Source organism: Seriola aureovittata, chromosome 18 (genome assembly GCF_021018895.1).
Source record: "Seriola aureovittata isolate HTS-2021-v1 ecotype China chromosome 18, ASM2101889v1, whole genome shotgun sequence".
NCBI lineage: Eukaryota > Metazoa > Chordata > Actinopteri > Carangiformes > Carangidae > Seriola > Seriola aureovittata.
This window is the reverse complement of record NC_079381.1, coordinates 11,909,329-12,031,715: the sequence shown is the minus strand read 5'-3', so window position 1 is coordinate 12,031,715 and position 122,387 is coordinate 11,909,329. Positions and strand designations below refer to the sequence as shown.

Sequence of the window (122,387 nt, the reverse complement as noted above, 5' to 3'; positions counted from 1 at the left end):
GTAATTTGACTGATTCAACTGTGACTGATCACAAAATGATAGTTGCCATGATAACTTGCCAACTAAAATCCAAACACACAGATCTATTACTCAGCCTTATTGGATCGTATTTCATATTCAACTGCACTAACACAGCCCCTTGAATTTCTCTCTTTTTTTCTTTTTTTTTTTATAAAAACAGCACCGTCTTTGATCTGAACACCTGTAAACCTCTGTGATAATGTATTGTAGCATTTAGCAGTGAAACACGATTTAAGTTTTAAAGATGAATGAGCAAAAAGGCATCTATACTGTAAATAAGTGAAAACATGAACAAAAAAAATGAGTACCAAAGATTCCCTTTGGCATTGTAACAAGATAACTTGTGATGTAGAGAAACAATTGTTTTACAAAAGACTTTTTGTAAAGTTTTGGAATTGATCAACCAACAATAATCCAAGAGACTGACTGACTTCTATTTGCTGCAAGGCACATTTGAAAAACAATTCTGAAAACATCTGCAAGGCGCTGCATTTCTCCTATCTGAGTGATTGATTTGAAATTATTTTCTTGTCTGGCACCATGCAACTGCTGTTATTTTTCTCTGCCTGTAATCTGTTCATTGTGTCAAAGTCTGTCATATATTATTCAAATCTGTTCAATTGGCAGGGAATTAACTGCTCTCTGTTATTACTGTCTGTTTGCAGTCAGTCTAAACTGTCAAAGCAAATGTATTTATACACTGACTAAAAGAGTCCTTGTCTGTTACCACCATGTAGTGTGACAATTAATGGCAGGCACATCAAAAGAAGTCTGCAGACCTACTTCATGTGCTGTGCTGTAGAAAATCCCATGTGCCATCTGAGCCAGTTCTGGCCCAGAATGACCAAACTAATTTTTTCTGCAGGTATTTTTGCAAATTTGATGCAAATTGAGTTTACACTAGAACATGTTGCCTCCAAGAACTTGCTGTATGCTCAAATAGTATGCTCAAACTCTGAAGTCTGACACCGACAACCCACATACCTGCTTTCATGTTACCAAACTGCCAGCCATATAAAGGAGAACCACAGAGTACTCTATTGAAAACCAAGAGAGTACTCTGTGATAAAGTTTATTTTGCTTTAAGTAGTGCAAGGTTGACTGACTGAATCAAGTCCCCCCCCCCCCCACAAGTAAGCATAGCCATTTGCTACTGAGATTACGAAGTACTACAAACCCATACAACTGATACCAGCTCTCGTACTGACTCACTGCCCTCAACCCGCACATGTCAATCTCCGGTCTATATGCCAAAGAGGCCGCTTGGGAGATTCGTGGCTCGCTGGATTTTTTCTTCATGTACCAGAATAAGAGAGTAGACTCCGCTTGTTAGCCTGTTGATATTACTCCTGATTTCTTCTGCCTGTGAACTTTGTAGATTCTTGCTGCTGGAGTTAATTTACACCACTTTTGGTGCCTGTTAGTATTAATGTATTTTTATTTAAATACTTTTATTGTCTCCATATGTTATTCCATATTTCTGCTACTGTCATACACACAACTTGGAAAAGTTTTGTTTATTTACTGTAATAAACATAAATAAAGTAGACAAGTAGAATCAAGACAATTATCTCAGCTTACGTTTTGTGGCCTACAACTTAATATATTGTGAGGATAATGAAACATATTGTGTTACTTCCAATCAACACCATCATATCATGTTTTTGTGCTCTACACTCAAACATTATGGTCTGAGCTTTACCTCAGTCTTTATTGTTGTCTTTGCATCCTTCTTCATGTAGCATTTGACCGCATACTCTGTCTTCATGGTTTCCATACAAGACTACAGTTTACCTCCCTTTGCCCTGTCTATTTGCTGGCTGTAAATGAAACTTTGCAGGAACCAATGCTGTACAAAACAGCCAAGATGCCAAAATAAAATCTCCTCTGTCTTTATGGAGCTGAGCTCATAGAAGCATATTTGCTGTCAACGCTTTCTAATATTCTCACTTAAAGAAATCAAACCCAGATGATAATTATGTGTTTTGCTGATTAAAGTATGTGAAACATTGGTAGAATAGAAACAAAAGAGACTTATATAAATTGAAGCTCTTAACAATGTACTGACCAATGTTTTGTTAAAACGATTATCCATGTGATTATCTAATAAACAAATAAATCAGTCCAATGTGCATGTGAGCATTAATCTCCTTCAGTAAGAATGGAGGTGGCAGATTGCTCTTTGTTGTGTGTTCCAGAAATTCAAAAGAAAGGACAACAAAGCACTGTACTGTCTCCTCTTGTTCTATCTTTTCATCCCTCTTCTCTGGTGGCACGGAATATCTATTGTCTATCCCTCACATATGGAAATAAAACATCCACAACCACATCACATTCTTTTCTGTGCTTTCAAAACTTTCAACTCATGTGATGATGTGGGTATCAAGAGTTTCAAGCTTCTACCACTGCCACCATCAACACCATCATCAGCTATCCACACTATAATACTATACATCATCAAGACACTCCCTCAACCCCATCCTACTGTCATTCCTTCACTGATAAAGTACCGCCCAAATTCACTTATTTCTATAGTGTGCCTTGTTATTTAATACAAGTTACAATCAAGCATCTTGAGGCTGGCTCCAAAAGCCAGTCAATCCCCATAGACTCCCATGTTAAAATGCCCAACTATACAGCAGAAACAGCCTGGTACTTAAAACAGTTTTGGTCTCTATAGCCAATTTGTATTTTATATCCCTCATGACAACTGTACTTTGGGTGAATTTTATATAACTAACCTGTTTAAATTTTATCAAGGCTTTAAGTTACACATAATTGAGTGCATGTCACTTTGAGTGACAGGTGGGTGAGCGTATGTTTTTATCATGAACCAACACGCACCGAAGTCTAGGCTCCAAACACGCCCCTCCTCTTTGCCCATTTTTTCGATTGGCCAGGAGCTATGTGGAGACAGTTACCGCCAAGGTGGTGGCGGCAGAGAAGCCCATTCTGAGCTTTAAAACCACTCCTCAGACACCTATGGGTGAGGTCACAGAGGGTACGTCCATCTTTATTTACAGTCTACTGTTACAATATATGGGGAAGCCTAGCTATCTGCAGTAGCGGGTCGGTGGTCGGTCTGTTGGTTGATGATATATGTAGCTACACCGAAAGGAAAAAATAAGTTCTTTTCAGCTTGATTTTGCAATACACTGGCTGACTGGATTGGTGTCCGTTTCGTTGCGTTACATTTTCATCACACTTTGCAGGTTTTTTTCCCCCTTCTCCCTTAGCCAAGTTTACTCTGGCACATTCCTAACAAAACATCATTATGCTGCCTTCAGGGCCCTGATGAAAATACCAAGCTGTCCATGTAAAAACCAGTCAGAACCAACCAGAATCAGTCATCATATATCATGTACTGTATGAATCGGCTCACATACACAGTGAATAATTAAGGGCAGGAAAATTCATCTTTACTCACTAACAATTCATTTTAAACCTGGAATCCAGCATTGTGTCGATGTACAGCAGCTCCTGTGTTTGGATTTATGTAGCCTACTTTTCATGAAGGTATTCCAGGATCCTTGATTTGAGTGACTGTGTGTCACCGTCCTGCACTACCAGAACTGATCGAAAACTGGCTTCACAAAGGAGATGCTAACAAAAAAATCATGAAAAAGCAGTTTGCTCCTCAAGCATCGTCTGAACCATGACTTGTTTTGATCCCCATCTTGTAGGGCACTTTGTTTTTAGCTTGTGTTCAGGTAACCTGAGCTCCACAAGCTGTGGAAGACCAAAAGAAGCTGGCTAAGCCCACAGCACGGTCAGTTAATGGATCTTTCATTGCGTTTGTGAGAAAAAAATGTGTTTCATATAATTATAATGAAAAAATAAAAATAACATGCATATGTGTATTTATAAATGTTTGAATAGTAAATTAAAAAAATAAATTAAAAAAAGTAAAAAAGTACTATACATATTATTATTCTATATCCAAAGTCGGTAAAGATACCTCATCTTTGTTGGAAAAGTTGCCAACTACGGCAAAGAACCCAAATACTACTACACTGCTAGGTGCTTCAGATTAGTGATTATCTGATTAGCACAGCCTTACTCGCTAATGTTCTTTCATTTTTCTTGTTAGCCTAGTTTACTAATAGGTCAATAGAGCAGGAGTAGGTCAAGCTGATAAGAATGCCCTCTGCTGGATCATAAAGGCAAACTACAACTGATGCACTTGTAGACTGCAAATTATTAATTTCAACAGGTCATTACAGTTCAAATATTTATTTTTTTACCCCAAGAACAAATGCTCAAATTTTTAAAACAATGTTAAAGCCGTATTATCTTTATAACTGATAAAAAATCCCATTGTTACTGCAAGGGTTTGTTGATACAGCTATGGAAAAAAGGGGAGCACTTGGTGTGATGCGACGGATGTCCCTGCTAACGCAAACAGAATCGTTGTCCTGCAAAAATGAGATTGCGTAGGGGTGCGAATCAAGATTGAGATTTTAAAAAAAATGATCAATCGTGCAGCCCAATGCACCAACACCCAGCCCAAAATATCAGCATCAGTGTCTCCCTGGCAAACATTCAGATTTCATCAGACACCCATTCAGACTGTGTGATCAAACACTTCATGCGAGTCACTGATCACTGAATGGGCCACCATACAGCTGGGGAGTGTTCAAAGACTCTCAGGTAGGTAGGCAAGTGAGGTATGCTGGCTGCTGCTGTTTCCTTCTCATTCAAACACCAAAACAGAAACGCACACGCACACACTCACACTCATAAGTGGCACATTCCTTCTATGACATAGTGCTGCCCAAATAAGGGGCTCGGATGTTTCTCCCTTTGTAGTTTTACAAACACTAAGAAAGAGACAGAAAGTGAGTGAGACAGAAAGAGAAAGGGAGGGAAAAGATCTGATGTTTTCCTTTTTCTGCCTCGGCTGTGAAACCCCATCCCTCTTTCATTCACTCCTTCATTGTGTCAGACGCTCTTTTGTGTGTGTTCTGATGAGGCCCCCCATGACACCGAAGAGGTTATCCAGCTGATACCTGAATCCCATTGAAGACACCTTTCTCTCAAAAAACACACACATTCACTATTTTTTTTTTTTTTTTTTTTTTTTTTTTTAAAAAACAAGCCTCTGTCTCTCAATTTCTTTCTTTCTTCTTTGTTCTTTTAGTCACCTCTCTGCCACCCCAACAGATACACAGGTCACATCACAAAAAGATACCACAGAAAAAGTGTCAGAAAAACACTTACATCACCGTTGAGAGGGGGTTAGGGAGGGAAAGAAGAGTGCCAGTATGAGGGGACAGATATCTTTTCTCTTCTCCCATCTGTATGTCCTTTCCCCTCGTTCCTGCCTCTTGTTTGCATTAATGCTTTCCTTCACCCTTGAGTGATATTGTGGTTTTGAAAGAAAGCTCTTCTTGATTAGGCCATATTTCTATCATTAACAGAAATGAGTAAAGTTTCATCACCTTGAGGAGATAAGTAAACGCACTAACAACCCCCTACCAAGCAGATACAGGATACCATATTAGGTCAGAGCCCAAGGGATTGAACCAGACCTTCTTTTTGGTGGTTTCTTTGGCAATTCTCATGGAAAACTCTGGAGTTCCCCCTCGATAAAAGACACCTCAGATGACAGACCAAAGGGCCACCATGTCACAAGATAAGGCTGGCTATGTGTTACGGTGCTGGGTATGATGAGACATAGGGAATAGTATGTGTGTGTCTGTTTGAACAAATGGCAACTCTTGAAACTATGAAAAGCTGGCACATATAACTTTAACCCTTCACTTTATCCACCTCTGGGAAAATATTTGATAGTAGTCTATTCCATTTTCATTTGTCATGACTCAGTCAGAAGTCAAATTATTCTACATCAAAGAGCCTTAAACATCAATGAGAACATAATTCATCATCCACTACCTTGTGTTTTCAATGATAAATTTAAGGCCCCTGTCAGCACTAGTAGCAGCACAACAGTAATAGTAGTTAACAAAGGAACAGCAGCAGCAGTAGTAGTGGTGGTGGTGTTGATGATAGTGTTCGTAGTCAAAGTTTGTCTTATTAATCTAGTTTTTCCATAAGTTCTACCAGTGATTCATTTAAGAAACCGTTAAAAAAGGAGCCTCCAAGAATCTTTTTATATACAGTGGCATCCTATAGTGGCATATACATTTGGCATCCTTCAGGATAAATAAACATTCAAACAGACCAATGAAACATGTTGTTTAAAAAAAAAAAAAAAATTAACAAAAGAGCCTGGATGGACCACGGCAGCATTTACTGAACCACTCTCTCTACACACAGTATAAACACACAAACTCACAACCCCTTGCAGAGACAGAGCTGTTCAAACTACCACCCTATAGATCATCCATTTTACAAGCAGACAGGCCCAATTTCACACATTGGGGACTTGGCAAAGTTAGTGAATGTTTGACCCCAACCTCAGACCGAGCTGTGGGTGTCTGTGTTTTCGTCTTGTGGGTAATTTTAAAACCTTTATGCAATAAATATAAAAAAGGAAATGTGTTTTCTTACAAGAAACAGAAAACAAAGGAAGTTTGACAAATATTACCACATTCAGCATGAAATAGTGGCTCGTCAGACCACAAACTGGTCTTGACATTGTTTTACTTCGTCAGCATACAGGACACCTATAGTACATACCTAATACAACAGCTTCTATAGTGTCTGCAACAATAGTTGTTTTCTTTCCTCACGTTGCTCTATAAGCTGTTGAAACACACACACACACACACGGTAGGTATGGGGGATGCTATGAAGTAGGGCTGGGCGATTAAACGATAGCAATAATTAATATATATATTATATATAATTAATGCTTATAGCATGCCCACAAATGAATCACGAACAGTCAATCATGTCGCAGGAACAGAGGTCTGCATTGCGCAAGTTAGGATGCACAGTGCGAGGTATCATAGTTTGTACCTCAGAGTTTTTAAATGTTCTGCTGTTTGGCAAGTGTTTGACATGTTCTGACTAAATACAACAGTTTAAAACCACAGTTGACTGTCTGGTTTCTTCAGCTTTCACTCAGAAGCAAACATCAGCCTTTAAACCTGAAAGAAATAAGGATGTGGCATTTATCATGATAAATATCGATAGACTGAAATTTTTATCGTGATAACAGTATCGCCCAGCCCTACTATGAAGTAACACACAAGCAAACTGCCAGAATACCTGGTATTATGAGTCCCAAATGAAGATCGTATAGGGTAGAGGTCTTACAAAAGTTGTTCTAAAGAGCTTTGACTAAATTAAGAGAGAACATCTATGGGACATGGTAGATCAATAAAAAAATGAAAATAAAAAAAATCTTTTCTTTTGTTATTTTTTTGTCAATTCAAAAGAAAAGAGTCTGGATATTGTCTCTCAGCTATTATTAATTTGACTGTCACCAAATGGGAACCTTCATACAAGATATGAGTCTAAAACTGCACAACACAACTTGCTTCGTTATGTTTACTTTGTGGTAGGGTTGCGGGCAAATGACAAGAGCCCGATATCCTGTCAACTATTTAGATACATTTAGTATGGACATGTCAAGTGGGAAGCATTGAAAAATAAATAACTGTCTCAAGTTGAGTGATCTATTATAGCGACATCTTATGAACAAAACAAATAAATGTCATAGTGGAAAGCACCACAGTTGCGTAAGACATATTTTCAAGGATTCCCATCCCAGTGTTTGTGTCTGATGACAGCCACAGCGAGGCTACATCATCTTCAAAGTCTTGCAGTGTGATTCCCCCCTTAATTTGCATAGGTTGGGTTTCCTAACTATTCAGTGTAAATACAATTGGTTTCCTTTTGCATTTCTTTTTTGCCCTTATAACTCTTGCCTAGCCACAAGACAATAACAAACTGATGTTAAGTGGTCTGGGAAGATGTTTCAATAAACATTTTGTTTCTCTTAACATTGTGATGCCTCAGCTTTAATGACACATATGCACAAACATACAGATGCAGACAGGCGTGTGCACGCGCGCACACACACACACACACACACACACACACACACACAACTAAATGATTCCCTTTCTTACTTCAGAGAAAATCTCATCCCCTCACTTCTTACCATTACATTAACCACCCCCTCACCTCTTTTCCCCCGCCTTACGCCCCTCTCCTCTCATCCTTCCATCCCAACCTCTCAACAATTTACATCCAGAGATTGAGAAGCAGCTGGACAATAAAACCATCTTAAAAGGACACACTCCCACAGTGTTTATGTTAGCCAGCTCTGAGCAGCAATGAAACTCAACAGTAAAGAGGCCAGTTGTGTTGCCTGCTGGCCACGTTAGTGTGTCTACATTTATCTCTGGCCGTCACAGTCAAAACGTCTTCAGGACAGTCTGGGGCAGACATTGTGTATGTTTGTGTGTGTGTCCATGTGACGATGTATCCAGGAGCCTGGATCTGGGGGCTTTTAAGGCTTCTTCAAACAAGCTGTTAGGACCATCAGATTAGACATTAAGGAAGGGAACATGCCTGAGATCAAGGATGAAAGAGATTCCTCTCGTTGAGAGGTCCACCATTTTTACCACAGATTGATGTTACACCATCACTCCACCTGTAGCTATAACAAGACCAGTGCTGTAGTGATAGATTAAGATGGTGGCTACCAGCGGGTCACAAATTCTACTACGTGCAATTTATAAAGGATGAATAATCTCTTATTTAACATTTTTTTACATAATACTTAAATGGGACCTTACATTTAGGTCTAGGGTCTAGAAAAAAGCAAATGGTGGCAATAGTTCAAAAGCTAGCACTTTTGACTCATAGTTTTGCCATCCTTAAAGTCATGATATTATGTGCTTGATGCTTGGCTACACTGTCATTACAGAGGTTTAATCTCTTCAAATATAGCCACTTAAACCTGATCCCTTTTTAAAATGTAGTCAATATACATTGTAGGCATATTTTTGAGTTGAGTATGAACATAACAAGCAATAATGTGCTTTAATGAGCCTCTGCTGTGTGGTTACGAGAACAGATTTCTCTGATTTGGGACCAGAGTTTGAAATGTTTAATAATGCCTCCTGCGGTGAGTTCAGGCTGTATATACCCATGATGCATGTCAGCAGAGTAGCAGATACACTGTGTAGTTCACATTTAGTCTGACAATTGGTTGGAAGACATGTTAAACAGATGTTGATCCTGGTATAAATACACATCCACATCCTCTGGCCTGATTTTGACACACACAGACACAGACACAGACACACACACAGAGACACAGTCCACTGTGGTGGGGATCCATGTACAAATCTCTCCAATCACACATAGTTTCATCTGCATGCCTTTCAGCAAGGATTACTTTCATGTACATAAGGCTATGTTCGTTCTCTCTCTCTCTCTCTCCTCTCTCTCTCTCTCTCTCTCTCTCCTCTCTCTCTCTCTCTCTCTCTCTCTACTAACTAGGGTCTGTGGGTTTGTTGCAGGGATGCTTTTGAGTGCTGTGAGGAAGCATACTGCACAGACTCGAGGCTGTCTGTGTAGCTCTGATTTAAAATGTGCCAGATGAACTAACAGCACTGGAAACAGCTCGATTCCTATAGTGGTGAGTGAGGGAAGATGTGGTTTCAGGAGGATTTAAGAGTAAGTTCTGCAAGCCAACTGAAAAGGAACACATTTTTTATGTGAATTCGGAAAATGTACAAAGTTTATATTTGGCATCTAGACTCAGACCTCATCACTCCCAACAAGCATGCACCAAGCTGAGCACACCAGAGACTGGGGGGTGACAATAGTAAATAATCCCCCACTTCAGGGCAGACTAGACCCTACAGTGACTTGCAAACTGAAAGTGAGGAGACACGTTGGCCAGGCTGGGGCTAGCATGCTTACATCAGTAGAAGAAAATAAGTGATGGAAATAGAAGCAAGCTCAAACAGTACACTTAAAGACATGGGAATGAGTGCAGCTGAGTGGAACAGCAATAAACCCCAGAACAGTAGTAGTGGTACTGTCTTCAGTGACAAGAAGTCCTGCAACAGCTGGTGGGGTCCCCACAGACCCCTGATCTCAACATTTAGTGAATCTGGGATTACACAAGACAGAAAACTAAAAAGCCTAAATCTACACAAGAACTTGAGCAGGTCCTTCAACATGTTTGGAAACAATACCTGCAAAGTACCTTGGAAAACTGTCCTGAAGTGCACCTAGGCAAAGAGTGGTCAGCCCAAACACTGATTTGATTTAGTTGTTTTTACTGTGCTTTCTTTTAAGTTAATTGATAAGACCAATAAGACCCATAATACTCTAACATGAGTATTCATAAAATCAACGGATTCAAAGCATCATAATGGTCAAATGAACCAAGGACCAAAACAAAAATATTCAATGACTGCAAAAGGTTAATTCACAACTGCAGCATTAGCAGCAAAGCCGAGACCAAACGTACAGAGCAAACACAATATTAGCACGACTTACCAGCTGCAGTACTTGGCTCAGTGAAGTGAAGCCGGTCTTCAGCATCTCAGACAGCACAGAAATCCTTTCGAAAGAGTGCGGTAGTCCCCTGCGAGGAAGAGCAGGACAGTAAACTCCCATTCAGGCGATGTGGCGTTTGAGGCCCAGGGCTGGTAAAATGGCCGCTCACTTCATTACGGAAACATAATTCCTCTACAAGGTCCAAAAACCGACTTGGGTGACTCTGGTCTCCCGGGCTAGCTTCTTTATGAAAACTTCAATAAAGGCTGCAACAGTGGCAACATTAGGCAGTTCCGTCGCGCTGTCACCTGCTAATTGCAATTCAGCAGCACGTGTGCAGCAAACGAGTGGGTGGAGCAACGACGATTTAAATTGACCGCCAATCAGTATTTCCATTTATTGTACTTTCTACTACTACTCCATTCCATATGATAAATACTTTTTTTTGTGGGTTAAGATCTTAAATACAAAACATGTGATCAGTTTATAAAATATGATGTAGGCCTACTATACAGTATTTACCTCCACTAAATACAACATTAAATTATGCCACTTAATGCATGAAATGTAGAAATGTTGAAAAACTGAAATATCACATTGATATTGACAAGTATTGAGACACTTGAAATTTAGCTCAAGTGTCTCCCATTTCTCTTGATCATCTATGAAATGTTTCTGCACTTTGATTGGAGCCCACCTGTGGTAAATTCACGCCTGTCTATGTAAGGTCTCACAGATGACATATCAGTGCAAAAACCAGGCCATGAGAAGGGATGAACTGCCTGCAGAGCTCAGTGACAGGACTGTGTTGAGGCACAGATCTAGGGAAGGCTACAAAAACATTTCTGCTGCATTGAGGGCTCCCAACAGCCGAAGTTTGGAACAACCAAGATTCTTCACTCAACCAAACTGAGTGATCGGAGGGAGAAAGGCCTTGGTAAGTGAGGTGACCAAGAACCTGATGGTCAATTTGGCTGAGCTGCAGAGATCCTGTGTAGAGGTGGGTGAAACTTCCAGGATAACCAAGGACAACCAATTCTATGCATGATGTCTGGTTTCCTTCAAACATGACGCCTAGCATTGAGGCCAGACAGGAGAATCTTGTTTCTCACACTCTGAGAGTCCTTTAGGTGCTTATTTTGCAAACTTAAAGAGAGGGGAGGAGAGGCTTCCATCTGGTCTCTCTGCCATAAAGCCCAGATCGGTTCAGTGCTGTGATGGTTGTAAAATTACCAGGTTGCTGAATCTTTATGAAACAAACAAAATGATGTGTCAAAATGTAGTTACTTTATGTACAAACAATATTTTTAAAGTCAAAGTCATTTTCTTTATTCAGCAAAATCACACTCCGCTCACAAACAACTTACACACAAAGCTTTTTGTTAAGTACAGTAACATTAAAGTTATGAGTACACCTGACACAAAATAAATGTGTCACATGACCCTCGTCTGACTGGAGATTCATGTCAGTTTAAAACAATATTTTCAACCAACTGAGCTTGCTCGCTGCTCGGCTAGAGACATCTTAGCATGAAGAATCTTAAAGGATCAGTAGAGGATTGCCTGTATTTGTTAGTTACTTCAAAACATACTGACACTATACATAAAACATAATTCCCGTACATTGAAATGTGCAGTAAGTCTTCCCATTCAGTGATGTTGCATTCATGACAGTGCAACCACTATACGGTTTAAAAAAAATAATGAAAAGTTGTGAAAAACTGGAGATTTTGAACATTCCGTTCAATCATTTCAATGGGAAAAATTAAATAAATCGGAGTGTATGTAATATATGAAAAAACTGAATACAACCAATAATGTCCTGCTGAGCTGAAGTTTGAAAGGAGTGACCATGCTGAAGTGTGTAGAGGATTTAAGAATTAAAAATGGTGGAATTGGAACCTGATAAGAACACATAGTGCTTTATATATTGCTAATAATAATATAACACCCAGAACAGATGGGTTAGCAAGGCCCCAGGCCCCAGGGTGTCTGACTGTCGGGGACCCCAAGAGCCACAGGTTCATTGCGTGTTGACTTACTCTTATATTGTAGTATTTCTGGAGAAGGAATCTGAAGAATCTGAATACTTCATCTACAACTGCGTGTTTTCCTCTCACACATGTAGATGCATGCTCACTGACCTTATCAAACATGGAATCCACATAGTTCGTCTCATCATCAAACAGTTTCAAAAGCATTCACTCACCAAAACACACTCTCCTTATAAATAAATAATTAAATACCATCCACATCAAATTGCATGCAAGGCCAGGCAAAACAAACAGTTTTTTTTTTCAAAGAGAACTTTAACCTTGTAGGGAGGAAGGATGGAGGCTTATTGTGGCTGGAACATGCTGGCTATCCTTCAGAGCTCTGGGTAAATACTGGCAGTGTGACAATAGACTGAAGCTGAGGAGGCTGTCACCTCAGCACTTATCAGATCATGGATCTTCATGCTCTTTCACTCACTCTCTCTCTAACACACACACACACACACACACACATGCACACACCACAAAGACGCACATGACCTTTGTCGGGACCTTAGAAACTCCAGATGCATATTTCACTATCAGAAATAAATATATAGAAATATTAGATGAAGATTGGTGAGGAAATAACTTCCCTTCACATTCAAGAAGATAACTATTTCAGACAGAAGGTGAACACAAGATAAGCGATCTCTCACACACACAATCCTTGTTAGTAATTTCTCAACTCGTTCTTTTATCACTATCGCTGCATCTCGCCTCTGCTGTGGGAGTGACAGTTCTCTTCAGATCTCCTCCAGCCTGAGAGCAGATAACAGCCTGTCTGAGTGCTACTTGTTACAGGATGAAGCCACCCTCATCGCACACACATGCAATCCCTCTCTCCATAAATCTATCTACGGACTAATCTACTTTATTTCTGTAGGCACCACTCCCCATCTAAGTACCTCCAGTTCACTCTCCGCTGATGAATAGCAATCAAGTGCCGCTTGTAGGTGAAAATGTCACACAAACTGATATTTACATTTTAGTCATTATCCCAACCCTCATGACGGACTCATGCGATCCTATTCTGTGGCACAGGGATACTTTGAGGTTATAGAGGCGGCTTTTTCATAACCAGCGTGTGCATCCTCTCTTGACTATCCCTCATCAAAGTAGAGCCATTGTATTCATTTTTTGAATAGAAGAGATGCTTGTTGCATGACACTGGTTGCAGGATGGCAAAATGAAACTGCCTCCCCGCTGTGTTTCAGTGCCTTTTTTTTTTTATTTCTTATGAGACTGTCTTTAAGTAAAAATGCGAGTACCTTCTTGAAAACCGTGCAATGTAGTTCAAGGTGCTGCTTTTGTTAAAGCTTAAATCCTTTTGCACAATATGTTTACATTATTTGGTCTCTTTAAAGCAGAACTACGCAGGTTAAGTATGTGTGCCAGTGTGGATACAACTCCTTCCCCTCATGATCCTTCATCCAGGTAATTGCAGCAAATATTTGAGTTTTAAACCCCTGCTGCACGAAACTGGGCAGGTAACATTACCATCAAAGCTGTGGTAGACCTCAGGGGAAACTGTGCAGATCAACTTGTTTACCATTAGGGAATTCAGTTGCACCTTTACGAGTGTGTCAGGAAAGAAATGACACCTTCAGGCAACATCTAGTGTAAATACAGGTTTATTAGGGATGAAAATGTTCCATGATAAACAAAAGAAGGGGAAAAAACACATTCACAGTACATTTCATCATTTTATTTCCTTAACATGGTGCATTGAAACGTTGTACAACTTCACAAACCCATTGTTGCTCTGCACAAATATGATGCCGCTTTACAAAAATACTCTCCTTAAGAAAAACAAAAAACAAAAAGGTATTAGGGGGCATATTGGTAAATTTTTCAATATTTTCCAACTCTCTTAATTTGATCAATACCTCATAAATGGCGACAAGCTACAAATATTGAGCCAACTTTTCAATCTAATAGTCGCTAAGGACTGCAATTGCTTGTGTTAATTGACATGTAAGAACAATAACCCCTCATGAACACTAATGACATCTGCAGCTCTACACTAGCACAACATACAGTAAATTCGCCAGCAGCAAACTGAGGTCTGATGGTTTAAAAATGCAATGTGAACACAAAACAGAAGGCAATTGGTCATGTTTTAGGATGTAAGACTAGTTGATGGAAGTTGACTGGTCCGTTAGACATCCTCCGGTAGATTCAGTAAAAGGTGATTGGTCTGATGAAGGTCCTATGAAAAGCTATTGGTCATTTTATGGAGAGGTAGGATAGTTGTCATGGTCAACGTATCAGGTCCCAGGTTAACTAACTTCTTACAGTACTTGTAAAACTGTTAAATATGACAAAGGCTGCTGACATGTCACCTCATGGGCTGTTATTCCTCAAACCATGTACCACGTTTCTTTGTAAATCATTTACTGTATCATGACCATAAAAACTCAGAGTAGGTGAAGTGAAAACAAGGAGGTGTTAGGTGTTTTTAGTTTGATTGACTCGGCTGAATAAGGACAAGTGTAGAGTAGGAGTTACTGTCAATTTGTCAGTGACCTTTCTTGAACAAGTCAAGGGTTATACAGCAGCCAAACTGTCTATATTTGCGCCGTAGACTGTCGAGGTTGAGTGTAAATGGGGAATGTTTGGCACAAGTTTATGTTTATGGCAAATGTTGGGCTTTAACAAAAGAGAGGGAAAAGAAAAGATCCTGATCCTGAGACAAATCCTCAGTCAATAATGAACAATTCATGTATTCTGAAATGTGGTGAGAAAATATAATTTAAAAAACTGCATTGTTGTTTTAGACTCTTCACACAGATGTCAGGTTAACATCTGGCCCTACTTTACAAACAGTGATCCTTCATTTCCCTCTAGAGCAAGAATGAGGACACACATATTGGAGTGGATGAGCCACATTCACTTGTACAAAAAAAACAAAAAAAAAACCTTCTTTACCGCAAAACGCCAAGGGCTAACATCACATGTACTGTAACATCTGAACCACACAGGAAGATGGGACACACTTGGGTCAAAAACATCATCAAACCCATTCAACTATCAGAGCTACATGAGTGTTTGTACTGTCTTTACTAGCATTACTGGGCAGCTGTGGTCTCAATTGTAAAGGCCACATCCATTTGTTTTTATTGTATTAAATGCTTGATAGAGAAGGTTTGAATGGATTTTTTTTTAAATCTGCTTTTGGATCCATGTGTGATTGCTGCACTAGCGGCATGGGTGGAGGCCACAAGACGCACTCAAGGGAAAAGAAAAAAAGCAAATGGCGTGACTAGGTTCATCTGGCTGGCTATGGCTTCTAAAACGTGATCACGTAGACCTTGTCTGGGCTTATGATAATTATTAGACCGAATACAAAAATCTCCCAATACAGTATAAAACTTGGACTGAAAGAACTTTACAAAAATGTTGCACTATTCTGCTTTTTTTCTTTAACTTGTACAGAAAAGAAGGTATTGAGAGAAGACATGGTGTCTGGCATAAGCAGTTCAGCAAATAGATCTATATAAAAGGGAACGTTAATTGCCTTACTATAACAAAAACAAACTCTGTAGCGAAAGATTGGCGGGGACTCTTTACAGTGTGGAAAAATGTTAGTGCCTCTTTCTCTCTGATGGTTCACCTTTATAAAACTGCTTTTGTTACTTTTTGTTATTCACTCCAATTCATCTAAAATTTTCCTTTTAACGACTTTTTCCTAAAAATATCTTAACAATGAACTTTAACATATCTAACATTTCAATGCATCTGCATTTCTGATTGTTGTTTTACATTAATATAGGTGTCTAATAATAAGATGACACTCTATCAGGTGTTCCAGAGATTATACAAAGCACTTGATCTAATTGACGTACCCTTCCTTAATATCTAGAAATAAAAGAAATGTCACAGAGAGAAAATATCTGTATTTAAGTACATTACCACAGTGGGAGCACTATACAAAAACTATAGTATCTGCATTGCCTGGCTCCTACTGCACATGCGCCTTTTTATTTATTTATTTTCTATTTTTATTTTTTTTTACTACAAACCTTTTCTTTTATTTATAGATCATAGGAAGGGATTGCCAATTATTTTTTCCTTTACAATCATCTTTGCTGACTTGATTTGAGTCACAGTCAGAAAAAGATGATCTTAATGCTGAAATAATTTTGGAAAAAACTTTGCCTCATTGTCTTCTACCTCGCTCTCACTCTGACTGTGCTCTTTGTGGGGGTTTCTGTTTGGAGCAGAGCCGCCTTACTGGCTCTGGGACTCGCGGACCTTGGCTTGCAGGGCATCACAAGTCTTCTTGGCGTCGCCTAGCAACATCGCAGTGTTGGGCTTGTAGAAGATGGGGTTGTCAACAGCTGCGTATCCCACACCCAGGGAACGTTTCATCACAACCACCTGAAAGGGAGGAGATGCAGTGCACACACAGATACACTCTCATTAGCTCCTGATTGGATGATTACAGATGACAGTACTCAAGCAGAAGCTTTCAAAAAAAAAAATTTGAGGAGATGCAAATTCTGTCTAAACTATCCCAACTTTTCTAAAGTACAACAAGAAATTTCCCCTCATCCCTGCCATTATCTCCTCCTCAACGACCTCAAAGTCTGTTGACCTTACATGTAGAAATGTAGATGTAGATTTTTTCCTTTCAACTGGGATGCTTGAAATTTAAAAAAGCCATTTTTGTAAGTGGGCTTGAATTCCACCTTGGCTCAGATCTTACTAACAGCTGCTTCATTAACATATTTAACAAACCTGTTTTCATTTAAACCACTGAGTGTCAATCAGTTTGATATCTAATTACATAAAATGCCTTTGTAGTTTGTTTGGACAGTTAATTCAATATAGAAGTCTTTTAGTTGAGTTGGATTTGAGCAAAAGTCAAAAACTAGTAAATGTAAAAGTAGCTTATGTTGGTGTGTGTGCTCACATGACTCCTGCATGCATCACTGGACACTTATTAATGACTATATCAAAGCATTTGTGTGATTTCTTGTTAACCCAAATTGAGCGTCTCCGTGTGTTTCTATCCGTGCACCTGATCGTGTGTCTCTCTGTATCCATGTGTGTGTTGAGGTAGAATGTCTTCTTTGATTTCCCCAGGGGAAAGTGTGTGGAAACTAGTGGGAGCGCTGTATAAATCCCAGATCTCGGATCTGTGCCAGTGCGATGCTCTGAATGTCGTCATTCCGCAGCGACACAGGCACCACTAATAGGATCAGGATGGGACTGCACCTGGAACTGTGAGAATCTGTGTCTGTGCGTGCGTGTGTGTGTGTGTGTGTGTGTGAGAATGTGAGCATGCATTTCTTAAGGTTTGTGTGTGTCTTCAAAAGGAGGCCCCATATGGGTGTGGACTGTAACATTCAGTTGTGGCGATAAAAAGCAGTCCAGTTGTGGTAAAATCTTCCATTCCTCTTTATCTGTTTGGGCTTCGGGACGACCTTGTTTATCACACATTCATGTCCCAGATGTCTCACCTGCTTGGACTTCCAGACCTCCAGAACAGGCATACCAGCAATGATAGAGTTGGGGTCTTCCTGCGAGGCTGAATTCACTGTGTCATTGGCTCCGATCACCAGGACCAGGTCAGTCTCTGATTGGACACACAACGCATAAAATTACAAACTTTCTCTCCATGATTTCACATCGCATTTATCTGAACCCATTTTTGTCAACATTTGACTCTTTATTTCTAAAACGCAACCTTTGCCTCAGACTTCCCGTTATCTTTTTTAATTCGGTCATTTCTATAGCATCAAATTTCTATGCTACACTATAATGTTTGGTAGTCAACGACACTTTGTTCAGTTTATCCTCAAACTCAATTATGTCACGGTTTTTAAAAAAAAAAAAGTCACCGTCTATTTCATCAAACATGTGTCATGTCCTAGAATAACAGTGCCAACAAACATTTGAGTTCATTCAGTTATGGGAGAATGTGTTATCCTGTTTTTTGAGGATTGTGGTTATGACTAGTGAGTTACGGCTCATTTAGTCAGAGATGGTGCATGATGGGATCAATATTGTGGAGGAAGTTTCCCAAAATAGGTTTTTTTTATGCAACAAATGCAAATGGCAGAAAATCCAACATGATGAAAATTAGCTCGACCAGATGCAACAGATTTGGCTTTGACAGAAAAATCTCTGGAAAAATTAATTACTGTATGTTTCTACAACTAGTGGTTTCCATGTTACTGGCAAACACATAAAAAGTTTTTACTGTGAATCTGTCAGCCTCATTGCAATGATTTTTATTTGATGAACAGTGGGTGACATTTCAAACTAATCTGCAGCTAGTACATCTCAGCATAAAGACTGAAAACAGCAGGGAAACGGTCTGGCTCGGTTCAAATAACATTACTTACAATTACAAACTAGCCGGCGCAAAATCAAACATATTGGGTGACAATAACTCTCAATGAAGGTCCGTAGACAGATGAGAAAGAGATTTGATCTCACCAGAGAAGTCCTCATTAATCTCTTCCATTTCCAGAACAATATCATATGGGACACCAGCTTCAGCCAACAGCACGTTGAGCTGACCAGGCATACGGCCAGCCACGGGGTGAATACCAAACCTGAGGGAACAAAAGGCTCATTTTCAGTGAACACTTGGTCACAGTCACTCATCTATAGACGGGGTTATTAACCACCATTAACTTCAACCTGACCTTTCAATACCGAAAAGGGAGAGAGGAGATGCCTGACGTGCTTGGGGAGAGATCAAAATAAATGGAGTTGGGTGGAGGAGGAGACAATAAGATGGAGGTTTTAGACAATTGGAGCTGAGAGAAGTTTGTGATTATAGTCTGGTTACACACACGCTTCCCACTGCACTCTTCCACCATCTATTACTTGCTGTGCATGTGTGTGACTGGGTATACACAGCTCTCAAACTCAATTAGCCATGTCATGTAATCAAGATAGGAAATTAACACCAGCCACTGAATTCTAGTGGCTGGCTCTCCCTTTACCCTTCTAGCCACTCCGCCATGTGACCGACCACCATTTGGAGATTTATTTTCTATTTGTTGGGCGAGTTTAGGCGGACACAGGGTGCAGATGGCCTGTCGGTTCTGGGTTCTATTAGCGACTGTGGCTGCTGATTGAAAAAGTCAGTTTCTGTACTTCATGTTATTCCGTGCAGTCTGCAAGCACAGGGAGGACAGTGGGAAGATGCAGAAAGTGTGTTGTGCTTCCAAACTTCATACTGGTGATATATTGCAGTGTCCAAGGAAGAGGAATGAAATGGCAAGAAGCACATGAAGACCAAGAAGGAAGAGAAGATGTGTAGAGGGATTACAGAGGCAGGTATGAAGAATCACAAAATGGCAAAACGGAAGAAATGCATTCGAATTAGAAAGCAGAACAGAGCAAGAAATCAGGGTGAAGGAGGTTTTTCTCTTTTTCACTGACCACCCACTTTCCTCTAATCAAGTACAAATGCTCTAAGTAGCAGCAGCTGCAACAGCCAGGATCAAACGACTGAGGCAGGACAATTACACAAGCTTCCGCTGTACCTTTCCTTTCGTCTATTTCACATTTCCTTTTTCCCATGCTTCTTTCGCACACAGGTCTCCTCCTATCTTTCCTATATCATCTTCATGTCATCCAGTCCAAAACCTCAACTCTTCTTTTCTGTCCTTCATGGTACAATTTACATCTTGTATTGGATAATATTGTTGTCTTTATTTTTCCCCTCCTTAATCGACATGTACATCCATCTATGCTGTCCATCTATCCGTCTGTGTGTAGAGTAAATCGCCCCTTTACCTGACTCTCTTGCCAGCATCTTTCAGCATCTTCACCAACTCAGCGATGGGGTACTGGGCCTTTGCAGCGCAGAGTCCATAACCTAAAAAAACAAACCAAGAGGTAAGTTTGAGCTGATTTTACAGCCCAGTGCAGTCTACACAACTTTTGGAATGATTTGTTTGTTCGAGACAAACTTATGCGACAAAAACCCGGGTATCAGCATGGATGTCTCAACAGGCTTGTCCAGCACAGGTGGTGCTGAGACACGTCTCGACCTCAACATGAACTGTCCAAGACGCTATGACAGTTTTCAAACATGTTTGATTTTACTGTATCCAAAAACAAGATGTGTTTGAAGTTGGACCACCATAGAGACGAGTCTGATGCAGGAGTTGATTATCCAATGAGCGCGCAACAGGAAACCGGGGACAGGAAAGGGGGCGACAATGGTCACACAGAGTTGACTGTATTATAGTCGAATATTGCTTTCATTTGCTCCAGTCGCGGATCTCTCTCTAGAACAGTGAGCTGAACTGTGAGATCAGTTTTATAATTTGTTCATCCCCACATCAACATGACAACAGCCTGGGGACCAAAAAAAAATGTCATGTACAGCAGTGTGAGCAGAACAGCAAGACTTAAGGCCCCTGTTAACTGAGCAGCTTTGAGCTGGGCGACACCAGAGTTGACAATCGTGGCAGAGACGTGGAAAACTTTGGTGGTAGATCACGCTGTAAGACGCGTCCACCGACGACCGGCTGGGAGCTTTGGCGAACGAAGACAAAATTCTGAAAGTGGAACAAAAATTGCAACTTTAATGTGGTTCGATGATTATGTTGTTAATGTTGCGAGAGTGCAGAGAGAGATAGTACATGTCTGTGTCTTGACAGGAATACCACTTAAATATTAAACACATGGCCCGGATTCCAAAGAAATCCGTTAGAAGTGATTTTAAGTTGAGGTTAAAAACAAACAAACAATAAATGTCTGTTTCATTGATGCTGGCTCTGTTCTGAGAGTGTTGCAACAGAATTTGATCAGGATTCAGCACCACTAGAGTGTGAGGTCAGACATAAAGGTGAGCGGTCCTAGAGTAGGTCTGTGAACTGGTTCTGGTTGTGACTCAGAGGAAGAAACTTACAAATGATTGATTGAATCTTTTGTGATTCATTTATTTCACTTAATCTCTTTCTGTAACTTTATTTTTTGTGACCTTGTACTTCCTGGGCTGTCTTCATGTCTTCCGAATAGATACCTTTCATTATTCATTTTTAATTCAACATTTACAATACATATAAAATCAAGTTACTTGCTACTTTTACTTACTTACCCTTAGTTGTAGATAGGTGGCAATGTTTTCTGTCTTCTTTTGTTTTGGATTTCTTTCATGTTTAATAAAGCTGGTGTGTGGTACTTGATTTTTATCACACCGTCACACACACACACAAACACACGTCAAACGGTCCAGCGGTGTTTACTAGCCTTGTCACAACAAGAAGTCAGAAACTGTCTTGTTACACACCAATCAAAATGACAAAGTTTCAAACTCAGCAGAGTGAAAAAAAAACCAAAACAAAAAAACCCTCTACAAGAAACATGGTTTGACTGTCTGCAGTACAGATCCATGATTTAATGGTTTTCACTCTTTTTTTTTCTCCTCTCCATCCCAAGTCTTTCATTCCTTGTGCTTCCAATATTCTCTGCGGAGTTTCTCCTATAAGAAAAACAAGTGGACCCAGACCATGGAGAGATGGGCCAGACGAAGCCAGGAAAACACTTATGTTTATCAGGCAGAGTCTTAACCGTTTCCACAGATGTCAATCAGGCAAAGTGACTGTGACGGCTTCAATTAGGGAGAATGGTCAAAATGGAAACAAGGGGACTGACTGAGAGCCGGCGCTGTGTAACAATACCAGTCTGACTACTGACGACTGCAGCCGAGAAAAGGATTAGGGCATTTGGACGGTATGTGTGGTGAAACTGATGTCATTAGCAAAATGTTACTTACACACACATTGGCTGATGTGATGTAATAACTTCATGTCATTTTCCTGTTCTCAGTACAGCAGAAAAAGGTTTCACTGAAATTTCAAGACTCAAGGTTTAGAGGCTTTGTGACGCCTTGACTGAGCGTCGAAGCTTCACCTCCTTCACTCAAATTATAAAATTACTCTCACAATTTGTTTCTTATTCTAATCCTCATATTAGCTCCGGTTCATGCTTTTCTTTAATTGTTCAAAGAAATGTGTAGCACTTTACTGTCCGTCTCATCTTGGTGTGGTGTTGTTTGTAGACCATTTTAAGAAAAGGCCCAAAAAACAAACAAACATTCATTTCCACTCCTTCATTTCTCCCACTCTTTCCAACTCCAAATTTCTATGGCCTGTTTTTGGTTTTAGCTGTCAGAGGTATTCCTCTTATTCTGTCTCAAAAAAGCAAAAAACAAAAGATGTTTTAACTACATTGGATGTAGCTTCATGGATTATTCTTTATTTTACTTTTTTTTTTTTTAACTCCTCTCTACCATGTGAGCACTTAAATTTTGCAATTCTTGTAAACTGCATTGTATACAGGCACTCAGCGCTGTGACTGGAATCACCAATTTGCAGGCTGGATGCCTTTAGTCTGTGTTTACATGTACCCACGCGAGTAAAACAACACTTTGGAACCGTGACTGGCTCACAACAGTCTGGTGAGACGACTGAACCGTCACTGGGCCACACAATGATGGTTTTAGGACAGCAGCTCGTAACGGTCCAAGTGGGAGGTTCAGACACGTATTTAGAGTCAAATATTGAAAACATGTGAAATGAAGAAAACCCATGTAGCTGGAACAAAGGCTGGACCCTTCGCTGTAACCCCAAAAAAGGAACTTGGAGCCAATTTTGAACGTAGCATTTGAATTGTCAACAAAAACCCAACATACCCTCACATCCTATCAAATTTTCCCTTGACCTTGCGTATATACACTGCACTGTAGAATGTCTATTTACCATGGACTGACGACCACACAGAAACCTGAGTGTGTGCGTGCCTGTATGTGTGTGTGTGTCCGCTCTACCATGACTTGTCAATTAGCCTAGCAAAATGGTGATGTAACACGGGTCAAGAAAAGGTTAAATAAACAGAACACACACTTTGCGAATGCTGAAAAAAAAAAAAAGAAAAAAGAAAAGTGACTGGCAAAGTCAAAGTACCATGTTTTTCCACTCACGTTCAAGACCTCTGAAGAGTGTGTAGGAGTATGTGTGTGTTCTTGTATTTGTGCGTGTCTTACCTGGAGTGATGATTATGCTTTGGGCCTCTTTAATCATGTCGACGGTCTGATCCACGTTAACCTCGGTGTGTGTGCCTGTGATCTCCATGGGCTTTCCTGTACCGGTGGAGGACGTGCCGTAGCCTCCCAGGATCACATTAGCCAGTGAACGATTCATGGCCTGAGAGGGGAGACAAGATATTCTGTATTCCCTGTTTTATGATTACCTTAACCTTTGCTTAAACTTTGCTGATTTTTTACAGCAAATTGTGGAAAACTGGGGAAATTTGAAAGGGAAATTTCCTCTAGTAAAACACACATTTGAGAGCTGAGATTTTACTGAAATACAGGGACTATACTATCTTTCTATAATGATAAACTTAGAGTCCCTCCTGGTGGACAGGAGGGGAACAACCAGTGTGTGCTCATCTACTATCGCTCATCAAATGCTTTACTTTAGGATTTCAAACAGTGGTGCTGGGACATTTCAGTGGATTTTCTTCTTTAAACCGAGGCCGTGTTCCACTCACCACACACATAATGTATGACAAAATGGCTCCAGATGACCCGATGAGAGCTCCAACGATGGTCAACAGGTTGTTATTGAGCAAGAAGCCCTCAGCACACAGGGCCCAGCCTGAGTAACTGTTCAGCACGGTGATTACCACTGGCATGTCAGCACCTCCAATGGCTGCTGTCAAGGTTACACCCTGAAGGAGAGAAGAAGAAAACAGGAGACGAGTTTCATCTTCTGCTGTAATCACATTAGCCGTTTAATACAGCGATTAGAGCAGATTTAAAGGGCAGCTGTAAAGAAGAAGTGATCCGTAAAGAAGAAGTGAAGAAAAATATATTGTATGAAAAAGAATTCTCCATCCATCACAACTGGGATTAGCCAGTTTAGTGATGTGCGCTTCATGTGAAATTCACTAGGACACCTTAAAGAAAAAAAAAAAAAAATACACCCAACCAGTTCTCTTCCATGGGATTTGCACAGGTGCACGTCATGGATTGTTCTTGTTCATATAATGTTGGTTCATTTTTAGGAACTTGTTCAAGTGAAGGAACCCCCACACGCGGACAGTAGATGATACGTTACACTGTACTTTAAAGTCTGATTGGAGATCAGACATAGCTATTTCAAACCAATTCATATATAACTATAACTGAAATCATATCCATCCAACCTCTGGGGACACACTGATCATTTTTTTCTGGGACTGAGTCCAGCTGCTGATTTTCCCAGCAACACGTAGATATGCAGAGCAGCAGAAATGCTGAAACAGCAGCACGGCACTGTGTATATATCTTTTTCTCTTTATGGTAATTACATTAGTCTGTGCTCTCTGCTTTTGGCTGCTCTGCCTGGATTCACTTGATTATGATCTATTTTCAGAAACTGTACAACTCAATATCAGTAGAAAAACCTACCGAGGACTATAATATCTATACAGACTGGTTAACCATAATTCAACATTATCACTTTCCTTTCTTCTGATGACACAGTAAAAACTGATGATGACCTGTCATGATCAGCGGCCATTTGCCTGCTAGATGCGAAGTTAGGAGATTTTTGTTACATTTTCTTTTTTAATGTCTTCTACATAAAAATGCTTTTCTACTGACGTCAGTTACAATTACCTAAAGTAGAAATATCATTATTTTGCCACTTATGCAAGAGACTGATTAGCCATAGAGTATTTAATACTACCAAGAAGAAAACATCTACATTGTGCTGTTGACTGCGGACATCTTCATCTCTGACAAACTCTGTGGCACATTTTCAAAAGTTAAGCATGATTTAACAATGGCCGAGCCCAATATAATGAGTCGAATACAAGCAAGAACCTGGCAGATGTACAAAGTCAAGCCTGTTTGCCTCTATGGCAGCCAGACTATTTCCAGCTCTCTGCTCAACTCCGAACAAATTTCTGGGCAGCTACTGTTTCCTGTGCAAGAAGCCTCTTATTTGACTTTTTCAGTAAATCCCTTCTGTTGTCTCTTTTCTCACATATTACATCCTAGTCTGTCTCCAGCATTAAATTCTTCTGACTCTTTTATGCCTTTTCCCCTTCCTGATGTTTATTAAAAGTCTTTTACCAACATTCTTACATGTTCATTCTGTCAGCATGTAAGAAAAATCCAATCTGATTTTTCTCTTCAACGGCCTCAATGAGTGCAAAAACAGACTTTGGAAATATGAAGACACACGGCGTACCATGACGGCCGAGAGAGCGGAGACGGATCCGAGACAGGTGATGCCTGTGGTGTAGCTGGGATCCAGCATGTAGGGAATCATCCCACCAACGCTTCCTGCCATAAGAGTGGCGTTCAAAGCATGACGACCAGGGAGCATCAAGGGAGCACTGTTCAGCAGACCTGCACGACGAGAGAGGGAATGACGGGAAGACAAGGGAAAAGAGAAAATGATAGAGGTTAGGAATAAAAAACACCACTAATAACTGCAAATAAAGACATTCATTTATCATTCAGCTGTGAGCTTCTCATAGACAGGGGAAAAAAAATCTAAGCAGTAGATTTCATGTAGCATTTATCATTAGAGTTCTCCCTCAGCAGCCACCACTTGAGACTTGTCATTAACTGAAAGTCATGCTCATGCATAATTTGTCATTATGAAACACTTGCAGCCAACATGGAAATTACAGTGTGGCTGCCAGGACTGGTGCCAGCACATGAACCTGATGAACTCATTTTCTTTTCCATTTACATCAGGCGACAGCGGGTATGAAGCATCACATCTCCCCTTGTTGATAATTACAGTACGACCATCATCTGTCTGCAGCATTTTAAAATAAACATATACGACTAATCCTGTTATGAGTTTTTAAAGTTCATTCAATTAAAAAAAAAAAAAACTATCACCATATCTATCTTGCAAACATATAAAAGGAGTGTGGGCCTTCTCTTCACACTGGAAGTGTAAACGTTTGCTCTCTGTGTACGAATGTGCTTCTCACCTTGCAACTTGCCGTACGCCACCAAAGAGCCACTGAAAGTGATGCCGCCAATGAAGGTGCCGAGGTATGCGACTATCTTGGTGAGGTTGGCTGCGGGGTCTGTGGCGAAGTGAGGGTACTCGATCATGTATTCAGCCACACAGGTGAGGACGGCAGCCAGCCCCACCAAGCTGTGGAAGGCAGCCACCAGCTGGGGCAGGTCAGTGATCTGGATCTTCTTAGCGATGGCCAGACCTACAGATACAACAAATACATAAAGTTCAGTGGTCCTGACACACTCTCTCACACACACACACACACACACACACAGATAACATGCAAAACACTGGGACTGCTGGGAAGCGGGTCCATATGAAGGACCAGGTGTTGCTGCTGAGGCCTGTTTGGGAAAATTCCAAGTTTGTGAGTGGGTCAATGCCACGTGTGTGTGTGTGTGTGTGTGTGTGTGTGTGTGTGTGTGTGTGTGTGTGTGTGTGTGTATTACAGGAAACCTTGCCACTTTGCTACACTTGGCATTATTGTCTCTGTGGATAATTTAGTCTAGGTTTCAGCTTTGTTACTGGAAGAATTATCATTCAAATGATTAAGCTGTTGTGAGTGAGGGAGAGAAAGTGAGTAATGCATGATGCTGATCATTTCGACAAACCCCCTGGGTCTGATGTGGAGTTAGTCATGCTGCTTTTGATGTAAACATCACAGAGAGTCTCTGAGCTGACCACACCTGCTGCTTAATCTGGCCAAGCTTGGAATACATGCAAACATAAACACACACAAGGCTAAATCCATGTCCACTCATTTTCAGACAAGAGGTGTTCCATCTTCTGCAACACAATTCTGCAAGTCTCGAGAGTCTGCCTGCAAGTCTGCCTTCTCTTTCATTTGACGGAAATACACACAGACTCACCAGCAGTGCCACCTACAGCCATGGCTGCGCTCATCTGTGCCAGAAGCTCAGGACTCGGTTTGAGGGCACCCAGAGTGGCAACAACCCCCCCGGCGACTCCCATCATCCCCAAAGCATTACCCAGACGGGCTGTTTTCTGGTTGGAAAGGCCGGCCAGGGCACCAACACAGCACAAACCTGAGCCCAAGTACATCATCTGGTGGGTGAGAGAGAGAGAGAGAGAGAGAGAGAGAGAGAGAGAGAGAGAGAACGGAAAAAAGGGGTTATAGACAAGGATTGAGGGACCACACGATGAGAAAAAAAAGGCCAAATGATTCACTTGGAAGGTCCTGTACAACATCTGGGAAAACACAGAATACATTTGGAGGCTGATTAGCCAACTTTTACATGGTCATGGGCTGAGGGACTGAGAGAATGGTTTGTGTAGGAAACCACAGATACATGCTTGAACTAAACATATGGAGATGGCATAAACATCCTCTCACACCTGCTCAATGTTGTATCCAGACTGCAGAGCAGCAGCGTAGCCTCCGATGAAGATGCCTCCGGGAAGTAGATAGAGGTAGTTATGCTCTGGAGGATCAGTGGGACGCTTGAACATGTCCAACATCTTCTGTGTCACCAGGAAACCACCTGGGTGAGACATAGAGAGAGTGACTATACCTGCTCTTAAAGGTGCTTTACAGAACAAAAGGAATGGTAACACACAAAAAAATCCTTATTGATAAAAAAAATAAAGCAAGAAGCCAAAAAGAAAAAAAAGAGAGCAAGGGAGGACAAGGATGTAAAGACCGAGAGTCAAGGTGCCTGAAATAATTAATAATTTTAGACAACAGGTGTTTTAAAGCCAATCGCTAAAATCTGTTCCGAGGAGCAATAACCAATGTTAGGAATTTAATGACTCTATTTTATGTCAGTGTAAATATTTCAAGTAGAAAATATCAAAAGTGTCAACCTGGGAGCAGACAGTGTCTCACTGCTTTATAGGAGATCACTTTACTGTGTGTATGTCTGCCTTTTTCCCCTCTGGCATGATTATAGCCACGTGCACACACACATGCACCCATACATACACGGGTGAATCAGAGGCTAGCACCTGTTTCTTTTCAGTTCATGTAATTTTAGTCTTAGACTGTCCCAGTTAAAACATGTAATAACAATCTGACTACTATTATTGCAGGCCAATCTGTGTCAATATATTAATATGGAGGAATGTTCATGTATTTAAACAACGCAAAGCCAGTTTTCACTCATTTCTTTTGGTTATTTTTTCCCCCTCAGAATGGGTCTCCTGGCACTATATTTAGAAAGCTTGCAAAAATAAAAGCAAATCAGCAACACCATCATGAGGTCTAATAAAGTCCATCTGAAATCCCACCTAGTCATTCATTTTAGTAGTCAAAAATAATGTCAACATTATTTTTAAATTTACTGTTGATATTTTTACTATTGAAAGGAACAAAAAAATCCCTTATGGATATGTTAGAAATGCTATTTTTCTATCAAGCTATCTAACCTGCAAACTAGTATTAGCAGTGCACTTGGTGGCAGTTTGATTTTACAGTTTAATAGTTTAAGATGAAATGATTTTGATTTGATAGGCTAGAAAGTTCTCAATCTACGCAGATGCAGAACTAATGACTTCTCGACTGGTTTATGCACAGACAGGGGAAGCAATCATGAAACCCAGGAATACTACATATTACATTTCTCCCTTTAGTGTTATGATATTTTTCATGACATGTGGGCATGTGATGTTACAGAGCAGTTGTGTAATTTATGCGGTAACAAAAAAAACATAACGCAATTTATTTCAGTTGTAAAGAAATACATGTGCTGGTTCACGTCCACTGTATCGTTCTTTACAGGTCAATCATTGAATTGAACTGACTGTCTTAAGAACCGTTTCTTTTAAGCCACTTATAGTCAAAGTTACTGATAAGAATTAGCTAAATGAGTGGATGGAAGATGGAATCTAATGAGGCCTGGTAGCTCAAGATATTCAACACCCAGGTGTCTTCCATAGATTTCCACATTTTACGACTATGCAGACATGGAGGGAACAAGAAACTAAAAAATTCAGGGTCTGTTTTACTGGAGCTAGATTTCTCCATTGTGTTTCGTCACTTGCCATGGAATGTTTCTTTTTCTGTGCCGAGGGGATTATGGGTAATATGGTGAGCCGCTTTGAAATGTCCGTGTGGAACTCAACCCATGGAGAACATCAAAACTGAAATCAAACAGTGGGAAAGAAACTAGGTATTTTCAATAAAAGCTGTGGAATTTTTGCTTTAGTTAAGGGACCTAAAAACACTAAAAAGTGGTGATGCCACAGAGCCTAAAGGGCTCGTGATTTGTAGCAGGATTCACAGCCTTTGCTTTGAACTTAAAACCCTGTGGCATCCTGCATCTCTCACACACAAAACTCCAATATGTTTCGGTGCAGCCTTAAAAAACTCACACAGACATTGGGCTGAACTGATCCATTATGCAAGTTAACTATTCATTTGCTTGCATCAAAGTCTCCCCTGGTGTCTAGCTGTCTGCTAATAAGAGAAATTAAAACTAATTCATGGCTCAGCTCTGGAGGCACTCTCTGGTTCCCAGGACTATTAGAGAGTGATGAGTATTATAATGACTCCAGGAACACTTTGTCATTATAATAGGGATTATTAAGGGGAATAGCAGCAGTGAATGTGTGTGGTCCAAGCCTGAACCACCGACTCTGGTCTGAGCAGGTGGGTAGAAAGGGCAGCTGCAAAACTTGGTCGAAAGGCATGTTATTGTATAATCAATATAAAACATTTCAATTTTCAGCCTAAGTTGATATTTTATTGGCTTTAGGTTGCTGTAACTGGCAGGGATCACTGTGAGGTGTCTATGTGCGGGTGACTCACCAGCAATGTTGACCGAGGAGATGAAGGCGGCGAGCACAGCCAGTGTCTCAGCAGTAGTTGTTGGGGTGTAGCCTCCTCCCATCAGGGACAGACCACCCACAGCCGTCAGACCTGCAGAACACAGATATTTTAGCATTCATGAACCTCAACTTTCATAATACAATATACAGGACATTGAAAACTTTGGTGAAGATGTTACAAAAACAACACAGCAACTCCACAAACATTGATTCAGACAGTCGCAGCAGAAGTTCATCTTAATGCTGATTAGAACCGTTTAATCAGCACATTCATAGACTCATTCTAAAGCTGGCTTCTTAAACTCAAAATACTCTGTTTGCTTCCCAGATTGGAAAAAAAAAAAAAAAAAAAATTTGAGATAAAAAGAGAGGGAGAAAGAAAGAGAAGTGAATGTGTGTGAGTGTGTTTACCAAAAGAGGCTCAGGAAACCTTGATAACATCAGTCGTGTAATGACTTACAGGCAGTAAGATGAAATAGACAGCATCCCCGGAGCCTGCATTCACACGGACTTGTTTGTGTACAATTCAAGTTGAATAACAGGTACAGTATGTGTGTGTATGTGTGTGTGTGTGTGTGTGTGTGTGTGTGTGTGTGTATGCGTGCGAGCAGGTTTGTGCTTTAAGTCAATAGTGTTAGATTGGATTTTCAAATGAGGAAAATGTGAAGTTTGACCTCTTCTCACCCTGTTTCCCCTTTTTCGCCAACAGAGTTCATAATCATGTGTGCATATCAGCTCCTAAACAAAGCAAGTTTCAAATGCTGCCAAACATAATTTCACAACTTTTACGACATAAACACAAACTAATTTAAAATTTCCACTGTTACAAAAGAGAACGACTACAACAGGAAGTATTTAAACTTATTGTGATGAACATAGGAAAAGATTAAAACAAAAACCTTTCCAAGCATTTGTTGTTTGGTTTCTGGAACAAACATACGTCAAAGTGTGTCAGGCTGCTAATCATCACCTTTTTCCATATACTAATGATTAGCATCTTTTTTGTGCTGGCCTACATCCATAAGGTAAACTAGATATGTGCCTGTCTACTCTTACACGGCTCTTAACTGACCTGCAACATTTGTATGCCTCCGAATACATGCGTTTCTCAATGTTCAGTAGCAGTATTGTGCTTTTTTCCCTACATATTTATCTAGATTGGGGTTTTTTTCCGCTATTTTTCTTCCCCCACACTACTAATATCTGTAAGATATATTCAATGCTATATCTCACCCAACTGGATTATTAACATTACACAGATGATTATTTGGGGCGTGAGGTTTTCATGCTCTGTTTGCATTTGGCCTGTGTGATCACTGAACATGGTTCTTGCTTTAGCCGTTTACACTCACAAATAATTCATTCTTTCTTTTAGCCTGTTCTTGCAAGAAAATTGAGCAATCAATGATAGGATTTTCTATTTGTTATAGCCATAAACACTCTCAAATAACACAAAATAAACTCACTGTTAATCAAGAATAATTGGTTTATAATAATAATAATAATATATAATTATTAAATAATGACTGATAAACTGGTAATATAATATACATTCACATCCATCACATTCCTGAAACTGTATTGTGCCCAATCAGAAGGCTGAACCTGGTCATTTACAACTGACAAGCTGATGTGGTAAAGCCAAGTTTGTATCAAAGAGTTTTTAATCTAAAAAAATGAAGAAGAAAAAGATACGGTTACACCATTTACGTGGAGTTTAAAAGCATGCCTGGCTACCAAAACTAACAGATTAGCCTGAAAGAAAGCCAATAGGCGTCAGTGGAGCTGCACGCACACACACACACACACACACACACACACACACACACACACACACACACACACACACACACACACACACACAGGGTGGGCCAATGACCTGTAGGTGTGTCTCTGTTACAAACATCGGGGACCTGGCTACAGGCAGAGTGTCAGAGTGTGGCTAGCTGTGAATCAGTGCTCTCAAGTAGATTAAAGCATTTATATGAGACACCAGATGTAAAGACGTACTTCAATGAGCTACTGGATATGAAACCAGTCTCTGAAAGATTTAAGATGACCCACCAGTCAGAGTCACCACTGGTTGTAACACTATAATCTCCCCATGAAGAATGTAACTGTCCCTCACGCAAACCCTGAATTCCAATACGATTCCCTAATGTCTGAGTGATCGTGTGTGTTTGTGTGTGAGTGTGTGTGTGTCTTTACGATGCCTGGCACAACAACAGAACTCTTTGGGTCTCACTGTTTCCATAACCATAGTCAGTGACAGGAATTAAAAAAAAAAGAAAGGTAAAAAGGCTACAGTAAATATGAAGGGAAAAATACCTGGACAGGGAGGAAAGGGAAAGAGGAAAAAGAGACGAGGATAAATTGAGGGCAGACAACGTGAAAAGAAGAGAGTCTCCAAACGAACTTAAGGCTAATTCATTTATTTCATTTGTGGTCTCAGATTCTACTGATATTCTTGTAGTTATGACTTTTAGAATGATCCCATTGTATGCTCAAACTTACATTCAAGAGTGAATTTGACAGGAGAAAATAAGGTATAAAAGGATACGTAGACCCAGAGGAACAAGGAAAACAGTGTGAAGATGTGAATGTGAAAATAGGGTATAGGTGTCACTCATAAAGTTTTAAAGAAAGTGAAAAGTTTCTCTTGGTTGTTACACTGCTGGGACACCGCCACCGAGCTCTGATGTCCCGCTGTGTGCACAAGTAAACGAGCAAAGGACTTCCCTGACCCTCAAAGATCACCGACAGTGTGTTACTTCCTACCCTCAGTGTGGGTCTTCAAGTGATCAAAGCCACGAGAACACACACATGCACTTACCTCTCTAACCTCTTAACCCCTCTGTGTTAAGCGGCAGCCGACAATAAGGACACAATCTTTAAAGTTTTTATTTGGACTGAATGGCAAAACCTGAGAAAGCAACAGTGCGGCTGCAGAGACGTGCTGGACTGACATGTGACATGTTTGATCTTTGAGCTTTAGTGTTTTAATGTTTTATGATTTGTTTTGAGATATCTTATTTGAGTTGTTAACTACTATTAGCCAGAAATTTCTCTCTTCTATTAATCCAGCAAGTTAGTTCCATATGTGTCCATGAGGAAAACTATGCTCTAATGTATTTGTATTCTCTATCTATTCTATTTGTTTTTAAAAAATCTATTTTACTGGTTTAATTGGTACATTTCAACATTTTTATTTCTTGTGTGCATTAGTCTCAAATTTGTTAACATTTGTATTGTCTTATCCGCCTCTCAATCATCTGTAAAGCACTAACGTGAACCAAAGTAATATACAAATAAAGTTTGATTGTATGATTAATTGAATTGCGAGAGACTGCAACTGGTTCAGACCATTTCTGAAGCTACATGACTGACTATAAGCAGTGGTTACTTGAAAGTGGTTCATTTAGGGCTGCGTGATGTTACTAAAATGTTCAGAAAGGTTATTTTAAGTTAAAAGATTACATAGATGACAGCTGACTATATTAGTCACTTTGAATCACGACAGGCCTGTAAACTGTGACGTGAATAACTGTAGTCTATGTGGACCTGCTGCAGTTTACCGGACTGTCATGTTTCAGGATAGTTAGCTGATTCTGGTTATTTTGTGGAGATGTAGAGATCACTTCTACGAGAGGGAGAGACTGAAAAAAAAGACACTGACCTTAGTCCTATTTGTGTTTGTTGAAGAGACATTATCCCTGGCTATGAGAGACGAAGTTGTGGATGTTGAGTGTGTGAATTCTATTTTATTCAGGCAACCATAGTTAACCAGCCGTCTGCAGATCTCAGGCTGATGTCTTCTTTCACTTGTTGAATACAGAAGAAATCTAAATTCCCAGGATACATTTCATGACGCATTGGTATTTATCCGATATAATCAAATCGAATCAGGAGATCAGCACCACTACCCAGCCCTACTCAACACAACTAACCTGAGATGGCGTTGGTGACAGACATGAGTGGAGAGTGCAGAGCAGGAGTGACCCCCCACACTGTGTGGTATCCAACGATCCCAGCAAGGCCGAAGGTGGTGACCATCTGAGTGAAAGCGGCGTTAGGAGCCGACAGACCCAGACCCAGCAGGGTGGCAACACCTGGTACAGAGAGAGAGAGAGACGGAGACATAGTTAAAGAAAGTAAAGGGGAGTTATTTTAGCAACTAGGGAAAGATTTTGTTTAAATAATATGTGAGTTACTGAGATGAATAACCGCTCAAACTAACAGATTTGTTCTTTGGCGTCATATGCAAGTGATCAAAGAGAATCTGTGGCATTCACTCAATTTTTCTGGACTTGTCATATAAGCCATGCGCATAGAGTCTGCCTTTCTCCCCAAGGAGGAAATAAAAAAAACAGTGGGTTTTAGGATAAGAATACAAAACACGAAAGGACCTTGCTATTCAAGTGTTAAAGTGGTTCCCAATTTCTTTGCCTCCCATAGATTTGTCCATGTCTAGAGGCTGGAAAACATGAACTAGCCAATACTTCACAAAAAGACTAAAGGGAAGTCAGAAAAATAAATGTTATTTTGGGAAAAGATATATGTATATAACCATAATTATATATGGATATAAACACACACACACACACACACACACACACACATATATATATATATATATATACATTTTTTTTTGTTATTTTTCTATGCTGTTATCTTCATTCAACCCTCCTCGGTTAATCTCTAGAAATAAAGTTACTTAACTCTAAACCCATCTGGTTGACTGTTTGATGTGGTAGGCATCTGACCACCCATGTTGTCCTTATTTCCTGTTATTTGAACTCACATGTACAGTTATAAGTCAAAGAGAAGTTTGTCTGACTAAATTTGTGACACTGCTGTCGTGTAACGACCTTTCTTTACCAGACTAACTGTTGCAGCAACAGAACTTGTCTGTGTCCATGAGAGTCAATACAAAAATATTAAAATGACTATGTTACATGCCAGGCTAATAAGCATGTAACCAGCACTAACCAAGTTCTCACTCTTTAAAAACAGAGCAGTTAACATCAGTAGCTGTGTGGTGGTGTTAAGTAGGAAACTACTCCAGCACCTAAACAATGTGTGAACCATATTAACTGCATGTGGTGCACTTACACAGAGGGCTGTGTGGCACCATGGGAACCACTCACTACAGCACTACATCAAACAAACACTCAGTGTGACACTGTTTTTACAATGCACACTTCCTGACACTAACAGGGTGTCTGTGTGTCTGTGTCTGTGTGTGTGTGTGTGTGTGTGTGTGTGTGTGTGTGTGCGCGTGTGCTTGTAATCTCTGTCACTTCTCACCTCCTGTGCACATTCCTGCAGTGACCTAAAAAGCTGATTATTAACCGATCCTTCACCTTATGGCTGGACCTCAGCATCCCTTAAGACCCAATTTACTCAGACTTAACATCGTCCTGATTTCTCTACTTAACCAGAAAATCTAAGTTTAATGGCACATTCAGTTTTAATGGCAACAACTGACCTCCAGTGTACACGCTAGCAGTGGTGAGTGTAGCCCTGAAGGGGGAGACTTGTGCAGCCTTCTGTGCCTCCAGTTCCTGGACAGACTTGGGTTTAGGAGGAGCTGCAGTTGGCAAATTGTTAGGCTGAGGAGCGGGGAACAGGTTCTTTCCATTCTGAAAGTGACAATAAATTGAAAATGGTACAATGTGAAAGGTAGAAAGAGGGAACCTTTACCTTGTAGAGAAGAGATGAATGGTCAGTGAGGGCAGCCATTACTTCGTGATATCAACAATATCAAATGACATTTCTAAAGAAGTGATTTGAGGTCTGCCTTTATTCCCTGATCTCATTACCCGATTCTCGGCAAAGACCTCTGCTGCATTAGTAAATCTGTGAAACATTAGACTATGCTGTCAAGATCAAAGTAAGCAAACTAATGATCAGTGGGTACCGTAACTAATATCTGTATTTCAGCATCATTTATAAGCTTTATAAGATCACTGCTGTGATCAGATATGGGTCAAAATATTATCTGCACTCTGTGTTTACTTGAAAAATTTAACATAGCTAGACTGCGACTGATTAGAGCAAATCATTTATAAATAAATAAATAAATAAAATATAATTACTGCCTCTCGGTTGTATGCCTCCACCACTCACACTAATTGCAGGTTACATCCGTGTTCATCAAGAGTCATATAAAGTATTAACCATTTGTGTAAAACTTTGTCATAATTGCTGTGTGAATTTTTGAGTTATGGCTAAAGACATATTTTATGTGGTAACAGTGACCTTGACCTTTGACCACCAAAATCTGATCAGTTTGTCCTTGAGTCCAAGTGAACGTTTGTGCAGAATTCGAATGGACTCCCTTAAGGAGCTCCAGAGATACTGCGTTCACAAGGGCAAAATCATATTTTGAGGTCACTGTGACCTTGACCTTTAACAAATCAAAATGATTAGTTGATACAAATTGCTACAAACCAACCAATCAGAAACCAGCCTTTACCTTCGACTACCAAAATCTAATCCGTTCATCCCTGAGTCCAAGTGAATGTTTGTGTCAAATTTGAACCAGTTCGCTCAGCGTTACTGACATGGATATTAAAGAAATAAAGCCACATCTACAGTAGTGGTGGTGGTGGAGCTTCACTGCCTCACACACACTAAATAAAGATGCTACACCTCTGTAACTAACAATAGAGTCAGACAGTTAAAAGATTTTTGAGGCTGATCCTGATATTCATATTAAAGAGTTTAAAAAATCTCATAACATATTTGTTATGAAATTTGTTTTTTTTGTTGTTTTTTTACATTAACATAAATTTACTTAACATAAGGATCTCTTAAATTTGGTTATTGCAGAACTGTGACCACAATCTGTACCGAGGACATTTTACAGCTGAAAAATGAACTTGTGCGACACCACTTCTAAACTAAAGGAAAAAAGGAGGGGAGCTGTTCAGTGTAGGAAGGTGAGAAACGTAATCTGCTAAACTTCATATGACAATGCAGAAGAAGGAGTGGACTGGCAGCTACCCTGGATAACAATTAATTAATTGGATGGACAAAATAAGCTTCAGTCCTAATGTCATGACAATAACTCCTTGATTAGCCACAGCTGAACAGACCAAATTAATTCATTAAATAACTAAATGCTATATCAAAAGTGATTATAAAATAATGCTAATGATTGAAAAGTAGAATAAAGTTCTGAGGAGTAGATTATGCCAGATTTACCCTGAGTCGTACTCTTTATAATGTAATTTTATTTGCTGCAATTAAAGAATTTTATTGTCTGAAACATTTTTATAACCAATTTATAAGTGACTTAACATTTCCACTTGAAAGGCTAAATCAAGGGCTTTGTTTCAGTAAAATCATAAAGACAGAAAACCATGCTGCTGCATGGTCTACTGAGGAGAAATGACTCCATAGGGAACTGTAGACATGCTGCAAGTAGATACGAGTAAGAAGGGAATTATGTGTCCTTAGGGTGACATCTAGTGACTGTGGCAGAGACCCACAGGGCATTTTCAATGATTTTCTATATGACTGCATGAAATTTGTGGGAAATCTCAGCTGCGCACATACATGCTTGTTGGTTTGACCGCTGGCCACATGAGACCTCGTACCTGCATGACGACGGATCCTCTGACAACGTGATCCATGGTCCCATAGTCGAACAAATCCTTGACGTCCAGGTAAAAGTTCTCTTTGCCAGGGCTGACAGCCCTCATCAGCTTAGTGATGTTGTTGGAGTAGAGAGTGCTGGACTGTGTTGGCAAACGGCTGGGCAGGTCTGTGAAGCCGATATGGGTCACTCCCTAAAAGAAAGAAAAAAGACGTTTTGTGGTGTTGCACCAAACTGGAAGGGAAAACCAATGACAGATGATGTGCGATATCCTCAAAGACAATTGACACAAAGCAAAAAACACCTATTAGATTTGGTATGAACATGAGCAAGTGTGGGCAGTATGTGCACTGACCTTGTGTACCGACAGCTCGCCAGGCACTGTGGTCTCAATGTTTCCTCCAGCCTCAGCAGCCAGGTCCACCACCACTGAGCCATCTTTCATGCTCTCTACCATTGGTTTGGTGATCAGGATGGGTGCCCGCCTACCTGCAATGTTAAAATGGACACACAGACATCAAGGAATTACTCGTCACATTTACTATACATTAAGGTTCAAATCAAATGCCTGAAAATCTGTGTAGAAATGTGGTGAAAAAGCTACAAATATACACAGACCGCCAGGCCACATTATGGCCTACCAAGCGACTAACATTCACAACAGCTGAGCTCACTGTGGCCATGTACAGAAACAGAAACCCAGAGTAACGGAACAAAAATGAAGCTGTTATAAAATATGTTCTGGTACATTCCGGTAAAATTATTTTTAATGTTCAATATTCCGTGACTTGTCCTTTTTTATTTCTAAATTCTCTGACTACTTGCCCAGAATACATGTCTCATATTCTGTGACATTCCAGATATTCCACGACCAGGGGGGAAAGCTATTTACATGGCCTTGAGTTTGAGCACAGTCTATCATGGAAACGTGTCCTTCACTTTATAAATTTAGAGTCAGCATTTATGTTGTGCCTGAGTTTGTGCTTCTGTGCGTACCAGGGATTAGAGCTGTGCTGATGACAATGTCCACGTCCTGACACTGTTTGGCAAACAGCTTCATCTCTGCCTCTATGAACTCTTTAGACATTTCCTTGGCGTAGCCTCCCTGGCCCTCTCCTGACTCCTTAATGTCCACCTCCAGCGGCTCTGCGCCCAGAGATTTAAACTGCTCCAAAGCTGCAGCTCTGGGAGAGGGGGAGATGAGGTGTCAGAGGTGATTTCTTTGTCAAGCAAGAGGGAAAATATCTCTGATAGAACATGAGAACACACACATGTGCATATTCAAAATTTCCATTCTCTAAACTTGTAATGCAATTGTTTGTCCTTAAGACTGCATACATAACTGTACTATATGGCAGGATGCCTTAAGATGCATACACCTGAAAGGTTCAGTATATAAACAGTTAAAGTAAAGATTTTCTTGCAGACAGCATTTTTTTGTACAATTCTAATTTATTGTATTTACCTTCAGAAATCATGAGAAACCTCTCTATATAATAATATGCATTGTTGGTGGCAGAGTCCGCCACACACAGAAGGGATTTACAGGAAATGAGGCATGCATGAAATACAGTATAATTTTATCTCATTCATAACAGCCTATTATAGTATTCATTTAATTTGTAATTTATAAATATCATATCAAAAACAAACCTGGTATCAAATCCTCTGACAATGGCCCCCATGGCTCTGGCACTGCCAGCAGCTGCCAATCCAGCCACACCACCTCCAATGATCAGCACCTATTCAAAAACACATATATGGGATGGGATGACAATACAGCCATATGGCCTGTTCAAAGTTAAAACTGGCATACACACACAAATTCACACTTTAGATAACACTTAAAGAAACACACGCACTCATACTACACACCTTTGCAGGTGGCACTTTTCCAGCTGCTGTGATTTGTCCAGTGAAAAAGCGGCCGAAGCTGTTGGCTGCCAGCACAACTGCCTTGTACCTAAAATTACAGAGGACACCAACACAGGAAATGATCAATCAAAATAAATCTAATTATGAACTGTTCTTTCATGTGCTTAAACATGTCCAATTAAGACATTACCAAGCACCGTTTGTTAATATGTGAACACACACTGCCGGCTGAGAACAAAGCCAGCCAAGTTAACTAACTAGCTAGCCAATGTTACAAGTCTTTTAAGCAAGAAGACGTCCCAACTATTGCCACATTGCTTGCTTTTTATATTTGAAGGGTATTGTAAATATGAACAGTATATCAATATAGAGTATAAACATACACCGTACATACGATCATATCAGTGAATCTTTCAAGTTGACCCTTCTCATAAAAACAGTCAACACCTGAAGGCACCATGTACAAACCCTGCAATGTTTGCCATGGAGCTCAGTGCGTCGTAACCCTGGGCAATGGTGACTCGCGGAACCTGGTCCATAGCCAGGACAGTGGCTTTCTTCTGGGACAGCATGTCCATCAACTCAGGGTTCTGAGCTGGGTAGATGAAGCTGATTAAAGTGGCTGCTTCCTTCATCATCTCCACCTCGTGGACACCCAAAGCCGGGTTGAAAGTGGGAGCACGGACCTGGAAGCAGAAAAATATGGTCGGAGAAGATAAGTGGACAGGGACAACATGAGAAGAAAAGTGATATATTCATCCTTCAACCTTACCCTCTAAGCACATCAAGTACACTAATGACAACTTAAAACTACTCAAATCTACACTTATTTCATTCATTCATTCACACACCTGGAAATGTTTGATAAGAAAAAAAATCCCTGCACGTGTCAGCCTGCTTTTCATATTCTTCCCTACTCTTCCCTCTCCATTTTTCTGCCTCAACTACCGTGTCTAAGTAAAGACATACTTCACAGTTACTTGTTGTTTTAGCCTAGGAGCACTGGCTCTCTCCCACATTCCCATGCTCCGTCATTCCCCCTCTTCCTGCAGCACCAACACCACAAAATGCACATTAGGTACAAAAAGCTGCTGCCATGTTCAAAACACTGACTGGCCCACCCTGTTCCATCCTTTATCCCTCATTTACTCTTCTTATACCTTCCTCCTCCCCGTCTCTGGACTTGACAAACTATTAAATACCCCCCAGCCCCCCACCCCCACCTCACTTAAATCCTACCTTAACCACCACGTCAGACGCCAAGACATCTTTAATGTCTTTAATTGTTGCTCCAGCCTGGGTGTACTGTTCATCAGCGAACTTAGAAGGCTCTCCGGCTCCGGACTCCACGATGACATTGAAACCCTGTTTGATGAGCGCCTGCACACCAGCGGGAGACAGCGCCACACGACGTTCGCTCTGGAAAATTTCTTTGGGAACGCCGACTGTGAGTTGTTTGTATGGAATACCTGGAGGAGACAAAGAGAAACAATACAGGAGTATGTGAGATAAGCGACAGCTGTTTTATGAATTCATTTGTGCACATTTCATTCCTTAATGACGACAGAGTCACCCATGCCAGGATAATGAACTGTTATTTCTGGCCTTGTTGAAACCTATTATGGGGAAATGGTTTTTAAAACCAACAGGCTACAGAGACCAAAGCAGATTAAGGTTTTTCCAAAAGTTTTTTCACAAAGTATTTCACAATGTTTTCTCAGTTTCCTCAGTTTAACAAAAAAAAAATACAGATATGAGGATGAAAGAAATGTGCACAATGTGTTTCCAAACAACAGTTACACAAAAAATACACAGGATACAGCTATTTTGTTGACTGAATGGATCATGGCAGATATATGTATGACTGAACACTTTCTCTCTTTCACAAGTTAGAGCTCATGATTTAAGAAGAGGACAGTTCAAGAAGAAAAAAAAAATCATTATTAAGATCAAAACAGCACCAGAAAAATACTCCTTCAGGGAGATACGACTGCAGCTTCAAGGAGAAATTACCTCAGCAAATGAACGTGAGTGGAGTTCAAACTGAGTTTACCATAAATACAGAATATGCAGTAGTCAAGGTCACTCAGTGTGCTGTAACAACATTACCATCTACAGCCATGCTACCCTCTCTGAAGCTTTTCACCAGTTTAATTATTAATAATAGTTGCTATACGTTGCTAATCAGAGGCTGATGAAAATGTCAGGTTTTGCAGGTATTTGTTCATTCAAAGCATTTTAGCCTGATAGCGGCGCTATGAATGTCTGAACTAAATATCATGGTAATCCATTCCCTAATGTGTGAACATTTCACACTGAATCAAAAGTTTCAACAGTCAGAGTCAGCAGACTTTTTCATCTAAGGGCACTGCAGGACGGGATACGGTACTGAAGGGCATCACAGTCACCAGGGAAATACTGTAAATCACTGTCAAACTTGTCTTTATTTAAAGTCACACGGCCCATTTATATTCTAAAATGAGAAATTAAAACACAGACAAATGTTTTCACTGTGGATCCAGACAGCTTTGCTTTGTTGTCCAAGATTTTTGCTATTCAAAGCACAGCCGTTCCAAAACTGTACGAACAAGAGGGGAGCTCAAAATGAGAATGACATTGGTAAAGGAAAAGAAACACAGGAGACTAATGAGTAACCAATGTGAGAATGACTAAGACAAAAACAGAATTAAGTGGCTGAAAATAATTGTAGTGGTCTTATTCGTGTCTGGTGTTCAAGCAACAGGCAGGTCACATGTTGTGTTGGCTCCTACGGAAAATTCCACTGCAGCCCTTTCCCACTGTCTCCTCGTCTATATATAAACACTAGCGCCTCTGACAGGCTGCCGTTCCTCTCACCCTGCTTTCGTGACCTGTCCTCTAATAACTTCTATTTTACAAAAAAACTCCACAGCACAAGAAAAAAAAAAAAAAAAAAAAAAACTGTTTCCAGCTGTCCATTTGATTTGATTTGAAGTCTATAAACCAAGAGTGGCCACGTTGCACTGCTGGTATACTGTTGTTTCTACCAACACATTTTGCAGTCAGGTAGCAATCATCTTGAGACTCAGAGATTAAAAAGAGAGAGACTGGCAGCCTATCCCGTGGCTATCCGATTTCTGAACAAAAATCATGTTCAGAATGAGGACACAAGTACACACATCCATCCACCACTATAGGCCGAGAAGGCTAGTGAGCATTACCTTGTTTAGACTTTACATATTTGACTTTTAAGTGCTGTGAGTGATCTCATAGTAGAGGTGATATGATAACCCTTAAAACTCACCATCTTGATTAAAGATAAGCGTCATAAGTGTGTGAACTTCAGTGTCCTTAACAACAAAACTCTAAGGGTCACATGTAAAGAGTCTCTCTGTAGGATTTTGTTAAATCCTTCTTATTAAGTTTTTCCAAGAAGTTACCTGAGCTAGTTATTGGCTGAGCCCAGTTCCAAGCTAAGTATCTGCCCCCAAACCAGAGCCACCAGTGAAGCACTGGCCTACTGGGCCCTTCAAGCACTCAAGTCCCCACATTCAATTTCAGTGGAAGTTGTTGTTCTCTGTTGACACAGTGAGGTATAAATGATTCTGTAATATCTTTCAGTTGTATAATCTTTCCTTACAGTATTAACCCATGTTTTTGAGTCTGATAAGCCTTCCAACTCCTGGATGTATGACTTAAACTTGCCTCCCCGAGATAGATTGTATTTATCTGTCTCACCAGCACCTGAAGCAACCAACCCCAGAGGGCCCTGTTTTCAGTTTGAACACCCACTGAGGCTGCTGTGTCTCTTTCACAATGTAAAAAGAGACAGATCTACACAGGTAGCATCTGCTAACCAAGAGGCAAAAAAAATTTATTCATTTAACAATACTAGTTCCATAAACAAGTGCATCTAAGATGGTAATGCTAGCAACTGTCGGTATATAAAGCACAGTGTCACTCAGTTCACAAATGCACCCTCACATCAACGTGCGGCCTCAGTCTATACTGCACATCTATAGGCTCCCCAGAGGTCAAAGCATAAGTGCGTGTGGTGTTCCTTCTCCTCTACTTGTCTGACAGATTGTAAGCTGATACTTGTGTGTCCAGAATAGACCCTGCCAGCTGTTTCTGGAGCCAACTGAACTTTAGGAATGTAGTCAATCTAGTCAAAGTGAAACAGGTCACCAGCACCCCTTTAACACTGGACTACACACAGATAGAGAGACACTGGCACAATCATGAACCCAGCATGCACAGACATGAAGCACCTGCAACCAGCTGGCACTGGCTTTCGCAGTACACACACACGCACGCGCAAACACATACAGAGAGAGAGAGAGAGAGAGAGAGAGAGAGAGAGAGAGAGAGAGAGAGAGAGAGAGAGAGAGAGAGAGAGAGAGAGAGAGAGAGAGAGAGAGAGAGAGAGAGAGAGAGAGAGAGAGAGAGAGAGAGAGAGAGAGAGAGAGAGAGAGAGAGAGAGAGAGAGAGAGACCTTCTGTCTGGTTAGTGGGTTTAGAGTGAGGTCATGGAAAAATGCAGAATAATGCCTGAGGCCTGCATTATCCTGAATGTGACCTTGGAGCTCAGGGCAAATGAAGGTAGCAACACTGACCTTTAAAATAGACTTCTAAGAGTTAAAGGGAAAAAGCTACTGTATTGAGTTAAGGAGAAACAGGATTTTCCCCTGTTTGGTTTTATTACTCTCTATTTTGCCTTAACAGTGGATTAACTTCTACAATGTGCAAACCTTAAAAAGGAGTGAGCATGCAGAGAAAAAGAATGAATGAATGGTAGCTCTACAGTATAATTACATGACAATGACAGATTTGTTTCACCAGTTGCAAAGGCCAATGAAACCATAATGTCTGTCTTTTTCAATTGTGAGTTGTACCATTTTACTGAAAACCTCTGTCTATGTTTATGTAATGAGTAGGCGACACCTGCACCTGATACACAGGTGTATGAGAAAGCAACCAGAAGCTACAGGTGGCATTGCTTTCACGCTGCTATCAGTAGTAAAACATGTCTCTATAAACTTGGGTTTCAAATGTTTTAAAGGAGGAGGAAAATCAGCCTGAATTACACCGTCCAATTACGATCTTGTTTACGTACAGCACTTCTACCATAAAATATACTGATTCTGAGTCTAAATGCATGTATATTGTGCTGAATTTAGTACGCAATTATGCAGTTTTGTACTGCAGCAGTTTGTACTGCATAGAAACACTTACATCTAGGTTAGAAATGCTCAGGCTAACAATAATTTGCTGACATAGAACTGGGTCGTCCTGCCAACTTCAGAGTTTTCAGGCCATCCACACATTATCAAAGAGTCTAGAGTGTATAAATATTTTCTGATTCAGTTCCAACACACTGCTCTCAGTTAGCTTTAAAAGTATTATCTATTTTTTGTGGCTGGTGTGACATACACCTAAGAAAGGATGAGCTATATAAAGGGACATAAGTGGTGAATTAAGTGATTAATTCATCATCAAAATGATTTTAGATAAATTCTATTTTGCTCTACTAATCAGTTCATGGTTGAACAGAATGTAGTGAGTGAGTGAGTGAGTGTCACAACCTCTATGCTTTCTATCTATGCTGTGCATACAAGACACATGCTTTTTATGGATAATGTGACACAGTAAAGTCAGTGACCTCAGTGGAGCTCCTTCATTGCAAGAACATTGAGTTGATTCATCCTTTCTAATCAACAAATCTCAGTTTTCTGCAGTTTTTGCACTGACTGTAGAATTAAATGCTTTCTGTAAATTATTCTTGTTACGCATGCCCCTGTAAAATCTCTGTGTATGTGTAGCATCTTACCTGGACTGGCACATCGTCCAAGGGCTTGATGGGTCCTGAAAAAACGAATGCATGATGATTTTATTGTACGGCTACTCTGCAGCTTCATACAGGAAACTCCGCTGAACACAGGGGCAGAGCAGCTGGCCGCCACTACACGTAGGAGGCTCGCCATGGTGCACACACACCCGACACTCACACACCAGGAGGAGCTCAAAAGGACAGGCAGCACCCCTCCTGAGGAAGAGACATGAGAGACAGGTGAGGGATAAGGGCACCAACAAACAGAGAGGGGGAGGGGGGTTATGGGTAAAGAAGAATAACAGGAAGATGAAAGTATGAAAGTGAAAATAAAATGATGTCACTACTTTTTCCCAGCATTATAAGCTGCTAGACTGCTCACACTTACATTTGAAAAAGTTCCACAGAAATATGTCGCTACCTGTTCACTTGTAGAACAAGCACAGGACCACAACCTTTCTTTATGCAACAGGTCACATTCTCTAATAAAACATTCCTACATGCATTTGTACCTAAATCCAATATATTCTGGCTGCTGGGTTCACATTATGAATCTGTCCTAGGTTTTTGTCATCATACAAGCATACGTTTATTTCTGACCCATTTTCAGCAAGGATAATTTTGGAAAGAAAAAAATGGGTCACGTCTGTATATTCACAAAATCATGTACAATCACAGTCACTTTTTTAAACTGCAGCCCACTGAATGACTCTGAGGCGGCAAAACAGCATGAATGACCACATGTTTACTTAAAAGGGAGATAATGGAACTGGGATAGACTGGGATAGCTTGGCTGGCATAGTAGGGTTTAGACTAGAATTAACTGGCAATAAACTCCACTCTGTCATTCTGTGTGCCCTCACCCCTGTGTTCAAGAGTCCAAACCAAATAGAAACTTAGAGTAATAAACACCTTAACTCAAGTCATTCATCAAGTAAAAATGCCTGTCATTTGCTGGTACCAGCTTCCGATATGAGAATTCCTGCTTTTCTCTTTTTTATTTTAATGTAAACTGAATATTTTGGGGTTTTGGGTTCTTCTGAACTTGTGACTGGCATTTTTCAATTTTCAGCAATAACTGATCATTAAAACTCCAATCCATTCTCTGTTGATCAGCTAATCACTGCAGCTCTAATCAATATATCATTACATCTAATAAAAGTCATACAATCAAAGCACAGAGAAAAGTTCTGATCTATAAGCATTTTGGAAGTAGATTGTCAGTTGTGTTTGCTGATTATATTTTAGATTAGTTGATTAATCATTTTGGACCATAATTACAAAACATTGTGGAAAAATGCCCATCAAAACCCAAATATATTGTCTTTATTATCATAGAAAAGAAACTAAGAAAAGCAACAATTCTGCACCCTGAGGTGGAAACTGTTGACTTTCAACATTACTTTAACGAGACTGATGAGAACCACAAAAACGAGCTGCGTTAAGAGCAGACAGGATTAACAGTCACTTTACGGCCTGTGTGTGTTGTTTTATCATATCTGACCTGTCATTAAAAAACACTCAAGCTAACACGTCATCAAATTATGAATCACTCAGATTCAGCTAACATTTTGCTGACGTTAGCTTATAAGAAAAAAAAGGATGAACGCGATCATCTTTGTCTTTGTCTTGAAAAGTGCCGGATTAAACCCGGGTCAGGACTTGAACACCTCTCATACACCCCTGGCTGTGAATAAAAACAAATGTTTTCGTTTAAACCAGTAGCCTCCACGCAGCAACATGAGAACCTGAGGCGTAAAACTGACGGATTTAGTGTGTTGTTAGTGAACCAGTGCACGGTGCCGTTTCTCTATGAGTCAGAGATCAACACGGTTATTATCCAGGCGAGCACCACTTCTCTCTTTTTGTCTCTACTCCCTGTGAAATCTAGCGGGGCGGTGTTGGTGTTGGTGTTGGTGTTGGTGGCAGCGGCGGTGGTGGTGGTGGGAAGGGAAAAAGCTACAATGAGCTAACTAGCGCGCTAGCTGGCGGCTAACCCATATCTGTTTCGTGCATGAAAGCGACGTATGACTCAAAAAGCTCCATACACAGGCACAGAAATGCAAAGCGAAACAAATGCGTGGTGAAAAGTGAGAGTGGAAAAGTTAGCGGCAGTTAAGTCGACTGACCTTTGCAGACAGTCCTGGCTCTGTGCAGCACAGGCGAACTTTCTGTCGACCCGGAAGATGTCTGCAGAAGCCGCTGGTGTTCAATATTGCTGGATCATATGAGAAGCATCAGAGGATATCCGATGACTTCTGATGTGCTGGCTGTGCCTGACCAACGGGACATGACAAAAGCCATTAAAAAAAGTGTGTGTATATAAATATATATATCGCTCAATGAAAGTTACATCAACATTTTGTGGATTGACAATAACATTTATGTTCATATTTTATACACTCAACCGAATTGTCACTTAAGACTTAATTTCGGGCACAAACTTGTGTTAAAAATCAGTTTGAAGCATATGCATAAGTAGATTTCTAAATAGAAATGAATACACATCCATGCACACTGATAAAGATGTTAATGAGTTAGTACATTTATATATTGTACAACATTATATATACTTTATACAGTCTATGATTGTACTGTAGTAAATCCAGAAATGGCGTTTCGAAAGTAAACCATACGGAAGATGCAGTTCTTTATACTCCCACTGAGGGTCACTCTTTTACTATTTGTAATCCACCAACGTACTGTGGGATAATATCTATCTATCTATCTATCTATCTATCTATCTATCTATCTATCTATCTATCTATCTATCTATCTATCTATCTATCTATCTCTCTGTCTCTCTGTCTCTCTGTCTCTCTGTCTGTCTGTCTGTCTGTCTATCCATATATCTATCTTAGTGTTTAGTTTTCTTTAAGACTTTAATACATATTGGTTAATTGTACACAAAATGATTTAGTTTAGTCACATCGTTTGCGCTGAAAAAACATTAATATATATTCACAACAAGGGGTGTAGTGCTATTTTTTTAAGTAGCAGAGCTCACCTATAACTTGTAAGTTTTTCTAATTTTCTAAGGTTTTCTAAGTATACATACATTAGTCAACTATAATTGATTCCATGATCAAATAATTTACAAAAAATTAATAAAGTCATCATGTTGCAACTCATTTATTTACAAAAAGAACAGATTGCAGTAATACTGCCATAAAGGATTATGTCTATAGTGTCTCAATATCTTATTATAAGTCAAATGACAGACTGGAGCCAATAGTTAAGCCATTTTGATGGTTTGCTCATAAGAGCAAAGGACTAAGACATAAACAATGCTGCCTCCCCCTGCCAGCTAGCTTGCAGCCCAGCACCAGGCCGGTAGCTAACACTACTTCCCTTATGGAACTAAGCTTAGAGTTAGAGCAGCAGTTCAGCCTAAAGCCATTTGTTCAAAAGGAGCTAAAGGTTTTAAATGAAAGGAAATGGCAGCAACCATAAATAAACCTGACAGCTTAACAAACAGCGCAGTCTGAAAAAGTTTACACCAGTTCAAAAGATGTGAATCTGAGTCAAATGTGCCCACCAGTGTGTGAACCCTGACAACTGTCTGCCAGGAAAACATACTTATCCCTCCTACAACCACATGTGTCACATATCAAAAATAGAATAAACGTGAATTAGATTTTATAACTAAATGAATGACTTGAGCACTTGACTTGAAATACAAAGAAATACGAAGCAAAACATGAGGAGAACATGAGGAGTCAAGAGCAGCACTTGATGAGAATCAGAATACAAAGTAGGTTCTAATAAAATTTATACAAGAATGGGATTTGATTCATGATCCTACAGTTTACTGCTTTTTGATGTAAACGCAGGGTCTCTCACCGTAAGTCCAATGTTTTATGGCCTTTGATATATAAATATCTTTGCAGTTTGCAGCCATAAAATACTTGACAAGAACTTGGATCCTTTACTTCTAATTACTTCTTCCATTTACTTATGGAAGTAATATTAGGTCAGAATACCAGTGAAGTATGATATGAGGTAACTGAAGTGAAGTCTGTTCCCTCCACCCCATTCCCAAGATGTGTTTGCAGAACTATGACAGCACGTGCATGTTGCCTCATTCCTCCAGTGATGTGATGATGTCCTATGAATTTAGTGCTTTGAGGGAGAAATTGCATCTGCGCTTCTGTGCTAATAAAGACACATGGAAGGTCGATGGGTTTCCTGTTCATGAAAAACGAAAACTGGGACACAACCTGTTTTGACACGTGTACAAGGAAACAACAGCAATAACTGCTTTGTCTGTCTTTGTTTATCTCATATTCAGCATATCTATTCACTCTGCACCAGCACGTGCTTTCACTTACAGTATTGTATATATTGTATACAGTAGATATACTCTCTCTCACACACTGATCATCTGTTTCTCTTTATCGGGCTCAGAGAGTGGAATGCATTGTCGCTACGCCTGGTTCTCATTGAAGCGTTTCACCCTAAAGATAGTTCTTTTAATTGAATTGGCTTTGCTTGCGCTTCTTTGATTTTCTTTTTTCCCTGATATTCTCTTTCCATTTCTTCTTCTTCTTCGCTGACAATAAAGCTCTGAATTTAACCGACACATATGTAGTTCTGAGGTCAGGATGCATGCAGAGGAATATTTCTACCTTTATTGCCCATTAAAAATCACTGCAACCTAATTTTATGGACACCTGATTTTTATGACACAGTAAAAACAAGAGAGCCTATCTTCAACGTGGATTCATTAACCCTCTATTATATCACACACAAAACATCTTTTCATTTGATCCAAGTTCTTGTCAAGTATTTTATGGCTGCAAACTGCAAAGATGTTTATATACCAAAGGCCATAAAAGAGACCCTGCGTTTACATCAAAAAGCAGTAAACTGTAGGATCATGAATCAAATCCCATTCTTGTATAAATTTTTATTAGAACTCACTTTGTAATCTGATTCTCAATGAATGCTGCTCTTCACTCCTCATGTTCTCCTCATGTTTTGCTTCGTGTTACTTTGTGTTTCAAGTCAAGTGCTCAAATCATTAATTTAGTTATAAAATCTAATTCACATTTATACTATTTTATAGTGAATTCAACTGAATTCAAGGTGCAATGTAAATATATGACACGTGGTTGTAGGAGGGATAAGTATGTTTTCCTGGCAGACAGTTGTCATGGTTCACCCACTTGTGGGCACATTTGACTCAGATCTCACATCTTTTGAACTGGTGTAAACTTTTTCAGACTGCGCTGTCTGTTAAGCTGTCAGGTTTATTTATGGTTGCTGCCATTTCCTTTCATTTAAAGCCTTTAGCTCCTCTTGAACAAATGGCTTTAGGCTGAACTGCTGCTCTAACTTTAAGCTTCCACTTTTATTCCCTTATTCTCACTTTGTTTTGACTACTTTTTTTCCCTCCATGTCTGCAGCACCCTGCAGTATATTATAACTCATTTTACTCAGGACATTGCCAGCCCCTGATGGACAGTGACAGATTTTAAAATCAAAATGATCAAATCTAGTGTAATAATGCAATTAATTCTATATTTTACTGATCTTTGCAGAGCTATTATCTCTTCACTCCCCTGACACTGGTGAGGTCAGAGCTCTGGGTCAGCTTCACCCCGGAGGCAGGTAGGGATTCAGCCTCTTGATCAAAGACAGAGCAGGGCAGTTGCCCTCACTCTGCCCCTACTACCCTGCTAATGTTTTGCAACAGTGAGGGTGATTCTGAATGTGTGTACGCATATGAACCTGTATGGGAGTATATATGTGAGTGATTGTTTTTCTGCTGATAATGGACAGCAAAACAGACAGCTGTGGAACAAAACAGTGCCAGTGTGTGTGTGTGTGTGTGTGTGTGTGTGTGTGTGTGTGTGTGTGTGTGTGTGTGTGTGTGTGTGTGTGTGTTTGTGTGAGAGAGAAAGAGAGAGACATGGAGAGAGAGAGATTTTTGAGCAAGAAAATGCTTTGAAGTCACAGAAAATTCCAGGAGTTTCCTGTTAACAAGCCTGGGGTATAATGTGAACCAGGAGTGTGTGTCTGTGTGCAAGCAGAGCAAAGTCTCCCCAGTCAGTCTCTCGCTGCTGGTGAGAGGGGTTACCATCACTCCTCTCTTTGCTATACTTTTATCTTTGAGATTCAGTCCTGATTCACTCCACCTGTTTTTTTTTGTTTTTTTTTACAGAATGCATCAGCCTTCAGTGGAGTTTTGAATTTGCATTCAAAGTATGGAAGTTTCTCAGCTGGGGGTTTTTTAACTCTTTTAAACAGCTGGTGGATCCATCTTGCCTGTTTCAGATGCAACATTGCTGCCTATGACAAAGCACTACACAAATGTGTGGAGGATTTGTGTGATGCTAACCAGTTCCAGCTGATATATAAACAAACCGTGTCAAGCCGTGTCAGTAAGGATGTGTAATTTCTATACCTCACACTCACATCTGTTGTTGTTTGTTGCCTTGTGGAGCCTCAGCTATCTGAGTTTTCTTGCTGCCTGGCCGGGCATCGGGCGTAGCAAGCCCAAGGATCAGTTGGACCCTAATGTAAAGGACTGGGGAGACTATTCAGACCTCCCTCCAGGAATCGAGCAGGGACTGGGGTTGGATGAAGATGGAGAACATGGAGACAACAGAGGACTTGTGGGGTCATCATCAAGCCTGGCTCCGGAGCTAGATTTCCTGGCTGAATTTGCAGGCAAGAGAAATAAACTGATCAGCTGATGCATGTATTTGTCTGTCTGCCTACTTACAGTAACTACACCCCCCTTCTCCGCTCTAGGTAAAAAGCGGCTGTGGGTGATAACAGCCCCATCACACAATGACCACTATCTGCGTATGATGGAGAATCAGCTGGAAGACATGGAGCAGGTACTGCACTTATTCATTTAGTCTTTACACACAGACACCACATTGATTTAGAATCTGATTTTTTTTTTCAGATGTTTTATTTAATTTGGGAAAATAACACATTGGAATTTCACTCAAAATAGTTTTTGTCCTATGTTTACTCTAACTCTCTCTCTTTTTCTTTCTCCTTTTGGTCTCCCAGAAAGGGCTGCACTGCCGTCTAGCAGAAAGAGACACATTCATCATCACCATCATCCAGAACGCCATGATGGAAGGTCGGATCCAGAAAACAACTTTCCAAGGTGAAGCAACAGTAGAGAGTCTAGACCCGGACACCGTTACCAAACTGCTGCACTACCTGGAGCTTACCAGCCAGGTAACCAGTATGCCTCTAAAGTATATATATATATATATATATATCTTTCAAGTACATATCTTACAAGATATAAATAATTCACTGCCTTTTGAGATTGTTTAAAGAAGAAGAATGTGTTTCTTCCATTGTGATTTACCTGCTCTTGACTTGTGCTTTCCATTCAACAACAATTGTTTCAGGAGCAAGGGTTCACCATGCTGGTTCTGAAGAAGAACCTACGGGTCAGTGAGCGGTTCCCCTATCCGGTCCGCGTTGAGGCCATTTTGGAGCTCATAGATCAGTTCCCCATGAGGAAGCTGGAGAAGATGACAAGAAAAGGATCCAACTTGAGGTTCCATTATACCACTATGCTCCTAGCTAGTACTAATAGAGAACTAACGAGTGCTTTTATAAGGTCATTCAGTCCACTTCACATCTACTTACTAAATAAATATAAAACAATATGCAAAAAGTGAGCAAAACCATAAACATGTCCAAGCTTGGAAAATATGAGTTTTGGACAATCCTTCTTCCATTTCTAAGAGCTGTTGTTAGTGATTCTTGTTAAGCTGTTCATAATATTTAGCATTTAGCTTCATCATGTGCAAAGAAAAATGTTCTGTTCTGTCACATCTACCATCTAAGATGTTAATGTGCGTTATCCAAGTGACCCTGCACTACAATGCGAATTAATGGTTTCTTTATGACAATTTAGATCAAGGTATTTTTTTTCTTTTTAATTTAGGTGTAAAACCACTAAAAAGAAGGTTGTGGTGAAAAGGAAAAAGATGAAGAAGACGATGGTGCTGAGCCCTCAGAGGCGAGCAAATGTGACTTCTGTGGTGGCATTACAAAGAAAACCTCCTCTGGACAAAAAAGCTGCCTTGAAGAGTAAGGTCCAGGACATACTGAGTGGACGGTCGAGGTTTGTTATCCGCAAGGTGCCTGCTGTGGGGCCCACGGGGGGAAAACACTCCAGCAGCGGCAGTCAGGTGACTTCTAACAGACAGGGAAAAGAGAAAGCGCACAGTTCTCCACCTGTGTCAAGGAGCAACGAACAAGTAAAGAAACACAGGTGCCGTCTTTCCTTTTTTTTTTGTTTTTGTCAAAACATAAAGTGAAGAGCGTGAATGTTTTGATTGATTTCACTGAAAATGTGCTTAGATTTTGTATTCCCATCTGGTACGTCATGCCTCCTCATCCCTCCACGCCAGACAGACACTGCTGGATGAACATCAAAGTAAACGTTTTGTATTGCATTGCAGGCCTGACTCCGCTGTGGAAGAAGGAAAGAAAAGACATGGGGGGAAAACAAGTGAGGATACCACAGAGAAGAATGTAAAGGACGACACACAGGAGAAACAGAGCTCTAAGAAAAAGGGCAAAGGTAAAAAAGGAAAGAAAGGAAAAGGAAGAGGGAAAAAGTCCAACAGAGAGGCCAGCGAGAAGGATAAAACAGCCTTGAAGGAGTTTTTGGACAATTTAAAGGGAACAAGAAGATTGATGGTGAGAACTTTCTCTCTCTTTTTCCTCCTGTCTATTGATTTACAGTGGCATCCACATTCCAAATGCATGGAAAACATTGAACTTTGAAGATATATCCGTACATAATCAGCGCCTTCCCACTACCAAGTCTGATTGAAGTTTCCGTTTGTGTGTCGTCCTGGTACTAGCTGATCTCGACGCCCAGCAGAGACGCATCACTTTACATCCAGCAGAAAGAAGAAAACGAGAAGCATCACTGTGACCTCGCAATCAGGAAGATCACTGTGGCAACCATTGTGGAAGGCAGTGACGCCACGCTCACGCTGCAACACCACCAGCTTGGTAGGAAGTGTTTGTACATTTGTGTGTGTGTGTGAATGATGTTGTATGTTCGAACATTTGCATCTAAAACATTTGGTTAGGTTCTCTCTAGGGGTGATTCAAGTAATCAGAAAATGTCATGCAGATGTTATCAAAGGAACGCACTGTACTTTTCACTAAGGCAAATGTGGCTTCCATGGTTCCATTGTACAGCAGTCTGGAAATTAATTTCTTCCCTCCTGCATTTGTTGTAGCAAGGGTCATACTGGTGTGTTTCATGCTTCATCCTCTTTACTTCAACTCATTTGAAAAAAATCTTCTGCACACTGCTCTCTAAGTGCCAACATTTGTTGTTGTGCTGTGTTTATATGTGGTGGGTACTTCTGACTTCCAAGACATTTGCTAATTTGCAACAAAACACAAACTACAACTGTGACCCATGGGAATGTAAACTGTTTTTGGAAGAGGAAAAGTCAGGGACCACCAAGGCCGTTACAATTCATCCTGAAGGTACACATGAATGTGTGAACCGAATTTCATGGCAATCCGTCCAATAGCTGTCGAGACATTTTGCTCAAAAACCACAAATGTCAACCTCATGTTGGCGCTAGAGAAGTAGTCAGAGGATCATTATCATTATCTGGGACCCATGAATGTGTAAAAGGTCATCATAATCTATCCAGTCATTGTTGAGATATACACCAAAGTGGCAGACTGACAGTAGTAAGCTGAGACAGACAGACAGCGAGAAGGATATTTTGGGTATCATAGTTAGTGTTGTTGTGATTGTACTGGGTTCCATTTGTTCCTGTCATTGTGTCCGCTCCCTCCACTGTAGGTCTATATGTACACACGTTCATTTATATATTAATATGTATGTGTGTGTGTTTTAGAATCAGAGCGTCCACTCGGTGACCTATCAGAGCAGTTCTTGGATTCAGGCCTGACCTCCCTGTTGAGAGCAGAGCTCGGCCTCTCGTCCTCTGACCTCTTTTCCATGACTGTCACAGACTACGACATCAAGCCCAATGTGAGAACCTTTTTTCCCCCCATTCTTTTCTGCTTTTTCTGTCCTTTTACTTGAATGAAGGTGAGAATTTATGCTCCTTTTCAGCACCACTTTTACACAAGCTCACACCTGGAAGCTGTATAGTTTTATAGATGCAGGATTGTCACCTCCTCTGCCAAGACTGTTAAAACCATTCTTTCACACGCTTAAACTCCAAGGTCCATCCTTAAATTATTTTTGAAATTGTTTAAGAATCCAGCATCATTCAATTGAAAAATTGAAAGATCGTATTTCCTTTTTTACTCATCTCATTGTCCACATTTCTAAATCCAGCAAGGTGATAGGAGTTCAGTGTGTCTTTTCTCCCTCTTATGATTCCTATATCACTCTTTAAATTGTCTAACTAGCTTTTATCTTTCCCCAGAGAGTCTTTGAAGCTCCACCATCAAGCACTTCTCTGTTTGAGTACATTGACAACTTTCCCTCAAGGCGCTCAGAAAAAGAAAAAGAGAGGAAGAGTCCTCCGGTCTGCTCCAAGGACAAGCAGCCTGGAGCTGAGAATTCCCTGCTTAGGTAAAGTATTGTAATTCAGTGCTCATTATTATCTTGTATCCTTGAGGCAACAATGTCTGGAGCCTTTTTTGCTAATATGAAATCCAAATTAGTACTCTTAAAAAAAAGATTGATGTTTAGGATATATTCATATGTGAATGCTATCATCACAAAAATGTGTCTCAAAAAGCCTTACAATCAAAAAAATAGAGTACATGAGATTCAAAACTGCCTCTAGGTGAGTCTGAATTCTTGAATGTTATTGGTCTCCTATGTAGTGAGACATGTCAGGCATAAGTTTGACTGACCTACACCACAAATTTCAAACCTGACTGACCATTTTTATGGACGTTAAGGTTCATGTCTAAGAGGAGACTGTTGCTCATCTCTGCTCCCTCTGAGGACGACTACTCTTTCCAACAGCAGCTCTCTGCTCTCAGTGGACAGGAGTGTCACCTGGGTCAGTAACACACCACACGAACAATACACTCTCTGTCCGTTCTGTAGGTTTTGGTAGATTATGCAAAAGCTTTAACAGAGTCAGTTTTCCCCTCTGACCTTCAGGGCTGGGAAAGGCAAACAAAGACAACATTATATTACCTAATGAATACATGAATATGATAATGTCATACATGTACTTGATGTACAGTAAGAGAAACTAAGAACTACGTTTTATTATTTCACTTGTAATGTTTTTTTGTTTGTGTATTTGAATCCATGAATTGAATTACCTTATGTCCCTTACTCTTACTGCTAAAATACACATTCTTGGTCTTTCTGAAGGTATTCGCCACTTTGCCATGTTAAAGCTGACTGGAACCGGAGACAAAGCGTCAGGAACTGTGGAGTTATTTCCACTAAATGGTGAGTGATAGTAATGTGGGGCAGTCCAGGGACATGGGACAATAATGGAACCAGTAACTTGGAATGTATTGTCAGTACTGTGTGTTTTAATCTGAAAATACATTAAGATTATGTTTTATCTAAATTTAAACTAGAATTACCATTTTGTCTTGTCTCTCAGACTAGTTTCAGGTTATATCCCTCCCTTGACCTTTGACCACCAAAATCAAATCAGTTCATCCTTGTGATCAAGTGAATGTTTGTACCAAATTTGAAGAAATTCCCTCAAGGCATTATTGAGATATTGCATTCACAAGGCCAAAACTGTGTTTTATGAGGTCACCGTGACCTTTGACCTTTGAACACTAAAATCTAATCAGTTTGTCCTTGAGTCCAAGTGAATGTTTGAGCCAAATTTGAAGAAATTCCCCTTACAGCTTTACTGAGCTATCCCATTCATGAGAATGGGACTGACAGACAGTCAACCCAGAAACATAATGCCTCTGGCGTCGAGGCATAAAAGTGTATCATCAAAATGTGAAACTGTTAAACTCCTAGTCGGTCCTTTTTTAGTTTGATCCATTTTTGCTATGGTCTGTGAAGTGCACTGCTTAGTTTTGACTCCATTATCCTCACTTCTTCTAGGTCATAGTCAGAGTGAGGTTGAGCCATTATCCCGTGACATGGTGAACAATCTGAGAGAACAGCTGAAGATCAGTAAGGACTACTTCAGCATGCTAATCGTGGGGAAGGACAGTGATGTCAAGGCATGGTTCCCATCCCCCATGTGGTCCTTGGAGAACATCTACGACCTGGTGGACTCCATGGAGCTTCGCCGCCAGGAGGAAAAGCTGCAGAAGAGACTGGGGATCCACTGCCCTGAGGACAGAGGAAGAGGAGGCAGCGAGGCGGGACACTATCACAGCTATGATCATGACAGGACGGAAGAGACGTACTTCTATCATGGATCAGAGGAGTGATCAGAAAAAAGGAAGAAGAGTAGAGTGAGGAAATGGAGATACATCCTCGAGATGAGATGGAAAATACTTTACATGAACGCATGGATTTTAACATGAGCAAACTAATAAACAATGACCTCAAAAACTCATCTTGAGGACTAATGAATTCTAAATAAATGATGATGATACATCTGTTGGATACCACAATAAGCTGGATCTTCTCTATTTGTAAGTAATAAATTTGAAAAGTGAAGCTGAAAGTAGTTGAATGGTTTCATTCAAGAAACTCTTCAAATGTTCTTTAGAAAAGCTGGTGTTCCGTTATTTTGCTGATCGCAGCAACAGGGGAAGAGGAAGAATGTCCATACAAGGCCGAGCAGATTGTGCTTTTTGGCAACACATCTGTCCAATCTATTTTAAACACATTCACTGAGTTGTACAGGAATACAAATGGAAAGTTCCTGTGTTGAGACATTGTGATGCTGAAATCGAAACTGCATTTAAATGAAACAAATGTTTGTTTTTTAACTCTGAGTTAAACATCTGTTTTTAAAGAGCTGCAGTCTGCTGACACCTCAGGGTCAGTAAAACAATGAGTTATTGATGTTGGGCTCTGCATGCCCCAGGACATTTCTTTGAACAGCAAAATTGAACTTGTCTCCAAAGTTTTCCAGTTGTTATTAAAAAAAAACATATCATGAATGTAAGCAATGATGGTGCCAGAATATCTTCAGTTGCTTAAATCTAACTGTTGGATTAGAGAACTTTTTGTACCCCTAGAACACATGGAAAAACATCAAATAAATAAATAAATAAATAAATAAAATGAAGTCCAGAAGCCCCTTTTCAAAGCCACCCACATAGATTTGACCAGTCCAGGGTCCAGTAAAAAGATTGTTGAATATTCCTGACGTGGTAACATGTCCTATTCTAAGGCAATGTTTGAAAGATGAGAAAATATGCATTCAGTTCACAAGAAATTAATCTGTGTCAAAATTAACAACAAACACCACACATGCATAAGCGTGGATATTAGTTTCCATGAGATCAGCAGCATTTTACAGTAACAAAGAGGGAAGTAGACTTTTGGGAAGTTTGTAAAATGCAAATTTATATTCTAAACTTTAGCAGATTCCAAAACACTCAATGTAAATTAATGAAATTAACTCTTGTGTTTTGTAAGCTGTAGTAAAGATTGCTTTAAAATTGGTCCTAAAACATGTGCAGTACCTGTATGACAAATATTGAAAAAAATAAGATAATCCTGCCAAGTGTTGATATCATTAATGTATGATATCAAGTGACAGACTGAAGATCTGGCATCGTGATAACAATAACATTGTTGTGTGGAACGTGAAGACAAGTCAGTGAAAACATGACCAAGAGTAAATCTTTACAGCAGAGTGAAGGAACTGAGGCAGTGGAGGAACATGAATGTAAAGATGAAATATGGCAAAGTAAAAGGATCCATATTTCAGGAAAAAGGAGAAATAATAACTTGTGGTGTAGTGCATGCTGCCAAATAACTGGCTTTACAGTCAGTGGGCTTAACTTTCAAAAATCTAAATAGAAAACCAGCGAGAAAGGTGAAGGATGAGGAAAAATAAATAAGAAGAAGCGGGAAGTTGGAGTGAAACAGAAAGTTGGCTATAATTGTGTAACTGTCTCTGTGTGAAAATTTGCATGTTTGTGTAATGTACCTCCAACAGTCCAAATAAATGGCAGCCAAGCAGATTAGAGACTTCAGACTGTGTCACATTATGGATGATGGATGGATCCCAGTGCATCCTGGGAGAGGATATATACAATGGATAGATGCATAGATGGAAGAATGGATAATCCAAAATTTCAGCTTCAGCTACATTTAGACAAAACTGAGGTCTGTGTTAATGGTGATGAAAACTAAAAAAAATCTGGAAAAAAATCTTCATGTTCATACTTTTAACAACAAATAAAGCTCCATCACACTTCAAAAATTAAACTCAGTCATTTTAGGTTTGTTTCTTATCAGTTGGCATGTTTTATATCCTCTTCTCTCTTCTCACTTACTTTGTGTAAATCTTTCAACCCATTATGAGCTGCAGCACAGTTGATCAATCTGGAGTTTATAAACAATAAAAGTCACTTGACCTTTCCTCTTAGTGTCAGAGGCTCTTATAAACTTTGGTTAATTGACCCTTTATTTGTAGAATGTGAGGGATAACCTCATTATTTTTAATTAGTCATTCAGTAAATGGCTACACAAGAAGCATAATTGCAATTGCAAACAGTGATCATACCCTAAACTGAGCAACAACATGGGCACAAGCTATTACTACTACAGCAAGGAAACAAGATTACAACCTTAATAGAAAAAACTCTGAAAGTAGAAATTAAAGTAAAAATTCCTGTAACTATTTCAACATCAGAGGTACAGTCTACTGAGCCTTGACAGCTTAACTTGATTCACAAATAAATCTTGTATGTTTTCTTGCTGCCTTTGATGATGCTAGTACAGCCATGGAATCCACCAAGAGGCCTGCTCAGCGTTCTTAAGGTCAATGAGGTACAAAAGGTTGAGCCATTTAGCTTGCTCAAAAAAAAGCATCTATTGACGCTTCTTCTGCTGTTTTCTGTTTTCTTCTTTATTCAGGGTGATCAAACGGGCCACAATAATGTGGCCACAGATTGGCATTTAAGCCAACACCCAAAAACCCAGTCAAATATGGAAACTATAACTATTTACACAAAGTACATGGACAAGAGCTCGGTCACACAGGTGACTGTGCCAATAGTCAACCTCAGCCAACTACAGTAGACTATCTTAAAGCCTAGATTTAGCATACACCTTGATAAATTAATAATCAACACAATTTAAACTGTGATCAAACTCAAGTAATTTGCTGTCTTGTTAGTCTTTTTAGATTCCTCTCTTTTTTTTTTTTTAAAGTATATATTTTCTTGGGCTATTGTGCCTTTATTGGACAGGGTAGTAGAGAGAGACAGGAAATGGGGAGGCAGAGAGAGGGGGAATGACATGCAGCAAAGGGCATCCGATGCGGGACTCGAACCGGGGCCAACTGCAGCGAGGACTGTAGCCTCTACACATGGGGCGCCTGCTTAGACCACTGCGCCACACGACGCCCCTTGTTTTTTGTTTTTTTGTTTCTTTGTTTCTTTTGCTTTTCTCTTATGTGTTTTTGTGTGTTTGTCTATTATTACACCTTTGTTCACTTGTCCTCTAATCACTTAATAAAAGGAAAAATCTGCTGTATTTTCTGTTTAACAGAAAATGTTAGCATGCTAACAAGATGGTGAACATGGTAAACATTATACTGGTTAAACTGAGTAAACATGAGCATGTTTAGCAGGTATTAGCTTGTTGGTGTGCTGGTTTTAACATTAGCTTAAAGCATCAGCAGTATAGCCACACAGAGCTGCTAGCATAACGTCTTGTAGGGCAATACACACGGCCACATCCTTTGATGTGGTGTCTACTATAGTATTGTTGTTGCTTTTTATGGCTGTAGCTTTTATCCTTGTCACATCAATGTCACATTATATTTTTAAGTGTTGTACACAGTTGCTAAGAAACACTTCTCATCATGGGTTTCCTGTTGACCTTCCACTGAGTGAGTAACCATCAGTTGTTGAGCATACAGGGAAACTGCAGGGAGTTTGCCAGGGATAGGCAAATCAATGAGATTAAAACACACAGATAACAGAGGCTGTGAGACTCATACAAAACACACACTACTAAGAGAGGAAGTAGTCAGTTGTAGAGAGATGCTTATGTCACCACCAGAGCTGGAGTATACATTCCCCACTTACAAACACACAGACTCACTCAACGCTTTGTGATTCACAAGTCTCTCGGTATCTCTCTCTCTCTTCGACAGCAACAGAAACTCACACAGAGACACTGGACAAACACTCTCCACCTCTTTATCTACCAACCATTTGGACATAGCAGAGTCCCCCTGGATTTGTCCTCAATATGGTGAGTACAACTTAATAATCAACTGAAACTATTTAAATATAATCACCTCCTAAATATTAGAATTACTCTGGGATGCCCTGCTAAGAAAGCTGCTATTGGAAATCTTTGTTACGTACATTTTTAAAGACTGAATGGATATTATGCATAATTCTTTGTAGGAACACCTTCGATTCATACTTGTGCACATGATTCTAACAACATCATGATCAGAGAGAAAAAGCTGTCATATTTTATATATTCTAACTTTGACTTCACCAGAACTTGGACTACAAAGTCACTTAAGCGATTTGTGGGCTTTTAGTTATCCTAATATAGCATTTAAGACCCATAAGACTACATTTGATAGTTCTGAATTTGATATTCAAGACATGTATTGACACATTTCTTCACACATATTGTGTAAAAACTGAAGAAGTAACCATTAGGGTAGGGTTTCTTTTTGGTTTTGTGTCAACTAGATTGAGCAAGGCCACTTTGGCCTCCACTTTACACCATAAAGGAATGAGAAATGATGGTTCCTCTTTGCTTTGAGCCGAACAGCTTGTTCTTTTCTCTGCCCTGTCTCAGCAGGTCACTAGACTTGAAATGTACTTGCACATAGTAACTCCATAGACAGCATTTTTATTTAAATTTGCACAAACAAGGAAACAAGCTTAACACTTAATCATTAATCTGCTTGTGGTCTCAGGCCAGCATGCTGTGGTTGTCTCTTCTTCTTATGAATTCTGTTGATGTTGTCTGCTTGAACGGTGAGTGGTATACAAAGTAAACCCATCACCCACAACCCACTCACTCAGTTGCCAGTTCATTAGGTACACCCTAATGCAGTCTGATATAACAGTCCTGCATTAAATCCTCCTTCATGAAGATTACAATGTTGAATGTTTTGTTGAAGCTGTTTTGGAGAGGTGTTGATACATGTTTATAGTCATTTTGGAATCGTTAGTTGCTAGTGATGTTGAATTTTATTGTATCATACTGAAAGGTGTTTCCAGGATTTGACATAATTTGTAGGTTTTCACAAAGTTGCAACTGCACCGATGTTTAGAGAAGCAGTAATTGCAACTTTCTGGTACAGAACATATTTGGCAATTTTTAGTTTACTGCGGTTGAGAAAACGGAAGCACAATGAGGGAACTTTCTTCTGCATTTTTCCCTTTGATTTCATATTTAGACACATCTCAGGCTTACTGTTAACACACTTTGTCACACCACCGCTCAAACATACTGGCACCACTGAAGTGACATTCCACCCAGAATCTATTATTTTGAGTACCACATATACAATCTGAGTTGCATAAAATTAAAATTTTAAAGCTTCCTGCCCAACAAAGCGAGCAGCAGTGGCTAGCTTGACTGCCAGCGTATTTTGTGACATGACATTTACAATGAATTCAAATAGTGACAACAAAAATAACAGAATCAAAGAGTGTTTTAGTTACATTTTGGATGATGGACGATAGATGAATGGACAGGGGAGAAATACATTATGCTGCAGAATTAATTTAAGAAGTGGTTGAGACCAGAATAACACATCTAGTGATCTGTTACCATACTGTTGTCCACACACAAGAACTGATTTTTGAAATTTACAAAGTGATTCAGAGTCATAGAAGCAACCCTCCTAAAAATGACATTAATATACCAATTTGCATCTACAAAATTCTACAAAAAGATGGTGTTTGCATAAAAGCGTTTCTGTTAACATAATCTGCAAAGTCACAGATGTGTCACTGACAACATATTGAATTTGCTCTGCCTTCAATGCACGCTCAAAGCAGCAAGAGCATGGTTAACGTTTTTTTGGTTAAACTCATGGCACAAAAAGATCATCATCTTGGCTAAATATTGAAAAAGTGACTCAAGACAAAACTTGTTTACTTTTTCAACATTTAAACAAAATCATAACAATTCCCTACAACTTCTATGTGGTACACGAGCACTTTGTGGACTGTAAAAGACATTGCCAATGAATGTAATCCAGGAGGCAACAAGATTTCCTCTAAAACATATAAACCAAAAACAACTAAGAATCAGATAAGAAACTTGATTTATATGTGAATCAGTTTTTTTTTAAAACCTGTCTCCCTTGACTGAGCTCATTTACACAGTGGACCGCACACTGTATATGATATCTGGCTATGGCTATACAAATCAGTGAGACTTTGTGTTACCATTACTCCCAAATAGCATACTGAAGTCATCCTAAGTACAATAACAAATACAGCTGCTTCTTTATTGCAAAATGGCATTTGCATGATAAGTTGTAAGTGTTTTCATCATTTTCCAGGTGGGTGATACAACATTCACTTGACCCGATGTTCACGCTGGTTTGACTTTCCCATCTATCTTCATATTGTTGTACTTTCTGTTGCACAGTTTCTAGTCGCTTTTACTGCTCTGCTGTAGGAATAGCAGTGACTGTGTGTCCTTATGCTCTTATCTCCACTTCCCGGTATGGTGTCTCTGACTCCAGTCAAACCAGCCTCATTAAAATAGGTGTGGCTGCTATTGGTCACTATGTAATGACATTTTGTCAAACAGCTTTTGGATTTTGGACACATTTATGATGCAACTTTTTGGTTTGTAATGCATCACCCCCAACATTTGGTCATTCTGCACTCATATCACACATATGCAACATTGTGACCATTTTTCAGTGCAATAAACACTTAAATTGAAATACGCTAAAAACTATTTTGCTGCTATGGCTCATTCGACCTCAAAACAAATGTACTGTATCGTAAATATAGACCTCCCCTCATTATTCAGCAATAAATACTAATCGACAAAACTGCCTTCTCTTTTCAAATTTCACACTTGCTTTTCAATTATACATTTTAATTTAAAAAATTCTTTTGTATTAAAGCAGATACATGTGAAGCTGCATAATACATGAATGCGGTTCTCAGTTCTTATCCTCAAAGACTACATTAACCAAATAAATACAATAGTTTCCAAAGTTGTAGTAGTCCTGTTAAAAGAGAGAAGAGAGAGAGAGAAGAACAAAGAAGCGATTGATTCATTTGTTTATTTTGGGATAGAGGCTAATTTGGCATAAACACTAACCCAAGGTATTTTAATCATTAATAGGTAATAGTTATAATAGAGTGATTGTGATGTCATTTAAATATGTATAACCCTGTGAGCCACGGTTGTGTGAGAAGTTATGGCGTGTTTGGCATGGTTTGTGTATATCTGGTGTGTAAGTGGCCTTGCGAAAAGAGACAAACAGATATGTTAAAAGGGTAACTAAAGCGAAAGCAGGAATTTCACAGGTTGGATAAAAAGGTCGGAAATAAGAGAAGGAAATTACTTATTATGGTATTTTTAAAGTTTTGCAACTTTCCATTCCTATGTTTATACCAGTCAAATGGAGTATGAATCTTTTCTCTCTTTTGTTCCTCTTTTTCTTTGTTCAGGAGTTTCTATTTTAGCACGTGTTTGTTGAAGTCATTTTATACTCTGGCACGACCAGCGCATCCTAACTTTATTTTCTTCTTTGCTGTGTAATTCTGAATCAGATTGAATCAGATCATGTTTGAAGTTTTGTATTTTGATCATTACCTCTACTTATGATCCTCTTCCATTCATTCCAGGAAAACAAAGCTGATGTAAAGTCCATCATGGCTCGCTTCCAATCGAGCGGGTGGAGCACCGATGAGACTTCTTCCACACCGGCTGGACGACCCAAACAACTCCTGCACCCCACCCTTTCCTCCGGCCCAGCCATACAGACAAAGAAACCTGTCATGGAAAGCCTCTCAGGCAGTGCAATAAGTGTTCCTCCTAAACCAACTTTTCTGAAAAATACAGTATCCACTAAAAGTGACACGGAGGTACATGAGCCAAACAAAACTAAAGCCCTGGCTAGCAGGTTTGGCAACACACAGGATGACACCAACAGCAAACCTTTAATTGGTACTAAACAGCAGATACCCCTGAAGCCTCCTCTTTCACAGCATCTTGAAGCTAAAGGCCCTGTACAGAAGCCTCCTCTCAACAAGCCCTCCCTCGGCTCCACCCTTTCCGACTCCAAACCTGCTTTTCCTAAACCAACTCCAGCCATTGGCTCCAAGCCCAGCTGGATAAAAGAAGACAGTGGTGGGGGTGTGCCATCCGCTACCAGCTCCACACCCAAAGCACCCCCTTTACAACAAAAACCGAGCAGCAGCATTATAAAATTACGGCAGCAAAATGAAGAACATACAGGAGCTAACACGGACACCGCGAACAAACCTTCACCTCTGACAAACTCCCCTTTTAAGCCCGCGTCCAACTTTAAGACTGCTCAGAATATGTTCAACAAGGAGAAGGACAAGAATGAGCTGTCAGCTAGTGGTGGGGCCAACAAAGCGCCCCTCACTGGGACTAACTCCATCCCTCCTCCCAAACCTCCACCTGGTAAAAAACCAAGCTTGAAGAGGCCGTCCACGGCCTCTGCTAAGCCCAGCATTGTTAACGGTGATGTCACTTCAGGCCCCAAGCGTAACCCACTACCCAACAGTTTAGCTCTGGGTCTTGCTCCTGCCAAACCTAACCGACCCCCGAGAGTCAACCTGGAGAACTTTAAAAGAGATGCTGAGGCCTCTGGTAAGTCGGACATGGAGTTACAGCTTTGTTTGTTTACTAGTGACACCACTGATATAATGTGAACAAAGGTACTGATCAGGAGAAGCACCAATCCAGTAAGGGAATAAATATCAGTACTTACACAAATCCATCAATTGTCTATGTGAGGCAAAACATATTAAACATAATTGTACAATGTACAAGTTGCTTGTGCAGCATACTGAAGGGTATTCACAGGCACCACCAAAATAAATACACCCTAACGCACAGTATGTCAAAGATGTGTGATCACACTTTCAAGGCAACAGCTAAACTCAAGTTGGCAATCTTCATTTAGACTTGGCAGAAAGTTTGTTCTTTTGCAATGTATAAAGAGCTCTGTCAAAGATGGCATGTTCCTTATTTACCCACTTAGTTTCAAAGTCTTTAGGGGTTCCTATATTGGTACAACTGGATAGTCCCAAAAGTATAAAATTAAACCATTGCCTCATGAATTTGGTAACATTTTATTGGCCCTTTAATTTAACAAATATAATTTAACAAATATGTACTCACAAACTAACAAGACATTACTCCTTGATCGTACTTAGAGACACTAATTCCTCAAAGGGAGGTGCTGTGAGTTGTGCTGTGTGTATTTACAATTTGTGATGACTTTTTATGTAGGGTTATAGGTATCACTGAGGACACAGAGAACGTGTCTCTGGTAATTTCTGGGGTAGAGAGAGACACCATTTAGAACTTATAGATGCAGGCAGATGACTATATAAAATACTGAGGAAATCTCACAGTTCATTCCTAATCAATAAATGTGGACTAATGATCTCATTATTTATAAAACTCATGGCTACAATCCAGGTGACTGACTAGTCTTGCTGTGAGTTATCTAATGTGTTCCCGTGTGTCTCTTGCAAAAGAAATCTTGACCTCAATTAGACTTTTTGAATAAACAGAGCTTTACTAACATTAAAATAAAAATGACTGCCTTTAAAATGAACATTTTATCAAATAAACACCCTGTAAGATACACTTGTGACAAAAAGGAAAAAAAAAACAGAAAGGGTTCCTCATATGTGTATTTCCTATCATATGCGTGCAACTTTGTACAGACTTTTTGTGAAGCCATCTCTTAAGTGTGAAGAGGGACTTGCTTCACACCTCATTGTGGCTTCAGTGACATTAGCAATGAGTAGTCTGCAGTTGGTGAGTTTATTTTAGGTCATCTCTCCAAACAGCAATGCACACAACCTCTGTTTCTGCATTATAGCATTAAAAATAAGTTATTATACATGTTTATACACTGATTGTGCATTTTGTGCATTCTGTACAACATTTGTGCAAGTTACAAAGAAGCAGCTAAACAAATGCTCCAGTACAGATAAGATAACAGACGAAAGTCACATGAACACTCTTGGTTCCTCTATTTCCCCTGGCCAAGTTCCCTGTCCAGTTTCTCCTTTCTCCTCCCCCCTTGCTCTCCACTCTGACAGCTGAGTTTGTTTCACCATATGGGGAAGTAAGTTCTAGCAAACAGGGATAGTTTCGAGTGAGAGATAGTGTTTTTAGACTCACACCTAATCTGAATTTATTTCCAGTCAGAGGATAACTGTTGACTGACATTCATCATAAAACATGCGCAAATACTGGAGGACAGAAGACAATGCTATGAATGCACTTTCAAGAAAGTTGTTTTCCATGCTGTGCTCTCCCTTTGTCCCTTATTATGATGCATTATGCATCTCAATAAGGGACAATGTTACCCTGCAAAATTTGTGAACACCAACAGGCGTCAGGTTATGCGGTTTAATTTCGTGTGTATTGCCTACTTTATTGGTTCTGTGTTTTGGGATCATCACTTGTGATTGGCCTTTTACTCATGAATAATTGTACGGCTTGGTTTCTTCTTCATACTTAGTGGTTAGGCATCCTTCTGAGTGGTGGTGGAATGTAATTAATTTACTCAAGTACTACACCAAGTACAATTTTGAGGTGCTTGTACTTGAGTATTTCCATTTTGTGGTGCTTAATACTTCTACTTGACAACAGCCAATTATAAGATACAACACTGACAGCAGCTGTTTTGCTTTTAATACTGCTTTCACTTTTAATACTTTAACAACTTGCTGATAATTCTTTGTAAGTTTGAATGCGATTTTTACTGTCATATTGATTGTTGTGACCTGACTTGATTTTTCATTGTTTATTTTTCATGGGCAACCAAACAAGTTGCCACCCTGGGGACTGATTAGATTAGACTGATGAGATAACACATGAGGACACTGGCAAAGATACTTCAACTTCTCTATTTTAACATCATGTTGTTTTGTTACAGGTCCTGGCACCTTTAAGAAACCCATCACCCCAACTCCTCCATCCTCTCACCCCAGTAACCAAAGCAACCACGTGGCCCCTACTCCACCCCCTCAGTCTGCACTCCCCAGTCTGCCCCCTCGACACCCTGGATCCATGTAAGTCACACATGCAAACACAAACAATATGATATATACTGTATTAATTTTTCTGGATAAATCTACACCCATTAACGAAAGGTAAATCCTGACTATGTTTTTCAGGGTCCAGCAGGAGGAGTTCTATGATGATGTTGATGAACTGACCAGCTCTCCTCCACCTCTACCACCATCCACAGGTTCAGTAACATTCACTATTTGTGCAAATGTAATGTGTCATGATCATCATTTTGCAAGACTACCATGTTGTTTTTAGCACCAAAGGAAGACGGTACAGGATTGTGTAATGCTGAACTTTATACCCTACACTGAGTATATTAGAAGACACATCAACAAAATTATAATTGCAGTATATTCTATTGTTGTATATATGGTCTATATGGTCGTCCTGACTGCCACCAACTTCTTACTTGCTTTGGGGTGGTTATTCATATTGCATATGATACTGATTAATTTAGTTTCCTGTCCATGGTTACATAAATGTTGTTTTACATAATCTAGTTCCAAATAATCATGATTCATTGTTTCTCCTCTGCAGGTCATCCGAGTCAGAGGGCAAAGGTGAGACACGCTGAATGACTTTCATTTACATAAATACAGATTTGCATGCAGGTGCTGTGTGCAGATGCAGACACACACACACACACACACACACACAACACACACACACACACACACACACACACAGATAAGGACAAGGATGTGTTCACTTAAAGACACGTGACTAATAAACTTAGTGGAATATGGACACTGCAGCAGCAAGTAATAAGAATATATGAATCCGATGAAAAATTATTAGTTTATGTTCTCAGTAGTCCCAGTACCTGAAATATCAACAGTATGATGAAAAATAATGGGAAATATGTTTTTACATGGGTCTACAGAGGTGTGTAGCACATTGAGTATGCATTTTATGAAATCTAAAAGACACACAACAAACTGATTCTCGATTGCTTAATTATGTCTGTCTTGTCTGTCCAGGAGGAATTTGATGATGATGATGGAGAGATGTATGAGGACCTTGATGAACGATGGTGAGAGATTATTACACATTAAACTGTTGATCGCACATTTCACTGATTCTGCCATATCATTAAATCCAATTTAAGTTCAACAAAATTATTTGAGCGATCAAAATGATTTGTCTGTATATGGATGGATGGTTGGAGTTTTTATCTACTGAGGCTGGTTGGGGACTTTAGCTCCAAAACAGAAAAACCCTCGCACGATGTACTCTGATCACTGATTTTGATTTTGTAAACATACAAATGTATCACTTCAATAAAGGTTTCAGTCCCAGTTCAGCTGTGTCTAACTTCACTAACACTACTCTCTGGTGGTTGTTTTATAACACTACAAGAACTTATTCAGTGTCACTCTGATGTATTTGAGGCAGATAAACTCAAAACGAAAGGCCCAGGTGGGATCATTTTAAATTCAACATTTTTTAGGGGAGATCGGGCATGTAGTCATGGTTCATTAGGTCTGTTGCCTTAGATTTTTTTCTGTTTTGAAGATACTAATAATTTGCGTTTTCTATTAAGTGTTTTATATTTTTTATAAATCCCCATCTGGGGACTTTTATTTATAAAAACACCAATTAATAATTGTGTATTTTTATGCTTGTACTGAAAAATCATCGTCTTTTGTAATAGTGTAATTGTTTTTTTTTACCCTCAATACTCTCTCTCTCTCTCTCTCTGTCTCTCTCAAAAGGGAAGCGGCTGAACAAAAACAAGAAAAGAAGAGAGAGAAAGATGAGAAGGAGGAGAAGAAACGACTGGAGGCTGAGAAGAAGGAGCAGAGGGAACGTGAGAAGAAGGAACAAGACACCAGAAAGAAATTTAAAGTGAGTGGAACAAGACTGGACCTCTCAGCTAAACCTGCTGGGAGACGTAAAGAGCTCTCATGTCTGTATGCTAAATATGAAGCTAGAGCCAGGGGATGTTGGCGTAGCTGAGCATAAAGACTAGAAACAGCAGTGACAGCTATGTTTTGTGGGTTATTTGCCTGACTATTTCTTGGGTGGGCACAGAAGCTAACCGGCAAATTCGATTTGATTAAAAATAAAGAAGAAAGAAAAGACACACTTCAGTACATAACCTTACATAAAACCACAATGCTAAACTAAAATAATCTAAGCTAAACTAAGGTGAGCTAAGCTAACTGTCTCCTGGCTCCAGCTTCAAAGTTACAGTACAGACATTGGAGTGGTATTGATCTTATCTTCTAACTCTCAAGAAAGCAAATAAGTGTATTTCCCAAAACTATTCATTTGAATAGCAAACACATGAAGTAATAGCCCAATAGAGAATACACCTCATCTGCTCTGTCATAAACAAATGTCATGATTTACAGTATTTTTTCCTGTGTACATTTTCAAACATATTTGTGTGTGGCTGTGTGTGTGCTAGCTGGTGGGCCCCCTGGAGGTCATCCACCAGGGGAAGGCTCGTGTGGACTGCAAAAGCAGTAAAACTGACCTCGGTATGAAGCAGGGAGACTGCGTGGACATCATCCGTGTACAGGGCAACCCGGAGGGGAAATGGCTGGGACGAACGCAGGACGGATCCAGTACGTTCACATATTCATCCCTCATCTGTCTCATGAGTTACAAACCTGCAATCAATGATGACAAAATGACCTAATTAAGAACAACAAATTAAGTCAAAATTTCATTTTGCTCTTTGTTCCAACAGTTGGTTATGTAAAGACCACTTCAGTGGAAATTGACTTTGACTCTCTGAAGAATCGTCAAGCTCAGCAGTCGTACGACCCTGAGGTCTATGATGACATCGACGTCATCTCTTCTGATAACAGGTACCAGGAATGTGAAATGATATATTGTTACTCCACATATGTTGGTTGCACTTTTGTAAGAATGGGGACAAGTAAATGGTAATTATATTTTTGCATTGTAAATTGCCAGTAAGAAAACCTCAGTGTTGCTTAACATGAAAACATGCACATCAGTTCTTAACAATATCACTTTTGTTCTGGACAACTCCACCCAACAACTCAACCCAAGATTTGTTCAATTTGGTATATTGAATGGCACTAAATACAAATGAGCCTAATGGATACTGTATGAGTCGCCAGGCCAGACCAAGCCATGAAATAAGAGTTCTAGTATATTGAGAAAGTTTTATTGTTGCAGTTTTCTAGTTTCAAAAGTTAGATCATATGTCTGTACATTCAATGTGAAGCTAGATATGAGAGGCGCATCGATCATCTCATCTAACTCTCAGCAAAAAAAGCAAATAAGCATATTCGCCAAACTGTTGAACTGTTCCTTTGACCTGTACTAATTTAAATTGAATTCAGCGAGTTAACGCAGTTAATCGGTCACCCCATGTTGCACTTCTCAAGTTAATGAAATTGACTAATGGAAGCTCACTGAATCAGCTAGTCTTTAATATTTATATTATCCAACTTTTCTCTATCTACAGTGGGATCAAAGGACCAGGAGGTATGCTTATAATCTTACAATAATAATCTTCATTTTATTATAGTCAGTTACTAGCTTCGCATTCAAAGATAGAGATAAAACATGTCACCAATTAAAATATATATTTGTTTTTGTCTTGTAGTTGTCCTTCCCCCACTGCCAGGAGACGAAGGAGAAATATATGATGATGTTGTTGATCCAAACCTGGAAGTCAGGTAGGAACTGATCTATTGACTTATAATAAATAATAAATAAGCAGTAGAATCTGCTTTTATATACAACAAACTCTCACTACTACTGCTAAATGGAAAAGGGTATATAGGAGAGATGCAAAATGACACGGAAAAAGAAATGCAGGTCTTTTCATGATTGGTTGACTCTCTAGTCCCCTGGACACCAGGTCTCCTCTTATGAAGCCCCTTAGCTTCCTACGGATGTTTGACCGGAACAGACGCCCTGCCAGCACTAAAGTGTAAAATACACTCAGTAGTAAGACTGATCACAAATCTACTGCCCGCTGTTGTTAATCCCTAATCTTTCAGCCGTCACTCTCCTTTTAATATCTGAAAAGTTCCTCTTGGACGAAGTCGCCGTTGAATGTTGATTTTCTCCCCAGATCAGCACCAGATCAACAACTTCACCTCTGTCTGAATAACACCGAACGACTTTGATTTACGAATTGACTATTGCATGAACACCTGATTATCTGTGATTTTACTAATCTTCTTTAGTTATCTGCATGTCTTTAAATGATGTATGTTGAGATGATCAGAAAATCAAGACATTATCTGCTAACACTGTCAAAAACATGTTTTAACAAGTATACTAAATAAAATACTGTGTTGTAATTCATGAATATTATTAAATCAGGCTGATCATAATTTAATCATAATAACCTAGTTTTAATTCATGACATTGTAATTATATAAATTATGTAACATTTTAATATTTTTCTCTCTGTTGTGCCAGAGTGCCTCCACCCAGCCAGTTTACTGCAGAGGGGAATTCAGGTATAAAGCACTGTGATAATACTACATGTTCTGAATGGATATTTAATGAAAAGCACTTGTTTCTCAGATCTTTCCTTCCTTGGCTTTTCTTTTGGCCTCTCACCTTCCCTTAAGAAAGTGGTGTTGGGCCATAGGCAAGAAGTTTTGCAGCTACAGCTATATTTAGTTTGGTATGGCTCATAGTGACTCATGTAAGCTAATGCTAGCAAAGTTCAGATACAGTAGATATTGTTGTAAAATCATCATTACTGAGTCACTCAGTCACTTTATTGACTTTATGACTCTCCTCTTCTTGTGTTTCTCTTTTGCTACATTTTTGACATTTAAGATTTTACTGTCAAGGAAAGTCACATAGTCTCAATTTTAGAGAATACTCCCTTGACAATTTGCATTTCATTTCTAACAAGAAATGTTTGTACTGCTCTAAATACTAGCCAAAGTATGAATTGCCCCACACCTCCACCCTTCATATCCTTTACAACTGATAATTAATTTTTATTATATGTAGTGTGATTAAAATGTGTCCCTTCTGAATGCATGATAATGTCATGTGTCAGGTGCATTTTGTCATTAATGTAATTTTTTTATTCATTGACTTCTCCCACATATTACCTCAGATCAAGGAGCCGCAATTGATGAGGAGATATACGATGATGTTGACTCTCAAAATTTGCCTTCATCTCCGCCCATAAGCAGGTACAATTACATCAATTTCAATATCATCAATTTAATTAATTAATAACCTTACAGTAGAGTCCTTCCATTTAGATTCATGGTTTTAACCTTAATATATTTTACTGTTTTGCTTTTATCCTGTAACTTATTATGTTTCTGTCCAGCTTTCCAATCCAGAAAGGCAAAAGCAAGACTGATGAGACGGACCCAAAGAAGCAGAAAAAGTTTGAGAAAGAGGAGAAGGACTTCAGGAAAAAGTTTAAAGTCTGTCTCTCTAATATATTTTAAACATATATATCAGTCCTCTAACTGTTGCCAGGATCATGCCTGTTGAAAAATCTCCTGATATGAATTTATCAATACATTTAGCAGGGCTGTGAATAAAAAATAACAATAATAACTCTAATTATAAATTTATATCATTAGAAGATTGACTGTGACAAAATGAAGTTAAACTTAAGCCCTTAAAATGACATTTCCTATCCACATCTTAAGACTTAACAACTACCAAGAATGTAAAATAAAAATGTATTCACAGTTACAAACATAAAAATAGAGAATATCGTGTTCAATCTCTTTCAGTATGATGGGGAGATACAGGTGCTGTACCAGGTGAACATCGTCCACACACTCACTAATAAGAAGTGGAGTGGGAAAGAGCTGGCAGTCAAAGCAGGGGAGAAACTTGACGTCATCGTTAAAGCTGTGGACAACAAATTGATCTGTCGGAACGAGGACGGCAAGTGTGAGTATCTGTTTGATAGCACCAAGATAATTAATCAGTTCATGTAGAATTCACACACTACTGCTTTTTCATTCTTTCCTCCAAAAAACTGAATCGTTCTCATCTAAAATCTTGTGTGTCCGTCTGTGACAGTTGGTTACGTTTCAACCAGCCATATTGCTACGGAGTAAGTATCAAAAACATTTATACATTCATTTACACACAGACTAAGAAAGAGAGACTTAGCAACATGTTGTCTATACTGATCATTTTGTTTTTGTTTAAAGTGATGGTGATATCTATGATGACATTGGAGATGGTATGTTCAATTTATCTTTTAATATTTCATGAATAGATTTCCGCACAGTAAAATTATGATATAATATTATTATTGTTTTTTTTCCAGATTGCATCTATGACAATGATTGAAAAACGTCCTGCACTGGGTTTATTGTTTTACATGGATATTGTACGTTATTTATTATGTTTATTGATGATAAACATTGGGAATTGCTTTGAGATAGCCTGAAAATCTGACTGAATTGTCATTTCATTTTCACTTGATTATTTATTAAATAATATTTGAATTGCTGAACACAAATTGGACATGTGGCCAGTGATTTATCTAGGAACAGTCTGGCTTTGAAGTCATTTGAACAATGTAATCCTTTTAAATTTTGTTTCTTCAAAAAAAAACCCAAAAAAACAAAACAAAACAATGCAATATGGTTATGTTACATGCAACATCTTGGCAAGGTGGGAAACATTTGTTGGATCAACAGTATTTTGCCTTTTCCCCCCTCTCTTGCACTGCCTTTAGACATTTTCACAGCTCTGACTTCACATGTATGCTTCTACTTTGGTTTATATTTATAATAAGGAAAGCTGCATGTTTAAATGAAACTTATAAACATTACCTGCTATTTTGTCATTTATGTCCATGATATGGTACTGATCATAACTCTGGTTTATTTGTCTAAGGTTTCAACATGTAGACTTAACAACAGATGTAGTGCCAAAGTGATTTTGCATACTGTACATAAAGTTATAACATACATATGATTTTTTTTTTTTTAAGTGTGTTTTTGATTTCTTCCTACACATCTTTGTATGTCCTATCTGTTATAAAAAAAAGCCTTTTAAGACCCATATTAGTTAAATGCGTCTATCACCAACATGCACAATAAAGTGTTGTATGATTCCTGTAAACTTGAGTGATATGTGTGCAGGTGTTTGATGAGTGCATGACTAAATGAGAACCATTTAACCGGCTTTTTCCAAATCAAGTAATCAGCAACTTACCTCTCCTCATGATGGCCTTCCCGCTGCAGTTTTTGTGGAACAAGGGCATCAGTGACATCTAGCGGCAGCCATTAAGACCTACAAGAAAAGCAAACCACAGTGAGATTTGGGTTTCAGTAAGTGGTCTAAAGTTTGCTGTCATCTTTAAAAAACACTAAAGAGATAAGCCCAAAGAAAACACTGAACATATATTTGGCATATCATACCAACTGTACTAATATCACACTTACTTGTTTCCACCAAAACACCAGAGATAAGGTGGGATCCATATCAAGTCACATTCCCTAGATTGACAGCAGAAAATATAGACTAAATTGGTGACATTAGCATCACATGATGAATTAACTCAGGGGTGTCAATATAGACACTGATGCATTCTACTGCCAAATATGAACAGATATTTTGTAAAGTAGTAAAATAAAACGAATTATTTCTAGCCTATTGACTCTCTTTTAGGTATTTTGTAGTATTTTTTATAAGAGTAATATATACTTGATATTAAATTGTAATTGTTGTATAAAAAGGCCCAGGGGGTATACTAAATTAGCTGAAATAAATATAAAACATAGTAAAGTTATGTAAGTAGTACATAAGTATATGGTTAATTGTAAACTATTAATAATGAAACCGTGTTTTCACCACAATGTACTGAACTATAACAAACTAGCTATTTATTTATTCATTTTGTTAATTCTAGATTTACTTGCTAGCTATGTAAGCATCAATACCTCGTAAAGTTGGTTAATTCACTCAGTTTTTTCTGATTCCTTGGTCCTCTGTTTGTAGTAAAATACGAAGGCGAAAGGAAAGAAGAAAAAAAACACAGAAAACAATTTGGAATTTTGGAAAATTAAGTTTCCCTAAAAGTACAATTTAGCTTCACTGCCTGTTTGTTAGTTTTTTCAAGAAAAAAAAAATCATTTCCGCTCTGCCCCGGAAGTCACTTCCTCGCTTCACAATGGTTCCTCCAGTCGCAGTGTCGCCGCTCATCAAGGTAATAACGACTAACATTTGACCTTAATATTTTTATGAATATGAATTTGCAAAATTAGAGGAAAGAACGCAAACTAAAACTGGAGCTGTCATCTCAAGATCAGCAGCTATTGGCTAACTACCGTTAGAGTCAGTAGTCGTACTAGCATGCTAGCTAGTGTTTGCTAGCAGTGACATTGAGAGGCTTGACAGGTGAACCGCACTCCGTAAAAACACCTTGAAAACCTGATCGTCCACATCTGCGTCATGCGAAATTCATGATTATTATTAGTAGTCGTCGTGCTACTATAAGCCATGCGTGTCATTTCAGTCAGGATATAGTTAACAAGCGTTAAACCACTTAAGCAGAAAGGTCAGGGTAAAGCTGAACTTCGCCCCAGTCACGGCTAACTGTTAGCACTGAGCGTGGTTAGTGTAGTTATCTGAAGTTAGTTTGTTAAACGCACACCCTAACCACTGTTAAAGTCAGAACTGTATAAAGATTAGAAATGTTATGAGCTGTTGTTTGTGGTGCTTCAATGTGACCTGACACAACAGCGAAGTATTGCAGCAGAGATCTTAAAAACTGTCAGACATAACTATTGACAGCTAATCTTACTGACATGTACCAGCTCACAGAAGAAGCCGGTCAGTCATCGTTTTATTTTACTAGTTAACACATGTGAATCACTTTTATTTCAGACGGCCAGGTGGTCTGCTCTCCTGCTCGGCGTTCTCTATGGCAAACAGAGGTTTGGTAAGTTGTCAGAGTGTTTCTGAAAATGTTCAAACTTCAAGGGCAGTTTAACAAAGGGAGAAAGGTTCTCTGAATAGGACTGTTGAATAGTTGCACGTTTGAGACATATTCTTAACCGTAGATACTTTAACACATAACATTAACATGACATTTTGCCATCTAATATTGGAAAAAATACAGGTGTAAATTATATAAGTAATGATGGTTAAATTCCATTTAGCTGCTTTGGTTTCAGGGTCCTGGTATTGTTCATGTTGGCTCACTGTTACTCATTAATGTTAATAGCAACACGTTTGCTTTTCCTACTGTGCCAAGTCAAAATGTGTCTATTATAAAGTTGCAGTGTTGTATTGCAACACACGCAACTGTGAGATCTTTTTCTGTCTTCTGTTCCTTCAAGCGATGTGGCAGGTAGGGAGCCACCTTCAGGCGATGAGTGTTTGATACTGAAAAGACTAGAATTAAAATCATATACTGAAGCTACTTCACAAAGCAAGTTCATCATGAACATTAAACATCCAACATAAATCCAGGGGTTCTCGGGCCATACATTGGACCCCCTGGGAAAAAAAAGTCTGTTTAATTGCATGATGTTGATGTATATTTTGCACCCTACGTCAAGCTAAAATGAAAAAATATTCGGTGTTTGATTTGAAATAATGACTAACTGTGGCGTTATTCTTGTTCAGACTACTTAAAGCCCATTGCTGAGGAGGAGAGGAGGGTTGAAGAGGCAGAGAAAAAGGCCAGAGAGGAGCAGGAGCGCATCTACAAACAACTGTCTGAAGGTATCAATGACACACAATCTCTTTGTTCCTGTCTCCACCCATCTGTCACACAAAGACAGCCCTTATTGTTGGTTATGATAATGATGATGAAAAATGCCTTATTTACACATTTCCCCTCTTGTTCTCTCTTCTCTCTGCAGCAAACGCTGACACCATCCTCAAATGAGCTATCTCTGGACCTTTGTTATGTTTCAAAGCCAATAAAAACAGAAATTATTTTTCATGTAATAATTCAGTGTCCTAGTGTTACTTGTGGTTTGTGTGTGTGTTTGTGGGGTTACTTTATAGTAAGATGAAAAACAACATCAGAGCAATTAATATCATCTCATTCCTTATTATTCAGATTTAGTTATTAGTTGCTTGCAGTGCAAAAAGAGAACACACTGCAGCACACACATTTTGTGACTAGAGCAGGTATGTGTGTGTTTGTGTGCACCTGTCCTTCAGTAGGAGATGAGCCTGGGGCAAGAGCATGGTTGTAATCCTGGCCTAGTTTAGCAGCAATCCCAGGATTGGGGTCAGGGACCAGTAGAAGAAAGTGCAGTGTGGACAGAAGTGTTCCCTCAATACTCTTTTGTGTTGTGTAATATTGTAACCCTCATTATGAACGCCGCACTGCATTATAGCATTATATAGTACATGCTATTGCATTATGACTGTGATGGCTGAGGGACTGCCGATGGGGGTTTTGTCACATTTTATATAGCTACATATGACTCAGACAAAACTTGTCTTTTGTTTTTAATAAATTAAGCTGGTGATATGTTTTATAAGAGTTAAATCTCTCAGCGAATAGTGAATTACCAAACTACAAGTATGAAAGAACAGTCATTTTAATTTCAGTTTCACTATAAAAGACAATTAATTCACTGGGATGCCTGATAAAAATACATTTGCTTTATTTGGGTCATCATTGTACACATGGAGCACATGAAGAGGCAAGCCTTAAAATACTGACCATAAGGTAAATAAAGTCTATTTAAAAATGTTCTGGGTATGTCTGCAGCATATTTAGGTACATGTATTGCCTAATACAAGTTGGTCATGACCGATACAGCCGTGCTTACTTGTGGAATACTTGTACATCAGTAAAAAGAGGCAAGCACGATAAAACCATAATTCAATATATAAGGGGGAAAACAAAATTACCTGATGGCTCGGTTACCAGTGCCTGCATGTAACACTAATGTACTAATTAAAAAATAAGCATCTATATTTCAACTAGAAAAATATTTTTTTTATATTTACAGGGAGGGATGGAATATATACAAGTTTTTACAAGAAGTTAAGTTGCTCCCTCGCTCTGTCTCAACCAGCTCTGTTCCCCTGGAGCCTTCGTTGCCCGCCCGCAGGGATGGTTACCACAGATACATGATGGGAGAGTGGCTAGCACCAATGCCTCACAACAGACTTAAGTTCAGGTCTGACTTTGATTTGTGTTTTGTTTCCTCTGACATGAAAATACATATGAATATTATTTAGACACTGGCCTCAGAGCTGGAGTTAGTCCTTGGGAGGTGCGTTGCGGCTCAATCCTGCTCCTATTTAGGAAAGGTCGATGAATTCAGGCGATGAATTTCCCATCGGGTGATAACTTGTAGCAGCTGGAGAAAGATAATTGCTCCTGCTATTGTTTTATGCTTCAAATGAATTGAAATACAATTATTCAGTTCATAATAAAATAAATCTTATCTGGAACCAACTAATTTCCAGAGCTGTAACTGGCTTTCAATGTGCTCTATTTTATTTAAGACATCTGTAACTTTATATTCATAAAATACAATAACAATCTCAGCTACTCTCTCAGATGTATGTACAGTAAGAAGGCATCATGAGTAAGCAACTACAGGCTTGTTTGCAGACAGTAAAGTTAAATGTCTATGCCATTGCCTTAATATTCCTATGTACTAACCATACTCTTCACAAATATGCAGCTTTTCCTGGAGCAGCCCTGAGCTCGGCATCTACCTTTGGCTCTCCGCAGTCAAGGTAAACAGACTCTCATTTGTAAATGTCAAGTGACTGGAAGGAGTGAACATGAAAGTATCATTTTGGAATACTGGAATATATGTACAGTAATTCAGTAATAGTTCAATCAACCCATTAGCTGAATTTACATTCTGAAACCCTAAAATTAATATTACATTAATGTACAATATACAGTATGTTTGAAAACAGCGCTCCAAACATGATATACAGTCTACAGTGACATGGACTTTGCAGTAAAGAATTACTTGTATAGAACGTTCACTCTTAACATAATACATAATCCATAATCCTCGAAATGTCAGGAAACAGGTACTGTGTGAGGACGAGTGAAAACCTGAGATTCAAAAAAACACTGATCTCCTGATTCAAATTTAAAAACAAATAATTTTAAGACAGGTAACTTTGTTTAAATGTACCCTGAAGTAGAAGCAGTAGTCATGACTGGCAGCTTCTGTTGTTCTTCAGTTAGTGTTTTTCCCAGATGTCCTGCCTTGTTCTGAATTCATATTTTGGCTCACCTGGTTAGTGTCCCTTCAAGATAAAAAAGGATTCTCTCCTTGTTCAGTTTTTTTTTTTCTGTTTGGAACCAGTTTCTCTGAGGAAATACTATTGGGGCTTTGTATTCACTCGTGTATCCGTCTTCCTTACTAATTCATTTTTTTCCCCCTTGGCGGTCAGACTGAGTGGCTGACTGGTTGTGATTCTGAAGGTAATTCTGAAGTCAGTCTGTTGTGAGCTGTCCGTGTGCACCTCCATCAAGTTCACAGCTTTATGACCTTCTAGCACACAGAGCAGGTCTTGGAGCCAGAACCCCCGGCGCTGGGGTTGTTTGCAGCAGCTGGAAGACAAAGAATACATCGGTCAAAAAAAGTCAGTATATTTGTGAATGAGGAAAATGCTAATGGTTAAATGGTCAGTATTTTGTGTTGTGGCTAATTTCAACATATAAAATGGATAAACACACAGCTATATAAAAGCACAATTGAAACTTTTTGGCTTTAATTTTCGTTTGGATCTTGGCTCTGACTCCACATTGAGCCACACTTTGAAACAGCCACCAGATGATACAAAACGCCAGAACAGTAACATCACGTTCACAACTTTCCAGCAATTCATTGCAGTTGTGTGATTATTCCAAAGAATCACTGCACCTTTACTGCCGGAAGCTGCCTCTTTGGCAGCCTTCTCTTCCTCAATAACTTTGAGTTTAGCTTCATACTCTTCTTTTTTAGCATTCCACTCCTTCCTGTTATTGAGGATGCCGTCCAGCATGGGAGTGATTTGTGGGTGGAAGCGAGAGAACTCCTGCACAGAAAAGGGTCAGAAACAGATAATGTAGAAAAAAATACATCAAAGAAAACATAACAGTTAAGGTAAGGGGATTTGTTCATACTTGTTCATGCTCCAATGAAAATACTGTTAGTGGGAACTCCATCATCAACTGGCCCTTATTTTTATTTTATCAGATTGTACAAAGTTGCACAATAAATATTAAAATGGACCCGGACCCCCTTTTTTTTTTCAAGTAAACTGAAAAGAGTACAGTCAATGTGAAACATTACCTTGTAGACAAACGTGCAGACAAAGTCAATGAAACCACACTGTAGCTTTGGAAGCTCAGCTGCCTTGTTCCTGTCCATCATGGGCTGGTGGGAGGGACAGAAACAGTTTATAGCGCTCAACATATCAGTTCAGCACATCAGTGACAACTGCTGCTGCTCAAGTGATTGAAGACGTAATGCTTCTGGCTTTGTACAGTATCTTTCTACATCACTACCGTTGCAAAACAACTTTCAACCATCACTGGCAGCACTCGAGCACGTGAGGGAGGAAGAAGAAATGATGCACCATCTTGAATATTGTGGTGTTTTGTTGTGTTAACATCCTTGCGTTAATCATTGCCTGAAATGATTGAGTCACTAGATTCGGGACTGGATCGACACTCGACATGTGTAGGTGTAGGCTGGTTAGACACACTACAACAAGATGAATTTATTGGGTTCTGTCTTTACCGACCAACAAAAGAGTTATCAGTCTGTCTGTACCCCTTGCTTCTGGATGTGTCGATAAGGCAATTGTCCAGAGGATAGTCTGAAGTTACCAGTCAACGAAAAGCAAAGGCTTGAATTTTCCTGAATCCCGAATTTGCCACATAAATATGAACAAGCAACATAAACAGTGATACCACTGAGCTGCAATGAACAGTCTCTGATCACAGAAATATCAATCGGCAAACATTTTGATAAATTGATTAATTGTTTTAATAATTTTTTTAAAGCTACAATGTCTGGTTCCAGCTTCATCAATGTGAGGATTTGTTGATTTTTTTCCTGCACTATATTATTTTAAATGAGATATTTTGGGCTTTTGGACTGCTGCTACCAAGGACTCTGAGAAAATGTGATGGGGTATTCATCACCATTTTCAGACATTTCATCGATCAAACGATTGGCCGACAACGTAAATAACTGTTAGTTGCAGCCTGTACCACGGACAGCCTACACAGTTATTTACTGGTATTAACATGTGCACATTCTCTCACACATATACAATTCAACTCACAATGGGTTGCTGTTCCAGTACTGTCCTCTCCAGGTCACCCTGCTCCCAAAACTCTGCTGCTACAGACAAGGCAACCTGAAAGACGTACACAAACACACACACACACACACACACACACAGGACAGTCATCTTTAGAGAAACAGCTTTGTGAGACTTTGACTTTTGAGATTTTTGGGCTTCTTACCTTGCTCTGCACCTCCCAAGGCTTGGTGATAGCAGACAAGTCACATGCGGTCATCATCATAGCCCTGGAGTGGAAAAGATGTCAAGAATCAGAGAAATGTCAAGGAACAAAGAACTTTGTGTGTGTTCGTTCTACTCACATGACGATCTCCTTCCTGGTTGTTTCTAGAGACATGAAGTCGACCCACTTCTTTTCATCCTCGTATGTGTGTGAAAGGTCCACGATCTTCTGGAACATGGTTCTTTTCCTAACAAGGTACATGGAGAGCAAGTATTTCAGTCGTGTAGTTTTACTGTATAGACTTGAAGAGAATGAACAAGCAGGTGGAATGAGTAAATGAAAAGATTGTGCTGACTTGAAATAAAGAGCCAGGTCAGTGGCGATGATGGCAATGTCCATGAGATGAATGACATGGTCCACCTGTCGCCTGTGAAGGTTCTGGTAGATATTCAGTGACTGCAGGTGAGATGAAAGGAGAGTCATCGGTAATAGTTAGCGACGAGGAAGAGGATTCAGGACTGCACAGGTTAAGTTATTCTCTAGTTCTCCTCCTCTTTCTCACCTCATCAGCCAAGAGGAACTTTCCAAACTCTAGATGGTGTCGTTCCAGGATGGAGGAACCATGTAGCTTGGCCAGAGGGTTACCAGATCTGAAATCAGCAGGATTAAACATGAAATTAACAAGAATCACCAACAGCTTCAAGTATCAGGCCTCAGTCTTTGCAGGCCTGGCTTTAGTCACAACTGAATAAAATCCTATTTGCAGAGACTTGGATTGTCATACAGCTGAAAGGATTAACACACATTAAAAAACTCACTAACATTTATGTAAGAAGGCCGTATTTCAGATCTACACATAGGCACATACACGCACCATTAATGTGCACAATTCTGAGGTCCTTTAAACTTCAATTACCACAGAAAAATGATGTAACTGACAAAAGAAGAGAACAAAAGAAACCTGGCATGGTGTTCACTTTTGAAAGATCTCAAGTAAGTTTCAAGTCTCTGTAAGTTGATTATCATGCTCTATGAAAATGAACATGATGGCACTGTTGAATGTTTGAAATCCAAACTAGGAAATATTTTTAAAAATTTAATGAGAGTGTCCATGTGAGAAAAAGAAGCTCTTTATACATTCAGCATGCAATGATTATTTAGCATTGCTATGGTGCTGAGACACAGTAGTGCCATTCTTGTACATGGGGACTGATGTTCCCTCCGTACATCATCATTGTGCAAAGTTTAGGCTGGGTTGTGTTTCTATTAAGAAGTGAAAAAGCTCCCATCAGCACTTACTTGACTTGGTACAAGTTGTTTGTCCCTCTGTGATCAATATCATGCAGGAAGCCCGCAGTTATCATGGCCATTACCTCCAAGTCAGTGTAATACCGCTTCAGCATCCCCGTCTGAACTCACACAAACACACACACACAAAGTGGCCCAGTAAAGAAAATACACAAAATCCGTAACACAGAAGAGACTAAAATGTTAATACTTTTTAGACCTTTATGTATATGCAGAAATTGAAATAGCTTCTACAGTAAATGGAGGCTAAAATGATGCACAATATAGTACCGTTAATAGTGTAAACATTGTCTGTCCCACGTTGAAGCCATGGCGCCAGTTGTGGTAGGTGATTCGTCGGTAGCCTTTACTGACTGAGTACATGAACCGAACCAGCACCTGAAAGGGCAGGAGAAGACAACCAATGAAGACATAACAAACCTGTTGCACACAATCTGAAGATATGAAGCTTGTATGTATGTGTGTGTGTGTGTGTGTGTGTGTGTGTGTGTGTGTGTGTGTGTGTGTGTGTGTGTGTATGTGTGTGTGTGTGTGTGTGTGTGTGTGTGTGTGTGTGTCTGTGTCTGTGTGTGTTTATTTGTGCATCTAGATCACCTCTTGAGGGACCTGGAACTTCTTGACCACCCCGACCTCATAGTACATCTGGATCCCGCACTTCACCAGATCCATCTCTGTGCAGTTAAAATCTGAAAAGCGGAACTCGTAGATCTCAAACTTCTTAATCAATGGAGGTAGATCTTTTTTCTGAGGGGGGAATGAACAGAAAGCAGATTGGGACACAGCACATTCGTTGCACTAGCAGACAGACGGGTAAGTGTAATGTCACATTCCAACATATTTAACTCAAATTTGTCACCTCTTGCAAGGATTAAATACTACTAATAGGGGGACACATTAAAAGACATTAAATTACAATCAAGTCTCAGTATTACCAGCATAGCTAGGAGCTCATCCTCTTCACAATCTCTGGGTTCACAGCCGTGGACCTCTCTGGTGTTCTGGGAGAGACGAGAAAACCATTGAGGTTGTATACCTGAATTTACAAATTAGTTAAGTCACAAGTACAGAGGTAGTTAAGCCTCACAAAGTGAAACAGTCCAACTGAACACAGAGCGTGCAACATTAAGCTTTTTTAAGTAGACAAGCTTGAATGTGCTACGTGCACACTGGACTTTTTGATAAAGCCAAAATTAAAAAGGTATGAAGTACTGACCAGGATATTCTGAATCTCATCATCCCGACATTTGACATGGTAGAGCACCATGTCCTGAGCAATGTCTTTCCGATTCTCGAGCTTGTTCATTTTGTCATAAGTGTCGGTGTTCAAAACTGACCAGCCCAGGAACTGGGTCAAAGCCTGAGAAAGAGGGAAATCAACAACAGAGAGTCAGGAGCAGCTCAGTGTGTATCCTACAGCCGGTACTGTGTCAGTCAGATGATTCCACAGACAAATACAGATGAGTATTTTTTGGACTGCATCCCAGGGAGTATAATAGGCTATATTGAGTAGAGCTGCAGTGTATAAAATTACAAAATAGAATTTCATTCAATGACAAAATGTAATGTAAGAGTGATTGATTAGTTAATTAGTTAATTCATTAGTTACCTCCATGAGCTGCTCATCCTGATCATCAAAAGGCTTTCCATCTTTTCTGTTGTAAAAAGTGGCCACTCCTACTATCTCTTCTTTTTTGTTGACAATTGGCAGCGACAGAACATTTTTTATGGTCCAACCACTGCTGTCAAGTGGCTCAGTCTGCAACATTGGAACAATAAGTGAAAATGTGACACTTTTTGAACCTCCACTGAGATCCCTGGACTTTTATTCTTTTGGAAAATCATTTCTGTTGTTGTTTGGTGTTTGGCCTTCTTAACTCTCTTACCTGAAACTGGAACGTCTCGTCAGCAGCTGCGTTCATAATGTTACAAATCTAAAACAAAACAAAAAAAGGAAAAGAACAAACTGATCAAATGGGTTTTATGTGTAAATGCTTTCAGTTTTAGTTTTGACTGATTCAACAGCTTGTTGTAATGTATGTAAAAAATATAACTCACAAAACCACTCTCAGCAACATAAGTTGGCAGGCCGCTGCTCAAGGCCCAGTGATCTGCAGGTGGATTGCTGTGTGGCAGACAGGGGAATAGACAAGTAAGCAGGTATGTGACCACAGATTGTGTCCAAGCTGTTATTGGGCAACTGACATTACTGTTTTTAATCTTAATCTTTTAAACTTCTTCAATTAGTTCGGCAGTTTAAATAACTAAGGCTGTATTATTGTTTTTTTTTGTCATATTTCCTGCCTGGAATAAATATTCAGACTGAGGCAAACTTGAAAGTGAAAATATATTACTTACGGTATGACTTTGATGTCTTCTTTTCCATGTAATATATAATCAATCACTTTGTAGAAAATTACCTCCTGAAGAAAAAAATGAAACAAAGAGATAAGAGTAGAAAAAAGATCAAAGACAACGTCAAATTCGTAGATATCTTCTACAAACAGAGCGCTGACAACAATGTTAGATAAAGACAAAAAAAAAGTACCCTGCCATCAGGAGTTACAGGACCAGAGTAAGGTGGCTGCTCTCCCATCAACACAGGCCAGATGTCAAAGAATTCCTAGAGGGAGATAGAGACAAAAAATGCAAAGAAAAAAGTCATATCTTGAGAATAAATGCATGAACACAAAATGTGGGATGTTATATGCAAAAACACAAGTATAAACAAAATACCTTTTCCTTTGTCATGTCCAGTAAGCCGACAGAGTAGCGGTCACAGTTGAGGTAGGCTCGGACTGTGTACAAGGCTTTGTGAAACTGTCGCTCAATATCTGTCAGCTCCTCAAATACCTTGTTGGCAGACCATAGCAGCAGCTATAGGACACACACACACACACACACACACACACACACACGCACACACACACACACACACACACACACACACACACAAACACACACACAGTACATTAGTCATGTGCAGCATTCAGTTCACGCACGAGTCCATTATTATTTATTCAGCCACCACAAAGTAAATGCATTGGTTTAAAATAAAATGTTACTGTATTTGTGTATCTGTGCACATGTTAATGTCCTTTACCATTCCTTTACGTGTCTCACAGCTGTGCAGGTAACTCAGATGGTAGATCTTCAAGTTCAATGAGGCAACTTTCAGATACTTTAAAAAAAGCTAAATGGACAAAGGAGAGAAAAGAAAGCGATGTAAGGAAAATAACAGAAACGATATGTACGTTATGAGACAGTGATGTGTGATGATCTCAGATGCAGTTTAATCTGATACACTGCAGATGTGGATAAAGAGATTACGTGATAAGGTGTGAATTAAAAAAAAAAAAAAAAAAACACTGCAGCATGAGCACCACCTAAGTTTGGATCAGTCAATTTTTTTTTTGAGGAGTTGAGTAAAATCAGTCTGAGTTGAGTTGAATGCTTATTCAGACCGTACGGTGAATATTGGTGAATCGGTGATACCAGAGAGTGCAAAGGAACTGCATGACTCAGAGGTTACTTCAAAAGCACAATCATTTCCGTTTATGACAAAACTGAAGTGAAAGAAAAGTGTAATGATTTATAGTCAAGTCTTATCTCCAACAAACCAGGGAGTTTCCTCCTTAAACCACTTTTTAATTCCTTGTCTTTTGTCTTCTTTTGGTTTCTTCCATTATCTGTTCATGTTAGACTTGTTTCATCATTAAATATGTAAAAAAAATACCAGCAAATTTATTCCTTGTTTAAAAACATGTCAAAAAAAGTCCATTATTCCAGCCATGTTTGAAAATATTTCATGTGTTAATGTGAAGGTAATGATGATATTCAGGAAGATAACAACTCTGGCAAATACAGCGACAATATAGAAAAAAATTATAAATAGCAACCAGTATTTATTTACAGTACCAGTCATGGGAAAGTGTGTAAACTTTTGAGTGGTACTGTATATTCCCCTTGAAGCACCACCAAATAGTCTGACTCCTGCTGCTGTTATTCAGATTCCAGTTTCTATTTGATTTTGTCTGTCCAGTAGTGATGTCATTAACCTGCTGTGGTTCCAGGTCTATTACTGACCAGTCTTTACCTCAGGCTTATTTCTATTTTAAAGCTTAGTTTACTCCTCGTTGGGATGACATCACCAAACGTGACGGATTAATGACCTGACGTATATGAACACACTATGCTCCACGTCGTAAACACTTTAATAATCTACCGGTAGGCTCCAAGGGAATTCCCCCAGCTGCAGTAACACCCTTAAAGTATCTCGGTTGTCTTTCACTATTTGATAGGATATCAATGTCCAAAAAGAGCCACAATTAAAAACCTGACCTTTTACTTTAAGACTAAAGCAGACAGTTTATGTTGAAGAAACTATGATTTTTTATGAGGCCTCTTTATATGTTGCTTTGAGTTTTTATGTGCTCTTACTGACTGTGTGTGTGCTTTGTGCATGGTATCATGTGTGGTTGGGACTCACGTCTTCGTCCTCAGCAGTGAAATGTGGTCCTGTGGTCTTGTTTAGAGCCATGATCACTGCCACCATGTCTTTACCGTTGAGGATGGGCGTAGCCAGAATGTTCTTGGTCTGGTATTCTGTGAGTTCATCGACAAATGAGCTGAAGTGCTGGTTCTAAAGGAGAGAAAACATTATGATGATTTAGTACATGTAGAAGTATATTTGCAAACACACTTGTGACACACACACACACACACACACAATTTTGTTTATGTTACATTTCAAATGCTCTCAGTACTGTTACTGTGTATAAACACACTTGAAAAAAAATGTAATTTATTTAGTCATTTAATTTAGTTCTAATAGTTTAGTAAAGATCAGAAATATATTTACGTATACTTAGTACTTACAAAAGTGATGTCTCAGGTATGAGTGTCAATGTCTGTTTTAAATGCCATGTTGTAGAGAGGTAGCTCTATAGGCCTAAAATATGCAGTATACACTAAAATCAAGAATCTGACAAATCACTTGCAATGACGTGTTTTTAAAAACCTGAAATCACCATACTGAACTTGGCAAGAAATAATTATCTGCCTTGGAAGAAAGCTCAGTTATCAAGATGATTTCATAGTGAAACTAGAGTATTTATTTGTAATATACAACACATATTTATTTGGGCATCTTTGAACCTGACGTAAATGTGTGCCCCATTAAAATCTTGATGTAAAGGTGCAGTATGGACACACTGTATTGGGGCAGTGTAACGTAAACTAGTTTTGATCTGTTTTAGATTCCTGCTGACTGCTGACTAAATGCCAGAGGCGTCTAATCCACAGCTAGAGCAGAGGCTGATGGGATCTGGAAATAAATGGATTATGTCTGACAAGGAGATTTACACCCTTACTTGGTCAAGTATAGATACATGTTATCAACGCTTGTTTTACTCTGGTCTAAAACCAGCCAGCACTAGTTATAAAATCTAAGTATATTATAATTCATGAATACATACAAATTTAGTAAGGACATGTCATTGGCTATAATCAAAGTGTAACATCTGTTCAGTTTTATATAATAATATGCATGAATCAATTGTTTTTTACTGGATAAACAGACGAGTTGGTGTAAAACTCCAGAAACTATGTTTTAAACTCTGGCTTTCGTTGTGTCAGCACTACACAAAACCTCTTTACAAAGACGACAGTACTTCTGCACCTCGCAGTGTGGATAACCATCCCACAAATCATATCTGCATGAGAACATAGGATACTGATTGGTTGATCAATTGTATAACATCACAACAGCTCACAACTAATAGGTTGTTTTTATTAAGAGGATGAGTTCACACATCTGCACAGGTTTCATCACTGTATGCATTTAGTTAAAAAGCCAAAAATATTTTCATTCCATCCCAATGAAATATCCTTTGACTGTTGCTCTGGGTCTGTCTTTTGTTATTGCATTACTGCCTTTTCCAAATGCGAACTATCAACGCTTGTCAATCTGTGACATGTTATTTATAACCGTGACCCACATTTATTTTACTGGGATGATTTCTGGGGGAGGAGAACATCGGCCAGCAAAACTTGCTGCAGCTTATTTTTAGCAGATAAATTCAAGGAGTGAATTTACTCTTAAGTTTAGATTAAAGAAAAGACTCTGAATTCTGACCTAATAACATAAGATTCTGCCGAGAGTGCAGTTTTAACATCTCCAGGAGCGCCGTAACAGACGGACGGGCTGAGTCACATTTATGAGTTCAAATGAAAATCACGACTCTTATGTCACTCTTACTCTTATGAGCTACGTTAAAAGCTATACTAGCTATGAAATTAAGATTGAATTTTTAAAAAGATAAACATTTATTTATCAGTTAAAGCCACCATGTGTGGGATTTGAAGACTGAAGGCTGTGGCGACGCCTGGTGGTAGAGTCATTAATAACACTGTGACTCAGTTTTAGAGTTGCATAACATCTGTGCTCCAGCCTCACTCCAAGCTTTGATTTAGTGTTCAATGGTGCATTTCCCCCCCTAGGCCCCCCCTCTTACCTCTGTGACATCTTTCACATTAACAGTCTTCTTGGTCAGGGCCACGTGGCCGACTATTCCCATGTCCAGCGGATAGACGATCTCAGAGTCTGGTGGCACCACACAGTCGTCCAACTCCGAGTCTGTGCTGACATTGAAGAGCCTTGTGGCAAGCTCTCCGATGCCGTTCCGCTGCCGGTACATGAACAAGCTGCAGCGGTCAGCGTGGATGAGAGCAGTGATCCTCTTCAGGATCTTGAAGACCACTTTTTCCACGTTGATGTTCTCCTGCATGTCTTTGATCAGGTCATACATGATCAGGCTTTCCTCAACCTTGAAAAAGACATAAAAATAAAAAAAACACCCACTTTAAGATTTTGGTTTTAGTAAAGAATATTAGGGCCTTCATAATCAATACAGAAGTTTCCCAAAGTTTGTACTGTATATCTATAGGTTTATGTTAGGTTAATCCGGCTGTCTCCTTTTTCCCCTCAGACACAAGAGGAGAAATAATTTCATTTACCTGACTGAGCTCCTGGAACTGGCTGATCTTCTTGGAAAAGTACTGAGAAGCAAACGCAGGATTCCCTTTGAGGAACTTTTCCACATCTTCCTTTTGCGCACCCATGGTTCCTTCTTCCCCCTCTTCTCTCGAATGTTCCTGTCTTCTCCCTCTTCAGCTCAGTGATGGAGCTCCCGATCGGTCCAATGCTGCTCTAAATGAGCTACCTCCAACTTTCTCTGAGTAAACAAATAACAGACTAAATAAGCAAAAAACAATCCACACAGCTACTGGTTCCTTTATCCCCTAAAGAAAGAATGGATCTTACCCAGTTATTGCACAGCAAGGGGGAAGACAGAAGTGGGCACATTCAAATGCAGGTTAAAAAAAATAAAATAATCCCCCCTGTTGGTGGGATGAGCGCACTGAGAGAGGGAGAGCCCTGAGGAGAAGGCAGAGGGCTGAATCCAAACAATCCTTGTGTCATCAGCAGATAGTGCTGAAGGTTAGCAGGGATCTGCCCATGCTAAACTTGTCAGCTGATCATCTGGTAATGGATATGGGGCCAAATGATCCAGCCCCCTGTGCACTTCAGTACCGATACTGTACCACCACAGTACTATTCGCTGAAACACACTGAAAATGAAATATTTGCTGTAAGGAACTGTACGGATATATTATGAAAGCACGTCACACAAAAGGTGTATGACTTAATACGATTCTCTATAGTTACACAACCTTTTTCTTTTAACAGCACTCAGGTGCAAATTAAGATTTATTCTAGATGTACACTGATGATGAGTTCAGATTGATTTATTCAAATCAAATGTGTCTTCTAGGTCTTTCTCACAGGTTTTAAAGCTCCTCAAAACAAAGATGATAAACTGCGTTTGTACTGGTTTTTCTGTAAACATCTGTGCTGTGATGAACCCCCACTTCATTATAACATTTATACTGAATGTACAGAAAAGTATAAGTGTAAGATACAGTACATACAGATCAGTGTTAGGTATCTGCAGTATATTTCCCATATTTTTCATCTCGTATGTATGATCTGAAGTGTACAGTCTCTCTCACTCGTAGGCCTACCTGCACAAGCTCTTTAAGTCCTTATTAAACAAGGCCTCCTCTGGCATAAGCCCTATTTAGTTAGGACACTAGCTGATTATCTCAGCACCCCAACTCTCCGTCTTTCTCCACATGCAAGCTTTAATGCAGTCTTTCTGTACTGCCTTTCTGAGTTTACACAACAGTGACTGGTATCAGTAGATTTAGGAGACAAGGGTCTCACCGCCATTGATTTTCTGACAAGGCTGAGGTAGTGAGGCCAAGTAGAAGCTAGATGCTAATTTGACAATAATGAGATACTGTCAGCAACAAACACACAAAGAAACAATGTGGAAAAAAAGATGAATATAAGAAAAATCTAAGAAAATGAATCCTTTCATTCAGAGCAGGAAGGACCTGTCTATAATAAGGTTTCATAAACATCTTAAGCAAAAGGTCAAATAGATAATCTGCTTCCACTATAATAGATTACGGCAGAGACAGAGAGAGAGAGAGAGAGAGAGAGAGAGAGAGAGAGAGAGAGAGAGTGATTTGATAAGATAAGAGTGATGTATTTGATGTGTACCTGCGGTGTCTTCTGTAAATCCACAAACAGTATCATCTGAACAGGAATCATGCTGAGGCAGTTATTTGGGCCTCCTGGGGGTTCACACTGTGCTTGTCCATTTGATTTCTCCTCAGTGCACCAACACTTTTTCTTTATTTCACATGCAACCACAAATGTCAGCCTCATGGTGGCACCAGAGTATCACAAAAGTTAGTAGAATTCATTCTCTGGGGACCATGGATGTGTGCACCCGATTCGAGGGCAATCTTTTTTTTATCAGATCTTGAGATGTTTGGACCAAAGCAGTGACTAACAGTCCAACATTGCTATATGTTGGACTGCTATGGCTAAAATAGACATGTATTTGATGTGCAAAAATTACATGTCTTTACAGACATTTCACTTATTGACAAGATTGATCTCTCCATCTAAAACCTTATTAACACTGGCAATTTTGAAAAATGCACATCCTAGATAAATTTTTTAACAACCTGCTTTATACCATAATGATTACGGTGAGTTAATGTAAATGTTTGACTTATTCATGCTGAATATGTTTGGTTAGTTTGTTTACACTGAATACTTTTCAAAGTGTAATCAGTGATCATTGGCTGCTTATTGTCACTCATCCATCACACATTTTACTCTCCCAAATAGAAGTCATATGGGTCATTAAAGATTAATTCACATTTGTTCCAAAATCAGTGCTAACAGGCCCATCTGTACTCTGAAACTGTTCTTGAATACTGTAAGTGATCCTCCTGTCCAGACTGCCAGTGGCGTGATCCATTCCTAATGATTATACTGTTTAAAAAAAAAAACTGGATTGGCAGTAGAAGATGATCAGTATAGACGACAGGAACAATTACATCAAATGTTTGATTGCACGTATGAACATGAGGGTATTTTTAACAAGAGGCCAAACCTACAATAAGCCAACTTAGATTTAGTGATTACAGTAGGTAATTATGTAGTCAGGACTGTGTACTACCACTGTACATAAGGGACAGGGCCACAGGCTAAGGACTCACAATGCACGACTCAACAGACAGCGATCAAAGTCAGGGTCTTCAATTCAGGCACGGTCGATACACAGGGTCATCAATAAGAACAGGCAGACAAATCCAATCGGCTAAGGCTAAACTACTGGTCAAAAAACTAAACGGGTCAAAAACACACCAGGTAGGACACGGAGAGATTGCTGGAACTTTTGTTGCTAAGAAAAAAGACGAATCGGAGCACGCAGAGGACGGGAAGACAATGAGACACAGGTGCAACACATTAGGGGCGGGGTCGACAATCACAGGAGCGGGAAACACATGATGGCAGGAAGTGGAAATCTGGAACGAGAGGAGAGGTTATACACACACCAAAATAAAACAGGAAGTGAACTCCAAAAATTAAACAGAAATACACAACCTAACGTAGGGCGGGACATGACAATAATAGACCTCTTATTAGTTGCAATGCTGACATGCACCACAGGATGGCGGCAGACCCATATCTTAGAAGCTGTACCCATGAATGTCCTCACACACCTCTGGTTCATGTGGGTGTTTTGACTTTTGCTTGATTAGATGTCTCCTAGGAAGTTTGTGGCATGCACAGAATAATAATGATAACTGGCATCCCTGCCTACTCTCCTGGTAGTTTTTATCATTTTGGGGGGTATTTTCTGCCTTTGTTAGGGCTGGCAGTACAAGGGTTACATCACAGAAACAATTGAGCAAATGGAAACAATTAGTGTGAAAGTTATCGATACAAAGTAATGGATCTGTTCAATGACTCGAAACAGAAGGAAGCTCTGGCCTGGTGGAAATACACTGTAAAATATGATATTCTTCCTTTCACACATGCCAAACACGGGGTCACAACCCCAGATACCAGGAAATATCTCCATGGTTTGTGAGTGGCATGCTCAGTACAAGCTTAAGGTTTTAGGCAGAGGAGGTTTGCCCAGTCGCTGAACGTGACAGTACTTCAACAGATATAAACACAGTAGTCATGAAGATCAACAGAGGGTGTAATCATCCTCTTAGCTTTGCCCCGGGTCTATCCTGGTTACCAGCCAATCAAAATCAGCTGATGGTCGTGACCTGAGGCCTGCTGAAATGGTCTGTTGATGAAGCCATGTTTGGGCTCACAGACATCGTCAGATCAGAGGTTAATTTATATCAGGATCAGTAGAAGTACTCCTTCATCAATCTCTCATTTGTTTCCAGTAAATGGACTCAACAACAGACGGGTCACAGAATGACTTTGTCTGTGTAGAACTTTTATCATCAAGTCCTCATATAATTCTACTCATTCACACTACTAATTTCTGTGGTCCATTTCATAACCTTGGTACAAATGAATATACTAGTTTTACGTAAAGTATTGAAAAATAGAGGAGTGGTATTTCTATATGCTCCCACATTAACATCCAAAATTTAATCAATGGAATTAATTGTAAAATCAGTCTAGCTATATAAAGGTGTATAGTAAGTCTATTTCTGTCAATGATCCATTTCAGGCAACACAAGTAGGATTATTGCACTGAGCAGCACAGTCGGTGGAAAAAATAGATTGTCTTGTCTTCACTGGCTTGTCTGTATCCTAAATGAGGAGACTGTTAACTATTAGTGTGGTGTGAGACTGTAGTGGTCATCTAATTATTCTATTTTGTGTATAAAAGTAAAAGATTAAAACTTTAATTAAGCAAAAATATATAATAGCAGTAAAAACCTACACTTGGAGAAGACTATAGGTATCATTACGTCATATATTATGACAGCGGTAATCTCATGTGACCAGGGTTAATCCAGGAAATGAGAGTCTCGTGGTTCACCACAGAGAGTCTGTGTGTAGGTGCAAGACCGCGTACATGAAAAGTTGTAGTTACAATGAGTCCCACTTCTCCTTTTGCCATGACATTTAAGAGAGCGTGTTCTTTTTTGTGCCGAAATCCTTCTCAAACACAGTATAGTGTGTATAAGCCCTTATCTAACTGTATTATGAGTGTTGCTGTTATTATTAGCTGATCATCCCATTATTTGGAGAAATTTAGACATGCTTACCGACTGTTACTCACAGGATTACAGATTGATTGTTCAACCAAAAGAAGATAAAATAATAGTAGTTCAGTTCTTTTTAGTCTCTCAAATAACAGGTATCATGTTATTTATATCAAACTGAATTTACCAAATACATTAACCATATACACTAGAGGTTCATGGTTGCAGTGTATGTCTGCGTGTGTGTGTGTGTGTGTGTGTGTGTGTGTGTGTGTGTGTGTAGGCTACATGTGGAAATGCTGTACATTTTTATATTGTTAGTAATATTCATAATTTTGATTTAAACTGTTTTTTTAAATTCAGCTCTCCTTCATTACACCTTGTCATAGACTTTTTTCTTATTGTGAGCATTTCTGCAGTAAATCACTGTAAATAGTTCTGTTAGGGTTTGGACGTGAGCAACAATGTGCATGTAGTGAACTCATAACTCCTCATGTAAGATGAGATTGTTTTTACAGCTACACCATAACATAAGTTAATATTGATATGTTACATGCATCATTTAAATCTTTCAGGTGATGTTCTCTGACTGTGAATCGTGCTTGTCTCGGCGCATGTGCTGAATCTCTGAAGGTGTAATTACTGACTGAATAGCTGTTTGCCAAGAAATGCCATGTCAGGAAAATTCAAATGTAAATAAACAATTTCGCAGCATTTAAGCTTCTTTTTTTCTTGATCCTACACAGGCGTGGAAGTTTTTCAAGTCTAGTTTCACAGAGGGATTAGTACCATTCGTACCGTTGTGGTCAACTGGCAGTGGCTTGTATCAGAAACTTTCTCTTGAAATCAACTTCATATTTTTTAATATGTTTTGTCTTCAGAAATGGCTGCACTATAAATTGCAAAATATAACACTGAAGATCCCTTTTGTTATTTTATCTGAAACTGTCACATGTAGTTGAGTGAATGTTGGTATCGTGGCATCTAATTTAAAAAAAATCACTTCATCTGTATATTTGTGACGCGGATACTTTCTGTTATCTGCAGTGGTGCACTCAGTATGTGTGAATGTTCATGTATTTCTTCATAAGTCAGACATCAGACAACAAACCTCAAAAATGTCTCTTCTCTTGTGGTCTGTATTTTGAGCACGTGCTAATACAGTTTATTTGTCAGCTCTGGTGTGCGTGTGTGCTTGTTTTATTGTGCTTCTAGTCAGTTACATAAAGGTCTAATTGTTTTACAGTCTTGGGCAGGTTTGAACATAGAAGCCAGATTACAGTAAGGATTTCAACCCAACAGGATTACCTCTAGATTTAAGCACCTTATTTAGTTCCAAGCAATGAAAATCAGCCATAAGCTTGTCTGTGGAGTGTGTATATAAAGGCAACGTCTGACACCAGACTCAATCTGGTTGATAACCACGAACAGCACTACAATTTTAATCACCGTTGCTACTTTGACTCAAAACAGGTAAGAAACTGAAATTTTACAAATTTTAAGACAATTCACCCTCTAGTTTTGGGATTTCTTTCTGTTTTGTCAGAAGTAATCATCAGAAAGTGTGAGATTGTGTTCCTGATGTTCCGTCAGATACTCATGATACTGTATGAACTTGGTGTCTGAGGAAATATCGCTGTCTATTTACCTGAAGTTACATTTTTGGATTTGCCAATTTATCACAGAATTCGTTTTTAGACTGCATTGTATTTCTCCAGCATAACTTGAGATTTGTCACATGCTGTAGTGCTACTGTTTTCTTTATCTCATGTTATATGCTTCAATATATTGATGGTGCATTTATAATATTTGTATATATCAGCTGTTGGTGGACTGAGACCCAAACATGCAATGTTTGGTTTCAAACAATGAAAATTATATTCAAATTTGTATTCAAATATCTGGTAGTCAATAATCCCACTGTTCCCCTGGTCCTGACTCTTCTTCATGATTCTGTTCTGGTCATTACAGAATGGGATCCTCTAAGCTGGCCCTGCTTCTGGTCCTGGTGTCCTGCGTAGAACGCTGTCTGTCTGCCTCCTGTGTCGTTGACAGCTTCTCAGTCAAGGAGGACTTTGACCCCAAGAGGGTGAGTTAATTCAAAACACACATATGCACAAACAGCATGTGTTTTCAGAGAGAGTTTAAAACAACTTCTAACTTTCTTGCTCCATTGCTTCCCATTGCAGTATGCAGGGAAGTGGTACGCGCTGCAAAAGAAAGATCCAGAGGGCCTGTTCCTGCAGGACAACATCTCAGCCGAATACACCATCGATGACGACGGCTCCATGACTGCCTCCTCCAAGGGACGTGTAACTCTGTTTGGGTAAGTGGCCCCCGCTTTACATCAGTTAAAAACACTCTAACTCCCTCTAACCAAAGCAAAACCTGCTGGTCTCACCCCACTTTAAACGCCCCTCAGGTTAGGGTAAAGGGTCAGTTTCTTGACTCTTTAAAAACTGGGGGAGGTGAGGGCAGCTCAAATACTCAGTTTCCAGGGTCAGAGGTCAAGAGAGGTGCTCAGGTTCTGCCCAAGGTCCACCCTAAGATTTAAGATAGACGCAGGTATAATTTTCCAGAAGCACATTCTGAACAGCATTAGCTACAAGTTGGGTTTTCCCTGGATTATGAAGGATTAGGAAGAAATGCAGTTTGAAGAGATGGGATTTTACACAGGAATGTTGGCTTGAAAGCACTTTTACAAACACAGGACATATGAACTCAAATGCTCATGACTAAAAACTATGTTTGTTTCATCATGCTGCAGCTTCTGGGTCGTGTGTGCTGACATGGCTGCCCAGTACTCAGTCCCCGACCCTACCACCCCCGGCAAGATGTTCATGAACTACCAGGGACTGGCCAGCTACCTGTCCAGTGGAGGTCAGCTGTGCACACATACACACATTCATACATGCATACATACATACTCTCATTGCTTTTCACTCTAACGTCTCCCTTTTCCATCTAACCAGGTGACAACTACTGGGTGATCGACACTGACTACGACAACTACGCCATCACCTACGCCTGCCGCACCCTGAAAGACGATGGCAGCTGTGAAGATGGCTACGCCCTTGTCTTCTCCAGGAACCCCCGTGGCCTGCCCCCCGCCATTCAGCGCATTGTGCGTCAGAAACAGGAGGAAATCTGCATGGCCGGAGAGTTTCAACCCGTCCTGCAGTCCGGAGCCTGCTAAAGAGGAAGCAGAGCGAGGGGAGCAGGAGAGCGTGCCAGCTAGCTGCAGTCTTGGTGGCTGGAAAGCAAGAACAGGGGGAATGAGAGAGTGAATGTCAGAGATATGTTGTGTATGTGAGAGTGAGAGACATATAAAAAAAATGTAACAGAAAGACTGAGAGGAGGAAAAAAAAAAGTGAAGCGAGGATAAAAACCTGCACATGTCCAACCAGGATTTCAAGATTTCCAAGAATTGCATCTGTTTTTTTTAAAAATCCATTTCCTCCTTGATCTCTCATGTTGTTATTGTTTGTCCAAGGAAAAAGTCACTGTTGCTCTGGTGTTTTGAGTGAATGTGAAAAGTAAAATAAATAAAAAAATATTTTTCTAAACAGTTTATTGGGATTTTGTCTTTTTTTGTTCTGTAACAAAGCTATAGTGTGCTGTTTGTATGTAAGTACAAATTCACTTATTGGTCACCTGTTCAGGCTTGAGAACATGTTGCACTTTGACCATGTATGTGACTGTGATCCCTCCTAAGCCCGAGGAAAATGCAGCCAAACCCTACACAATACGCACTGAGCAGTAATGGGCTTACTGGTGGTCTGATGTTTCGAGCCGTTAGTCCTATTATGCCAACTCACTTAGTGTGCTCCACGGGTCAGGGATCATGTCAGGAGCCTTCTGAAGCCACGTCTCGCTAACTATGCTAATGCGTTAGAAAATGCAGCAATTTGATGCCGAAATAGTCCAGTTTCATTAACTAAATAGGTGAAATGTTGTCAGGGAATGGACAGGAGAACCAAGAAGGCTTTCACAGTCATTGTACTTCATGAGTTCAGCAGTGAGAGACAGCCAGAGAGGCAGAAAGACTAATGGAGATGATGATTTGTTTCTATAGCTGGTGTGTAATCCTGTTATGCAACAAGCTGAAGAGCAATGTGCTGAAGCCAATAATGGCCAAGCTTTGCTGTAAATCAATATAATACACCTGATGACCCGACTTCACACAGACACCTGTTTTGTTTCCTGAAGCATACATGTCAGAGGAAATAAAAAGTAACACTCTCAGACACAAAACAGAGAGATGACATTTTCTTCATATACAATAGTGATCTTTCACTAAAACTACATGAAGTATAATTTACATGAGTCAATTTTTATCAGATTGTTGCCCTTTTGTTGACATCTCACCCTAATGCACCAAAATTGATCACAAATGTAGCTCAGTTATTATTAAACCGATACCTATCTCAGTCAGTTTAAAATCATAACATTTTCGTGAGATCATAGAAACATGAACCATGCATTTTGAAAACATGTCAGCAGTAAATGTTTGAATTGTGTTTGGAAAAAGCATCCCAGTTGTACAATGGACCTGTGTGACAGCCAATTCCCTGAGAGTGAATACGCAGGTTGGCAGGACAGTGTGTTAGGGTCACCTGGCCAAAGCAAGCTTAGCTCTGATGGGATCAGCTCTTTGGCCTTACTGGAAATGAAACCATCTGTAATTATCAAACAGCTAATCCCAAACAACGTTTTATGCTTCTGTCATGACTTCTCATGTAACAAATGTATTGACTCAATATTTAATGGGCTCTTCCCTGGTTCATGCAACATCCCTCCACCAAGTTTGTATAATCCTGTTGACAAATAAGCAAACAGGGATGAAATCACTCTGACAGAGTGTAAGGTGCGGGGGAAGAACATAGTAAGAGGGGCCCAACAACGCCAGCTACTATTTCTAAACCTTAGCTGTTTGTTAAATGGATACCAGGACGCAGGGTCATTTACTGATAAAGCAGAAACGTGTGTTTGAAAACAAAATATTTTATTAGAAACAAAAATATGAAATAACAGGGACTGGAGCTGCTGAAAAGGAAGATTATATTAAAAGGCAAATGAGAATTAAAAGAAACAAAGAATAAATCTATTTTATTTAATGTATGGATTTCTTAAAGGTGAAGCACAAGACCATAAGATTTACTCGAAATTCACTAAAGATTAACAATACTTACTTAAATGCATAAAGTGTGGGTGACCTCAACTGGGGTGGCTAGCTTCCCAACCTCGCAGCACTCAGCTACACTGAAAAAGAAAAGCTAATGCTAATGCACCTCTGCTATGGGGCATGAATGCCCCACTATGGATGAACCAGTCTACATCTGTATGAGGAGGCAGCGCTAAAATAGAGGCATCACAGGTAAGTGGCAAGGTGACTGATGGGTGTAAAATTATGTTTTTTTTTGTTTGTTTTTACCACTTACCTGCAGCCAATGCTTCCAGCCACACAGCAGGTGCGCTTTATAAACTGGCCCTGATGAGGGGGTCGGCTGGGGGAGGAGTCATCCCTGGGCTGTGTTCACAAGTCCTACGCTACCTGAAAGCATTCACCACTACACAGGCACCACTTTGGAAGTAAAATGGAAAGAGGGTGGAAAAAGTAATATAGATATAAATATTACATTTGTGATGCAGTCTCGCCTTCACTGCAGAGCCAAACCTGCTGTTAAAACCCAGACTGTTTTCACGTAAACAGGCTACAAGCCTGAGGTAAGAACATAAGTGGATTTATCTGCGTGAGTTTGGTGAGGCTCCAATGCAAAACTCACACGTCTGGAAAGTCTGCCAGAGTTATGTTATTCTCAAAATGCAAACTAAACAGAACAACTGTACTAGCCTGTGTTATTCATTAACTGTATGTAACCAGTGGCTTTCTTCTCGTATTGTCACATTTTTGACATTTGGAGTCACTGAGGTAAAAAGGTTTTACAGACATGTCAGTGTCATGTCTCTGCATTCAACCAGAAATAACCGGCTCTGCAGAATCATGGATGTTACTGTTTAATCTCTCTACTTCATATAAAAAGCGTCAGTGTTCATATACTACATATGAAGGTAAACAAATGCAACTTACTGAATACATTTCTTGTTAATTACTATATTAGGATGTGCCCACTAGAGTGCAGTCAAACCATGTCGGATGTTAAACACTAAGCTTGAAAACCACTTGGCCACAGAAACTGCAAAAACTTTAGCTTTTGTTTTGAGTGTTTATTTTTATGTCTCATGCTTCACTCTCATCTTTTTATGCAACCCCAACTTTTACTGGCTTTGTAGTGCATTGACTGAGCAGCTCTGGACTATAGATGGCAGATGACATCACATGATCTAAAGTGAAACGTCACACTGTGCTCTGTGAGGGGAAATGTGACGTTCCTTTGTTCCAGGAATGGTTGTGTGTATCTGCTGTAACGAGAAGAACATACAGCGGGACTGATTTGTCAGCCATCAAACAGACACAAACTGATATGAAAATACAACTTAACGACAAACATGTCACTCTCACTGGCAGATTATTTCGTTTAAAGTAAATTTCAGGACCTGGTAAGAATTTTTTTTTTTTGCAGTGTAAGTACCTGAGATAAAACTGTCTCTGATTTTATCTTTCATTATTCAAATACTTTCCACTTGAGGAAAACAGTTCCTTCAAAGGGTTTACAAAGGGCATTCTCATCTTCTAACATCGACACCCATACATTATGTCAGACGTCATTCAGTTAGCCGGCTAAGATGTAAAAGGTATATTGTTTAAATAACCATTATTATGATGAGAGGGCAGTAGTGCGAGACAGTCTCTGTCTCGTCTGTTTGTCCAAATATCTACCTGTGAAATGCTCGCTAACTTTGTTAACCACCTGTCTCTTTGACTCATCTGACTTTCTGTCTCTGTTTTTTACGACTCTTTGAATCGTCCGACTCGAGCTGCTCTGCAAACAGTCGGTTTATCACAGTTGGGGGGGGGGGGGGGGGGGGGGGGGGCAACAAGGTGCTCATTAGGATAACCTGAGGCTGTATTTCAGGGTCCACATTAAGTGCCACCATCCAAAGCACCATGAAATATTTTTATTGGCTTAATGTTTAGCTTAATGTTACATTCTTTACATTTATCATGTAGATGGTCGCCTCTGCTGTGTTTTGACAGTGCAGGGATTCGTGTTGGAGCCATTCCTTAGCACGTCATTAGCAGATAGATAAAGGGACAGAGGGTGTAGGGCGGTAAAAGATAGTAAAGATAACTGGTGCTATTGTGTTTGAGTTTGTAGAAAAATGTGAAAATCGTGAAAACCTGCTGGCTCAAATGATCTGTACGTATGGAATGAAATGGATGATGGACCTTTAGGAACAACCTGAAAAAGTTGTCATCAGTGGAAACCTTCCAAGCTATCTAATTCATTCTCATGGATGTGGTGGAGTCTTGCATGTGGGCCATTACATATAAAGCCATTATATTTTGAAGTTAAAATTGAGACTTTCCTGTTTTTTCGTCACTTTCCTTTGGTTTCCTCCTCGCTTTTAACTTTTGTTCATGAGAATCTTTGAAATACTGTGATCCCAGTCAAAAAGGTCATGACCTTAAATTACAGGGCTGATAGAGGTCACAGTGGGGTTCATATGTCATGACACACAAAGTGTGCGCTCAGGTAGGACGTGCTTATTAAAAGATTATCAGTGCAGAGAAAAAAAATCCTAAAATGACTCAACAAAGAGCCACATCTTTATCTGTCTGCTGCTTTTTCAGCTCATGTAACCACCTGACAGATAAATCAGTGTCAGCCAGTGTCTGGATAATTTGTCTTAAAGTTTTCTCAGACACACAAATCTCAGTTACATCACCCAGTGCAGAAATACATCTCACCTCTCAGTGAATGATTTAACAACTCTCATTATAGTAATTTCCCCCTTATTTACCTCAATATTAGAAGCGTTGTGTCAGGAATGTCTGTGATGAAAGACCTGAAAAGACGTTCTCTGACTGACACAGACATTACTTCACACCTAACCCCACCTAAGTTTTGACATATTACCAACAGCTCTAATTATAAGGCAACTGTCACTCCCCTTTTCATCTCTATTTTCTTTAGGTATCATCTTTCTATTTTTCATCACTGTAGCTACTTTTATCTGCAGTGTTTCCTTTTTCTTTTCTCTCTTTTATCATTTGAAGTTTTAATGATTCATGAAAGCGTGGGCTTGGACATCCTGATGACTGACGGGTTATGTGATAATCAGAGTAAGTGCTCATTTTCTTGATGGTAGAAAATATAATTAAATATCATTTTTGAACTCAAAGTATCTACATGTAAACTGATACTGTTGTACAGCACAGACTTTCAGACAATTTGAAATACATTAACAAATGTATTATTTCACCCGCACTTTTTCACAACTTGTAATATAACATAATAAAGTAGGCTGCTGTGATATGCTTATTATATCAAGCATTTGCTTGAGTCAAAGTCAAGAGAGGTTTATGCAACTAACTAGACAGCGAGAAAACTAATGTCAGGTTGCAGCAGCCCAAGAACTGAGACCACTGACACGCTGTGTGTTGCCATTTGTTGAATTCAGTCTAAAAGCCATGAAATGTTTATTCTGAGTGACGTAAGAATAAAGAGTTAAACAGGCACTTGATGAATGAAACTTTTTATTAAGAGTACAAACACAAAAACAGCAAAGACGATTAAGAAGCAAAGGCATGTCTTACATTTACTACAGTAAACTTCACCACACTAAGAAATAAATATTTTGGTTGAGTACACAACATTTATTAGTAAAACAGTATAAGGCTAAAGCACTGGTTAGTAAGTTCCTCTCACACACATATCTCTATTCAAAATTGATATAAGCATGCATAGCTACAGCAGTTACAGCAATACAGGACATAGCTGTTTGTGGTTATGCTTGTACCATTTTTTTCCAGAAAGAAAAAAAAAAATCACTTTGTCACTGGTTAACCAACTTCTCTGAAAACATAAAACATTCATAATCAAGTAATGGATCCCATCTCTCTCTCTCTCTCTCTCTCTCTCTCTCTCTCGCTCTCTCTCTATCTCTCTCTCTCCCCTCAGAGTTCTGCTAATTTTGGTTGTAATTTTTTATTTATCTTCACCAACTTCTTCTATTTCTTGGTCTCCTCAATCTGCTCCACCTCACTGGACTCATCCACCACTTTGCCGTTGACCATCGTCTGAGTCACCACCTTCACAATCTTCCTGGTGCGAACGTCAGGCTCCTCTGCACAGAGAAAAGAGATGGGATGAGATGAGATGAGATGAGATGAGATGAGATGAGAAACAAATGATTTGGAATGAGTTAAGTTGAAATAACATAGATAACAATATATTACACATCTATATGAGAGATATATGAGATTAGAAAAGACTAGTTTCAATGAGATGAATAAAAGATTTACACAGCTGACAGTGCAAACTGAGATGCAGAAAGAAGAGAGGATAATGTGGAGATGATGAGACACGGTAGAGAAAATATTAGAAAGATATGATTCGAAGAGATTAAATATGATGACGTGATAAGAGAAGAAAGTTGAGAAGAGAAAGGTGGAGGAAAAAACATTGTGAGGGGAGATGAGAAATAAAAATGAGATTAGCTGAGATCATCGTAGTCATTTTCATTCATAATACCCCTGTGGTTTTTCACTGGGAGCAGCTTTAACTCTTCAACTCTTGTGTCTCACGAAGACACAAGAGTTACAGCCTTTGACTCTGTGTTGTCTTTGGTCTTTTAATGTTGTGAGACAAAGATGAACATTCTCAAAACACCCTCCACTTTGTGAATCCTGCGTGAGTCAGTCGGATTAAGACGCAGTTACAACATTGGGATAAATGTTTTCACGCCCCACTTTTGTTGCTATAGGAGCTGAGCTGTTCGTGGTGTTTGCATTGTTTGGAAGTTCATAAAACTATCATTAGTCCTGGGCCTCTCGGATGCGTGTGAAAGAACATATGTGTGTCTGTCAGTCTCACCATGACGCTGTCTCAAATTCACATCTGAATCCAAAAAAGGTGTGGCTATTATGCAGCAGCTGTTAAATAAACATTTGTGAACAATTTGCTCGGCTTATCTCCTTCATCATTTAATCATCACTTCAGTCTCTCTTTACCTCCCTGATGTTTCCTTGAGGCTCTGATAAGATGCATTCAAAATGAGTAAATGACCACTACTGCGGTATTTGCTGTTCTATTGTACTATTATATAATACTATGCTTAGGTCTTTCTGTTGTTCTGACGTACAAACGGTGACTTCATGCTCTGTCATCAGATAAAAATCAAAATCCAAGGACTCACTTTTCGGTGGAGGAGGAACTTCTTTGACTCTGTGGGGTAGAAAGAAAATATTTAAGAATCAACGGTGACCTGTACACAAGAGCAACACATTTAAAGGAATGTTTCAGCATTTTGGGAAATATGCTTGTTCTTGGCTTCATGGAGGAGAGTTAGATGAAGAAGATCGATACCATTCTCATAGCATATGAGTAAACATGAGGCTGGAGCCAGCAGCTGCCGGCTGAACTCTAAAGATCAAAAATTCATACTCACGTACTGAAACAGAAGTGTAAACACAAGAAGTTATGGTTTCACGGGGAGTTTTGTCACCTTTGGACAGAGCCAGGCTAGCTGTTTCACTCTGTTTCAAGTCTTTGTGCTAAGCTATGCTAAAGGACTGCTGCCTGTAGCTTAATATTTTGTATTGATTTTCTCATTTAATCCCCAACCCTGAAGAAAAATTCTCTTTTATGACACTTGGGTCTTATTTTTGTTTTGTATTTTTGTCGTTTCTGTACACTGTACTGAGATCTGGGAACTTGACGTTATCACAGCAACAAAGGGCGACTAAACTATTTTGTTTGGAGGTAAAGGCAAAAGTGAGTGAAACCAAATTGTTGGTATTAATCCCCTTTTGCATAGGAAGACTACAGTAAGTGTGGACGGTCAAATTTGTGAAATGTCAACAAGGAATTTGGTCTATCAACTATGATGGATATTTACAACAAACAGATTGATGATGAGATGTATGAAGTTTGTCTTCTATTTAGTGATGCCACAAAACTCCCACATTTCAGCATTTACCTTGAATACAAAGTTATCATTACACCTCCAGGTCAAAACAATGAAAATAAGACCTCATTTCTTATGAAACTAGAATTCCCATTTCAATTTAAGATATTTAATCTCTCCCATTTCTTCATGAGATTGATGAAAACTCACGTTTCCTCTCCCTCCAGCAGGCGCCTGTAGGTGGCGATCTCCATTTCCAGGTTCTGCTTGATGCGGAGGAGCTGCTCGTAGTCGGTCTTGGTGCGCTGCATGTCAAGCCTGAGCTGGGAGAGGTCTTCCTCCAGCTGGCTCAGGGTGGCTTGCAGCCGCTCCATCTCACCGGAGTATTTCTGACCTGTCTCACCCAGGTTACCTTCCAGTGCTGCTATCTGAGGAGAGGGAGGGAAAATAATAAGAGAGCTGGCCATCTGTATCTGTATCCCTGGGTCTAATGTTACCATTGTTTTGTTTTTTTATAATGTGGCTCAATGTTGTCCAGTTCAAGAAATGTACCAAAAAAAAGAAAGGAAAGAAGTTCTAGCTTTTCAACCTCCTCCTGTTTCCACAGGTGTTATCCAGTGGAAAGTAGACCTCAAAAATATCTCCTGATTCTGAAATTACTTCCTAAACCATTATCAACAAATACCTGTGAAGTGACAAGGCCTTGGCATCCAAAGCAAACACTAGATTGCTCAGACATGATTACCCAACTCACCCCCAAAACTCACCCCCACACAATTTAGCAACTGAATCCACTATGTCCTTGCATGACTTGGCGGCGTGGGAGAATGTGTTGACTGTCAAACAGGATTACAAAAGAGCAAAACAAAACGACTTTTCCCAGACGCTCAGATGATACAGTAGCATGGAAATGTATGAATTAAGAAACAGGTCTACCTGAGACTTAATCTGAGCGTCTGAAAGGATTTTTCTGTGTTGTTATTTGACAAATCCCTTATAAAACCTGCCTTTCCTTAACACAACACCGTAACTCATCAGGGCTTTGTGAAAAGGTAATACTCGTGACCATGTTTTTTTCATGATCATGGAATTTGCACTGCTTGATGTATTAGATTTTGTTTTCACAGCTTCCAAATGTATTATTGTGCATTGTATAATGTAATTATTTTCTCAGTTTAGTGGTTAAATAAAGTATCTATCTATCATTCAAATCACTCATTAGAAAGCTGACATGCCTTTGATGGTAAAAAATGAAAAATTCTGAGAGAGGTTCAAATATTCTCAATCCCATTTTATACAACACAGATTTAGCTACGGGGGGGGGGGGGGGGGGAGAGAAGAGGCTGGTAAGTGATTTTAAAAGCTGAGGGGGGTGGGGTGGGGTGGGGGGTTCTTATAAAGGTCCCTAATCATGGGGCCATAACAATAGGAATGTCACTGTTTTCTTAGTGTTTCTCATTTAAATGAAAATTTTGGTGTAAATACAGTGGATGTTTCCTAGAATATTCAATATCAGGTCTAAACATCTTGTTTTATTTGTTTTATTGGATATGTCTGATGCAGAATGGTAAACATATTTCATTTTATTGCTAATACTAATTTTATCACCAGTAAACACTTTTTTAAATGCTCAAATTTTGTTATTAAAGTATTGTTCTGAAATGTCCAGTCTGTGGGTTACTATTGGCAGACTTACCAAAATAAGAGCAAAACAGTAAGAACTGTTGCACAAAACACGTTAAAGTTTCCTTAAAATGTTTAAGTCACTATTTAAGCTTTTCTCCTTAGTTTGGTCTTATATTTAAGAAATCCCTTAAAGTTAATTAAACCATTGCACATTATAGTCTGAGTTAAGGTTTCCTTAAAATAAAAATAGTTGCAAAACACCCTTAATTTCATCCATAAGGTTTCCTTAAAATGCTCACTTAAGTATTTAAGGGTTTCTCCTTATCTTGGTCTTATATTGATGAAATCACTTAAAGTCAGTTAAACCATTGCACAAATGCCTTAAGTTAAGATTTCCCTTCCTTCCTATTTTCCTGTGCTGTACTTCATTTTTCAGAGGAAAATATTGAAATTTTTCTCCACTATATTTTCTTAATTTAAATGAGTTAAAATTCCGTCACATCGTCGCCATTGTTGTTTACATTTAACCGCGAGCGAAACCTGTAGTCGCGTGTGACGTCATTCACGAGACCGTAGCGAGAGTACATCAGTGAGCTAATGGACACACGAATTTCCCCTAGTCAGTTCCTGCTGGCTCCACATACATTTGGTTCAGGTTCCAAATGTCAATGTCAAACTTTTTAGTTCTTATGCAGCCGAAAGATGCGAAAAACATTTGTTTTGTGCGTGGGAATCTTTTACCTTTAAACCCAGCGACTGTATGTCATTTAATGTGGCTAACTTGCGCGTTCTTGAGATGTTTCGGTCCTCTTGTCACGTTCCCCAAGGTGTAGCAGCTCACCTGCTTGTGCAGACTCTCCAGCTCCACCTCCAGGCTCTGCAGGAAGCGCTGCCTCTCGATCAGCTCGCTCTGGGCTCCTCTCAGAGCCTCATTGCTCTCCTTCACCTCGTTCTGCACCGTCTCCAGCTGGAGAGGGAAAAAACACACACAACCACTTTTTTTTTTTTTTTTTTGAGACTTTTGCTTAACTTTATTCTGGCCATTCAACATCATCTGAAGTATTTGATCCAGACTGCTCACGGAACCACTTGATTGCACTTTCTGTACGCACCTTCTTGCGGTACCACTGCTCCGCCTGCTCCTTGTTCTTCTTGACAATCCCCTCATACTGAGAACGCAGGTCAGACAGAATAGTGCCCAGCTCCGGCCCGCTGGCGGAGTCCACCTCCACATTCACCTCATCTCTGGCGATACGAGACTTCATCTGCTCAATTTCCTGCAGGAGGAGACATAGTTTATGTACTTTGTGTTGCTTTGTCTCAGTGTGTGTGTGTGTGTGTGTGTGTGTGTGTGTGTGTGTGTGTTTATTTGTGAATGAAAAGAACATTATGGTTGCACTGTGTCATCTTTAAATGAACTTGTGTGGATATAATTGTGTGCACAAGATATGTCTGTTGTTAACAGGCGACATATGGAACCAAGAACAGTTGTGTGAATCCTACACCACAGGACGGCAGAGAGGATGTGAGGGCATCTTCATTATTCAGGCATTCTCCATCAATAGTTGATGAGGCAGAGCTCGCCTTACCCCCGACCTTTCAACCCGCATACATACACCTGGTACACTCCTGCTCATGGTGGATCTCTTTCACTCTCTCTTCTCTGTGACATTGTGTTTTGTCACATACAGTTTATTTTAATGCGATGAGGCTGCTATTAATGCTCTTGATTCATACACTTTTCCAGGCTCTGTTTTGGACATTTAAGTTAAATGATATTATTTACTTTAGTACAGCGATTGTATCCTTGCTTGGGAAGGGGAAGTACGAGAGAAAACAGCATGATCTAGTTTCACAGTTAACCTCCACAGATGCTGATTTTCTCTGTCTGTGGGAGTAAAAGCCAGTATTTTTTTTATCATGTAGGATTGACATAGGAGAGAGCATGAAGGAGGCACCTACAGTCCAGAGTGAGTCAGTTTAATAGACTGAGCCGCCATCTCACCGCTGTCCTCACAACAGAAAGGATCCAGAAGTCAAACAATCACATTTAAAATAAGTATATATCACTAATATACATGATTTTTGTGCCTAATGCAGTACACGATTCAAATACAGCAAAATAATCAAGTCTCATTTGTTTAAATTAACTCTCAATATCTGCACTCGGTTATGGTTTTGTGTTTTGAGGTTTGAATTGGATCTGTATAATCTTGTTCCAGTGTTAGGGAGATTAGCCTTCCTTTGGTGAGAGGGGGTAAGTTTATCTTAGTTGTTCTCCCCCCCCCAGAGGACACTAGTCCGGCGCCTTGGATCAGCTGATTGGACAGAAAGAACAGGTTTGGGAAACCAGATCTACCTGTTCCTTTTGTCTGTAGTAACCAGAGGACCACCCTCTATCTCTCTCTCTCTCTCCCTATCTTTCTCTCTCTCACTTCTCCCTCCCTAAATGTCCTTTTCCTTCCTTTCTAAAAAGACCTTGTGAGTACATCAAATTGGGTCAAACATCTTGTTTGTGAGAGCCGGTTGGAGAATAAGAGAGAGCGCCAAATGGAAAATGAGATGAAAGGTCACATGTCAGAGAGGTAAAATAACCATGAAAGGTATTTAAAAAAAAAAAAGAGAACGGAGAAGTAGACGTGACAAACAAACTTACCTCCTCATGGTTTTTCTTGAGGAAGTAAAGTTCTTCCTTCAGGCTGTCCAGATCTCCCCTCAGAGAGGCAATGATCTGCTCGTGGTCAGTCTTGGCCTTTTTCAGAGCGACACAGTCTCGCTCCACAGACTGACACATCACCAGCTCAGTCTCCCACCTTGTGAAGGCAGGAAGAATAGCAGAGTATGGTGTATTACAGGGAGCTCAAAGTTTACACAAAACCTCTGCAGACAGGATACTCAGTGTTTATTTACTTTCTTTTTTTCTTTTGCAATATGAAGATATTTTAAAGCGCAGATATCTCTGCAGATGGAAAGTAAACACATATATAAGAAAAGAAACATTTGTGTTGATGTAGTTCTGTCCATGTCTCTTAGCATCATAGTAATTAGTCTAAATACTTGAACATGACTATGCACACAGGAAAAACGTTGGAAATGAATGTTTGCAGCTGTACAAACCCAATGATTAATTTCCAATATTAATCAGAATTTGCGTTAAATAAATCAGTCTAATATTACATTATTAGATGTTAAAAAATATTAGTTATTAAATATCAGACAGTTATTACAAACATGCACAGCGTGAGCCACAGCAGGAAGCAGATGTACTGAATCATTCATCAAAGACATGGATTAAACACGAAAGGTCTCGGTAAGTCTTATCTTGAAAGACAAACAACCAAAACCACTTTGAGTTTGTCATCTCCAGAATGTAATCAGCAATCACTCACTTGATTCTGAAGTCATCGGCGGCCAGTTTAGCATTATCAATCTCTAACATGAGACGAGCGTTCTCCAGAGTCTTCTTCCTCACCTGACAAACATTAACATGTAACAGGGTTATGAGATCCAGCATCCTTCATTAAAGTCTGCCTTCATGCTGAACTCTATTACATGGATACATTCTTCTACATGTGATGTATTGTGTTTTGACTATATTTGGTAAACTGACAGGAACAGAGTGTTTATGTTGTGGAATTACTAATGGTGAAAAGACATCTGAAGATTTGCGTCCTTGTCCAATAAGCTCACACACATTTGAACTTCATTAAACTTTAACTATTTCCCTTTAGTCAAAATAGCTAAAATAATTATTAACTTCGTGTTGACCCTGTTGGTACAGAATTAACTCAAAGATCAAATGCGGGTCCGATTCGGCCTCTAAGGAATGAGGCCCGTGGCGCATTTGCATGAATGTTTTGTCTATGTAAAAATCATCAAGGTCGTCTTAACCTTGGGCTTTGTTGATGGACATTTACGAAACTCTGAACTTGTAATATGGCTCTCTAGATGGACCTGTGTGTAAAATGTATGTTTGCGTGGCAGCATGTTCCCTCTTCTCCCACCTCTTGCTCAACAGCATGAGCTTGAGCCATCATGGAATCAAGGTCACGACCTTTGGGAACGCGGTCGAGCATCAGCTGCTTGATCTTTATCTCCAGGTCTGCGTTGGAGCGCTCCAGTGACCGCACCTGGAGAGACACAAGAAGACTATCATGTTCACAGTATGTCAGCTTGCTGCTAATAGTATCATTTCCTTGTCTGCATTGCTGCCAAGCTGAGATACACCCATCACATATTTGGCTGCTGGCCAACATCCCAACACTGCGGTACTGTGCAATGTATCCAACCTTGTCCAGGTAGTTGGCCAGACGGTTGTTGAGACTCTGCATGGCTTCCTTCTCGTTGGTGCTGTTGCCGTGCAGACCGTTAAGCTGGAGGCTGATTGGCCCGTTGAGGTCCTGGTTGATGGAAGCCGAACGGGTCAGCGGGCTGGCTGCCGCAAAAGAGACTGAGGCACGGGAGCGAGCGCGGCTGGTGTCCATCAGAGAACGGCTGGAAAAGGAGGGTTGACGGCCCATAGAGAAACTCCTCACCGACATGCTGGAGGCCATGATGAGTGGCTGTGAAGGCTGGAGAGAAAACAGATAGCAACGCATGGAAACTGGGAATGTTGTGTTGGTGAACTTGTGAGAGACAAGATGGAGGCGAGGTGTGAAGACAGAAACAGAACAAGAGCACAATCACAGATGTTACGTCTATTCCAGCTCTTGCGGGTCCATTTCTCTGAGAAGAGAGTGGATGGATGTCACTAGGAAAATACACAACTCCAAAAGCCAGACTGTTTGACCTATTGCAGTCATTTAAATCTAGTGTTACATGAGATCTGGCTGCAGTGAAAGCTCTTTTGTGGCTCTTAAGCAAATGTGTTTTATTCTAGTATTTGGCCAGACCTTAATGGAAATACAAGTAGGGCCTAATATTCAAGACAGCTGAACGCCCACTGGAAATGATGAAACGAGTCCAGTCCGGTCATTCATACTAACCATACTTTTATGGTCAGAGTCACTTCAGTCTGCCATTCTCAGCTCTGCTCAAATACAACTTCAACTCGAGTCAGTGTAAAATCTAAATGTAAATGAGTACAGCGCAACCCCGGGTCGAAGAAGAGCCTCTCACCGGGACTGAGGACACTCTCATGTAGTCTATTACTATGATAATAAGATGCATTTTATATTTAAGAGGAGGATTCATCATACAGAAACAAACAGAAAAGATGAAACATGGCTCCATAGCCTTCATAAAGAAGACTGTTGAATATTTCTGGCTAAATGTTGTTTAAAGGATTCTGCAATCTAAAATTAGGATTTTATAAATGTTTCTTTTTATATGCAAAGAACATTTTATTGATATCGTGACTATGTGACATCCTTTTCTTTCCCCCTATTTCAACCTCAGTTGACGATAAGTTTAACATGCGTTCACATTACTTCCTGAATGATGGTGTTTGAATGTCAAACATAGTACAGGACAGGGTATCTTTGTCTATGTGTGCGTGTGCGTGTGTGTGTGTGTGTGTGTGTGAAGTTTCGCGCATGCTTGCTTTTGTGTGTTTCTCAGCAGGGTTTCAGTGGCAGATTAGCGGTCAAGGGAACCTCTCTGTCTCTCTGTCACTTGATCCTTCCTACATCGTTCCCACAACACTACAAAGGACCCAGCAGGAGACAGACGCTCCTTGTTCCGATGGAAGATAGAGCTTGGGAAAATTATCGGGAAAATTTTCAGAGTGAATTCCGGTTTCACAAGGAGGCACTTTGTTCAATTCATTTTTTTTTTTTAAAAAGAAAAGAAATCATCCCACCAATTGTTGATAGGTAGTTGTGCTGACAACTCTGAATGAAAGTCAACAAGAAAATAAGAGTCATTTCCTTCAGGCTATTGGTAGCAGCTTTTTTCATCCTATTTTAATTTTGATTTAGATAAATCCTTAATTTTTTTCATAATCTCAACTAACTTAATTTAACTTACTAAAAAGACAAATTGAATTATTGAAAATAATTAAATAATCAATTTTAATAATTGTAACTGATGGAAAAAAAAGAACATTTCTTTAAAAAAAAAAAAGGAAATCTATCTTACCAGGATTAACTTCAGATAAAGTCAGGGTGGGATCCAGAGGAATGCAGGAGGCTCTGAGCTGCTGCTGCTACAGGTGAGCTTATATGCAGGTGTGCAAGAAGTAGGAGGAGCTAACGCCAGTCAGGAGGTGTCTTTGCTCCATTGCAGGGTCTTGAGAGAGGACGGGTTGGAGGGTTGTGATGAAAACTTAGCATGTACGCTGCTGATGACCTTTTTATTTCAGCTCGACCTCTCTAATCGAAATCCACATCTATGAATATGCACATATTTTTCTTTTCTGGACACAAAATGTGTCCAACTTCAATGAAAAGTCCATTCTCAGTGTATGTGCTCCGGAGTTTAAAGTTTCCACATGACACTTGTGTGATTTGAAACCATGAATGGCTTTTAAACGGGTTGAAAATCATGTATAGACATTTTAAACTTGGATTTCTGGTCACCTGAAGAATGTAAACCCAATATTCCCCCTCCTGTTCACTCTGTTTTCAGTCTCTACCAACTCCTGAGGGAAAAATAAATTCTGGCTACCAACATTTGCACCTCACTGACACTCTCTGAGAGAAATGAGAATTAAGTATTCCACCTAACAGCATCTCTGACCCACAATGAGGCGCGCCCTCTCGCGTATCATCACCATCCCTTTACTGTTTGGTGCGTGGAGCCCTGCCTGCAGTTCTCTAGAGCGCTCCTGTTAGTCATCTTGCTGTAACCTGACCCTCCCTCTACCTGCTGGAAATAAAATATTCAACAAGTCACTCGGACAAAGAAAAGCTGCTGGCCGAAGCACTTTGAAACAAATATGATGTGGGCTCAATTCAGACAGGACAGAATTACACACAGTTTACATGCAGAATCAAAACAGATTAAAGTTTAAATTCTATACTGCCCCCTATAAAAATGTGTCCATGTTAATAAAGTTGTGACTTTGAAGGATGAGGTTGCTGTGTTTGTGCTACAGGTGAAAACCTCACTGAATGTTTACTATCATTTATTTACACTGTTTGCACCCCCAAATATGTGTTTGTGTGTGTGTGTGTGTGTGTGTGTGTGTGTGTGTGTGTGTGTGTGTGTGTGTGTGTGTATAGCCTGATCACCTTTGTAGATTATCACAAAGTAAAACGTTACTGTGGTCAATATTTACTTCCATTTATTGACAACGGCCACACAGTGTCCTGCTCACCCAGTCATGCTCCTACAGGAAATGACATGAACAGGTACGGCTGATGATGTAGTTCTTCTCATTTGCACTCCAACAATACTTCATGTGAACTTTATTCATGCAAAGTCTTGTAGAAACATAGAAGTATGTGCGATATTAAAACTGTGTGGGGGAAGCATCTGTGCTTCGTGTATTAGCATATTCAAATTCAAGTGAGATGAAAATATTACCAGTGTGTCTCAGCCTTGCAAATGTTTCTATTTGCATTACACCCACAAACATTGTGTTTTGTTCCTGCGAATTACATTTGAGCAATTAGTGAATGTTTGTATTATTATCATATTAGTTAATTACTTTTATTTATTTATTGTTGATTCCAGACTCTCTGATAAATTGGTCATTGCTGGTCTGTGTTTTTGTGTCTTACAAGGTGCTGTCAACTGAGATAATGCCTCCCACCCCCAAATGACCGTTTTGTTTTTCAGAGCACCACCATAGTGATCACACCCCGGGGTCTACAAGGGGTAATTTGCAATAAACAGTTGCATGCAATGATCATATGACATCAAAAGAATGACATCGCTCCTGCTGTGCTCTGATGAAGGCTTGTTTGCTTAAACACATCAGCCTAAAGAGTAAAATACCGAGGCCGTAGTATCTTCTGCTGTCCGAGTTGTGACCTAAGCAGTGAACCTCTTGCATTTTATAGTAAATAACGATTTAGATATGTCTACTTAGATATATCTTATAAAGATATAGAATTAAACAAACAAGGGAGAAACCAGTAAAAATTTGTTTTAAGAAGTAATGATTTCAGATGTGATATAAATAAAAGATGACAATCCTTTTCTTTTAGGATTAAGTATTAAAATGGCATTGTCTTGCCTTAAAATGGAGATGCGGTGTTAAAGTGGGACATATAGTCCATTACAAAATATATTAAAAAAGAAACTTTTAAATTGTATTTGATTATTACGATTATACACCGGTTAAAAAATGTTGCTATTGCCTTGGTGCATATCCTACTCCCATCCTTCACTGGTCAGAGGTCTCCAGTGTTCCAGCTGTAATCTGTCTCCACTCTGTGGTGAAGGCTGGTAAACACAAGCTGAGTGTACAGTCAAACTGGCTCCAGTACTTTCCAAAAGAGGGCAGCAACAAGCTACGCTACTATTGTGCCACGCTTTCCTTTTCATTCTACCTGAATGCTTAAATTTACTTTTTCTTATGGTATTGTTTCAAATGTGTGCCTTTTTCATGAATCGTGTTTATACTGAGAGAAATATTTAAATATTTATAATTTTTTTTTATTTTTATGGCTGCACCTTTGAATCAGATGGAAATGTTCTGGGTCATTTTATACACATTTCAAATCCACATTCAGTTCATTGCATTTTTGGTATGATATGAGTTTGTTTGACACATGTAAAGACACATGTAACCTTAAGAGTGAACAAGGCCTGCTGTGCATATTGTACCAAAGATACTGTTAAATATGGGATACGTGTCCCTACAGGAGATCAATCCCAGTCAAGCTGAACCTTAATCAACCTTTCCTCTTACTTTCACTTTCTCACTTTTCTCTTTGTCCTCACTCTCAGTCCTGCGGTCGGTTTGGATCAGAGTTTGCTTGTTAAATAAATAAACAGGTGATTAGACTGGCAGGATGTCAGGATACTACTCACGACCCCACTTGACCCCTCATGAACCCTGTCACAAGTGATCATGTGACCACGGCAGCAAAATGCACACGCCGACGCAGAGAAGACCCACGCTGACGCTGTGTTGCTGACGACGTCCAGGCCTGGTCATCACTTTCAAAGCCTGGAAAAATAATAAACCACACAGACAGAAAATTGTATGGTTTTTACTCGGGTGCTGAAAAATGAATGTGAACATGACATTCACACTAAAATCATCACGACAGCTCAAGACGTAAACACAAAATGCTCCTGTCAATTTTCAGGGATAAACTGCAGCTACTGCAAGTTGATGACACAACATGATGCAGAGGGAAACAGCAACGAAGCACTGATACATTAATATGACAGCCATAGCTAATGTAAACACATTTAAAACACCAAATCTATTGTGTAATTTTTTAAGCTGCTTTGTCAGTGGTGTCAGGTAAAGTGCTGTTAAAAAAGGGAGAAAGCATCATGCTGACGCCTCTCAATAGTCATTTTGCTCCTGAAGTGATTGCTTCCTGTTACAATTCTGCTGCTGGCAGGACTCGCTTGTGTTCATGTCGACTGGCAGACAAACAAGACAGACAGACAGTGATGCCAGAAGAGGCATAATATAAGTGTCGCTGTCCTGAGTCTCCAAAATGTGGATGTTTCATGCGAAGAAAAGGCCTATTTTCAGATAATCAGATGGGGTTTGAAATGTTTTGTTTCGCTTTAGAAGTGTGAGAAGTTTCTGAGCTGAACGAAACGCTTAATCCTTCCTCAAAACGTTTAAATCACCAAATTTGGAGATACTCTGAGTTTGGCATCATTGGACGTGCTGATGAAACACACATCACTGCAGATATCGAGAGTATTGAAAAGTCATCCAAATCATCCATAGACAGCAGAATGTTGTGTCCTCTATAGATAAAATCCTTACTATCTTTTTCCCCACGAGATTCATCATCTTCATCTTTCTGCCAGAGTACAGAGGCAGAGCACGCTGTGGAAAAATCGCAAATGCAGATGTGAAAAACTGCTGTCCTCCAACTCGTAAGTATCATCACCGTATAGTGGGGCAGCGGCAATGACTCAGAAAGGGTCCATGAATGTTGCCCAGTTCTTTTCAGCAGCCTTGAATCTCATTTACAGAACTTTAACAGGCCGTATGAGCCTGATAGGAGCTGTGAGACGTGTTAACATGACACAGTATGAAAAACTCAGGTGTAAATGAAGGAATACATGATGATTGAATTCCATTTAGCTGCTTCAGTTTTAGGGTCCTGGTATTGTTCCTGTCGACTCTACTGTTATTAGTGCTTTTCCTACGATCGCAAGTCAAAATGATGTCAAGTGACGACGACAGTGATAACCTGTGTGCTGTTTGCTGTTTTTATCCATTGCCATACTTTTCTGTATCATTGACTGCTGTCTGGTGGCCAAATTGCCCCTCGGGGGTATTAAAGATTTATTCTACTCCACTCTTGTATGTTCTGCATACAATTATCTACACTTAGCTAAGAAAGTCTGAATGGGATCACTGCAGATCATATGACTATGATATTTTGTCCAAAAGCTTGTGGCAAATGATGGCAAAGGGAGATGAAAAGAAGTGAGTCAGACATTTCCTGAGGTGTGATGAACTCTGGAGATCCATTTGACTTGCAAGGCAGATCAAATTATGCATAAAGCAATCTGTTGTTAACAATCACTTACTTTTTTATTTTTTTTAATAAGTAATGTGATCACATCTAATTTCACGACACTAAAGTATATTATTGAGAAAAGTCTCACCCAGAGGTTTTTGTGCTTTTCAACTCTAAATATTTCTACAATTTATTCATTGCCTCTGCTCCGTTTCTCACAGTTCCCCATCAAAAGTTGAAATCTAAGGTAATGAAGGGAAGTAGATTCGTTATTCCACCAATTTAAGGAACTCAAACTGCCGCTCCACTCCAGACCCTGATTGATATAATTTGGGCCCCAAGTCAGTGTTTGATGGGCGGACTTCAGTCCACCAGCCGTCCTCTGATAAGAAGATAAGGATCTGCAGCAGAGAAATTACAGACAGATAACGACATATGTGAGCAACTCTGGAGGTCAGCACCTGCATGTGCTCTTTCTTTTCTCTTGCTTTAAATATCAGTTTCTTTTTTTCCTCCTCCATTTAACCCCCCCACCCCACCCCCCGCCTGAGTGCAGGTTGCTTTTGTGTGACAGAAACACGTCAGACCACTCAGTGTGTGTGTGTGGAGATTATTATCAGAAGGGTTGGTAATATTTAAGATACGGATCTATATGCATAGCTGGTGAGTGTATGAAAAGTTGAAAGGGAAAGACGTCTGTGTATGTGTGTGTGTGTGTTTTAAGAGGGGAAACTTGGCTATGAACACACTCTCATCCTGTTCACAGCCTGGGGAAGTAGCAGCAGAAGGAGGGAGGGCGGCACCTTTGGGAGCAGCTTAGTGGTACAATTCCAGTCCTGTTGACAGCTGAGCCACTGTAACACTTAAGTGAGTTTAGAGCCTTGCTCAGCGGCACCTCGGTAGCACTTTTCATGGAAGTTTTCCCATGAGCTCCCAGCATGAAGATTCAGACTGCTGAGGCTCCAGTCTCAAGGTAACCTTGATTACCATCCAGGGAAAGCAGGCAACTGCCTCACTATGTGTTAGTTGTTTTAATTAATGTGTTGATTTAGTTTGTTTGTAATTTAACACCAGGAAAGTACAATATCAACTGAGACAGGTCTGCACTGTTAGGTAATTTTGTAGAAGGGCCACGTTTCATCTACAGTTTTAAAGATTTTTCTCACTGGTTTGAAGTGGGAAGGACAAGAGTTACACCCACATTTCATTCATTTACTGTACTCCATGTTTTGTTGGGACAATGTACAATAGTAAACAGGAATGTTGTCATTTTGATGTATTGTACCAAAGCTTTATGTCAAATTAACATTAAGGTCATTTTCAAATTGTAGTACCAGCTGATCTCTGGGTTTTATGATAACAAAACTGCCATCTGTAGTCTGCTGTGTTTACTATTCTAGCTGGACACTTGACAGGGTACATACACAAGGCAGGGCAGCTGTTGGGGGGGCTTGTGTCTCAGTCTTGAGGCCCAACACCAGATCTTTGCCCCCTAAGAGATTAATCCAGCCATTCACCTGCAAGCCGCTCATGGTAGCTAAAATTGGAGAATCCCATGTAGTACATCTTCATTTTTAAGTTCTTCATGTCATATGTATATATATATATATATATATATATATATATATATACATATATATATATATATATACATACATATATATATACTATATATATAAACTATATAATTATGTATATACATATGTATTAGTATACTGCAGGCATTGTTACATTTCGGATCACTCCTGGCAATCGAGTATAAACAAAAATGAGGCTGGGACAAAAACTCAAAATCATTTTGAAAATTTGACTCTCCAAGAACGGAAGTTTTTGTCATTTTATTTATTTTTTTTTTTTTCAAAAGTGAAAATGACTGAGGCTGTGGCTCTAAACCAGACAAGACACCCAAGACAATAATGATACAGCTCTGTGATCCATCGCTAATGTGATCATTGGATGTTTGTTTTGAGGGAGAGAGCTCAAAATCCGATGTTGCTCAGCTTTCCTTCATTTGGTCCCATTAACTGCTGGCAGCACTCTTGTTTTTCCGTTGTTGTTGAAAGAAGCCCTTTCATATTCATATTCCATGTTCTGAAGTCTGCACTCAGTGTGTGTGTGTGTGTGTGTGTGTGTGTGTGTGTGTGTGTTTGTGTGTACTCAGGAATGACTCCATAAAAAGTATGCTTTCCAAAATATCATTTATGTTCACAAAATACAAACTAAAACAAGAAAACTTCAGCAGTCACATCGCCGGTTAAATACATAGCTGAAATAATAGGGTAAGTGAAGGTGCGTGTTAGCAGCATGAAAACAGGAACACCGTTTGTTGCTTTAACACAGTCACTAATGAACAGCTATTATCATAATGACAATAATTCTGACTTGCAAAGACTAATAATGCCTGTTAAAACTAGAGCTAATCTTTCAAAACTGTAAGAGGCATAAAGTAAATTTGGAGAAAAAAAACGCGTTGCATTCAATACTCTTCCTGATTTTATCCACTGTAAATCAGTTAATATGCAAAATGAATCTATAAAAACCGAGATATTTGTCAAGATAATATAAAATTTAAAGCTGCATGTCATTGCTGAGGGCAGTGAACTTTAAGTGCAGTTAATTAGGTAAAGTACTGGCAGAAATCAATATTTGAATTTAGACTATTTTCTAATGAATGACATGTTTTGTCACTTCTTCTTGAATGTGAAATATTAGCAATTAGCCCACACCTGAGCCTGATTACAATAAATACTCCTTACACAGTTAACGCGCTCGTTTTACTTGATATTACTCTGTCAATTTTGACAACAGGAAAAAGAAAATGTTTTTTTTTTGTTTTCTTTTTTAGACTGAGCGACATGATACATTTCACTGCTTCTTGCTTGAAGTAAGTTGTTGATCAATATGCC

The 122,387-nt window shown here is 39.5% G+C and overlaps 6 protein-coding genes and 1 long non-coding RNA gene across 11 annotated transcripts; 3 read left to right on the top strand and 4 right to left on the bottom strand.

Moving 5' to 3' along the window:
* Positions 1–14,104: 14,104 nt before the first annotated feature.
* Positions 14,105–47,838, bottom strand: nnt (nicotinamide nucleotide transhydrogenase). The gene is made up of 22 exons (XM_056403455.1): positions 47,705–47,838; positions 45,576–45,791; positions 41,007–41,236; positions 40,236–40,453; positions 39,768–39,855; positions 39,546–39,634; positions 38,889–39,076; positions 38,248–38,381; positions 37,894–38,085; positions 35,778–35,931; positions 34,237–34,398; positions 30,270–30,380; positions 27,860–28,005; positions 27,373–27,568; positions 26,469–26,702; positions 25,709–25,869; positions 24,021–24,200; positions 23,512–23,671; positions 20,253–20,334; positions 18,939–19,057; positions 17,957–18,072; positions 14,105–16,871 (listed from the first exon to the last, which is right to left on the bottom strand). The coding sequence occupies exons 2-22, from the start codon at positions 45,727–45,729 to the stop codon at positions 16,722–16,724; spliced, it is 3,264 nt and encodes a 1,087-aa protein (XP_056259430.1). The 5' UTR covers positions 45,730–45,791; positions 47,705–47,838; the 3' UTR covers positions 14,105–16,721.
* A 3,804-nt stretch (positions 47,839–51,642) lies between these two features.
* ccdc80l2 (coiled-coil domain containing 80 like 2) lies at positions 51,643–58,756 on the top strand. The gene is made up of 12 exons (XM_056402849.1): positions 51,643–52,250; positions 52,335–52,423; positions 52,605–52,778; positions 52,958–53,109; positions 53,503–53,832; positions 54,023–54,263; positions 54,431–54,584; positions 55,457–55,593; positions 55,997–56,145; positions 56,481–56,584; positions 56,908–56,988; positions 57,613–58,756. The coding sequence occupies exons 1-12, from the start codon at positions 51,968–51,970 to the stop codon at positions 57,945–57,947; spliced, it is 2,229 nt and encodes a 742-aa protein (XP_056258824.1). The 5' UTR covers positions 51,643–51,967; the 3' UTR covers positions 57,948–58,756.
* A 2,813-nt stretch (positions 58,757–61,569) lies between these two features.
* fybb (FYN binding protein b) lies at positions 61,570–76,011 on the top strand. Of its 4 annotated transcripts, none has more exons than XM_056403955.1 (19): positions 61,572–61,905; positions 65,505–66,498; positions 68,810–68,945; positions 69,051–69,124; positions 69,484–69,506; positions 69,927–69,979; positions 70,662–70,794; positions 71,360–71,519; positions 71,645–71,765; positions 72,395–72,414; positions 72,536–72,608; positions 72,794–72,865; positions 73,363–73,403; positions 74,021–74,099; positions 74,243–74,342; positions 74,661–74,823; positions 74,956–74,989; positions 75,090–75,121; positions 75,209–76,011. In XM_056403955.1, the coding sequence occupies exons 1-19, from the start codon at positions 61,903–61,905 to the stop codon at positions 75,229–75,231; spliced, it is 2,334 nt and encodes a 777-aa protein (XP_056259930.1). In that variant the 5' UTR covers positions 61,572–61,902; the 3' UTR covers positions 75,232–76,011. The 4 variants fall into 4 exon arrangements, 3 of the variants coding, with proteins under 3 accessions (XP_056259930.1, XP_056259929.1, XP_056259931.1); XM_056403954.1 differs by having other exon boundaries at positions 72,779–72,865; XM_056403956.1 differs by lacking the exon at positions 72,794–72,865.
* LOC130186694 (uncharacterized) lies at positions 71,443–77,044 on the bottom strand. Its single transcript, XR_008830333.1, has 4 exons — positions 76,833–77,044; positions 76,335–76,388; positions 76,105–76,182; positions 71,443–71,564 (listed from the first exon to the last, which is right to left on the bottom strand). It is a non-coding gene; the product is annotated as an uncharacterized LOC130186694 (long non-coding RNA).
* Positions 77,045–80,852: 3,808 nt separating this feature from the next.
* On the bottom strand, positions 80,853–91,783 carry pde6b (phosphodiesterase 6B, cGMP-specific, rod, beta). Its single transcript, XM_056403811.1, has 23 exons — positions 91,679–91,783; positions 91,177–91,488; positions 89,151–89,303; positions 87,765–87,854; positions 87,398–87,538; positions 87,210–87,284; positions 87,020–87,084; positions 86,720–86,786; positions 86,548–86,595; positions 86,271–86,420; positions 85,878–86,021; positions 85,597–85,662; positions 85,259–85,408; positions 84,935–85,042; positions 84,656–84,765; positions 83,919–84,006; positions 83,712–83,812; positions 83,496–83,603; positions 83,357–83,420; positions 83,173–83,247; positions 82,173–82,256; positions 81,762–81,915; positions 80,853–81,448 (listed from the first exon to the last, which is right to left on the bottom strand). The coding sequence occupies exons 1-23, from the start codon at positions 91,781–91,783 to the stop codon at positions 81,390–81,392; spliced, it is 2,517 nt and encodes an 838-aa protein (XP_056259786.1). The 3' UTR covers positions 80,853–81,389.
* Positions 91,784–98,240: 6,457 nt separating this feature from the next.
* rbp4l (retinol binding protein 4, like) lies at positions 98,241–99,464 on the top strand. The gene is made up of 4 exons (XM_056403992.1): positions 98,241–98,357; positions 98,458–98,594; positions 99,036–99,148; positions 99,241–99,464. Exons 1-4 carry the CDS (start codon positions 98,241–98,243, stop codon positions 99,462–99,464), a joined length of 591 nt encoding a protein of 196 aa, XP_056259967.1.
* A 5,449-nt stretch (positions 99,465–104,913) lies between these two features.
* On the bottom strand, positions 104,914–115,113 carry si:ch211-243g18.2 (uncharacterized protein LOC559906 homolog). 2 transcript variants are annotated; one of them, XM_056402784.1, is made up of 11 exons: positions 115,007–115,113; positions 113,218–113,499; positions 112,933–113,058; positions 112,318–112,400; positions 111,585–111,741; positions 110,041–110,205; positions 109,770–109,895; positions 107,513–107,730; positions 106,592–106,620; positions 105,699–105,715; positions 104,914–105,520 (listed from the first exon to the last, which is right to left on the bottom strand). In XM_056402784.1, exons 2-11 carry the CDS (start codon positions 113,479–113,481, stop codon positions 105,488–105,490), a joined length of 1,218 nt encoding a protein of 405 aa, XP_056258759.1. In that variant the 5' UTR covers positions 113,482–113,499; positions 115,007–115,113; the 3' UTR covers positions 104,914–105,487. The 2 variants fall into 2 exon arrangements, with proteins under 2 accessions (XP_056258759.1, XP_056258758.1); XM_056402783.1 differs by lacking the exon at positions 105,699–105,715.
* Positions 115,114–122,387: the final 7,274 nt, after the last annotated feature.

Bases quoted from the DNA above. Each gene is read 5' to 3' on its own strand.
- rbp4l (XM_056403992.1), top strand. From the start codon at position 98,241: ATGGGATCCTCTAAGCTGGCCCTGCTTCTGGTCCTGGTGTCCTGCGTA. The intron at 98,595-99,035 runs GTAAGTGGCCCC...ATCATGCTGCAG, and splicing joins GGACGTGTAACTCTGTTTGG to CTTCTGGGTCGTGTGTGCTG. The intron at 99,149-99,240 runs GTCAGCTGTGCA...CCATCTAACCAG, and splicing joins CAGCTACCTGTCCAGTGGAG to GTGACAACTACTGGGTGATC.
- nnt (XM_056403455.1), bottom strand. From the start codon at position 45,729: ATGGCGAGCCTCCTACGTGTAGTGGCGGCCAGCTGCTCTGCCCCTGTG. The intron at 24,201-25,708 runs GTACGCCGTGTG...TCTCTCCTTCAG, and splicing joins CCGCTCTCTCGGCCGTCATG to GGTGTAACCTTGACAGCAGC. The intron at 18,073-18,938 runs GTGAGATCAAAT...GTGTCCAATCAG, and splicing joins GATTAATGAGGACTTCTCTG to AGACTGACCTGGTCCTGGTG.
- ccdc80l2 (XM_056402849.1), top strand. From the start codon at position 51,968: ATGTGTAATTTCTATACCTCACACTCACATCTGTTGTTGTTTGTTGCC. The intron at 53,833-54,022 runs GTGCCGTCTTTC...ATTGCATTGCAG, and splicing joins GAACAAGTAAAGAAACACAG to GCCTGACTCCGCTGTGGAAG. The intron at 54,585-55,456 runs GTAGGAAGTGTT...TGTGTGTTTTAG, and splicing joins GCTGCAACACCACCAGCTTG to AATCAGAGCGTCCACTCGGT.
- fybb (XM_056403954.1), top strand. The intron at 70,795-71,359 runs GTGAGTGGAACA...TGTGTGTGCTAG, and splicing joins ACACCAGAAAGAAATTTAAA to CTGGTGGGCCCCCTGGAGGT. The intron at 73,404-74,020 runs GTATAAAGCACT...ATATTACCTCAG, and splicing joins TACTGCAGAGGGGAATTCAG to ATCAAGGAGCCGCAATTGAT.
- si:ch211-243g18.2 (XM_056402783.1), bottom strand. From the start codon at position 113,481: ATGGCCTCCAGCATGTCGGTGAGGAGTTTCTCTATGGGCCGTCAACCC. The intron at 109,896-110,040 runs GTGCGTACAGAA...TTCCCTCTCCAG, and splicing joins AGCAGTGGTACCGCAAGAAG to CTGGAGACGGTGCAGAACGA. The intron at 107,731-109,769 runs GTGAGCTGCTAC...CCCTCTCCTCAG, and splicing joins TGGAGAGTCTGCACAAGCAG to ATAGCAGCACTGGAAGGTAA.
- pde6b (XM_056403811.1), bottom strand. From the start codon at position 91,783: ATGGGTGCGCAAAAGGAAGATGTGGAAAAGTTCCTCAAAGGGAATCCT. The intron at 86,022-86,270 runs GTAACTAATGAA...CCTCTTTCTCAG, and splicing joins AGGATGAGCAGCTCATGGAG to GCTTTGACCCAGTTCCTGGG. The intron at 83,248-83,356 runs GTAAGAAGCCCA...TACGTCTTTCAG, and splicing joins CTTGGGAGGTGCAGAGCAAG to GTTGCCTTGTCTGTAGCAGC.